The sequence below is a fragment of the Phyllobates terribilis genome, unplaced genomic scaffold (assembly GCF_046119375.1).
Source record: "Phyllobates terribilis strain yellow unplaced genomic scaffold, ASM4611937v1 Scaffold_298__1_contigs__length_2340664, whole genome shotgun sequence".
In the NCBI taxonomy this organism is placed as follows: domain Eukaryota; kingdom Metazoa; phylum Chordata; class Amphibia; order Anura; family Dendrobatidae; genus Phyllobates; species Phyllobates terribilis.
This window is the reverse complement of record NW_027363058.1, coordinates 1-110,845: the sequence shown is the minus strand read 5'-3', so window position 1 is coordinate 110,845 and position 110,845 is coordinate 1. Positions and strand designations below refer to the sequence as shown.

General features: G+C 44.3%; 35 non-coding genes and 8 pseudogenes across 35 annotated transcripts; all 43 read left to right on the top strand.

Annotated features, from left to right (window-relative positions):
- The first annotated feature begins 19,746 nt into the window (after positions 1-19,746).
- On the top strand, positions 19,747-19,954 carry LOC141220686 (U2 spliceosomal RNA; annotated as a pseudogene).
- A 6,585-nt stretch (positions 19,955-26,539) lies between these two features.
- Positions 26,540-26,728, top strand: LOC141220678 (U2 spliceosomal RNA). The gene has a single exon (XR_012288875.1). It is a non-coding gene; the product is annotated as a U2 spliceosomal RNA (small nuclear RNA).
- A 1,115-nt stretch (positions 26,729-27,843) lies between these two features.
- Positions 27,844-27,935, top strand: LOC141220749 (U2 spliceosomal RNA; annotated as a pseudogene).
- Positions 27,936-28,724: 789 nt separating this feature from the next.
- Positions 28,725-28,910, top strand: LOC141220689 (U2 spliceosomal RNA). The gene has a single exon (XR_012288882.1). It is a non-coding gene; the product is annotated as a U2 spliceosomal RNA (small nuclear RNA).
- Positions 28,911-30,025: 1,115 nt separating this feature from the next.
- LOC141220625 (U2 spliceosomal RNA) lies at positions 30,026-30,216 on the top strand. Its single transcript, XR_012288830.1, has one exon. It is a non-coding gene; the product is annotated as a U2 spliceosomal RNA (small nuclear RNA).
- Positions 30,217-31,331: 1,115 nt separating this feature from the next.
- LOC141220614 (U2 spliceosomal RNA) lies at positions 31,332-31,522 on the top strand. The gene has a single exon (XR_012288819.1). It is a non-coding gene; the product is annotated as a U2 spliceosomal RNA (small nuclear RNA).
- Positions 31,523-34,375: 2,853 nt separating this feature from the next.
- Positions 34,376-34,556, top strand: LOC141220668 (U2 spliceosomal RNA; annotated as a pseudogene).
- A 6,098-nt stretch (positions 34,557-40,654) lies between these two features.
- On the top strand, positions 40,655-40,849 carry LOC141220696 (U2 spliceosomal RNA). Its single transcript, XR_012288888.1, has one exon. It is a non-coding gene; the product is annotated as a U2 spliceosomal RNA (small nuclear RNA).
- Positions 40,850-41,964: 1,115 nt separating this feature from the next.
- LOC141220603 (U2 spliceosomal RNA) lies at positions 41,965-42,155 on the top strand. Its single transcript, XR_012288807.1, has one exon. It is a non-coding gene; the product is annotated as a U2 spliceosomal RNA (small nuclear RNA).
- A 2,852-nt stretch (positions 42,156-45,007) lies between these two features.
- Positions 45,008-45,188, top strand: LOC141220667 (U2 spliceosomal RNA; annotated as a pseudogene).
- A 1,112-nt stretch (positions 45,189-46,300) lies between these two features.
- LOC141220592 (U2 spliceosomal RNA) lies at positions 46,301-46,491 on the top strand. The gene has a single exon (XR_012288796.1). It is a non-coding gene; the product is annotated as a U2 spliceosomal RNA (small nuclear RNA).
- Positions 46,492-47,606: 1,115 nt separating this feature from the next.
- LOC141220617 (U2 spliceosomal RNA) lies at positions 47,607-47,797 on the top strand. Its single transcript, XR_012288822.1, has one exon. It is a non-coding gene; the product is annotated as a U2 spliceosomal RNA (small nuclear RNA).
- A 1,115-nt stretch (positions 47,798-48,912) lies between these two features.
- Positions 48,913-49,103, top strand: LOC141220579 (U2 spliceosomal RNA). Its single transcript, XR_012288784.1, has one exon. It is a non-coding gene; the product is annotated as a U2 spliceosomal RNA (small nuclear RNA).
- A 1,114-nt stretch (positions 49,104-50,217) lies between these two features.
- Positions 50,218-50,408, top strand: LOC141220568 (U2 spliceosomal RNA). Its single transcript, XR_012288773.1, has one exon. It is a non-coding gene; the product is annotated as a U2 spliceosomal RNA (small nuclear RNA).
- A 1,115-nt stretch (positions 50,409-51,523) lies between these two features.
- Positions 51,524-51,714, top strand: LOC141220630 (U2 spliceosomal RNA). Its single transcript, XR_012288835.1, has one exon. It is a non-coding gene; the product is annotated as a U2 spliceosomal RNA (small nuclear RNA).
- Positions 51,715-52,826: 1,112 nt separating this feature from the next.
- On the top strand, positions 52,827-53,017 carry LOC141220556 (U2 spliceosomal RNA). Its single transcript, XR_012288762.1, has one exon. It is a non-coding gene; the product is annotated as a U2 spliceosomal RNA (small nuclear RNA).
- Positions 53,018-54,132: 1,115 nt separating this feature from the next.
- LOC141220545 (U2 spliceosomal RNA) lies at positions 54,133-54,323 on the top strand. Its single transcript, XR_012288751.1, has one exon. It is a non-coding gene; the product is annotated as a U2 spliceosomal RNA (small nuclear RNA).
- A 1,115-nt stretch (positions 54,324-55,438) lies between these two features.
- Positions 55,439-55,629, top strand: LOC141220621 (U2 spliceosomal RNA). The gene has a single exon (XR_012288826.1). It is a non-coding gene; the product is annotated as a U2 spliceosomal RNA (small nuclear RNA).
- Positions 55,630-56,744: 1,115 nt separating this feature from the next.
- On the top strand, positions 56,745-56,935 carry LOC141220534 (U2 spliceosomal RNA). The gene has a single exon (XR_012288740.1). It is a non-coding gene; the product is annotated as a U2 spliceosomal RNA (small nuclear RNA).
- Positions 56,936-63,127: 6,192 nt separating this feature from the next.
- LOC141220695 (U2 spliceosomal RNA) lies at positions 63,128-63,322 on the top strand. The gene has a single exon (XR_012288887.1). It is a non-coding gene; the product is annotated as a U2 spliceosomal RNA (small nuclear RNA).
- Positions 63,323-64,437: 1,115 nt separating this feature from the next.
- Positions 64,438-64,628, top strand: LOC141220697 (U2 spliceosomal RNA). The gene has a single exon (XR_012288889.1). It is a non-coding gene; the product is annotated as a U2 spliceosomal RNA (small nuclear RNA).
- Positions 64,629-65,740: 1,112 nt separating this feature from the next.
- LOC141220751 (U2 spliceosomal RNA) lies at positions 65,741-65,832 on the top strand (annotated as a pseudogene).
- Positions 65,833-66,622: 790 nt separating this feature from the next.
- Positions 66,623-66,809, top strand: LOC141220698 (U2 spliceosomal RNA). Its single transcript, XR_012288890.1, has one exon. It is a non-coding gene; the product is annotated as a U2 spliceosomal RNA (small nuclear RNA).
- Positions 66,810-67,924: 1,115 nt separating this feature from the next.
- On the top strand, positions 67,925-68,115 carry LOC141220585 (U2 spliceosomal RNA). Its single transcript, XR_012288790.1, has one exon. It is a non-coding gene; the product is annotated as a U2 spliceosomal RNA (small nuclear RNA).
- A 1,115-nt stretch (positions 68,116-69,230) lies between these two features.
- LOC141220616 (U2 spliceosomal RNA) lies at positions 69,231-69,421 on the top strand. The gene has a single exon (XR_012288821.1). It is a non-coding gene; the product is annotated as a U2 spliceosomal RNA (small nuclear RNA).
- A 1,115-nt stretch (positions 69,422-70,536) lies between these two features.
- LOC141220523 (U2 spliceosomal RNA) lies at positions 70,537-70,727 on the top strand. Its single transcript, XR_012288729.1, has one exon. It is a non-coding gene; the product is annotated as a U2 spliceosomal RNA (small nuclear RNA).
- A 1,115-nt stretch (positions 70,728-71,842) lies between these two features.
- LOC141220615 (U2 spliceosomal RNA) lies at positions 71,843-72,033 on the top strand. Its single transcript, XR_012288820.1, has one exon. It is a non-coding gene; the product is annotated as a U2 spliceosomal RNA (small nuclear RNA).
- A 1,115-nt stretch (positions 72,034-73,148) lies between these two features.
- On the top strand, positions 73,149-73,339 carry LOC141220511 (U2 spliceosomal RNA). The gene has a single exon (XR_012288718.1). It is a non-coding gene; the product is annotated as a U2 spliceosomal RNA (small nuclear RNA).
- A 7,953-nt stretch (positions 73,340-81,292) lies between these two features.
- Positions 81,293-81,487, top strand: LOC141220671 (U2 spliceosomal RNA). Its single transcript, XR_012288872.1, has one exon. It is a non-coding gene; the product is annotated as a U2 spliceosomal RNA (small nuclear RNA).
- A 1,115-nt stretch (positions 81,488-82,602) lies between these two features.
- On the top strand, positions 82,603-82,793 carry LOC141220626 (U2 spliceosomal RNA). Its single transcript, XR_012288831.1, has one exon. It is a non-coding gene; the product is annotated as a U2 spliceosomal RNA (small nuclear RNA).
- A 1,115-nt stretch (positions 82,794-83,908) lies between these two features.
- Positions 83,909-84,099, top strand: LOC141220500 (U2 spliceosomal RNA). Its single transcript, XR_012288707.1, has one exon. It is a non-coding gene; the product is annotated as a U2 spliceosomal RNA (small nuclear RNA).
- Positions 84,100-85,214: 1,115 nt separating this feature from the next.
- Positions 85,215-85,405, top strand: LOC141220489 (U2 spliceosomal RNA). The gene has a single exon (XR_012288695.1). It is a non-coding gene; the product is annotated as a U2 spliceosomal RNA (small nuclear RNA).
- A 1,115-nt stretch (positions 85,406-86,520) lies between these two features.
- LOC141220627 (U2 spliceosomal RNA) lies at positions 86,521-86,711 on the top strand. Its single transcript, XR_012288832.1, has one exon. It is a non-coding gene; the product is annotated as a U2 spliceosomal RNA (small nuclear RNA).
- A 1,115-nt stretch (positions 86,712-87,826) lies between these two features.
- LOC141220611 (U2 spliceosomal RNA) lies at positions 87,827-88,017 on the top strand. The gene has a single exon (XR_012288816.1). It is a non-coding gene; the product is annotated as a U2 spliceosomal RNA (small nuclear RNA).
- Positions 88,018-94,405: 6,388 nt separating this feature from the next.
- Positions 94,406-94,594, top strand: LOC141220670 (U2 spliceosomal RNA). Its single transcript, XR_012288871.1, has one exon. It is a non-coding gene; the product is annotated as a U2 spliceosomal RNA (small nuclear RNA).
- A 1,115-nt stretch (positions 94,595-95,709) lies between these two features.
- On the top strand, positions 95,710-95,900 carry LOC141220477 (U2 spliceosomal RNA). Its single transcript, XR_012288684.1, has one exon. It is a non-coding gene; the product is annotated as a U2 spliceosomal RNA (small nuclear RNA).
- A 1,115-nt stretch (positions 95,901-97,015) lies between these two features.
- LOC141220733 (U2 spliceosomal RNA) lies at positions 97,016-97,101 on the top strand (annotated as a pseudogene).
- Positions 97,102-99,068: 1,967 nt separating this feature from the next.
- On the top strand, positions 99,069-99,184 carry LOC141220743 (U2 spliceosomal RNA; annotated as a pseudogene).
- Positions 99,185-99,708: 524 nt separating this feature from the next.
- On the top strand, positions 99,709-99,893 carry LOC141220653 (U2 spliceosomal RNA). Its single transcript, XR_012288858.1, has one exon. It is a non-coding gene; the product is annotated as a U2 spliceosomal RNA (small nuclear RNA).
- A 1,115-nt stretch (positions 99,894-101,008) lies between these two features.
- Positions 101,009-101,199, top strand: LOC141220610 (U2 spliceosomal RNA). The gene has a single exon (XR_012288815.1). It is a non-coding gene; the product is annotated as a U2 spliceosomal RNA (small nuclear RNA).
- A 6,157-nt stretch (positions 101,200-107,356) lies between these two features.
- On the top strand, positions 107,357-107,553 carry LOC141220705 (U2 spliceosomal RNA). Its single transcript, XR_012288897.1, has one exon. It is a non-coding gene; the product is annotated as a U2 spliceosomal RNA (small nuclear RNA).
- A 1,115-nt stretch (positions 107,554-108,668) lies between these two features.
- On the top strand, positions 108,669-108,784 carry LOC141220736 (U2 spliceosomal RNA; annotated as a pseudogene).
- Positions 108,785-109,308: 524 nt separating this feature from the next.
- Positions 109,309-109,491, top strand: LOC141220651 (U2 spliceosomal RNA). The gene has a single exon (XR_012288856.1). It is a non-coding gene; the product is annotated as a U2 spliceosomal RNA (small nuclear RNA).
- The last annotated feature ends 1,354 nt before the right edge of the window (positions 109,492-110,845 follow it).

Sequence of the window (110,845 nt, the reverse complement as noted above, 5' to 3'; positions counted from 1 at the left end):
GACCTTTCAGTATATTGTTGCACACACACCATCTATTTAGCAAATGCCCTTGTTATCAACAGCAGCCTTTTAAACTCACCTGAGCTAACAGGTATGTGCGCTGGTTACTCTGCTGCACTTAAAATTTCTTTTTTGGTTTGCTACAATGCCTTTTCTGAAACGTTGTCTCCCTCTGCTGGAACACTGACTTCTTTCATTTAATGCCTGCAGACTATAAAAGAGAACCCAACCCCAAAAGTTTGGTTGATTAGTCTGTGGCATTCTGTTAAACTGTTGCTTATGGCGGTCTCTGTGAGCTTCTCAGTGACATTCAGCCAGCCAGGTATCCTGCCTGCAGTAGATGGAATGTGGCAATGGAACGCTGGCTGCGCGTGTCATAATAGGCTCTGAGCCTTTATATACCTGCGCACAGCAGCAGCCACCTTCAGTCTGCTGCTGGACAGCCAGCAGCAGCAGGAGAGGTAAGTAATCAGCAGCCCTCCTGCTAAGGGTAGACAGCTGCTCGTTCCACCCCACCCCCCGCCTTAATTGGTTCTCCTCCCTTCCAACGGTGTTGAGGCGGGTGGGAACAGCAGGGGGTGAGGGTGCTGTGTTTAAAGAGGTGGAGTTATGCAGATCTAAAACGCGTGGATTGCAGCAGCAGCAAGCCGAAAAGTGCAGGCATGTAAGGGATCTAGAGGTTGACAACATGTCTTCTTAACGGGAGTCCAGGAGCTCATCTCCACAAATGGACTTTTCAGGATCCTTGGGTGGCTCCGTAGTTCGAAACCAATTCTGGTTATCGCTTCTCTGCCTTTTGGCTAAGACCAAGTTTCTTGTGTGGGGTCGTGAGTGTTTTCCCTTGGCCTTCCGGCATCGCCATCTTGATGGCTTAAGCCGGTTGCTGCTTTAGGGGGAGAACGAGGAGGAACGAGAGAGTGATCATAATGGGCGTGAAGATACGCTATGCTGGGACCGATGACAATCGGGTTTGCAATGCATTCCGCATTGAAGTTGATGCTGCTGTCAGAGAGCGTTTCAATCTGTCGTATATGGTGCACGAGGTGATCTTCAAAATCCTGGAAGTGACAAGAGAAAACATCGTCTGCCTGCAGGAATCCCGGAAAGAAGGACGGTATGTCTTGGTGCTGCAATCTATGGCGGCTTGCCGGAACCTGTATAAGAAGTTGAGGGAGCAGGAGAAGAATCCAACCTTGTATGGTTTGACTTTTACAGTCTTGTACTCCAAAGGTGATGTTCCCCTAGTCATATTTATGTATAATCCCTTTATGCACGAACATGACATTGCGACTTTTCTTAAGAGGCATTGTGACTTTGTGAGCAACAGTCACAAAATCATGAACGAGGAGAACTTATGGACTGGCAAATACAGATATTTTGTCAGATTTGGGGAAAGTTCTTCGGAGCCTGGAGGTGTTCATTACCCTCCCCAAAGTTTCTCTATCGGGAGAGATAGGGGTATTCTCTTCTTTCCTGAGGCCCCAGTTATTTGCAGGAAATGTAAGAAGTACGGACACTTACAAGAGGTTTGTACTGCTGTGCCTGTTTGCTCCAAGTGCAACCAAAGTGGGCATGTTGCTAAGGACTGTACCAATCCAATTGTTTGCAATGCTTGTGGTATGGAGGGGCATGCCTTTAAGGATTGTACTCGTCGTGCGAACGAGGGCAAGGCAAGGGCATACTCTGAGGTGGTCTCGAACTCTCCGAGGCCTAAGAGTGTGGCACCTGAGGCCGCAGTTTCTTCCAGGGTGAAGGTAGTGGAACAGCGTGTGCAGACTGCTCCAGTGAGGGCGTCTGCTGACCTACTGGTGGAGCCCGGGAGAGTGGAAGAGGTTCTGGCAGCTGAGATGGACATTTCTTCCTATCAGGGGGGTTTCATTGACTCCTTTTGTGAAGAACGTGAGGGAGCCTTGGAAATCCCAGGGGACCCGGCTCTCAGTTGGAGCAGTGAAAGTATGGATGAAGAGGGAGCTGGAGGTCAAGGAGACTTCACTGAGACTGGGGTGAGGTCTTCTGAGGAACCGGACCGCGCTAAGAATAAAAGGGCCCGGTTGTCTGAACCATCAAGTAGCCAATGCGTGGCAAGTCCGGTGAGTGAGCGGGATTACCCAGTGGTTTCTCTTTCTCCTGCGTCAACGGCTTACCTGGAGGAGAATTTGGAGTCCACTATCTTTCAGCTAAGTGGGAGTTCGCCGGATGACAAAGGATAAGGAAGGCATGTTTTTTTGCTGAGACTGGTGTTTCTGGTTTTTGAGCCAAAGAATGGTCTCTAAACCAAATTGGGACATTGCGTCCCTTAATGTAAGACTTTTAAAGTCTAGAGTTAGAAGATCTGTGATACTGGACTTCTTACATAACCATTCTTTTGATATTATGTGTCTACAGGAGTGTGGTATAGAAGAACCCCTGGAAGACGCTGATTGGCCATATGGCCAGCATATCTGGTCTGGCTCTAGTGGGAATAAAAATGATGGAGTTGGGATAGTATTAAATAATAGAAATTTTGTTTTTGAATATTATAAGGTAATAGAGGTGGGTCGTTGCATCTCTGCAGTTGTGTGAGGGAGGGGGTGGAAAGTTAAAATTATAAATATTTATGGTCCTACAAAAAAAGAAGACAGGTTAAGTTTATTAGATAAATTATGTATAGAATTACCTGGTAGGATCCCTGTGATAGTAACAGGTGATTTTAACTGTGTAACTGAGGGGAAAGTTGATGCCTCAGGAAAAAGATTGGCAAACATTATTTCTGATTTTTTCTTTTTTGATGCTGCTGAGGTTTATTTGGGGAAGCCACCACCACCAACCTATAAAGCTGACAGGGGTGGGATAACATCTAGGATTGATAGGATGTTTTTTTCTAAAAATATAATATGTGATGGTTTTTCTCAATTTTCAGTTCCTTTTTCGGACCATGTGTGCCTGAAAGGTGAGTTTAGAGGGGATTTAAGGCGGGTGCATGGGAGAGGTGTGTGGAAATTGAATGTGAGTTTGCTTGAGGATGAGAGAATTGTGAATGATTTTAAGAAAAAATATAGTTGGTGTAAATCTCAAAAGAGTAAGTTTGAAAGTGTGTTGGTGTGGTGGGATTGGATGAAGTATGAAGTGCAAAAGTTTTTTCGTCGATGGGGCTATAAAAAGGCTGCCATGGTTAGGAGTCAATATAAAGATTTAATGATGAGGGTGGAATGGCTGGAGAAAATGAGGATGTGTGGTGTGGATGTGGATGATTTGTTAAGAAGTGCGAGAGAGGATTTGAAGAGGACTTTGGAGAGGAAGGGAAGGGAAATAATTTTTAGGTCAAAGGTGGTCCATCTTGATAAAGATGAAACGTGTTCAAGATATTTCTTTAAAAAAATAAATGGTAAGAAGGAGGGTATGGAGGAGATTTTTGATGTGGATGGTGTTTGTGTGAGTGGGGAGGATGTAATGAAGGAAGTGGTCACGTTTTATGCTGAGTTGTTTGGCAGGAAGTGGGTGGATGAGAGTTTGAAAGAAGAAGTGCTTAAGACTTTGGATTGTAAGGTGGATGAGGATGGATGTTCTGGTCTATGTGAGGCAGTGATTGAGGAGGAAGATAAGAAAGCGGTGTTTGGTGCAAGGAAAAATGTGACGCCTGGGAAGGATGGTTTGCCTGTGGAGCTATATGTTATGATTAGTGTTGAGCCACCCCCGTAGTGTTCGAGTTCGGTTCGGTTCGTCGAACACCGGGATGTTCGAGGAACTGTTCGTCGAACTGTTCGTCGAACACCTTAGAACACCGTCGAACACCGTTAAAACCAATGGCAGGCGAACAAAAACACATAGAAACACATAGAAAACACCTGCAAAGGTGTCCAAAAGCTGACAAACTGCTCAGAAGACACTCTCTTTAAAAAAGCCGGCCGGCAAATTCAGCAGCGGCATACACCGGTACCCGACAATTTAGACAAGAAGGAATAGAGCATCACACATAGATTAGATAGATAGAAACATGTCAGTCACACATATAAGAAGCACAGTGACAGTGTTGGTTACTGCACTTGTCATTTAGTGTAAAGGATTTATTAAAAAAAATATTAGTGTTTTCATGCACCGTCTCTTTAAAAAAGCCGGCCGGCAATTCAGCATCTGTACCCGACAATTTAGAACAGAAAGAATAGAGCTTCACACATAGATTAGATAGATAGAAACATGTCAGTCACATATATATGAAGTACAGTGATAGTGTTGCTTACTGTACTTGTCATTTAGTGTAAAGGATTTATTTAAAAAAATAATAGTGTTTTCATGCACTGTCTCTTTAAAAAAGCCGGCCGGCAATTCAGCAGCGGTACCCGACAATTTAGAACAGAAAGATAGAGCATCACACATAGATTAGATAGATAGAAACATGTCAGTCACATATATATGAAGTACAGTGATAGTGTTGGTTACTGTACTTGTCATTTAGTATTAAAATAAAGGATTTATTATTAAAAAAATTGGCGTGGGGTTCCCCTTAATTTTAGGCTCTAGCGGAGGTTAAGCAGACGGCTGGGGCAGATGTTTGAAGCCTGGGAAGGGGGTAATACCCACGGAGCTTCCCAGGCTACTAATATCAGCCCCCAGCTGAATACATAGCCTTTACTAGCTATTAAAATGGGGGACCCCCCAAAAAAAATGACGTGGGGTCCCCCCTAATTTAATAGCTAGCAAAGGCTAGGCAGACAGCTGGGGGCTGATATTAATAGCCCAGGAAGGGAGCCATGAATATTGGCCCCCTCCCAGGCTAGAAACACCAGCCGTCAGCCGCCCCAGAAATGGCGCATTCATAGGATGCGCCAATTCTGGCACTTAGCCTCGCTCTTCCACGCTGCCCTGGTGCGGTGGCAGGGGGTAATAGGGTTGGGGTTGATGTCAGCTTATAATGCCAGCTGACATCAAGCCCAGGTTAGTAATGGAGAGGCGTCTATAAGACACCCCCATTACTAACCCCATAGTCAAAGTTAAAAAAAACACAAACACCCAGAATAAAGTCCTTTAATTGAAATAAAGACACAATCCTTTATTGTTCTAAATTAAACCATACTTACCATCACGCCCATTCCAGCTGAAGCCAACGATCTCCTGCAATAAAAGAAAAATAATAAAGCAACCTCATCCTTACCTTTCCATGGTTCCCACGACAGCTTCAGCTCTGCTACATCGAGATGACAGGCTGGACCGCAGCAGAACGCTGCCATCCAGCCTGTCATCCCGCAGACACTGAGAAGCGCAGGCTTGCTTGCGCTGCTCAGCGTCTCTCTGTGACGACATCCAGATGAGCCGAGTTCATGTCCAATGAACTCGGCTCACCTCATGCACGTCACTGACAGCGTGGGAAAATTCTCACGCTGAAGCGCTGATTGCAGGAGAATTTTCCCACGCTGTCAGTGACGTGCAGTAGGTGAGCTGAGTTCATTGGACATGAGCTCACCTCATGCACATCACTGACAGCGTGGGAGAATTCTCCTGCACTCAGCACTTCAGCGTGAGAATTTTCCCACGCTGTCAGTGACGTGCATGAGGTGAGCCGAGTTCATTGGACATGACCTCGGCTCATCTGGATGCCGTCACAGCGAGACAGTGAGGAGCGCAAGCATGCCTGCGCTTCTCAGTGTCTGCGGGATGACAGACTGGATGGCAGCGTTCTGCTGCGGTCCAGCCAGTCATCTTGATGTAGCAGAGCTGAAGCTGTCGTGGGAACCATGGAAAGGTAAGGATGAGGTTGGTTTATTATTTTTCTTTTATTGCAGGAGATCGTTGGCTTCAGCTGGAATGGGCGTGATGGTAAGTATGGTTTAATTTAGAACAATAAAGAATTGTGTCTTTATTTCAATTAAAGGACTTTATTCTGGGTGTTGTGTTTTTTTTAAATACTTTACTAGAAATTCATGGCGGTCATGTCTAATACTGGCGTGACCCCATGAATTTTGGGCTTGGGGCCAGCTGATAATACCAAGCTAGCCCTAACCCCTTTATTACCCAGTGAGCCACCGCACCAGGGCCCTGGATGAGTTGGGTACAGCGCCAGAAGATGGCGCTTCTATGAACGCGCCATTTTCCGGGGTGGCTGCGGACTGCAATTTGTAGCGGGGGGGGCCCAGAAAGCTTGGGCCTCCCTGCGCTGCAGATTCCAGCCCCCAGCTGCCTAGTTGTACCTGGCTGGACACAAAAATAGGGCGAAGCCCCACGTACTTTTTTTTTAATTATTTCATGAAATTCATGAAATAATTTTAAAAAAATTGATGTTGGGCTTCGTCCTATATTTGTGTCCAGCCAGGTACAGCAGGCAGGAACGGGCTGCCCTCAACCACCAGCTGCCTATTTGTACCTGGCCGGACACAACAATATAGGGAAGGCCTTTTTTTCTTAATTATTTCATGAAATAATTTAAAGAAAATTGACGTGGGGCTTCGCCCTGTTTTTGTGTCCAGCCAGGTACAACTAGGCAGCTGGGGGCTGGAATCCGCAGCGCAGGGAGGCCCAAGCTTTCTGGGCCACCCCCGCTGCAAATTGCAGTCCGCAGCCACCCCGGAAAATGGCGCGTTCATAGAAGCGCCATCTTCTGGCGCTGTACCCAACTCATCCAGGGCCCTGATGCGGTGGCTCACTGGGTAATAAAGGGGTTAGGGCCAGCTTGGCATTATCAGCTGGCCCTAAGCCCGAAATTCATGGGGTCACGCCAATATTAGACATGACCACCATGAATTTCTAGTAAAGTATTTAAAAAAAACACAACACCCAGAAAAAAGTCCTTTAATTGAAATAAACACACAATTCTTTATTGTTCTAAATTAAACCATACTTACCATCATGCCCATTCCAGCTGAAGCCAACGATCTCCTGAAATAAAAGAAAAATAATAAAGCAACATCATCCTTACCTTTCCATGGTTCCCATGACAGCTTCAGCTCTGCTACATCGAGATGACAGGCTGGACCGCAGCAGAACGCTGCCATCCAGCCTGTCATCCCGCAGACACTGAGAAGCGCAGGCTTGCTTGCGCTCCACAGTGTCTCTCTGTGAGGGCATCCAGATGAGCCGAGTTAATGTCCAATGAACTCGGCTCACCTCATGCACGTCACTGACAGCGTGGGAAAATTCTCCTGCACTCAGCGCTTCAGCGTGGGAGAATTCTCACGCTGAAGCGCTGAGTGCAGGAGAATTCTCCCACGCTGTCAGTGACGTGCAGGAGGTGAGCTGAGTTCATTGGACATGAGCTCACCTTATGCACGTCACTGACAGCGTGGGAGAATTCTCCTGCACTCACCGCTTCAGCGTGAGAATTTTCCCACGCTGTCAGTGACGTGCATGAGGTGAGCCGAGTTCATTGGACATGAACTCGGCTCATCTGGATGTCGTCACAGAGAGACGCTGAGCAGCGCAAGCAAGCCTGCGCTTCTCAGTGTCTGCGGGTTGAGAGGCTGGATGGCAGCGTTCTGCTGCGGTCCAGCCTGTCATCTCGATGTAGCAGAGCTGAAGCTGTCGTGGGAACCATGGAAAGGTAAGGATGAGGTTGCTTTATTATTTTCCTTTTATTGCAGGAGATCGTTGGCTTCAGCTGGAATGGGCGTGACGGTAAGTATGGTTTAATTTAGAACAATAAAGGATTGTGTCTTTATTTCAATTAAAGGACTTTATTCTGGGTGTTTGTGTTTTTTTTAACTTTGACTATGGGGTTAGTAATGGGGGTGTCTTATAGACGCCTCTCCATTACTAACCTGGGCTTGATGTCAGCTGGCATTATAAGCTGACATCAACCCCAACCCTATTACCCCCTGCCACAGCACCAGGGCAGCGTGGAAGAGCGAGGCTAAGTGCCAGAATTGGCGCATCCTATGAATGCGCCATTTCTGGGGCGGCTGACGGCTGGTGTTTCTAGCCTGGGAGGGGGCCAATATTCATGGCTCCCTTCCTGGGCTATAAATATCAGCCCCCAGCTGTCTGCCTAGCCTTTGCTAGCTATTAAATTAGGGGGGACCCCACGTCATTTTTTTGGGGGGGTCCCCCATTTTAATAGCTAGTAAAGGCTATGTATTCAGCTGGGGGCTGATATTAGTAGCCTGGGAAGCTCCGTGGGTATTACCCCCTTCCCAGGCTTCAAACATCTGCCCCAGCCGTCTGCTTAACCTCCGCTAGAGCCTAAAATTAAGGGGAACCCCACGCCAATTTTTTTAATAATAAATCCTTTATTTTAATACTAAATGACAAGTACAGTAACCAACACTATCACTGTACTTCATATATATGTGACTGACATGTTTCTATCTATCTAATCTATGTGTGAAGCTCTATTCTGTCTGTTATAAATTGTCGGGTACCGCTGCTGAATTGCCTGCCGGCTTTTTTAAAGAGACGGTGCATGAAAACACTATTATTTTTTTTGATAAATCCTTTACGCTAAATGACAAGTACAGTAAGCAGCACTGTCACTGTACTTCATATATATGTGACTGACATGTTTCTATCTATCTAATCTATGTGTGATTCTCTATTCTTTCTATTCTAAATTGTCGGGTACCGCTGCTGAATTGCCGGCCGGCTTTTTTAAAGAGACGGTGCATGAAAACACTATTATTTTTTTTGATAAATCCTTTACGCTAAATGACAAGTACAGTAAGCAGCACTTTCACTGTACTTCGTATATATGTGGCTGACATGTTTATATCTATCTAATCTATGTGTGAAGCTCTATTCTTTCGGTTCTAAATTGTCGGGTACAGGTGTATGCCGTAGTGTTGAGCCACCCCCGTAGTGTTCGAGTTCGGTTCGGTTCGTCGAACACCCGTGTGTTCGCCGAACTGTTCGTCGAACTGTTCGTCGAACACCTTCGAACACCGTTAAAACCAATGGCAGGCAAACAAAAACACATAGAAACACATAGAAAACACCTTCAAAGGTGTCCAAAAGCTGACAAACTGCTCAGAAGACACAACTAACACATGGAAAAGTGACAAGTACATATAGTCATGCGAAAAGAAAAGAGGTGGAGGAGTAAAAGGAGGGGGAGACACAGATATAGGCATGTCATGCCCTTCTAAAATCCAAAAAGTGAGAAGCCGAGACGGCCAGTCCGCTCCTGCCCGTGCCACCTCCGTGTCGCCGGGTTTGTGCCAGAGCCGCGGTGAACCCTGACGGCCAGCCCCCCTCTCCCAATACTGGTGCCTGTCCGCTGGTGGGTCGAGAGAGCCCCCCTGTGGTGGAGGCAGCTCTAAGCTTTTTAATTTAAATTGTCCCTCTAATTTGAATGAATACACTTTAAATCCATTTACAAGGATCTATTGGAGGGCAAGTCTCATGCCAGCAGCCGCGTAATTCCAGCTCCAGTAGTGTCCACTAAAGCTGCTGCAGTTAAAAAGCTTTTATAAGGATCGAGCTCGGCTGTCCACCGCAAGGCATCCTAGTGCCAGTCCCAGCCCCTATGCCTTGGGGTGCCTCCTGATGCTCTTCACTAAGTATCCCGTGGTCCCGAAGCATTTCCTTTGAAAAAATTAAGTGTCCAAACTACAGGTGGTGTAGCTTGCTTAACAGCCGGGATAATCCGCTGACTAGCAGACACTGCTACTAGGCACAAAGTATTTCCTGGGCTAGATGCAGTTAAAAATTTGTAAGTAGATACTCTCGTTGGATGCTGAGAAAGCATTCCATAGAGTCTCCTGGCACGCCATATATGATTCTCTTAAAAAGCTTGGGGTAGGGGTCTAGGGGACCCTTTTATAGCCAAAATCACGGCCCTGTATCACAATACGTCACCTAGGCTGAAGATAAATGGAACTGTAGCACCGAGGGCTCGGTTGCTACAGACGTATTGCACCTCACCCAGAGGTGTGATATCTCACTCTCAGATAAGGATGGAGTGTGGATCAGGACCCGACACCTGCATGCATTACACCACATTGCCGTGGGGCAGGGCGACCAATATGCCCCTGAGATGGGCACGACAGTCCCTGTCCCTGGCTGGAGTGGGGGGAGGGAACACTGAGGAAGGGGAACCCTGCAGTGCAGGAGCAGGGAGGAAGCAGTTCCTGGGTGCATTGAGAAGGGAGTATAAAAGGTGGGCACCATCTTAGTTCAGTGCAGAGAAGTCTGAGCAGAGGTGGCAGGGAGCAGGGGCTCTGCATGAGCTCTGCTCCGGAGGCGGGCCTAGTAACAGAGGCCCAGGCCTGCAAGAGGGAGAAGGAAGGAAGAGGAGCGGAGAAGGCTCCAGGAACGAGGAATGAAGGGATCCCAGGGGTGCGGACGGGCGAGTCGCCACCGCACGCCCGAATCCACCTGCGTGGAGGGGTCAGGCCAAAGGGGGAGACCGGTCCCCGAACTAGTGGAGGCAGGAAACGACCCTCAGCTAGAAACCGGAGGCTCTGACATTTTATGTGGCGCAGCCCCTTGCTCCACCCGCTAGGAAGGCACCACATAGGGTCAGGGAAACTGGCGCCAAGTTTACCAAGAGGAGGCCCGAGGCAGCCGGACAGAAGTGTTGGTAAGAAAGGCCAGACAAAGGACACACAAAGGGGGTCCTGTGAAGCGCTCCAAAGTTATCTGGGAGTTGTCTGAGCCCCTCACCTGGTGAGCACAGTACGATGTGGGCAGCCGTTACCTGCAGACGTGGTCTGGATAATAAGAACTGTGAGTAAAGGCCCTGAACTGCATCACTGACTCCGTGTCGTTACTGCTGCTGCCCTGCACCATCACCCCCATCCTCCGCATACACTGCCCTGAGGCTATACTCCTCCCGTGGGGAGTTATGCTACGCTCTGCTGCACCCACAACACCAGCCTTAGCGGTCTGCCCTGTAGCGGCGGTTCACTCTGACCGCAATCCACGGGTGGCGTAGTCGGACATTTAAACATCAAAACCACATAAATAGTTCCGCCACTGGTTTGACCGCCCTGAGCCACGGAACCGGATCGCCGCCACGAAGACTACAACCACCAGCATCCACCAAAAAGGGTCCGGCTCCGGGTGTCCCAAGGCCCAGGGGGTGCGTCAGAACATTTTCATCACCTTTCACAATCACCAATGGGACAAGGCAGGGATGTCCTCTGTCCTCTCTCTTATACATCCTAGTGACGGAGCACCTGCTCTCATCAATTCGCCATAACCCCAATATTAGGTGGATTGAGGTGGGAGGCACCGAGTACAAGTGCTCTCTATTTGCTGATGATGTCCTAGTATATATCACTCAATCACATATATCCATCCCTGCTGTTATGGCTGAAATAGATCACTTTGTTACATGGTAAAATTTTAAAATCAATGCAGCGAAGTCTGAGGCCCTCGATGTCTCCCTCCCTAAATCCATATAGGATTCCATCCAGTCCAACTTTCCCTTTGCCTGGCCCTCACAGGGTATCAAATACTTAGGAATTCCTATTCATAGAGACCTCTCCCATCTATGTTATCTTAATTTTGGGCCCTTTATTGAACAATTCCATACAGACCACGGTTGGCAAGTTAGAACTGTAAGATTCACTACGTGAACCACTGGTGTTTTGTGGAAAAGCACATGTAAGATTCTGCAACAGTCTCTGCTGATACTCCTGCATGCGTGCATCCCTTTCTATGGCAGGAATAATTTCTGCAAATTTACTTTTGTACCGGGGATCTAACAGTGTGGCAACCCAGTAGTCAGGATTATTTCTAATTCTCACAATTCGAGGGTCATGTTGCAGGTAGTGCAGCAAGAAGGCACTCATGTGTGTTGCGCATCCAGGAGCACCAAGTCCCTGTTGTGTTGGTGGCGAGGTAACAATCATGCTTCCTTCCTCTGTCCTCTCCCCCCAACCTCGCACAACAGAAATGTGATCAAGGTCTCCCTCATCTGATGAGTCTTCCATCAGTTCGTCCTCCACTTCTTCCTGGGCTCCTGCACCTTCCTCACTAGTTTGGCTGCTACCATGCGCCCTGGTAAAATCATCTCCCCCACCCTCACATGCCTGCCGCCCTGGTGCTGCCGACCGTCTGGACCTTGCAGATGTTAGCCCTTCCGCATACAACTCCTCCTCCTCTACTTCCTCCACCTCCTCTTGTGCCACCACCTGACTCCGAATTCTGTTTAACATGTGCTCCAGCATGTAAATCACCGGAATAGTCATGCTGATAATGGCATCGTCAGCACTAAACATCTTCGTCGCCATTTCAAAACTGTGCAGAAGGGTGCATAGGTCCCTGATCTGAGACCACTCCTCCAGCGTGATTTGCCCCACCTCTGAATCTCGTTGGCCCAGGCTATACGTCAGAACGTATTGCACCAGGGCTTGTCGGTGCTGCCACAGTCGCTGCAACATGTGCAGAGTTGAATTCCACCGGGTAGGCACATCGCATTTTAGCCGGTGAAGTGGCAGGCCCAACGACTTCTGTAGAGATGTAAGTCGCTGAGCTGCGGGATGCGAACGGCGGAAGTGAGCACACAGTGACCGTGCCCTCTGCAGAAGGCCATCTAGTCTGGGATAGTGGGCTAAAAATTGCTGGACAACCAGGTTCAACACGTGAGCCATACAAGGCACGTGTGTGACATTGCCCCGGCGAAGGGCCGCACCCAGGTTTGCAGCATTGTCGCACACGGCCTTCCCTGGTTTCAGGTCCAGTGGAGACAACCATTCATGAAATTGGTTCTCCAGAGCTGACCACAACTCCTCAGCTGTGTGACTCACATTTCCCAGACATTTCAATGTAAAAACCGCCTGATGACGTTGAGCCCTACTGCCAGCATAGTAAGGAGGTGTGCAGGATCCCTTCTGCGCAGTTAGAAAGCTTGTGGCATGACCAGACAGGCTTTGGGTGCAGGTGGAAGACCGAGAGGAGGTTGAGGAGGCAGAAGCAGTGGAGGAAAAATTACATAAAGAGGATTGACGCACAACTCGTGGGGACGGCAAGACTTGGACAGCAGCCCCTTGTCCTGCTGTCACCATAGTTACCCAGTGCCCAGTCAGCGACATGTAACGCCCCTGTCCATGCCTACTCGTCCAAGTGTCTGTGGTGAAATGCACCCTGTCACACACAGAGTTTCTCAAAGAAGCGGTGATGTTGTGTGCGACATGCTGGTGGAGCGCAGGCACACCTTTCTTTGAGAAGTAGTGCCGACTGGGCATCTGGTACTGGGGCACTGCGACGGACATAAGGTCTCGAAAATCCTCTGTGTCCACCAGGCGGAAAGGCAGCATTTCTGTAGCCAAGAGCTTGCAGATGGTGAAATTCAACCTCTTAGCTTTCTCATGGCTAGGAGGAAATGGTCTTTTACTTGTCCACATCTGAGGGACCGAGGGCTGGCTATTGTGCTTAGACGGGGTTGATAAGGGTGTCCCCGGCAAACTGCCGGTCTGTGAGGAAGATGCAGGCGGACATGTTAGGTTGCCTTGATCCAAAGGTGGTGCTATCGATGTCGGACAGCGCTCAAGACCAGCTGGTGTTACCACCTCCAAAGAAAATGATGACCTGCCAATCACGCTGGCTGTTGCGGGTAAAGAGGTGGCAGGTCTGCGCCCCAAAACAGGTGTGACTGCTGTCCCCCCAGTCACAGAGGATGAAGAGGCCGCGGATGCACAAGATATGGCAGACGGTGGTTGGCCCGGCCGGCTAGACCGCATTGTAGCACACTGAGCTTCCCACTGCAACTTATGCTTCATGTCCATGTGCCGGTTCATGCATGAAGTACTCAAACTATGTATTTTTTGGCCTCTACTTAGCTTTTGCTGACAAATGTTACAGATAACACGAGTTGGGTCATCTTTATCGATCTGAAAAAATGCCCAGGCTATGCAAGGCGTAGCACCCATGCGACCTGAAGAGCCACCACGACTTGTGGTGAGAGGCAGAGTTGTGTTTGAGGATGCAGTTGTTGACGTGCTTCCAGTACTACGTCTCTGTCCAGGAAGGCGCAACCTGACCTCGTCGTCACTAGCATCTTCCTCCACCTCCTCTGCTGACCTCATCTCTTGGCTGACTGTGGGTTGACAGTAAGTGGGATCTCCGAACTCATCATCATCACCCTGTGCGTTATCACACCCGTCGTCCTCAGAGCCAACCTGTTCCTGCCCTGACAAAAAACTAAAGTTGTCGCTCCAATCAGGTATTTGAGTCTTATCATCGTCTTCCTCATTGTCTCCACCAACAGGAGTTACAGTTTGGGAATGAGGGTCTACATTATGGTCAGAACCTTCTGCGTCTGGTCCTGGATCCGACTCATAAAGATTCTGGGCATCAGTGCAGATCATTTCCTCGTCTGGATTCACAGAAGCGCTGGAGTCGACCTCTGATTCCCAGGCTATAGTATGAGTAAACAGCTCTGCAGACTCAACCATCTGTTCTACCTCATACTCAGACGGGCAGCTGGAGATTTGGGAGCTGTGAGGAAGCAAGTGCGATTTGGGTGACACCTTTGAGGACTGGAGTATTTGTGATGTTGAAGTTGATGTGGAGGAGAGCCCACTTAAAGGAGCACTTGATATCCGTTGAAGCACCTGCTGTTTTTGTGCCTCATCTGGAATTTGTAGCGATTGGCGTGGCCGTAAGAAAGGGATCTTATCACATTGTCCGCTAAAAGAAGTAGACATTTTAGTTTGGCTGGAAGATGGTCTTTCTTCTGCACCTACCCCACGGACACAACCTTTTTTCCCTTTCCCAACACGCCTATTCCCCTTTCCACCAGCAGCAGGCCTTTTTCCACTCATTTTGGTGGTTAACTAATTCACAACTCTGGAGTTGTTTGCACAAAAAAACAATGGATGGTAACCGAGCAGAGCTGAGTGGCCAAACTGTGGTATTAGGCCAAAACTATTGGCTGGGTTAGATGCAGAAAAAAATTATTTTTAATTTGCAACCTGATGGAGGTCAGTATAGATGGACTAATAGACCAAGTCCCACACACCGCTAGAAGCCCAAATATTTTTTCAGAGCTAGATGCAGAAATTTTTTTTATTCAATTTGCAACCTGATGGAGGTCAGTATAGATGGACTAATAGACCAAGTCCCACACACTGCTAGAAGCCCAAATATTTTTTCAGAGCTAGATGCAGAAAAAAATTATTTTTAATTTGCAACCTGATGGAGGTCAGTATAGATGGACTAATAGACCAAGTCCCACACACCGCTAGAAGCCCAAATATTTTTTCAGAGCTAGATGCAGAAAAAAATTATTTTTAATTTGCAACCTGATGGAGGTCAGTATAGATGGACTAATAGACCAAGTCCCACACACCGCTAGAAGCCCAAATATTTTTTCAGAGCTAGATGCAGAAAAAAATTATATTCAATTTGCAACCTGCTGGAGGTCAGTATAGAAGGACTAATAGAACAAGTCCCACACACTGCTAGAAGCCCAAATATTTTTTCAGAGCTAAATGAAGAAAAAAATTATTTTTAATTTGCAACCTGATGGAGGTCAGTATAGATGGACTAATAGACCAAGTCCCACACACTGCTAGAAGCCCAAATATTTTTTCAGAGCTAGATGCAGAAAAAAATTATTTTTAATTTGCAACCTGATGGAGGTCAGTATAGATGGACTAATAGACCAAGTCCCACACACTGCTAGAAGCCCAAATATTTTTTCAGAGCTAGATGCAGAAAAAAATTATTTTTAATTTGCAACCTGATGGAGGTCAGTATAGATGGACTAATAGACCAAGTCCCACACACCGCTAGAAAACCAAATATTTTTTCAGAGCTAGATGCAGAAAAAAATTATATTCAATTTGCAACCTGCTGGACGTCAGTATAGAAGGACTAATAGAACAAGTCCCACACACTGCTAGAAGCCCAAATATTTTTTCAGAGCTAGATGCAGAAAAAAATTATTTTTAATTTGCAACCTGATGGAGGTCAGTATAGATGGACTAATAGAACAAGTCCCACACGCTGCTAGAAGCCCAAATATTTTTTCAGAGATAAATGAAGAAAAAAATTATTTTTAATTTGCAACCTGATGGAGGTCAGTATAGATGGACTAATAGACCAAGTCCCACACACTGCTAGAAGCCCAAATATTTTTTCAGAGCTAGATGCAGAAAAAAATTATTTTTAATTTGCAACCTGATGGAGGTCAGTATAGATGGACTAATAGACCAAGTCCCACACACCGCTAGAAGCCCAAATATTTTTTCAGAGCTAGATGCAGAAAAAAATTATATTCAATTTGCAACCTGCTGGAGGTCAGTATAGAAGGACTAATAGAACAAGTCCCACACACTGCTAGAAGCCCAAATATTTTTTCAGAGCTAAATGAAGAAAGAAATTATTTTTAATTTGCAACCTGATGGAGGTCAGTATAGATGGACTAATAGACCAAGTCCCACACACTGCTAGAAGCCCAAATATTTTTTCAGAGCTAGATGCAGAAAAAAATTATATTCAGTTTGCAACCTGATGGAGGTCAGTATAGATGGACTAATAGAATGATGCTATGCCCAAAAGATTTTACTTCACTAGGTGCAGTAAAAAAATTGGTATTCTATACACAGGTGGTATATCTTGCAACACAGATAGGCTACTCCACTGACTAACACACTCTGCAATAGGCCAAAAAGGATTAGCTTTGCTAGATTCAGCCAAATGCTGTGAAAAAAACTTGCACAGCACTGGCACAGACCTGCCTGGCAAAAACTGATAGGAACTGATGTAACCTAGTCCTGAAAAGGACTCCAATTACAATTAGTCTTTACTCCCACAATCTATCTATTTAAGAGCACAGACCTGCCTGATAAAAGTCGTAGGAAATGCTGTAACCTAGTCCTTAAAAGGACTGCAATCACAACTATTCCCTACTCCCAAGCTATCTGTATATTTGTGCGAAAATTGGCTTGAAATTAACAAGGTATAGCGCACACAGCAACAGCGGTGCCGTCTAACACGCAGCTGCAGCAGTGAGAAAATGGTGGCGACGGGGAAAATGGCTTGGTCTTATAGGGCAAGGACATGTGACATACACTGCCAATCACACATGCCCTTGCTTGTGTGAAAAAAAGCACTTCGCTCCGTGTGTGCGCTGCTGATAGGCTGACAGATTGCACCTCCCCACTGCAAATGCGGGAAAGAGAAAAAAAAATGGAGATCTTCATTGTTCCTGCAGAGATCCATCCCCTGCCCCTCCCCCCGCCCGGCTGTACACTCAAACTGCGTATTAACATTAATTTTCATCATTACTGAGAAAAAATCCAGTTATGGTTTTGGTGCACGAACAGTTATCGAACATAACCTCGAACAGCCGAATTTTTCTCAAATTGTTCGTGTTCGCCGACCGGCTCGAACACCGCCCAAAACAGCTCGAATTTGAGATTGGCGAACAGTTCGAGTAGAACAACGCTCATCTCTAGTATGCCGCTGCTGAATTGCCGGCTTTTCATGTTTCACTGTTGGCACTGTTCCCATCGATTTGGGCAATCACTGTAATGCCACAACCACCATGGCTGTGGCATTACAGTGAGTGGCAGACAATCCCTGCATGATTGGTGCTCTAAATAGCGCCAGACATGCAGGACACGCTTTTGGTGCACGAACAGTTATCGAACATAACCTCGAACAGCCGAATTTTTTGCAAATCGTTCGGGTTCGTCGAACAACTCGAACACCGCCCAAAACAGCTCGAATTTGAGATTGGCGAACAGTTCTAGTCGAACACCGCTCATCTCTAGTTATGATGTGGGAAGTGATGGGTATGGATTTAGTGGAAGAGTGTCAGTTTATGTGGGAGAATGGGATGCTTGCGGGTTCAATGAAGGAGGGAGTGGTGGTCTTAATCCATAAGAAAGGGGATAAAAGGTGTTTGAGTAATTGGAGGCCAATTACGCTTCTGAACGCCGATTACAAGGTATTCAGTAAAATTTTGGCGTGTCGGATGCGTGTGGTTGTAGCTGATGTGATTGGTAAAGATCAAGTGTGTGCAGTGCCTGGTAGATGTATGACGGATAATCTGTGTCTTTTAAGAGATGTGTTGTGGGATTGTAAAGTAAGAAAGCAGAAGTGTATGGTGATGGCTGTTGACTTTGAAAAGGCGTTTGATCGCGTGTCTCATGTGTTTCTATTTGAGGTTTTGCGTAGAATGGGTTTTCCGGAGAAATTTGTGCGTGCCGTGAGAGGATTGTATGGGGAGGTGGTGAGTGAATTTCTGGTGAATGGGTTTTTGAGTGAGAAAGTGTGTATTAGGTCTGGTGTGAGGCAAGGTTGTCCCATGTCACCGGTATTATTTGTGTGTGTGATTGAGCCACTGCTGTGTATGATTCGGAAAGAGAAAGTGGTGCGTGGTTTGTTAGTGCCAGGGAGTGGTGGAATGACTGTGAAAGTCTTAGGATATATGGATGATGTAGTAGTGGTGAGTGAGAGTGTGGCCTCTATGGAGAGAGTAAAATTGTTGTTGAATTTTTTTTGTGGCGCGTCAGCGTTTCGTGTGAATTGGAACAAATGCATGTTTAAATGTTTTGGTGACAATAGGATTAAGATGGATGGTGTGGCTGGTGTGGATGGTGCAATTAAAGTGTTGGGAGTTTTTTTTAATGATGATTTGAAAGGTTATGAGAGTTGGGATGAATGTGGTGAGCGGATTGTGCGGAAGATGAATTTTTGGAAGTTACGTTCTTTGTCTTTGGTAGGGAAGGTTCTTATTATTAAGGCTGTTATTCTCCCTATTTTGCTTTATGTTTCTTGTATTTTTCCAGTGCCCTATAGGAAAATTAAAAAAGTGGAGAAACTATTTTTTGTGTTTTTTTGGGGCAGTAGGATGGAAAGACTTAAGAGAGAGATTTTGTTTAAGCAATATTTGTATGGGGGACTGAAGTTTCCGAATATTGAAGTGTTTCTAACATTGCATTTTATTAAGACTACGGTCATTTTGATTGGGAAGAATAATAAAGGGGCATTTATGTGTAAGTATTTGGCTGGATGGATGCTGTATGGTCTGAATTGGGTGAAGCGTGATAAGAATGTGCCTGTTGCTTTTAAGTGTCCTGAGTGGTATGGTTTGATTGAGAAGTTTGTGAGGAAGAATGATTTGTTAGCAGTTGCAATGAAAGACTTTATGTTGGTTAAGAAGGTGATGGGGAAGATGTGTGTGAATGAGTGTGAGAGTAATGTGGTGGGATTGCGTTCTATGGAAGTTGCGCGGGTATGGAAGAAGTTAAGCATTCAAGGTGTGTCGAATAGACAGCGAGATATAGTATGGATGGGCCTTCATAATATTTTGCCAGTGAGGGATTTTCAGAAGAAAAGAGATCTCATAAGATCTGCAGTATGTCCAAGGGATGGTTGTGGAGCGAATGACACGGTGAGGCACCTTATGTGGGATTGTAATTTTGCGTATGATGTGTGGAAAGGTGTGGGTGGACTGTGTAAAGGGGTTGCTGGTGTGAAGTTTATTGATTGGAGAGTGACTATGTTTGGTTTTGGTGCTAGTCGTCGTGGCCTAGAAAGGATGATGTGGTTTATTATGGTGTGTGTGCAGGAGAGCTTGTGGGATGTGAGAAATTTGTGTGTGTTTAAAAGAGTAAATTTAACAGTAAATGATTGTATTAGGTTGATCTTAGCAAGACTATATGTAATCTATTTGTGGGATACAAGAGAAGGTGGTGGTGGTGGAACAGATTCTGAAGGTGTGTGGAAATACCTTAAGTGGCAGGATATGGTTAAATACCGTTGATATTTTTTCTGGAAATTTCTCTGGCATAGGATTACTTGTTTGTATTTTTGTTGAATAATACTTTAATAAAGAAGCCACAATGATGTTTATGAAGTGGCAGTATAACTTATGACGAAGTCTGGTTAACTGTTTGCTTATATCTAAACCTGAGTGGTTTTAAAAAAAAAAAAAAAAAAATCTGTTCTTATCAGTTTAATATCTGATACGTCCCCTATCTGGGGACCATATATTAAATGGATTTTTAGAACAGGGAGATGGAAAAAGAGCTTGCTCTGTCCACTCCACGCATTGACCTGGTATTGCAGTATCTCCAGGACCGGTGCACCCCTTCTTTAATGCAGTTTCTAAAATCAGAAAGAATTGAATTCAATGTTTTTTGTTCATTTTGTTTGTTTGTCGGATTTTGGGATGGACTCTTTGGCTTTGCTTTTCTTCTCCTCATTGGATTTTTCATGTTCAAAGTTGCAGAAGCCAGATGACAAGCTCATTTTGGTTCAACTTCAGCAACTGTGCATTGCATTGCCATGTAATGTAATGCAATGCTATCTATCTAGCTCTCCCTCTTTACTTCCTTTTGGATAAACAGACATATTAGGCAAGCATTTTGGAGCTTTCACCTAAATAACTACAGGTGGTGAGATAAGCTGCACAATATAATTGACCTTTCAGTATATTGTTGCACACACACCATCTATTTAGCAAATGCCCTTGTTATCAACAGCAGCCTTTTAAACTCACCTGAGCTAACAGGTATGTGCGCTGGTTACTCTGCTGCGCTTAAAATTTCTTTTTTGGTTTGCTACAATGCCTTTTCTGAAATGTCTCCCTCTGCTGGAACACTGACTTCTTTCATTTAATGCCTGCAGACTATAAAAGAGAACCCAACCCAAAAAGTTTGGTTGATTAGTATGTGGCATTCTGTTAAACTGTTGCTTATGGCGGTCTCTGTGAGCTTCTCAGTGACATTCAGCCAGCCAGGTATCCTGCCTGCAGTAGATGGAATGTGGCAATGGAACGCTGGCTGCGCGTGTCATAATAGGCTCTGAGCCTTTATATACCTGCGCACAGCAGCAGCCACCTTCAGTCTGCTGCTGGACAGCCAGCAGCAGCAGGAGAGGTAAGTAATCAGCAGCCCTCCTGCTAAGGGTAGACAGCTGCTCGTTCCACCCCACCCCCCGCCTTAATTGGTTCTCCTCCCTTCCAACGGTGTTGAGGCGGGTGGGAACAGCAGGGGGTGAGGGTGCTGTGTTTAAAGAGGTGGAGTTATGCAGATGTAAAACGCGTGGATTGCAGCAGCAGCAAGCCGAAAAGTGCAGGCATGTAAGGGATCTAGAGGTTGACAACATGTCTTCTTAACGGGAGTCCAGGAGCTCATCTCCACAAATGGACTTTTCAGGATCCTTGGGTGGCTCCGTAGTTCGAAACCAATTCTGGTTATCGCTTCTCGGCCTTTTGGCTAGGATCAGGTGCAGTGATCTAACGGTTGCTGCCTTGGTCTCGGCTAGGAGGTGCCTGGGGTACCCGACTTGTTGGCCTTGGGGGATCGCTCTCTCTTAACGGAGGGAGCTTCACCCCCTTGCAGTTATTGGCAGGTCGGCTTAGTCCCCGGACAACGGGGAGCGATCGCGTCTTGTCTTCGGGGCGACCCGAGGAAATAAGGGCGTTTTCCTTTGCTGAGCTTTATCGCTTAGTGGGCTGTGTAAGTTCTTGTGGTACCCCTCCCTCGGTCTTGGGTTTGTTCCTGCTTTTGTGGGATTCATTCCCTTGTTACTATTGGGGGAGGGCTTAGTCCCTGAGGTCCGAAAATGCCTTTTTCTTTTGGATTTGCGATGGGGGAGACTCCACTGTGACAGTCCTTTAGAATCATGGTGGATGAATGCCAGCGCCATGAGAAGAATCTGCAGTACATCGTGCATGAGATTCTTTTTGGGTTCTTCCACCTGGAGCGAGATAAGATCCTGTGTCTTTACGATCAGGAATTCCGTGGGCGATATACCATTTCCTTTATGGCTAAATCATGCTGTGATAATATCCATGCAGCACTGATGGTTGCGGACAAGGACGATGAGAGACTGAACGGGCTGAGCTTTGACTTCCTGTACGGTGAAGAGGAAGTACCCTTGGTGATCTTCATGTACAGCCAATTCGTCTCTGAGGGCGATATCGAAACCTTTTTGAAGCGTTACTGCAAGTCAGTGCGCTTCTCACATGATATCCTCAACTCCCAGCGCTTCTGGAATGGGAAGAGGAAATACCTGGTGAAGTTCCATCCAGATCAGAGCGGCATTGGTGGTCTTCACCACCCGCCTGCTAATTTTGCCATTGGTAATGTCAGGGGATTCCTACGCTACCCAGGAATGCCCCTTCAATGCCGGAATTGTCATGAATATGGGCATACACGAGAAAATTGTACAAGGGCTCATGTAGTCTTTTGCAACAAGTGCGGTACACCTCCGCTACGTGTGACTCTGAGATCGTATGTAACCTATGTGGGAAGGCAGGTCATGCCTTCAGGAATTGTCCGAGCAAAAAGTCAAAAACATATGACATGTTTAAATCAGGTCAACTGACTATCCAAGAATACTTCGGAGGGAGTATTACTACACCTGCCCCTGGACCTGGGTTGGCGCACGCTGATGGGTCCGGACCAAATCCTTCAACGGCTCCGCCAGAGGGCACGCTGGTAGTTCCACAGAAGGACGGTCGTAGGGGATCCATAAGATTAACCGAGGGTTCGCTCTCTGTGGAATTGATCGATGTTCTGGCTCTAGATGTTGCCGTATCTCAGAGTCAAGAGGAAGGGTCCTCATCCAGCATGAATGCACCACCGGCATTATGTGGAACTGAGGAGACCTCTAGTACCCCGATTAAGCAAGCACCCAGATTCGCCACACCATCATCGGTGATCTTGGGTAAGGGCAAAAAGGGTACGCTCCTTAATCGATCAACCAGTGTGTCGGAAAGAGAGACCTCTAGGGCGCGAAGTAAAAAGGACCCGGCTAAGACCCAGTCGAGCCCTGGTCCTCAAACCAGAAGTCGCAGTAGTTCCGTGACCAGAGCAGAGGACAAGACGACACAGAGGGATGACACCCGTTCCATAGACCAGACCGCCATGAGGACTGCAGATGCACAGGACTTGGAAAAGATGGACAGCTCCCAGCCTCTGAAAAGGCAACGGGAGGACGTAAAGCAACCTGATATCCAAAGAAAACACGGATGTCGAGGTCCAGATGAGGAGCCAAAAGTGGATGATGCCTTTTTGCCTGCTTCAGATCCCGGTAATATTAAACAAATCCTGACCCTGGAGATGCGGAGGAGGAGGTGCCGTGTATTGACTTCTTCCCATCTTCAGATCCTGATTCTTCTTAATGTCTGTTCCTCTTAAAATCTCCTCACTAAATGTGAGGTCCCTAAAGAGCCCTACACGTAGGGCTGCTTTATTTTCTTATTTAGAGACATTGGACTTTGATTTCTGCTTTCTACAAGAATGTGGTATACAGAGTCATTTAAATTATAAGGACTTAAAAGAAGACTGGAAACTGGGCGCTTCTGTGTGGTCCGGTGCTAACGACTGTCGTGCTGCCGGAGTTGGACTACTTTGCCGTGGACATTCTACCATCATTCAATCTGTGACTGAAATTATACCTGGCAGAGCTATTTTAATACATCTTGTTTTTAATGGACTTTCTTTACGTTTATTAAATGTGTACGCTCCTCCTGGGAAGCAGGAAAGGGCGGATTTACTTGAAATATTGCCATTATTTTGTGTTGGGTCAATCCCCCTGCTAGTGGGAGGAGATTTTAATTGTTTACGTGATGGGGAATCCCGGCAGGGTGGGGATGTGAATCGTAAAGACCGTACCTCCTATTTGTTGAAAAGTTTAATTGATGATTTTAGATTACAGGACTGCTGGAAGGAACTCTTGCCGGCGGATCCAGGTGTTACATGGTCCAATGGAAGAGTTTCTTCTAGAATTGATTTCATATTTGCTTCTACTGCCTTTAAACCTTGTAAATGTTTTCTTTTATCTAATTTATTCTCTGATCATAACGTTTTATCTGTGTTTTTAGAGTTAGCAGGGGAACAAAATACCTCAAGAGGCCCATGGAGATTAAATACAACTCTCCTAGAGGATATTGATATTCAAAAGAGGTTTGTGCAGGCCTACCAGTGCTGGCAATCAAAGAGAGACCCCCGCGCCTCGATGCTGGATTGGTGGGAGAGCATTAAACCTAAGATTAAATTATTTTTTATTAAGGCAGGGAAAATGAAAGCAAAAAAGAAAAAGCAGTGGTTTTATGTTTTTAATATGAGATTACAAGTACTCTTTAAACTAAAAGAAGTTGGTATTGATGTGGATGATGATATTGCAAATCTTAAATCTGAAATAAAAAATGCTCTTAATGAAAAAGGAAAACAAATAATTTTTAACTCCCATGTACAGCACCTGGAGGAAGGAGAGAAATGCTCTCGATTCTTCTTCAAAAAGGTAATGGGGAGGAGGGACGCAATCCTAAATCTTGAAGGTGAAAATGATATTAAGGGTATGTTAGGAAAAGCTTTTAATTTTTATCAACTTCTTTTTAACACTAAAGTTATAGATCCATCCTTTTTAGAGTATGCTATTAATTCCCTTGATTTTAAGTTAGATATTTTAGACCAGGGTGTTTTATCTAGGGATCTCACCAGTGAGGAACTTTTACAGATTTTTAAAAGTTTCTCCAGTGGGAAAGCCCCTGGGGAAGACGGTCTACCGATTGAGTTTTATCTGACTTTTTGGGGAATTTTAAAGAACGATATGTTTTTATTGTTTAAAGAAGCTTTTAATACTAATAAATTACCCCCATCTTGGAGGAGAGGTCTGGTATCTTTAATATATAAAAAAGGGGATAGGAGCCAACTTAAAAACTGGCGGCCTATTACGCTTTTAAACCTTGATTATAAAATTTTAGCTAAACTTATTGCAGTCCGTTTAAAACCCTTTATAGCCAAATTAATTCACCCTCACCAGGTATGTGGTGTTCCCGGAAGAACCATAGCTGAGTCCCTCAACATAATTAGGGATACCATATGGTATTCAAAAGAGAGAAGTCAAAACCTTGCTATTTTATCCTTAGACTTTGAAAAAGCTTTTGACAGGGTATCGCATGAATTTCTTTTTATGGTTCTTAAAAAAATGGCATTTCCAGAGAACATTTTAACCCGCATTATGCTTTTATATCATTCTTGTTTTAGTCAAATTTCTGTAAATGGGTTTTTAACGAAGGGGGTTCCTCTATTATCAGGGGTGAAACAAGGGTGCCCTCTCTCACCACTGCTCTTTATCTGTGTTATGGAACCACTATTAACCATACTGAGAAAAGATAAAGTAATTAAAGGGGTACCTATTCCCGGGAGTAGGGGTATGCAACTTAAAGCCCTAAGTTACATGGATGATGTTACCATACTATGTCCAGATTCCACATCTCTGAGGAGGGTATTGAGAAACACACAATTTTTCTGTGAAGCCTCAGGTTTTAAATTAAATATAGATAAATGTGACTGTTTTAATGTGGGGGGATGGGACTCCTCTTTGACCCCTGGGATAGTGATACAGAAAAATCACATAAAAATTTTAGGAATTATTTTTAACCAAGCCAATGAGGGGGACCCTAACTGGGACTCTGCAATGGATAAAATAGAAAAAAAGATCTCATTGTGGAATTTAAGGAACCTTAGTATGGAAGGTAAAATTCTAATTATTAAAGCCGTTTTAATTCCCATTATGTTGTATGTTGCAATGGTGTTTCCCCCTTCCAATTTACAAATCAAGAAAGTAACAAGAATTGTTTTTATGTTTTTATGGGGTTCAAAAATGGAAAAGTTAAAAAGAGATCTGATGTACAAATGTAAATCTAATGGAGGTAAAGATGTACCCAATTTTTTTACCTTTTTCCATATAAAGTATTTCTGCTTCTGTTTTAAGGTTTTTAAATCTGATGGCATTTTTAGTTATTTTTTAAAATATGCAGCAGGAATGATTTTTAAAAGGTGGTTTAGCCTACCTTTAAGTTCTCCTGTGCTCCTGTGCCCACCTAAACAGTATGTGATACTTGAGAAAACGGTCAAACTTTTAGGTCTCCAGGAACTGGAGCCTGATATATTGGGGGAACAAAGGAAGGTATCTATTGCTTGCAGACACTCTGAGGACACAATTCCTGTCTCCAATTTTTCACAGGCAAGGTCCAAAACGGTGTGGCGAAATGTGTACGGGAAATATCTTGCAAATGTACACAAGGACCTTGCCTGGGCTATCGTCCACCAGTGCCTCCCTACCCGTGAGTTTCAACATAGGCGGGGGCTGGTGGCGAGAGCCAAATGTCCAAGAGATATATGCGGGGAAAGTGAGTCTGTATTGCATCTCTTTTGGAATTGTCATTTTGCACAGGAGGTTTGGAGAAAGGTAGGCCCACTTTTAAAATGGGCATGTGGCCTGAAAGATTTTAATCACTTTTATGTCTTTTATGGTCTTTTTAAGTGTCCAAATTTTAAACAATTCCGAGTTGCCTGGATTATTATTAATTGTTTTAAAAATGCCATGTGGAAAGTTAGAAATATTTTACTCTTCAAACATGATCATATTGATTCAACAGACTGTATAAAAATTGCTTTAAGTGAAATGTATATTTACTATCTCAGAGATAAAAAACTGTATGGAGCAAAAGAAGCGGCTTCTATGTGGTGTGTACAATTATGGAACACAATTAGTGGTAATTAAATAAACCCAAGTACATCTGTAATTATGATTTTCTTAATTGTTACAATGGTTTTATGATGGTAAATTGTGTTTTTACAAAAAACTTGAATTGATTATTATCATGTTTTATCATTTTATTGTAATGTTATAAATGTTCTTTTTTAAAACCTTTGTAAATATACTTTTGAATCAATAAAATTGGGTTGAAACCTTATCTGTTCTTATCAGTTTAATATCTGATACGTCCCCTATCTGGGGACCATATATTAAATGGATTTTTAGAACAGGGAGATGGAAAAAGAGCTTGCTCTGTCCACTCCACGCATTGACCTGGTATTGCAGTATCTCCAGGACCGGTGCACCCCTTCTTTAATGCAGTTTCTAAAATCAGAAAGAATTGAATTCAATGTTTTTTGTTCATTTTGCTTGTTTGTCGGATTTTGGGATGGACTCTTTGGCTTTGCTTTTCTTCTCCTCATTGGATTTTTCATGTTCAAAGTTGCAGAAGCCAGATTACAAGCTCATTTTGGTTCAACTTCAGCAACTGTGCATTGCATTGCCATGTAATGTGATGCAATGCTATCTTTCTAGCTCTCCCTTTTTACTTCCTTTTGGATAAACAGACATATTAGGCAAGCATTTTGGAGCTTTCACCTAAATAACTACAGGTGGTGAGATAAGCTGCACAATATAATTGACCTTTCAGTATATTGTTGCACACACACCATCTATTTAGCAAATGCCCTTGTTATCAACAGCAGCCTTTTAAACTCACCTGAGCTAACAGGTATGTGCGCTGGTTACTCTGCTGCGCTTAAAATTTCTTTTTTGGTTTGCTACAATGCCTTTTCTGAAACGTTGTCTCCTTCTGCTGGAACACTGACTTCTTTCATTTAATGCCTGCAGACTATAAAAGAGAACCCAACCCAAAAAGTTTGGTTGATTAGTCTGTGGCATTCTGTTAAACTGTTGCTTATGGCGGTCTCTGTGAGCTTCTCAGCGACATTCAGCCAGCCAGGTATCCTGCCTGCAGTAGATGGAATGTGGTAATGGAACGCTGGCTGCGCGTGTCATAATAGGCTCTGAGCCTTTATATACCTGTGCACAGCAGCAGCCACCTTCAGTCTGCTGCTGGACAGCCAGCAGCAGCAGCAGCAGGAGAGGTATGTAATCAGGAGCCCTCCTGCTAAGGGTAGACAGCTGCTCGTTCCACCCCACCCCCCGCCTTAATTGGTTCTCCTCCCTTCCAACGGTGTTGAGGCGGGTGGGAACAGCAGGGGGTGAAGGTGCTGTGTTTAAAGAGGTGGAGTTATGCAGATCTAAAACGCGTGGATTGCAGCAGCAGCAAGCCGAAAAGTGCAGGCATGTAAGGGATCTAGAGGTTGACAACATGTCTTCTTAACGGGAGTCCAGGAGCTCATCTCCACAAATGGACTTTTCAGGATCCTTGGGTGGCTCCGTAGTTTGAAACCAATTCTGGTTATCGCTTCTCGGCCTTTTGGCTAAGATCAAGTGTAGTATCTTTCGAAAAGGCGGTTTTGGATGTTGGCCGCCCTAGTAGATTGATACATTATGCACACTGGGGTTTAGGCGCTTGTTAGTACGCCAGATGGCTAATATAGTCATCTGGTGGAAAGCATGGCCCCCCAGGATCGACGCCATTGGGCCGGGGAAGATCGAAAGCCCGAAGTGTGAAGTGCCCCAGGAGTGGTGACCCTGGGGTGCCTTAACTCACTGGGATTGGGAACCCCACTTGAGTTTATGGCACATTTGCACAAGCACTTCAAATTTTCTTTCTTCGCACACACCCTTATTCCGGGCCTTCTGGCCTTAGGATGGGGAATTTTTTAATTCCCGGTCGAAGGTCCGGGCAGTATTATACTGCGAAACCTTCACTATTTATTTAATTTCTTTGTCACTGTGTGTCCACTTATTCACGTGTGTCACGTCCTACTAGGATTTTGTCGGGATGCGGTTCCCTTACGGGTTCCTCTCTTGGCAGGTCTAGGGGGGGAGTGTGTGGCCATCAGGTTCCGCTCCCCCCTGAACCCCCCTGGCTCTCCTCTTTCGGGAGGAGAGCGTTGTTGGCTCCCCTCTTCCGGGAGGGGAGCACAGTCTTTGGCTCCCAGTGCCTTGCTCGGGTGAGAACTCGGGCAGGTGCTGGGGGTAAGATTGGGTCGCCTCTGGCTTCTGCTGGAGGTGGCTTTTTGTCCCTGTTCCTCGCTGTGGCCTTTTGGCTCGGAGGGACGGGGAATGGTTTGGGGGACCCTTCTCCTTTTGGAGAGGGTTTCAAGAAGACCAGCATCCTAGTGCACTTTTTTTGTGGCACTTGTCACTTTTTTAAGCGCACTCGGGTTTTGTACACGAATTCGGGCTTTCGATAAAAAAAAAAAAAATCTGTTCTTATCAGTTTAATATCTGATACGTCCCCTATCTGGGGACCATATATTAAATGGATTTTTAGAACAGGGAGATGGAAAAAGAGCTTGCTCTGTCCACTCCACGCATTGACCTGGTATTGCAGTATCTCCAGGACCGGTGCACCCCTTCTTTAATGCAGTTTCTAAAATCAGAAAGAATTGAATTCAATGTTTTTTGTTCATTTTGCTTGTTTGTCGGATTTTGGGATGGACTCTTTGGCTTTGCTTTTCTTCTCCTCATTGGATTTTTCATGTTCAAAGTTGCAGAAGCCAGATTACAAGCTCATTTTGGTTCAACTTCAGCAACTGTGCATTGCATTGCCATGTAATGTGATGCAATGCTATCTTTCTAGCTCTCCCTTTTTACTTCCTTTTGGATAAACAGACATATTAGGCAAGCATTTTGGAGCTTTCACCTAAATAACTACAGGTGGTGAGATAAGCTGCACAATATAATTGACCTTTCAGTATATTGTTGCACACACACCATCTATTTAGCAAATGCCCTTGTTATCAACAGCAGCCTTTTAAACTCACCTGAGCTAACAGGTATGTGCGCTGGTTACTCTGCTGCGCTTAAAATTTCTTTTTTGGTTTGCTACAATGCCTTTTCTGAAACGTTGTCTCCTTCTGCTGGAACACTGACTTCTTTCATTTAATGCCTGCAGACTATAAAAGAGAACCCAACCCAAAAAGTTTGGTTGATTAGTCTGTGGCATTCTGTTAAACTGTTGCTTATGGCGGTCTCTGTGAGCTTCTCAGCGACATTCAGCCAGCCAGGTATCCTGCCTGCAGTAGATGGAATGTGGCAATGGAACGCTGGCTGCGCGTGTCATAATAGGCTCTGAGCCTTTATATACCTGTGCACAGCAGCAGCCACCTTCAGTCTGCTGCTGGACAGCCAGCAGCAGCAGCAGCAGGAGAGGTATGTAATCAGGAGCCCTCCTGCTAAGGGTAGACAGCTGCTCGTTCCACCCCACCCCCCCGCCTTAATTGGTTCTCCTCCCTTCCAACGGTGTTGAGGCGGGTGGGAACAGCAGGGGGTGAAGGTGCTGTGTTTAAAGAGGTGGAGTTATGCAGATCTAAAACGCGTGGATTGCAGCAGCAGCAAGCCGAAAAGTGCAGGCATGTAAGGATCTAGAGGTTGACAACATGTCTTCTTAACGGGAGTCCAGGAGCTCATCTCCACAAATGGACTTTTCAGGATCCTTGGGTGGCTCCGTAGTTTGAAACCAATTCTGGTTATCGCTTCTCGGCCTTTTGGCTAAGATCAAGTGTAGTATCTGTTCTTATCAGTTTAATATCTGATACGTCCCCTATCTGGGGACCATATATTAAATGGATTTTTAGAACAGGGAGATGGAAAAAGAGCTTGCTCTGTCCACTCCACGCATTGACCTGGTATTGCAGTATCTCCAGGACCGGTGCACCCCTTCTTTAATGCAGTTTCTAAAATCAGAAAGAATTGAATTCAATGTTTTTTGTTCATTTTGCTTGTTTGTCGGATTTTGGGATGGACTCTTTGGCTTTGCTTTTCTTCTCCTCATTGGATTTTTCATGTTCAAAGTTGCAGAAGCCAGATTACAAGCTCATTTTGGTTCAACTTCAGCAACTGTGCATTGCATTGCCATGTAATGTGATGCAATGCTATCTTTCTAGCTCTCCCTTTTTACTTCCTTTTGGATAAACAGACATATTAGGCAAGCATTTTGGAGCTTTCACCTAAATAACTACAGGTGGTGAGATAAGCTGCACAATATAATTGACCTTTCAGTATATTGTTGCACACACACCATCTATTTAGCAAATGCCCTTGTTATCAACAGCAGCCTTTTAAACTCACCTGAGCTAACAGGTATGTGCGCTGGTTACTCTGCTGCGCTTAAAATTTCTTTTTTGGTTTGCTACAATGCCTTTTCTGAAACGTTGTCTCCTTCTGCTGGAACACTGACTTCTTTCATTTAATGCCTGCAGACTATAAAAGAGAACCCAACCCAAAAAGTTTGGTTGATTAGTCTGTGGCATTCTGTTAAACTGTTGCTTATGGCGGTCTCTGTGAGCTTCTCAGCGACATTCAGCCAGCCAGGTATCCTGCCTGCAGTAGATGGAATGTGGCAATGGAACGCTGGCTGCGCGTGTCATAATAGGCTCTGAGCCTTTATATACCTGTGCACAGCAGCAGCCACCTTCAGTCTGCTGCTGGACAGCCAGCAGCAGCAGCAGCAGGAGAGGTATGTAATCAGGAGCCCTCCTGCTAAGGGTAGACAGCTGCTCGTTCCACCCCACCCCCCGCCTTAATTGGTTCTCCTCCCTTCCAACGGTGTTGAGGCGGGTGGGAACAGCAGGGGGTGAAGGTGCTGTGTTTAAAGAGGTGGAGTTATGCAGATCTAAAACGCGTGGATTGCAGCAGCAGCAAGCCGAAAAGTGCAGGCATGTAAGGGATCTAGAGGTTGACAACATGTCTTCTTAACGGGAGTCCAGGAGCTCATCTCCACAAATGGACTTTTCAGGATCCTTGGGTGGCTCCGTAGTTTGAAACCAATTCTGGTTATCGCTTCTCGGCCTTTTGGCTAAGATCAAGTGTAGTATCTGTTCTTATCAGTTTAATATCTGATACGTCCCCTATCTGGGGACCATATATTAAATGGATTTTTAGAACAGGGAGATGGAAAAAGAGCTTGCTCTGTCCACTCCACGCATTGACCTGGTATTGCAGTATCTCCAGGACCGGTGCACCCCTTCTTTAATGCAGTTTCTAAAATCAGAAAGAATTGAATTCAATGTTTTTTGTTCATTTTGCTTGTTTGTCGGATTTTGGGATGGACTCTTTGGCTTTGCTTTTCTTCTCCTCAATGGATTTTTCATGTTCAAAGTTGCAGAAGCCAGATTACAAGCTCATTTTGGTTCAACTTCAGCAACTGTGCATTGCATTGCCATGTAATGTGATGCAATGCTATCTTTCTAGCTCTCCCTTTTTACTTCCTTTTGGATAAACAGACATATTAGGCAAGCATTTTGGAGCTTTCACCTAAATAACTACAGGTGGTGAGATAAGCTGCACAATATAATTGACCTTTCAGTATATTGTTGCACACACACCATCTATTTAGCAAATGCCCTTGTTATCAACAGCAGCCTTTAAAACTCACCTGAGCTAACAGGTATGTGCGCTGGTTACTCTGCTGCGCTTAAAATTTCTTTTTTGGTTTGCCACAATGCCTTTTCTGAAACGTTGTCTCCTTCTGCTGGAACACTGACTTCTTTCATTTAATGCCTGCAGACTATAAAAGAGAACCCAACCCAAAAAGTTTGGTTGATTAGTCTGTGGCATTCTGTTAAACTGTTGCTTATGGCGGTCTCTGTGAGCTTCTCAGCGACATTCAGCCAGCCAGGTATCCTGCCTGCAGTAGATGGAATGTGGCAATGGAACGCTGGCTGCGCGTGTCATAATAGGCTCTGAGCCTTTATATACCTGTGCACAGCAGCAGCCACCTTCAGTCTGCTGCTGGACAGCCAGCAGCAGCAGCAGCAGGAGAGGTATGTAATCAGGAGCCCTCCTGCTAAGGGTAGACAGCTGCTCGTTCCACCCCACCCCCCGCCTTAATTGGTTCTCCTCCCTTCCAACGGTGTTGAGGCGGGTGGGAACAGCAGGGGGTGAAGGTGCTGTGTTTAAAGAGGTGGAGTTATGCAGATCTAAAACGCGTGGATTGCAGCAGCAGCAAGCCGAAAAGTGCAGGCATGTAAGGGATCTAGAGGTTGACAACATGTCTTCTTAACGGGAGTCCAGGAGCTCATCTCCACAAATGGACTTTTCAGGATCCTTGGGTGGCTCCGTAGTTTGAAACCAATTCTGGTTATCGCTTCTCGGCCTTTTGGCTAAGATCAAGTGCAGTGATCTAGCGGCTGCTGCCTTGGTCTTTCCTGAGAGGTGCTCGGGGTACCCGGCTCCTTGGCCTGGGGGGATCGCTCTGTTTTTCAGCAGGGCTTCACCTCCCTGCTGCTATTAGGGAGTCGGATTAGTCCCCGGGCAACGGGAGGCGATCATCTACCTGGCACTTCGGTGTTGAAGGTTTCTATTGAGAAGAGGAGAACCTGTTTGTGAAGAAGATGTCTGCAGCATCACATGAAGGAGAGGAAGATCATGTGCCTGAATTCGCTAAGGTGCAGAATTCTATTCGTTTGGTTGTTCAGGAGAACTTTCGAGATCAAAAGGATTTTAGGTATGTGATGAGTCAAGTTCTTGTGGATCTTTTTGGTTTGAAGACAGAAGAAGTGTTGGCGATAATGGACTACCCCAGGAGGGGTGTTTATGATATAGTTTTTGTTGACAAAGTTTTTTTTGAAGGATATCTAAGGAAAATGACTGCAAGCCAGGATAAAAGAATGGAGGGGATAAGTGTAATGCCACACTTCCCCGTTAGAGATAAATGGATCATTGTTAAAATGTACTCTCCATTGGTGGACGAAGAGGATGTTCTTACATTTTTGGAGTTTTTTTGTTTGTCAGTAACACCAAAAGGGAAGATTTATAATGAATTTGGTTTTTGGACTTCGAAGTGGAAATTTTTGGTCCGTTTCAAAGAAGATGAGCAGGGGACTGTGTTGCTTCCCCCAGCTAGGTTTAAGTTGGGTAATATAAATGGTGATATTTTTTTCAGTGGTATACCCACTTTTTGTCGAGTTTGTCGTCAATACGGGCATGGAAAGGAAAATTGTTCGGGTGGTGTATGTGGTTTTTGCAAAAAAGGTGATCATGAGTCAAAGGATTGTAAAGATCGGAGGAAGTGCAACTTGTGTCAGGAAGATACGCATGTTTTTAAGAATTGCCCAAAGAGGAAAAGAAATAAAGAGAAGGAGGTAGTGGTTAAAAAGGTTTTGGTAGAGAGAAAGGAGGAAAGTGTAGAAAAGGTGTTGGTGGTAAAGGGAAAAGAAAGCAAACCTGTAGGAGTGCAGAGGGAGATGGAGAAAACAAGAGTAGATTGGGGGGATAGGGTAGAGAGTGAAATGGGAGGTGTAAGTCAGGGAACTGGCCGTGGTAAGGTTAAAAAGCAAGAAAAGAGAAAGGAACAGGAAGTGGAGGTGGCAATGGAAGAAAATATAGTTGTTTTTCAACAACCTATGTTTATAAAGAATGCAGAATATTTTAACCGGTTGTACCGTAAGTTGTATGATGAGAAACGTTTGGACTATCTTATAGAGAATGTTAGGAAAGAACTAATAAGAGATAAAAATGTTTTTTGTGTGAAATATAGAATACCAGATGGTGTATCGAAACAAGTTTTTTCAGCATCAAGGGTTGAAGATTTGTCCCTTAAGGTTCTGAGTTGGGTTGGGGTTCATGCTTTTGATAATGGTTACAAGTATTTTACTTGATGTTATTACTGTTGTTAATACAGTTATAATTTAATTTTTATTTTTTTGGTATCCATTCAGGTTCTGAAACATTTCTTTCTTTGTAAGTATTGTTGTATTTTTGTAATTTTTTTTTCTGACATTAAAAGTACCAAAACCTGATGATGATTTAAGTTGGAGTCCACGTCTTGTCTCCCTTTGGGGAGAAGAGGACTGTGGAGTGGACTTTAATTTTAACCTGAATAGGTTTTAAAAAAAAAAAAAAAAAAATCTGTTCTTATCAGTTTAATATCTGATACGTCCCCTATCTGGGGACCATATATTAAATGGATTTTTAGAACAGGGAGATGGAAAAAGAGCTTGCTCTGTCCACTCCACGCATTGACCTGGTATTGCAGTATCTCCAGGACCGGTGCACCCCTTCTTTAATGCAGTTTCTAAAATCAGAAAGAATTGAATTCAATGTTTTTTGTTCATTTTGCTTGTTTGTCGGATTTTGGGATGGACTCTTTGGCTTTGCTTTTCTTCTCCTCATTGGATTTTTCATGTTCAAAGTTGCAGAAGCCAGATTACAAGCTCATTTTGGTTCAACTTCAGCAACTGTGCATTGCATTGCCATGTAATGTGATGCAATGCTATCTTTCTAGCTCTCCCTTTTTACTTCCTTTTGGATAAACAGACATATTAGGCAAGCATTTTGGAGCTTTCACCTAAATAACTACAGGTGGTGAGATAAGCTGCACAATATAATTGACCTTTCAGTATATTGTTGCACACACACCATCTATTTAGCAAATGCCCTTGTTATCAACAGCAGCCTTTTAAACTCACCTGAGCTAACAGGTATGTGCGCTGGTTACTCTGCTGCGCTTAAAATTTCTTTTTTGGTTTGCTACAATGCCTTTTCTGAAACGTTGTCTCCTTCTGCTGGAACACTGACTTCTTTCATTTAATGCCTGCAGACTATAAAAGAGAACCCAACCCAAAAAGTTTGGTTGATTAGTCTGTGGCATTCTGTTAAACTGTTGCTTATGGCGGTCTCTGTGAGCTTCTCAGCGACATTCAGCCAGCCAGGTATCCTGCCTGCAGTAGATGGAATGTGGCAATGGAACGCTGGCAGGAGAGGTATGTAATCAGGAGCCCTCCTGCTAAGGGTAGACAGCTGCTCGTTCCACCCCACCCCCCGCCTTAATTGGTTCTCCTCCCTTCCAACGGTGTTGAGGCGGGTGGGAACAGCAGGGGGTGAAGGTGCTGTGTTTAAAGAGGTGGAGTTATGCAGATCTAAAACGCGTGGATTGCAGCAGCAGCAAGCCGAAAAGTGCAGGCATGTAAGGGATCTAGAGGTTGACAACATGTCTTCTTAACGGGAGTCCAGGAGCTCATCTCCACAAATGGACTTTTCAGGATCCTTGGGTGGCTCCGTAGTTTGAAACCAATTCTGGTTATCGCTTCTCGGCCTTTTGGCTCAGATCTGTAATGGGTCTAGTCATTTGGCTGTCTGTGCGTTAACTCTTGGCCCTGTGGCATCGCCATTTTATGGCTTAAGCCACTTGCTGCTATAAGGAGTTGGCCAGTAGACACGACTAGCGATAATGGGACGCATTCGATACGCTGGGCCCGGTGAGGCTCGAGTGAAGTTTGGAATCCAGATTGATGTGGAAGAAGGCAAAGAAGGAATCTTTACCCTCAGCTTCGTGGTGAAGGAGATTTTGTTTGGACTCCTTGAAGTGAAGAAGGAAGAAATCTTGTGCCTCCAGCAATTCAAAAGCAAGTATAATCTTGTATTTACTTCTATGGCTGTTTGCAACAATTTCTATGATTGTTTGAAAAAGAATCTGGACAATCAATATTTGGATGGGCTGACTTTTGTCATCTTGTATTGCTCCAAAGAGGTACCTCTGACTGTTTTCATGTACAACCCACATGTGGACTTGGCTTTGATTTATGCCTTTCTAAATAGGCACTGCTATATTACCAAGGTGGCAGTAAAAGTCATGAATGAGGAGGAACTATGGACCGGTAAATATCGTTTCATGGTCAAGTTCCGGGAAAGTCCTGATGAACCAGGGGGTATACATTATCCTCCATCAAATTTTTCCATTGGGAGTGAGCGGGGTTACCTGTTCTTCCCCAATGCGCCCAGGTTTTGTCGTCATTGTAGGAGGTATGGCCATACTCAGGAAGCATGCGACATCAGACAGATTATTTGCAGGAAGTGCAATGAGGTGGGTCATTCTTCCAATAATTGCAAAAATGAAATAGTCTGTAACCTCTGCGGAGAGAAGGGGCATGCCTTCAGAGACTGTATATTCCATCCTGGTTCATATGCGGGGGCAGCGGGAAGGGGAAGGAGAAGAAATGAATCTCCTGCACCCACAGCTACAACTCCGACTGCTCCAACTCCGACTGCTCCGATATCTACTCTGGCTTTCCTGGATGAGGAGGAGGCTCGGGTTGCTTTTCCAGAACTGGTTCGTGTGAATGTAAGAGGAAATATGGAGCTGGCACCTGAGCCACCGGTGCAGAGGGCCGCGTCTGTGGCTTCAGATGTCAGTGAGTCTGAGACGATAACTGATGATCGTATAGGCATGGAAGTGGCCCCGGTGGAGGATCTGGAGGCTGAAATTCCAGACATGATGGTTACATTGCAGGGGGAAGAGGAGTCTGATCTGACCAGAACACCGCATGTGGCCTGGAGCGATGTCGTTTCTGACCTCGAGGAGGAGGGAGGTCAGGGGGACTTTGACCCCCAGCGGCGGGATTATAGTTCAGATGAAGATGGAGGCGCTTCAGTGAAGAAAAAGAAGAAAACTGAGCCATCCTTTTCCCCTTTAAGTGACTGCAGTGTGAGTCCAGCCCGGGTGTACCCTACTGCATCCGATCCCCAAGATGTGTCTTTTTTGGGGGAAGGCACAAACTACGATATCTGCACGTCCAGCGTCCTACCCCCAGAAGGGTTAGGATGATGTACAGGTGGGCATGTTGTCGTGACCTGCCACATCAAATTAATAGATGGGTGCCCAAGTTGCTCTCAGCATCTTGTCGCTAAATGTTCGGCTGATTAAATCTGAGTCGAGAAGAGTGGCAATTTTGGACTACTTGAGCAACTTGGATGCGGACGTATACTGTGTCCAGGAGTGTGGGATCTCCGATCCCTTAAGTGAAAATGCATGGCCTTTAGGTCAAAGTGTGTGGTCTGGTTCTGTATGTAATAAAAATTGTGGGGTAGGTGTTTTGGTGAAGGGTTATAGTGTTAAGATAGAAAGTTACATGGTGGTGGAGGCGGGGAGGTGTGTAATATGTGAGTTAAATTGTAGGGGGTGGAGGGTTAGGGTGGTAAATATGTATGCACCAATAGATAAAGGGGAGAGGCTGGAAATTTTTGAGAAATTATGTTTTTTTTTATCTGGCAAAATGCCAATAATTTTTGTTGGAGATTTCAATTGTGTGACGGAGGGGGATAAGATGGATGTTACAGGTAAAAGACTCAAGAGTCTTGTGGCGGATTTTTCCTTACAGGATGCTGCGGAAGTTTTTTTAGGTAATCCACCTCCTGCGACCTATAAGGCCGACAGGGGAGGCATAGAGTCTAGAATAGACCGTATCTTCTTTTCTTCACAAAATGTTATTTGTAGGAATTTCCAGCAGGAAGATGTTCCCTTCTCTGACCATGTGTGTTTGAGGGCACGTCTAGAAGGTAAGATTTCCTTTGTATATGGTGGTGGCGTGTGGAAACTTAATGTGCGTTTGCTGGAAGATAATAGGATCATGCGTGATTTTAGGCGAATGTATGTTAGGTGGAGGGATAAAAAAAGTGATTTCAGGAATGTGCTTGAGTGGTGGGACTGGATGAAGAGTGAGATTGTTTTTTTCTTTAGAAAAAGGGGCAGGAGGAAAGCAGCAATGAATAGAGCAAAATTTAATGATTTAAGCTCTAGACTGGAGTGGCTGAGGATGTTAAGGATGATTGGAGTGGATGTGGATGTTTTGATGTGTCAAGTGAAAGAAGAGATTAAGAAATATATTGAGGGTAAAGGGAAAGAAATTATTTACCGTTCTAAGATTGAACATTTGGAGAAAAATGAGAAATGCACAAGGTTTTTTTTCAAAAAAGTTTTTGGGAAGAAAGTAGATATGGATGAGGTGGTGAATGGTGATGGGGTGTGTGTGAGTGGGAAGGATGTGATGCAGGAGGTGGTGTTGTTTTATAAGGAGTTGTATGGGGAAAAATGGGTTGATGATAGGATGTTGACTGATGCTTTGGGGTGTTTAGAAGGTTGTTTGGGTGAGGATGAACGTGAAATATTGGATGATGTAATTGTGTTGGATGAAGTTAAAAAAGTGGTGATGTCTGCGAGTAAGAATAAAACACCTGGGAAGGATGGATTGCCCGTGGAGTTATATGTTAAGGAATGGGACACGATGGGAAATGACTTATTGGAGGTGTGCCAGTATATGTTCACGGAGAATATGTTGAGTGAATCTATGAGAGATGGGGTGGTGGTTTTGGTTCATAAGAAAGGTGATAAAAAGGATTTGGGGAATTGGAGGCCAATCACCCTTTTGAATGCAGACTATAAGGTGTTTAGTAAATTGTTGGCTAGCCGGATGCGGGAAGTGATTGGCGGTGTGGTGGATGAAGATCAAGTGTGTGCAGTGCCTGGGAGAAGTATGACTGAAAATTTGGTGTTGTTGCGTGATGTGATTGGGGATTGTATGAGTCGTAAGCAGAAATGTTTGTTGTTTTCGGTTGATTTTGAAAAAGCTTTTGACCGTGTGTCACATAGCTTTATGTTTAAGGTTTTGTCTAAGATGGGTTATTCCAGGAATTTTGTAAACTGTGTTAGGAGTTTGTATTGTAATGTTTCAAGTGAATTTTTGGTGAATGGGTGGTTGAGTGAGAAAGTGAGAATTAAATCAGAAGTGCGTCAGGGGTGCCCTATGTCCCCTTTTTTGTTTATTAGTGTGATTGAAGTGTTGATGTGTATGGTTAGGAAGGATAAGGTTATGAGAGGTGTGATGATTCCTGGGAGTAATGGAAAGGATGTGAGAATTCTAGGTTACATGGATGATGTAGTGATTGTGAGTGGGAATATGGCTGCGATGAGTAGGGCAAGGTTGATATTAAGTTTGTTTTGTAGTGTCTCAGCTTTTAAGGTCAATTGGACTAAGAGTTCCTTTAAATGTTTTGGTGAGAGGAATGTACGGATGGATGGTGTGAGGTGTGAGGATGGTGCAATAAAGGTGCTTGGGATTAAGTTTAATGATGATTTGAAAGGAAATGAGAGTTGGGAAGATTGTGGGGTGAGAGTGGTGCGCAAGTTGAATTTTTGGCGAATGAGAGAACTAACTCTGACTGGGAAAGTTCTGATTATTAAGGCGGTTATTTTGCCTATTTTGTTGTTTGTTGCGAATGTATATCCTGCTGCTTTTAAGAAAATTAGGAAAACTGAGAAATTCATCTTTAATTTTCTTTGGGGAAGTCGCATGGAGAAATTGAAACGGGAATATGTCTATAAGTTATGTGTAAATGGTGGTTTGGATTTTCCAAATATTGATTTCTTTTTAGGGATTAGTTACGTGAAAATGGTGGTGGTGGTTCTAGGGAAAAGTAATAAGTGTGCTTATATGATGAAGTATTCGGCTGGATGGATGCTTTATGGCTTAAAGTGGGTCAAAAGGGATGCTAGAGTGCCTGTTGCTTTTAAGTGTCCTGTATGGTATGGTTGTGTTGAGAAATTTGTAAGGAAGTATGATTTGTTGTCCGTTAACATGAGTGATTTTAGGCAAAAGAAGAAAGTCATTAGGATGGTGCGTGAGCGTGAGGTGGTATGTAATATCAATGGGTTGAGAGGGGAGGAAGTAACCGAGATGTGGAGAAAATTAAGTATAGATGGTGTGACTAACAGACAGAGAGATATCGCTTGGATGATATTGCATGACATTTTGCCTGTTAGAGATGTGCAAAAGAAGAGGGATTTAGTTAAATCTGAGGTATGCCCGAGGGATGGATGTGGTTTGAGAGAGCATGTTAGACATATGGTATGGGATTGTGATTTTGCATATGATGTATGGAAGGGTATAGGGGGACTTTGCAAGGAATTGATGGGTGTAAAGTATGTTAATTGGAAACTTGCTATGTTTGGGATGGGTGCATGTAGTAGAATTAAGGATAGGATTTTATGGTTGTTGGTGGTGTGTGTAATTGAAAGTTTGTGGGATGCGAGGAATTTGTTAGTTTTTAAAAGGAAGAAAATGTCAGTTAATGAATGTTTGAGATTGATTCTGTCACGTATGTATGTAATATACCTCTGGGATCAGGAACGTGGAAGTATTATAGATGCTGAAGGGATCTGGAAGTTTAAAAAGTGGAGGTTTTTGGTAAAGTTTAATTAGTAGTGTATAATGTACCTGATGATAAGGTTTGGTTTTATTTTTGATTATATACCAAGTGTGATGAAAGGCTAAGTGTCAATGAAAGGCTTTTGTAAGTCAATTTGATTGAGCTTATGCTCCGGCCTATCTGATTTGGTTAAAAAAAAAAAAAAAAAAAAAAAAAAAAATCTGTTCTTATCAGTTTAATATCTGATACGTCCCCTATCTGGGGACCATATATTAAATGGATTTTTAGAACAGGGAGATGGAAAAAGAGCTTGCTCTGTCCACTCCACGCATTGACCTGGTATTGCAGTATCTCCAGGACCGGTGCACCCCTTCTTTAATGCAGTTTCTAAAATCAGAAAGAATTGAATTCAATGTTTTTTGTTCATTTTGCTTGTTTGTCGGATTTTGGGATGGACTCTTTGGCTTTGCTTTTCTTCTCCTCATTGGATTTTTCATGTTCAAAGTTGCAGAAGCCAGATTACAAGCTCATTTTGGTTCAACTTCAGCAACTGTGCATTGCATTGCCATGTAATGTGATGCAATGCTATCTTTCTAGCTCTCCCTTTTTACTTCCTTTTGGATAAACAGACATATTAGGCAAGCATTTTGGAGCTTTCACCTAAATAACTACAGGTGGTGAGATAAGCTGCACAATATAATTGACCTTTCAGTATATTGTTGCACACACACCATCTATTTAGCAAATGCCCTTGTTATCAACAGCAGCCTTTTAAACTCACCTGAGCTAACAGGTATGTGCGCTGGTTACTCTGCTGCGCTTAAAATTTCTTTTTTGGTTTGCTACAATGCCTTTTCTGAAACGTTGTCTCCTTCTGCTGGAACACTGACTTCTTTCATTTAATGCCTGCAGACTATAAAAGAGAACCCAACCCAAAAAGTTTGGTTGATTAGTCTGTGGCATTCTGTTAAACTGTTGCTTATGGCGGTCTCTGTGAGCTTCTCAGCAACATTCAGCCAGCCAGGTATCCTGCCTGCAGTAGATGGAATGTGGCAATGGAACGCTGGCTGCGCGTGTCATAATAGGCTCTGAGCCTTTATATACCTGTGCACAGCAGCAGCCACCTTCAGTCTGCTGCTGGACAGCCAGCAGCAGCAGCAGCAGGAGAGGTATGTAATCAGGAGCCCTCCTGCTAAGGGTAGACAGCTGCTCGTTCCACCCCACCCCCCGCCTTAATTGGTTCTCCTCCCTTCCAACGGTGTTGAGGCGGGTGGGAACAGCAGGGGGTGAAGGTGCTGTGTTTAAAGAGGTGGAGTTATGCAGATCTAAAACGCGTGGATTGCAGCAGCAGCAAGCCGAAAAGTGCAGGCATGTAAGGGATCTAGAGGTTGACAACATGTCTTCTTAACGGGAGTCCAGGAGCTCATCTCCACAAATGGACTTTTCAGGATCCTTGGGTGGCTCCGTAGTTTGAAACCAATTCTGGTTATCGCTTCTCGGCCTTTTGGCTAAGATCAAGTGTAGTATCTGTTCTTATCAGTTTAATATCTGATACGTCCCCTATCTGGGGACCATATATTAAATGGATTTTTAGAACAGGGAGATGGAAAAAGAGCTTGCTCTGTCCACTCCACGCATTGACCTGGTATTGCAGTATCTCCAGGACCGGTGCACCCCTTCTTTAATGCAGTTTCTAAAATCAGAAAGAATTGAATTCAATGTTTTTTGTTCATTTTGCTTGTTTGTCGGATTTTGGGATGGACTCTTTGGCTTTGCTTTTCTTCTCCTCATTGGATTTTTCATGTTCAAAGTTGCAGAAGCCAGATTACAAGCTCATTTTGGTTCAACTTCAGCAACTGTGCATTGCATTGCCATGTAATGTGATGCAATGCTATCTTTCTAGCTCTCCCTTTTTACTTCCTTTTGGATAAACAGACATATTAGGCAAGCATTTTGGAGCTTTCACCTAAATAACTACAGGTGGTGAGATAAGCTGCACAATATAATTGACCTTTCAGTATATTGTTGCACACACACCATCTATTTAGCAAATGCCCTTGTTATCAACAGCAGCCTTTTAAACTCACCTGAGCTAACAGGTATGTGCGCTGGTTACTCTGCTGCGCTTAAAATTTCTTTTTTGGTTTGCTACAATGCCTTTTCTGAAACGTTGTCTCCTTCTGCTGGAACACTGACTTCTTTCATTTAATGCCTGCAGACTATAAAAGAGAACCCAACCCAAAAAGTTTGGTTGATTAGTCTGTGGCATTCTGTTAAACTGTTGCTTATGGCGGTCTCTGTGAGCTTCTCAGCGACATTCAGCCAGCCAGGTATCCTGCCTGCAGTAGATGGAATGTGGCAATGGAACGCTGGCTGCGCGTGTCATAATAGGCTCTGAGCCTTTATATACCTGTGCACAGCAGCAGCCACCTTCAGTCTGCTGCTGGACAGCCAGCAGCAGCAGCAGCAGGAGAGGTATGTAATCAGGAGCCCTCCTGCTAAGGGTAGACAGCTGCTCGTTCCACCCCACCCCCCGCCTTAATTGGTTCTCCTCCCTTCCAACGGTGTTGAGGCGGGTGGGAACAGCAGGGGGTGAAGGTGCTGTGTTTAAAGAGGTGGAGTTATGCAGATCTAAAACGCGTGGATTGCAGCAGCAGCAAGCCGAAAAGTGCAGGCATGTAAGGGATCTAGAGGTTGACAACATGTCTTCTTAACGGGAGTCCAGGAGCTCATCTCCACAAATGGACTTTTCAGGATCCTTGGGTGGCTCCGTAGTTTGAAACCAATTCTGGTTATCGCTTCTCGGCCTTTTGGCTAAGATCAAGTGCAGTGATCTATCGGCTGCTGCCTTGGTCTTGGCTGAGAGGTGCTCGGGGTACCCGGCTCCTTGGCCTGGGGGGATCGCTCTGTTTTTCAGCAGGGCTTCACCTCCCTGCTGCTATTAGGGAGTCGGATTAGTCCCCGGGCAACGGGAGGCGATCATCTACCTGGCACTTCGGTGTTGAAGGTTTCTATTGAGAAGAGGAGAACCTGTTTGTGAAGAAGATGTCTGCAGCATCACATGAAGGAGAGGAAGATCATGTGCCTGAATTCGCTAAGGTGCAGAATTCTATTCGTTTGGTTGTTCAGGAGAACTTTCGAGATCAAAAGGATTTTAGGTATGTGATGAGTCAAGTTCTTGTGGATCTTTTTGGTTTGAAGACAGAAGAAGTGTTGGCGATAATGGACTACCCCAGGAGGGGTGTTTATGATATAGTTTTTGTTGACAAAGTTTTTTTTGAAGGATATCTAAGGAAAATGACTGCAAGCCAGGATAAAAGAATGGAGGGGATAAGTGTAATGCCACACTTCCCCGTTAGAGATAAATGGATCATTGTTAAAATGTACTCTCCATTGGTGGACGAAGAGGATGTTCTTACATTTTTGGAGTTTTTTTGTTTGTCAGTAACACCAAAAGGGAAGATTTATAATGAATTTGGTTTTTGGACTTCGAAGTGGAAATTTTTGGTCCGTTTCAAAGAAGATGAGCAGGGGACTGTGTTGCTTCCCCCAGCTAGGTTTAAGTTGGGTAATATAAATGGTGATATTTTTTTCAGTCGTATACCCACTTTTTGTCGAGTTTGTCGTCAATACGGGCATGGAAAGGAAAATTGTTCGGGTGGTGTATGTGGTTTTTGCAAAAAAGGTGATCATGAGTCAAAGGATTGTAAAGATCGGAGGAAGTGCAACTTGTGTCAGGAAGATACGCATGTTTTTAAGAATTGCCCAAAGAGGAAAAGAAATAAAGAGAAGGAGGTAGTGGTTAAAAAGGTTTTGGTAGAGAGAAAGGAGGAAAGTGTAGAAAAGGTGTTGGTGGTAAAGGGAAAAGAAAGCAAACCTGTAGGAGTGCAGAGGGAGATGGAGAAAACAAGAGTAGATTGGGGGGATAGGGTAGAGAGTGAAATGGGAGGTGTAAGTCAGGGAACTGGCCGTGGTAAGGTTAAAAAGCAAGAAAAGAGAAAGGAACAGGAAGTGGAGGTGGCAATGGAAGAAAATATAGTTGTTTTTCAACAACCTATGTTTATAAAGAATGCAGAATATTTTAACCGGTTGTACCGTAAGTTGTATGATGAGAAACGTTTGGACTATCTTATAGAGAAGTTAGGAAAGAACTAATAAGAGATAAAAATGTTTTTTGTGTGAAATATAGAATACCAGATGGTGTATCGAAACAAGTTTTTTCAGCATCAAGGGTTGAAGATTTGTCCCTTAAGGTTCTGAGTTGGGTTGGGGTTCATGCTTTTGATAATGGTTACAAGTATTTTACTTGATGTTATTACTGTTGTTAATACAGTTATAATTTAATTTTTATTTTTTTGGTATCCATTCAGGTTCTGAAACATTTCTTTCTTTGTAAGTATTGTTGTATTTTTGTAATTTTTTTTTCTGACATTAAAAGTACCAAAACCTGATGATGATTTAAGTTGGAGTCCACGTCTTGTCTCCCTTTGGGGAGAAGAGGACTGTGGAGTGGACTTTAATTTTAACCTGAATAGGTTTTAAAAAAAAAAAAAAAAAAATCTGTTCTTATCAGTTTAATATCTGATACGTCCCCTATCTGGGGACCATATATTAAATGGATTTTTAGAACAGGGAGATGGAAAAAGAGCTTGCTCTGTCCACTCCACGCATTGACCTGGTATTGCAGTATCTCCAGGACCGGTGCACCCCTTCTTTAATGCAGTTTCTAAAATCAGAAAGAATTGAATTCAATGTTTTTTGTTCATTTTGCTTGTTTGTCGGATTTTGGGATGGACTCTTTGGCTTTGCTTTTCTTCTCCTCATTGGATTTTTCATGTTCAAAGTTGCAGAAGCCAGATTACAAGCTCATTTTGGTTCAACTTCAGCAACTGTGCATTGCATTGCCATGTAATGTGATGCAATGCTATCTTTCTAGCTCTCCCTTTTTACTTCCTTTTGGATAAACAGACATATTAGGCAAGCATTTTGGAGCTTTCACCTAAATAACTACAGGTGGTGAGATAAGCTGCACAATATAATTGACCTTTCAGTATATTGTTGCACACACACCATCTATTTAGCAAATGCCCTTGTTATCAACAGCAGCCTTTTAAACTCACCTGAGCTAACAGGTATGTGCGCTGGTTACTCTGCTGCGCTTAAAATTTCTTTTTTGGTTTGCTACAATGCCTTTTCTGAAACGTTGTCTCCTTCTGCTGGAACACTGACTTCTTTCATTTAATGCCTGCAGACTATAAAAGAGAACCCAACCCAAAAAGTTTGGTTGATTAGTCTGTGGCATTCAGTTAAACTGTTGCTTATGGCGGTCTCTGTGAGCTTCTCAGCGACATTCAGCCAGCCAGGTATCCTGCCTGCAGTAGATGGAATGTGGCAATGGAACGCTGGCTGCGCGTGTCATAATAGGCTCTGAGCCTTTATATACCTGTGCACAGCAGCAGCCACCTTCAGTCTGCTGCTGGACAGCCAGCAGCAGCAGCAGGAGAGGTATGTAATCAGGAGCCCTCCTGCTAAGGGTAGACAGCTGCTCGTTCCACCCCACCCCCCGCCTTAATTGGTTCTCCTCCCTTCCAACGGTGTTGAGGCGGGTGGGAACAGCAGGGGGTGAAGGTGCTGTGTTTAAAGAGGTGGAGTTATGCAGATCTAAAACGCGTGGATTGCAGCAGCAGCAAGCCGAAAAGTGCAGGCATGTAAGGGATCTAGAGGTTGACAACATGTCTTCTTAACGGGAGTCCAGGAGCTCATCTCCACAAATGGACTTTTCAGGATCCTTGGGTGGCTCCGTAGTTTGAAACCAATTCTGGTTATCGCTTCTCGGCCTTTTGGCTAAGATCAAGTGTAGTATCTGTTCTTATCAGTTTAATATCTGATACGTCCCCTATCTGGGGACCATATATTAAATGGATTTTTAGAACAGGGAGATGGAAAAAGAGCTTGCTCTGTCCACTCCACGCATTGACCTGGTATTGCAGTATCTCCAGGACCGGTGCACCCCTTCTTTAATGCAGTTTCTAAAATCAGAAAGAATTGAATTCAATGTTTTTTGTTCATTTTGCTTGTTTGTCGGATTTTGGGATGGACTCTTTGGCTTTGCTTTTCTTCTCCTCATTGGATTTTTCATGTTCAAAGTTGCAGAAGCCAGATTACAAGCTCATTTTGGTTCAACTTCAGCAACTGTGCATTGCATTGCCATGTAATGTGATGCAATGCTATCTTTCTAGCTCTCCCTTTTTACTTCCTTTTGGATAAACAGACATATTAGGCAAGCATTTTGGAGCTTTCACCTAAATAACTACAGGTGGTGAGATAAGCTGCACAATATAATTGACCTTTCAGTATATTGTTGCACACACACCATCTATTTAGCAAATGCCCTTGTTATCAACAGCAGCCTTTTAAACTCACCTGAGCTAACAGGTATGTGCGCTGGTTACTCTGCTGCGCTTAAAATTTCTTTTTTGGTTTGCTACAATGCCTTTTCTGAAACGTTGTCTCCTTCTGCTGGAACACTGACTTCTTTCATTTAATGCCTGCAGACTATAAAAGAGAACCCAACCCAAAAAGTTTGGTTGATTAGTCTGTGGCATTCTGTTAAACTGTTGCTTATGGCGGTCTCTGTGAGCTTCTCAGCGACATTCAGCCAGCCAGGTATCCTGCCTGCAGTAGATGGAATGTGGCAATGGAACGCTGGCTGCGCGTGTCATAATAGGCTCTGAGCCTTTATATACCTGTGCACAGCAGCAGCCACCTTCAGTCTGCTGCTGGACAGCCAGCAGCAGCAGCAGCAGGAGAGGTATGTAATCAAGAGCCCTCCTGCTAAGGGTAGACAGCTGCTCGTTCCACCCCACCCCCCGCCTTAATTGGTTCTCCTCCCTTCCAATGGTGTTGAGGCGGGTGGGAACAGCAGGGGGTGAAGGTGCTGTGTTTAAAGAGGTGGAGTTATGCAGATCTAAAACGCGTGGATTGCAGCAGCAGCAAGCCGAAAAGTGCAGGCATGTAAGGGATCTAGAGGTTGACAACATGTCTTCTTAACGGGAGTCCAGGAGCTCATCTCCACAAATGGACTTTTCAGGATCCTTGGGTGGCTCCGTAGTTTGAAACCAATTCTGGTTATCGCTTCTCGGCCTTTTGGCTAAGATCAAGTGTAGTATCTGTTCTTATCAGTTTAATATCTGATACGTCCCCTATCTGGGGACCATATATTAAATGGATTTTTAGAACAGGGAGATGGAAAAAGAGCTTGCTCTGTCCACTCCACACATTGACCTGGTATTGCAGTATCTCCAGGACCGGTGCACCCCTTCTTTAATGCAGTTTCTAAAATCAGAAAGAATTGAATTCAATGTTTTTTGTTCATTTTGCTTGTTTGTCGGATTTTGAGATGGACTCTTTGGCTTTGCTTTTCTTCTCCTCATTGGATTTTTCATGTTCAAAGTTGCAGAAGCCAGATTACAAGCTCATTTTGGTTCAACTTCAGCAACTGTGCATTGCATTGCCATGTAATGTGATGCAATGCTATCTTTCTAGCTCTCCCTTTTTACTTCCTTTTGGATAAACAGACATATTAGGCAAGCATTTTGGAGCTTTCACCTAAATAACTACAGGTGGTGAGATAAGCTGCACAATATAATTGACCTTTCAGTATATTGTTGCACACACACCATCTATTTAGCAAATGCCCTTGTTATCAACAGCAGCCTTTTAAACTCACCTGAGCTAACAGGTATGTGCGCTGGTTACTCTGCTGCGCTTAAAATTTCTTTTTTGGTTTGCTACAATGCCTTTTCTGAAACGTTGTCTCCTTCTGCTGGAACACTGACTTCTTTCATTTAATGCCTGCAGACTATAAAAGAGAACCCAACCCAAAAAGTTTGGTTGATTAGTCTGTGGCATTCTGTTAAACTGTTGCTTATGGCGGTCTCTGTGAGCTTCTCAGCGACATTCAGCCAGCCAGGTATCCTGCCTGCAGTAGATGGAATGTGGCAATGGAACGCTGGCTGCGCGTGTCATAATAGGCTCTGAGCCTTTATATACCTGTGCACAGCAGCAGCCACCTTCAGTCTGCTGCTGGACAGCCAGCAGCAGCAGCAGCAGGAGAGGTATGTAATCAGGAGCCCTCCTGCTAAGGGTAGACAGCTGCTCGTTCCACCCCACCCCCCGCCTTAATTGGTTCTCCTCCCTTCCAACGGTGTTGAGGCGGGTGGGAACAGCAGGGGGTGAAGGTGCTGTGTTTAAAGAGGTGGAGTTATGCAGATCTAAAACGCGTGGATTGCAGCAGCAGCAAGCCGAAAAGTGCAGGCATGTAAGGGATCTAGAGGTTGACAACATGTCTTCTTAACGGGAGTCCAGGAGCTCATCTCCACAAATGGACTTTTCAGGATCCTTGGGTGGCTCCGTAGTTTGAAACCAATTCTGGTTATCGCTTCTCGGCCTTTTGGCTAAGATCAAGTGTAGTATCTGTTCTTATCAGTTTAATATCTGATACGTCCCCTATCTGGGGACCATATATTAAATGGATTTTTAGAACAGGGAGATGGAAAAAGAGCTTGCTCTGTCCACTCCACGCATTGACCTGGTATTGCAGTATCTCCAGGACCGGTGCACCCCTTCTTTAATGCAGTTTCTAAAATCAGAAAGAATTGAATTCAATGTTTTTTGTTCATTTTGCTTGTTTGTTGGATTTTGGGATGGACTCTTTGGCTTTGCTTTTCTTCTCCTCATTGGATTTTTCATGTTCAAAGTTGCAGAAGCCAGATTACAAGCTCATTTTGGTTCAACTTCAGCAACTGTGCATTGCATTGCCATGTAATGTGATGCAATGCTATCTTTCTAGCTCTCCCTTTTTACTTCCTTTTGGATAAACAGACATATTAGGCAAGCATTTTGGAGCTTTCACCTAAATAACTACAGGTGGTGAGATAAGCTGCACAATATAATTGACCTTTCAGTATATTGTTGCACACACACCATCTATTTAGCAAATGCCCTTGTTATCAACAGCAGCCTTTTAAACTCACCTGAGCTAACAGGTATGTGCGCTGGTTACTCTGCTGCGCTTAAAATTTCTTTTTGGTTTGCTACAATGCCTTTTCTGAAACGTTGTCTCCTTCTGCTGGAACACTGACTTCTTTCATTTAATGCCTGCAGACTATAAAAGAGAACCCAACCCAAAAAGTTTGGTTGATTAGTCTGTGGCATTCTGTTAAACTGTTGCTTATGGCGGTCTCTGTGAGCTTCTCAGCGACATTCAGCCAGCCAGGTATCCTGCCTGCAGTAGATGGAATGTGGCAATGGAACGCTGGCTGCGCGTGTCATAATAGGCTCTGAGCCTTTATATACCTGTGCACAGCAGCAGCCACCTTCAGTCTGCTGCTGGACAGCCAGCAGCAGCAGCAGCAGGAGAGGTATGTAATCAGGAGCCCTCCTGCTAAGGGTAGACAGCTGCTCGTTCCACCCCACCCCCCGCCTTAATTGGTTCTCCTCCCTTCCAACGGTGTTGAGGCGGGTGGGAACAGCAGGGGGTGAAGGTGCTGTGTTTAAAGAGGTGGAGTTATGCAGATCTAAAACGCGTGGATTGCAGCAGCAGCAAGCCGAAAAGTGCAGGCATGTAAGGGATCTAGAGGTTGACAACATGTCTTCTTAACGGGAGTCCAGGAGCTCATCTCCACAAATGGACTTTTCAGGATCCTTGGGTGGCTCCGTAGTTTGAAACCAATTCTGGTTATCGCTTCTCGGCCTTTTGGCTAAGATCAAGTGTAGTATCTGTTCTTATCAGTTTAATATCTGATACGTCCCCTATCTGGGGACCATATATTAAATGGATTTTTAGAACAGGGAGATGGAAAAAGAGCTTGCTCTGTCCACTCCACGCATTGACCTGGTATTGCAGTATCTCCAGGACCGGTGCACCCCTTCTTTAATGCAGTTTCTAAAATCAGAAAGAATTGAATTCAATGTTTTTTGTTCAGTTTGCTTGTTTGTCGGATTTTGGGATGGACTCTTTAGCTTTGCTTTTCTTCTCCTCATTGGATTTTTCATGTTCAAAGTTGCAGAAGCCAGATTACAAGCTCATTTTGATTCAACTTCAGCAACTGTGCATTGCATTGCCATGTAATGTGATGCAATGCTATCTTTCTAGCTCTCCCTTTTTACTTCCTTTTGGATAAACAGACATATTAGGCAAGCATTTTGGAGCTTTCACCTAAATAACTACAGGTGGTGAGATAAGCTGCACAATATAATTGACCTTTCAGTATATTGTTGCACACACACCATCTATTTAGCAAATGCCCTTGTTATCAACAGCAGCCTTTTAAACTCACCTGAGCTAACAGGTATGTGCGCTGGTTACTCTGCTGCGCTTAAAATTTCTTTTTTGGTTTGCTACAATGCCTTTTCTGAAACGTTGTCTCCTTCTGCTGGAACACTGACTTCTTTCATTTAATGCCTGCAGACTATAAAAGAGAACCCAACCCAAAAAGTTTGGTTGATTAGTCTGTGGCATTCTGTTAAACTGTTGCTTATGGCGGTCTCTGTGAGCTTCTCAGCGACATTCAGCCAGCCAGGTATCCTGCCTGCAGTAGATGGAATGTGGCAATGGAACGCTGGCTGCGCGTGTCATAATAGGCTCTGAGCCTTTATATACCTGTGCACAGCAGCAGCCACCTTCAGTCTGCTGCTGGACAGCCAGCAGCAGCAGCAGCAGGAGAGGTATGTAATCAGGAGCCCTCCTGCTAAGGGTAGACAGCTGCTCGTTCCACCCCACCCCCCGCCTTAATTGGTTCTCCTCCCTTCCAACGGTGTTGAGGCGGGTGGGAACAGCAGGGGGTGAAGGTGCTGTGTTTAAAGAGGTGGAGTTATGCAGATCTAAAACGCGTGGATTGCAGCAGCAGCAAGCCGAAAAGTGCAGGCATGTAAGGGATCTAGAGGTTGACAACATGTCTTCTTAACGGGAGTCCAGGAGCTCATCTCCACAAATGGACTTTTCAGGATCCTTGGGTGGCTCCGTAGTTTGAAACCAATTCTGGTTATCGCTTCTCGGCCTTTTGGCTAAGATCAAGTGTAGTATCTGTTCTTATCAGTTTAATATCTGATACGTCCCCTATCTGGGGACCATATATTAAATGGATTTTTAGAACAGGAAGATGGAAAAAGAGCTTGCTCTGTCCACTCCACGCATTGACCTGGTATTGCAGTATCTCCAGGACCGGTGCACCCCTTCTTTAATGCAGTTTCTAAAATCAGAAAGAATTGAATTCAATGTTTTTTGTTCATTTTGCTTGTTTGTCGGATTTTGGGATGGACTCTTTGGCTTTGATTTTCTTCTCCTCATTGGATTTTTCATGTTCAAAGTTGCAGAAGCCAGATTACAAGCTCATTTTGGTTCAACTTCAGCAACTGTGCATTGCATTGCCATGTAATGTGATGCAATGCTATCTTTCTAGCTCTCCCTTTTTACTTCCTTTTGGATAAACAGACATATTAGGCAAGCATTTTGGAGCTTTCACCTAAATAACTACAGGTGGTGAGATAAGCTGCACAATATAATTGACCTTTCAGTATATTGTTGCACACACACCATCTATTTTGCAAATGCCCTTGTTATCAACAGCAGCCTTTTAAACTCACCTGAGCTAACAGGTATGTGCGCTGGTTACTCTGCTGCGCTTAAAATTTCTTTTTTGGTTTGCTACAATGCCTTTTCTGAAACGTTGTCTCCCTCTGCTGGAACACTGACTTCTTTCATTTAATGCCTGCAGACTATAAAAGAGAACCCAACCCAAAAAGTTTGGTTGATTAGTCTGTGGCATTCTGTTAAACTGTTGCTTATGGCGGTCTCTGTGAGCTTCTCAGCGACATTCAGCCAGCCAGGTATCCTGCCTGCAGTAGATGGAATGTGGCAATGGAACGCTGGCTGCGCGTGTCATAATAGGCTCTGAGCCTTTATATACCTGTGCACAGCAGCAGCCACCTTCAGTCTGCTGCTGGACAGCCAGCAGCAGCAGCAGGAGAGGTATGTAATCAGGAGCCCTCCTGCTAAGGGTAGACAGCTGCTCGTTCCACCCCACCCCCCGCCTTAATTGGTTCTCCTCCCTTCCAACGGTGTTGAGGCGGGTGGGAACAGCAGGGGGTGAAGGTGCTGTGTTTAAAGAGGTGGAGTTATGCAGATCTAAAACGCGTGGATTGCAGCAGCAGCAAGCCGAAAAGTGCAGGCATGTAAGGGATCTAGAGGTTGACAACATGTCTTCTTAACGGGAGTCCAGGAGCTCATCTCCACAAATGGACTTTTTAGGATCCTTGGGTGGCTCCGTAGTTTGAAACCAATTCTGGTTATCGCTTCTCGGCCTTTTGGCTAAGATCAAGTGTAGTATCTGTTCTTATCAGTTTAATATCTGATACGTCCCCTATCTGGGGACCATATATTAAATGGATTTTTAGAACAGGGAGATGGAAAAAGAGCTTGCTCTGTCCACTCCACGCATTGACCTGGTATTGCAGTATCTCCAGGACCGGTGCACCCCTTCTTTAATGCAGTTTCTAAAATCAGAAAGAATTGAATTCAATGTTTTTTGTTCATTTTGCTTGTTTGTCGGATTTTGGGATGGACTCTTTGGCTTTGCTTTTCTTCTCCTCATTGGATTTTTCATGTTCAAAGTTGCAGAAGCCAGATTACAAGCTCATTTTGGTTCAACTTCAGCAACTGTGCATTGCATTGCCATGTAATGTGATGCAATGCTATCTTTCTAGCTCTCCCTTTTTACTTCCTTTTGGATAAACAGACATATTAGGCAAGCATTTTGGAGCTTTCACCTAAATAACTACAGGTGGTGAGATAAGCTGCACAATATAATTGACCTTTCAGTATATTGTTGCACACACACCATCTATTTAGCAAATGCCCTTGTTATCAACAGCAGCCTTTTAAACTCACCTGAGCTAACAGGTATGTGCGCTGGTTACTCTGCTGCGCTTAAAATTTCTTTTTTGGTTTGCTACAATGCCTTTTCTGAAACGTTGTCTCCTTCTGCTGGAACACTGACTTCTTTCATTTAATGCCTGCAGACTATAAAAGAGAACCCAACCCAAAAAGTTTGGTTGATTAGTCTGTGGCATTCTGTTAAACTGTTGCTTATGGCGGTCTCTGTGAGCTTCTCAGCGACATTCAGCCAGCCAGGTATCCTGCCTGCAGTAGATGGAATGTGGCAATGGAACGCTGGCTGCGCGTGTCATAATAGGCTCTGAGCCTTTATATACCTGTGCACAGCAGCAGCCACCTTCAGTCTGCTGCTGGACAGCCAGCAGCAGCAGCAGCAGGAGAGGTATGTAATCAGGAGCCCTCCTGCTAAGGGTAGACAGCTGCTCGTTCCACCCCACCCCCCGCCTTAATTGGTTCTCCTCCCTTCCAACGGTGTTGAGGCGGGTGGGAACAGCAGGGGGTGAAGGTGCTGTGTTTAAAGAGGTGGAGTTATGCAGATCTAAAACGCGTGGATTGCAGCAGCAGCAAGCCGAAAAGTGCAGGCATGTAAGGGATCTAGAGGTTGACAACATGTCTTCTTAACAGGAGTCCAGGAGCTCATCTCCACAAATGGACTTTTCAGGATCCTTGGGTGGCTCCGTAGTTTGAAACCAATTCTGGTTATCGCTTCTCGGCCTTTTGGCTAAGATCAAGTGTAGTATCTGTTCTTATCAGTTTAATATCTGATACGTCCCCTATCTGGGGACCATATATTAAATGGATTTTTAGAACAGGGAGATGGAAAAAGAGCTTGCTCTGTCCACTCCACGCATTGACCTGGTATTGCAGTATCTCCAGGACCGGTGCACCCCTTCTTTAATGCAGTTTCTAAAATCAGAAAGAATTGAATTCAATGTTTTTTGTTCATTTTGCTTGTTTGTCGGATTTTGGGATGGACTCTTTGGCTTTGCTTTTCTTCTCCTCATTGGATTTTTCATGTTCAAAGTTGCAGAAGCCAGATTACAAGCTCATTTTGGTTCAACTTCAGCAACTGTGCATTGCATTGCCATGTAATGTGATGCAATGCTATCTTTCTAGCTCTCCCTTTTTACTTCCTTTTGGATAAACAGACATATTAGGCAAGCATTTTGGAGCTTTCACCTAAATAACTACAGGTGGTGAGATAAGCTGCACAATATAATTGACCTTTCAGTATATTGTTGCACACACACCATCTATTTAGCAAATGCCCTTGTTATCAACAGCAGCCTTTTAAACTCACCTGAGCTAACAGGTATGTGCGCTGGTTACTCTGCTGCGCTTAAAATTTATTTTTTGGTTTGCTACAATGCCTTTTCTGAAACGTTGTCTCCTTCTGCTGGAACACTGACTTCTTTCATTTAATGCCTGCAGACTATAAAAGAGAACCCAACCCAAAAAGTTTGGTTGATTAGTCTGTGGCATTCTGTTAAACTGTTGCTTATGGCGGTCTCTGTGAGCTTCTCAGCGACATTCAGCCAGCCAGGTATCCTGCCTGCAGTAGATGGAATGTGGCAATGGAACGCTGGCTGCGCGTGTCATAATAGGCTCTGAGCCTTTATATACCTGTGCACAGCAGCAGCCACCTTCAGTCTGCTGCTGGACAGCCAGCAGCAGCAGCAGCAGGAGAGGTATGTAATCAGGAGCCCTCCTGCTAAGGGTAGACAGCTGCTCGTTCCACCCCACCCCCCGCCTTAATTGGTTCTCCTCCCTTCCAACGGTGTTGAGGCGGGTGGGAACAGCAGGGGGTGAAGGTGCTGTGTTTAAAGAGGTGGAGTTATGCAGATCTAAAACGCGTGGATTGCAGCAGCAGCAAGCCGAAAAGTGCAGGCATGTAAGGGATCTAGAGGTTGACAACATGTCTTCTTAAAGGGAGTCCAGGAGCTCATCTCCACAAATGGACTTTTCAGGATCCTTGGGTGGCTCCGTAGTTTGAAACCAATTCTGGTTATCGCTTCTCGGCCTTTTGGCTAAGATCAAGTGTAGTATCTGTTCTTATCAGTTTAATATCTGATACGTCCCCTATCTGGGGACCATATATTAAATGGATTTTTAGAACAGGGAGATGGAAAAAAAGCTTGCTCTGTCCACTCCACGCATTGACCTGGTATTGCAGTATCTCCAGGACCGGTGCACCCCTTCTTTAATGCAGTTTCTAAAATCAGAAAGAATTGAATTCAATGTTTTTTGTTCATTTTGCTTGTTTGTCGGATTTTGGGATGGACTCTTTGGCTTTGCTTTTCTTCTCCTCATTGGATTTTTCATGTTCAAAGTTGCAGAAGCCAGATTACAAGCTCATTTTGGTTCAACTTCAGCAACTGTGCATTGCATTGCCATGTAATGTGATGCAATGCTATCTTTCTAGCTCTCCCTTTTTACTTCCTTTTGGATAAACAGACATATTAGGCAAGCATTTTGGAGCTTTCACCTAAATAACTACAGGTGGTGAGATAAGCTGCACAATATAATTGACCTTTCAGTATATTGTTGCACACACACCATCTATTTAGCAAATGCCCTTGTTATCAACAGCAGCCTTTTAAACTCACCTGAGCTAACAGGTATGTGCGCTGGTTACTCTGCTGCGCTTAAAATTTCTTTTTTGGTTTGCTACAATGCCTTTTCTGAAACGTTGTCTCCTTCTGCTGGAACACTGACTTCTTTCATTTAATGCCTGCAGACTATAAAAGAGAACCCAACCCAAAAAGTTTGGTTGATTAGTCTGTGGCATTCTGTTAAACTGTTGCTTATGGCGGTCTCTGTGAGCTTCTCAGCGACATTCAGCCAGCCAGGTATCCTGCCTGCAGTAGATGGAATGTGGCAATGGAACGCTGGCTGCGCGTGTCATAATAGGCTCTGAGCCTTTATATACCTGTGCACAGCAGCAGCCACCTTCAGTCTGCTGCTGGACAGCCAGCAGCAGCAGCAGCAGGAGAGGTATGTAATCAGGAGCCCTCCTGCTAAGGGTAGACAGCTGCTCGTTCCACCCCACCCCCCGCCTTAATTGGTTCTCCTCCCTTCCAACGGTGTTGAGGCGGGTGGGAACAGCAGGGGGTGAAGGTGCTGTGTTTAAAGAGGTGGAGTTATGCAGATCTAAAACGCGTGGATTGCAGCAGCAGCAAGCCGAAAAGTGCAGGCATGTAAGGGATCTAGAGGTTGACAACATGTCTTCTTAACAGGAGTCCAGGAGCTCATCTCCACAAATGGACTTTTCAGGATCCTTGGGTGGCTCCGTAGTTTGAAACCAATTCTGGTTATCGCTTCTCGGCCTTTTGGCTAAGATCAAGTGTAGTATCTGTTCTTATCAGTTTAATATCTGATACGTCCCCTATCTGGGGACCATATATTAAATGGATTTTTAGAACAGGGAGATGGAAAAAGAGCTTGCTCTGTCCACTCCACGCATTGACCTGGTATTGCAGTATCTCCAGGACCGGTGCACCCCTTCTTTAATGCAGTTTCTAAAATCAGAAAGAATTGAATTCAATGTTTTTTGTTCATTTTGCTTGTTTGTCGGATTTTGGGATGGACTCTTTGGCTTTGCTTTTCTTCTCCTCATTGGATTTTTCATGTTCAAAGTTGCAGAAGCCAGATTACAAGCTCATTTTGGTTCAACTTCAGCAACTGTGCATTGCATTGCCATGTAATGTGATGCAATGCTATCTTTCTAGCTCTCCCTTTTTACTTCCTTTTGGATAAACAGACATATTAGGCAAGCATTTTGGAGCTTTCACCTAAATAACTACAGGTGGTGAGATAAGCTGCACAATATAATTGACCTTTCAGTATATTGTTGCACACACACCATCTATTTAGCAAATGCCCTTGTTATCAACAGCAGCCTTTTAAACTCACCTGAGCTAACAGGTATGTGCGCTGGTTACTCTGCTGCGCTTAAAATTTCTTTTTTGGTTTGCTACAATGCCTTTTCTGAAACGTTGTCTCCTTCTGCTGGAACACTGACTTCTTTCATTTAATGCCTGCAGACTATAAAAGAGAACCCAACCCAAAAAGTTTGGTTGATTAGTCTGTGGCATTCTGTTAAACTGTTGCTTATGGCGGTCTCTGTGAGCTTCTCAGCGACATTCAGCCAGCCAGGTATCCTGCCTGCAGTAGATGGAATGTGGCAATGGAACGCTGGCTGCGCGTGTCATAATAGGCTCTGAGCCTTTATATACCTGTGCACAGCAGCAGCCACCTTCAGTCTGCTGCTGGACAGCCAGCAGCAGCAGCAGCAGGAGAGGTATGTAATCAGGAGCCCTCCTGCTAAGGGTAGACAGCTGCTCGTTCCACCCCACCCCCCGCCTTAATTGGTTCTCCTCCCTTCCAACGGTGTTGAGGCGGGTGGGAACAGCAGGGGGTGAAGGTGCTGTGTTTAAAGAGGTGGAGTTATGCAGATCTAAAACGCGTGGATTGCAGCAGCAGCAAGCCGAAAAGTGCAGGCATGTAAGGGATCTAGAGGTTGACAACATGTCTTCTTAAAGGGAGTCCAGGAGCTCATCTCCACAAATGGACTTTTCAGGATCCTTGGGTGGCTCCGTAGTTTGAAACCAATTCTGGTTATCGCTTCTCGGCCTTTTGGCTCAGATCTGTAATGGGTCTAGTCATTTGGCTGTCTGTGCGTTAACTCTTGGCCCTGTGGCATCGCCATTTTATGGCTTAAGCCACTTGCTGCTATAAGGAGTTGGCCAGTAGACACGACTAGCGATAATGGGACGCATTCGATACGCTGGGCCCGGTGAGGCTCGAGTGAAGTTTGGAATCCAGATTGATGTGGAAGAAGGCAAAGAAGGAATCTTTACCCTCAGCTTCGTGGTGAAGGAGATTTTGTTTGGACTCCTTGAAGTGAAGAAGGAAGAAATCTTGTGCCTCCAGCAATTCAAAAGCAAGTATAATCTTGTATTTACTTCTATGGCTGTTTGCAACAATTTCTATGATTGTTTGAAAAAGAATCTGGACAATCAATATTTGGATGGGCTGACTTTTGTCATCTTGTATTGCTCCAAAGAGGTACCTCTGACTGTTTTCATGTACAACCCACATGTGGACTTGGCTTTGATTTATGCCTTTCTAAATAGGCACTGCTATATTACCAAGGTGGCAGTAAAAGTCATGAATGAGGAGGAACTATGGACCGGTAAATATCGTTTCATGGTCAAGTTCCGGGAAAGTCCTGATGAACCAGGGGGTATACATTATCCTCCATCAAATTTTTCCATTGGGAGTGAGCGGGGTTACCTGTTCTTCCCCAATGCGCCCAGGTTTTGTCGTCATTGTAGGAGGTATGGCCATACTCAGGAAGCATGCGACATCAGACAGATTATTTGCAGGAAGTGCAATGAGGTGGGTCATTCTTCCAATAATTGCAAAAATGAAATAGTCTGTAACCTCTGCGGAGAGAAGGGGCATGCCTTCAGAGACTGTATATTCCATCCTGGTTCATATGCGGGGGCAGCGGGAAGGGGAAGGAGAAGAAATGAATCTCCTGCACCCACAGCTACAACTCCGACTGCTCCAACTCCGACTGCTCCGATATCTACTCTGGCTTTCCTGGATGAGGAGGAGGCTCGGGTTGCTTTTCCAGAACTGGTTCGTGTGAATGTAAGAGGAAATATGGAGCTGGCACCTGAGCCACCGGTGCAGAGGGCCGCGTCTGTGGCTTCAGATGTCAGTGAGTCTGAGACGATAACTGATGATCGTATAGGCATGGAAGTGGCCCCGGTGGAGGATCTGGAGGCTGAAATTCCAGACATGATGGTTACATTGCAGGGGGAAGAGGAGTCTGATCTGACCAGAACACCGCATGTGGCCTGGAGCGATGTCGTTTCTGACCTTGAGGAGGATGGAGGTCAGGGGGACTTTGACCCCCAGCGGCAGGATTATAGTTCAGATGAAGATGGAGGCGCTTCAGTGAAGAAAAAGAAGAAAACTGAGCCATCCTTTTCCCCTTTAAGTGACTGCAGTGTGAGTCCAGCCCGGGTGTACCCTACTGCATCCGATCCCCAAGATGTGTCTTTTTTGGGGGAAGGCACAAACTACGATATCTGCACGTCCAGCGTCCTACCCCCAGAAGGGTTAGGATGATGTACAGGTGGGCATGTTGTCGTGACCTGCCACATCAAATTAATAGATGGGTGCCCAAGTTGCTCTCAGCATCTTGTCGCTAAATGTTCGGCTGATTAAATCTGAGTCGAGAAGAGTGGCAATTTTGGACTACTTGAGCAACTTGGATGCGGACGTATACTGTGTCCAGGAGTGTGGGATCTCCGATCCCTTAAGTGAAAATGCATGGCCTTTAGGTCAAAGTGTGTGGTCTGGTTCTGTATGTAATAAAAATTGTGGGGTAGGTGTTTTGGTGAAGGGTTATAGTGTTAAGATAGAAAGTTACATGGTGGTGGAGGCGGGGAGGTGTGTAATATGTGAGTTAAATTGTAGGGGGTGGAGGGTTAGGGTGGTAAATATGTATGCACCAATAGATAAAGGGGAGAGGCTGGAAATTTTTGAGAAATTATGTTTTTTTTTATCTGGCAAAATGCCAATAATTTTTGTTGGAGATTTCAATTGTGTGACGGAGGGGGATAAGATGGATGTTACAGGTAAAAGACTCAAGAGTCTTGTGGCGGATTTTTCCTTACAGGATGCTGCGGAAGTTTTTTTAGGTAATCCACCTCCTGCGACCTATAAGGCCGACAGGGGAGGCATAGAGTCTAGAATAGACCGTATCTTCTTTTCTTCACAAAATGTTATTTGTAGGAATTTCCAGCAGGAAGATGTTCCCTTCTCTGACCATGTGTGTTTGAGGGCACGTCTAGAAGGTAAGATTTCCTTTGTATATGGTGGTGGCGTGTGGAAACTTAATGTGCGTTTGCTGGAAGATAATAGGATCATGCGTGATTTTAGGCGAATGTATGTTAGGTGGAGGGATAAAAAAAGTGATTTCAGGAATGTGCTTGAGTGGTGGGACTGGATGAAGAGTGAGATTGTTTTTTTCTTTAGAAAAAGGGGCAGGAGGAAAGCAGCAATGAATAGAGCAAAATTTAATGATTTAAGCTCTAGACTGGAGTGGCTGAGGAAGTTAAGGATGATTGGAGTGGATGTGGATGTTTTGATGTGTCAAGTGAAAGAAGAGATTAAGAAATATATTGAGGGTAAAGGGAAAGAAATTATTTACCGTTCTAAGATTGAACATTTGGAGAAAAATGAGAAATGCACAAGGTTTTTTTTCAAAAAAGTTTTTGGGAAGAAAGTAGATATGGATGAGGTGGTGAATGGTGATGGGGTGTGTGTGAGTGGGAAGGATGTGATGCAGGAGGTGGTGTTGTTTTATAAGGAGTTGTATGGGGAAAAATGGGTTGATGATAGGATGTTGACTGATGCTTTGGGGTGTTTAGAAGGTTGTTTGGGTGAGGATGAACGTGAAATATTGGATGATGTAATTGTGTTGGATGAAGTTAAAAAAGTGGTGATGTCTGCGAGTAAGAATAAAACACCTGGGAAGGATGGACTGCCCGTGGAGTTATATGTTAAGGAATGGGACACGATGGGAAATGACTTATTGGAGGTGTGCCAGTATATGTTCACGGAGAATATGTTGAGTGAATCTATGAGAGATGGGGTGGTGGTTTTGGTTCATAAGAAAGGTGATAAAAAGGATTTGGGGAATTGGAGGCCAATCACCCTTTTGAATGCAGACTATAAGGTGTTTAGTAAATTGTTGGCTAGCCGGATGCGGGAAGTGATTGGCGGTGTGGTGGATGAAGATCAAGTGTGTGCAGTGCCTGGGAGAAGTATGACTGAAAATTTGGTGTTGTTGCGTGATGTGATTGGGGATTGTATGAGTCGTAAGCAGGAATGTTTGTTGTTTTCGGTTGATTTTGAAAAAGCTTTTGACCGTGTGTCACATAGCTTTATGTTTAAGGTTTTGTCTAAGATGGGTTATTCCAGGAATTTTGTAAACTGTGTTAGGAGTTTGTATTGTAATGTTTCAAGTGAATTTTTGGTGAATGGGTGGTTGAGTGAGAAAGTGAGAATTAAATCAGGAGTGCGTCAGGGGTGCCCTATGTCCCCTTTTTTGTTTATTAGTGTGATTGAAGTGTTGATGTGTATGGTTAGGAAGGATAAGGTTATGAGAGGTGTGATGATTCCTGGGAGTAATGGAAAGGATGTGAGAATTCTAGGTTACATGGATGATGTAGTGATTGTGAGTGGGAATATGGCTGCGATGAGTAGGGCAAGGTTGATATTAAGTTTGTTTTGTAGTGTCTCAGCTTTTAAGGTCAATTGGACTAAGAGTTCCTTTAAATGTTTTGGTGAGAGGAATGTACGGATGGATGGTGTGAGGTGTGAGGATGGTGCAATAAAGGTGCTTGGGATTAAGTTTAATGATGATTTGAAAGGAAATGAGAGTTGGGAAGATTGTGGGGTGAGAGTGGTGCGCAAGTTGAATTTTTGGCGAATGAGAGAATTAACTCTGACTGGGAAAGTTCTGATTATTAAGGCGGTTATTTTGCCTATTTTGTTGTTTGTTGCGAATGTATATCCTGCTGCTTTTAAGAAAATTAGGAAAACTGAGAAATTCATCTTTAATTTTCTTTGGGGAAGTCGCATGGAGAAATTGAAACGGGAATATGTCTATAAGTTATGTGTAAATGGTGGTTTGGATTTTCCAAATATTGATTTCTTTTTAGGGATTAGTTACGTGAAAATGGTGGTGGTGGTTCTAGGGAAAAGTAATAAGTGTGCTTATATGATGAAGTATTCGGCTGGATGGATGCTTTATGGCTTAAAGTGGGTCAAAAGGGATGCTAGAGTGCCTGTTGCTTTTAAGTGTCCTGTATGGTATGGTTGTGTTGAGAAATTTGTAAGGAAGTATGATTTGTTGTCCGTTAACATGAGTGATTTTAGGCAAAAGAAGAAAGTCATTAGGATGGTGCGTGAGCGTGAGGTGGTATGTAATATCAATGGGTTGAGAGGGGAGGAAGTAACCGAGATGTGGAGAAAATTAAGTATAGATGGTGTGACTAACAGACAGAGAGATATCGCTTGGATGATATTGCATGACATTTTGCCTGTTAGAGATGTGCAAAAGAAGAGGGATTTAGTTAAATCTGAGGTATGCCCGAGGGATGGATGTGGTTTGAGAGAGCATGTTAGACATATGGTATGGGATTGTGATTTTGCATATGATGTATGGAAGGGTATAGGGGGACTTTGCAAGGAATTGGTGGGTGTAAAGTATGTTAATTGGAAACTTGCTATGTTTGGGATGGGTGCATGTAGTAGAATTAAGGATAGGATTTTATGGTTGTTGGTGGTGTGTGTAATTGAAAGTTTGTGGGATGCGAGGAATTTGTTAGTTTTTAAAAGGAAGAAAATGTCAGTTAATGAATGTTTGAGATTGATTCTGTCACGTATGTATGTAATATACCTCTGGGATCAGGAACGTGGAAGTATTATAGATGCTGAAGGGATCTGGAAGTTTAAAAAGTGGAGGTTTTTGGTAAAGTTTAATTAGTAGTGTATAATGTACCTGATGATAAGGTTTGGTTTTATTTTTGATTATATACCAAGTGTGATGAAAGGCTAAGTGTCAATGAAAGGCTTTTGTAAGTCGATTTGATTGAGCTTATGCTCCGGCCTATCTGATTTGGTTAAAAAAAAAAAAAAAAAAAAAAAAAAAAATCTGTTCTTATCAGTTTAATATCTGATACGTCCCCTATCTGGGGACCATATATTAAATGGATTTTTAGAACAGGGAGATGGAAAAAGAGCTTGCTCTGTCCACTCCACGCATTGACCTGGTATTGCAGTATCTCCAGGACCGGTGCACCCCTTCTTTAATGCAGTTTCTAAAATCAGAAAGAATTGAATTCAATGTTTTTTGTTCATTTTGCTTGTTTGTCGGATTTTGGGATGGACTCTTTGGCTTTGCTTTTCTTCTCCTCATTGGATTTTTCATGTTCAAAGTTGCAGAAGCCAGATTACAAGCTCATTTTGGTTCAACTTCAGCAACTGTGCATTGCATTGCCATGTAATGTGATGCAATGCTATCTTTCTAGCTCTCCCTTTTTACTTCCTTTTGGATAAACAGACATATTAGGCAAGCATTTTGGAGCTTTCACCTAAATAACTACAGGTGGTGAGATAAGCTGCACAATATAATTGACCTTTCAGTATATTGTTGCACACACACCATCTATTTAGCAAATGCCCTTGTTATCAACAGCAGCCTTTTAAACTCACCTGAGCTAACAGGTATGTGCGCTGGTTACTCTGCTGCGCTTAAAATTTCTTTTTTGGTTTGCTACAATGCCTTTTCTGAAACGTTGTCTCCTTCTGCTGGAACACTGACTTCTTTCATTTAATGCCTGCAGACTATAAAAGAGAACCCAACCCAAAAAGTTTGGTTGATTAGTCTGTGGCATTCTGTTAAACTGTTGCTTATGGCGGTCTCTGTGAGCTTCTCAGCGACATTCAGCCAGCCAGGTATCCTGCCTGCAGTAGATGGAATGTGGCAATGGAACGCTGGCTGCGCGTGTCATAATAGGCTCTGAGCCTTTATATACCTGTGCACAGCAGCAGCCACCTTCAGTCTGCTGCTGGACAGCCAGCAGCAGCAGCAGCAGGAGAGGTATGTAATCAGGAGCCCTCCTGCTAAGGGTAGACAGCTGCTCGTTCCACCCCACCCCCCGCCTTAATTGGTTCTCCTCCCTTCCAACGGTGTTGAGGCGGGTGGGAACAGCAGGGGGTGAAGGTGCTGTGTTTAAAGAGGTGGAGTTATGCAGATCTAAAACGCGTGGATTGCAGCAGCAGCAAGCCGAAAAGTGCAGGCATGTAAGGGATCTAGAGGTTGACAACATGTCTTCTTAACGGGAGTCCAGGAGCTCATCTCCACAAATGGACTTTTCAGGATCCTTGGGTGGCTCCGTAGTTTGAAACCAATTCTGGTTATCGCTTCTCGGCCTTTTGGCTAAGATCAAGTGTAGTATCTGTTCTTATCAGTTTAATATCTGATATGTCCCCTATCTGGGGACCATATATTAAATGGATTTTTAGAACAGGGAGATGGAAAAAGAGCTTGCTCTGTCCACTCCACGCATTGACCTGGTATTGCAGTATCTCCAGGACCGGTGCACCCCTTCTTTAATGCAGTTTCTAAAATCAGAAAGAATTGAATTCAATGTTTTTTGTTCATTTTGCTTGTTTGTCGGATTTTGGGATGGACTCTTTGGCTTTGCTTTTCTTCTCCTCATTGGATTTTTCATGTTCAAAGTTGCAGAAGCCAGATTACAAGCTCATTTTGGTTCAACTTCAGCAACTGTGCATTGCATTGCCATGTAATGTGATGCAGTGCTATCTTTCTAGCTCTCCCTTTTTACTTCCTTTTGGATAAACAGACATATTAGGCAAGCATTTTGGAGCTTTCACCTAAATAACTACAGGTGGTGAGATAAGCTGCACAATATAATTGACCTTTCAGTATATTGTTGCACACACACCATCTATTTAGCAAATGCCCTTGTTATCAACAGCAGCCTTTTAAACTCACCTGAGCTAACAGGTATGTGCGCTGGTTACTCTGCTGCGCTTAAAATTTCTTTTTTGGTTTGCTACAATGCCTTTTCTGAAACGTTGTCTCCTTCTGCTGGAACACTGACTTCTTTCATTTAATGCCTGCAGACTATAAAAGAGAACCCAACCCAAAAAGTTTGGTTGATTAGTCTGTGGCATTCTGTTAAACTGTTGCTTATGGCGGTCTCTGTGAGCTTCTCAGCGACATTCAGCCAGCCAGGTATCCTGCCTGCAGTAGATGGAATGTGGCAATGGAACGCTGGCTGCGCGTGTCATAATAGGCTCTGAGCCTTTATATACCTGTGCACAGCAGCAGCCACCTTCAATCTGCTGCTGGACAGCCAGCAGCAGCAGCAGGAGAGGTATGTAATCAGGAGCCCTCCTGCTAAGGGTAGACAGCTGCTCGTTCCACCCCACCCCCCGCCTTAATTGGTTCTCCTCCCTTCCAACGGTGTTGAGGCGGGTGGGAACAGCAGGGGGTGAAGGTGCTGTGTTTAAAGAGGTGGAGTTATGCAGATCTAAAACGCGTGGATTGCAGCAGCAGCAAGCCGAAAAGTGCAGGCATGTAAGGGATCTAGAGGTTGACAACATGTCTTCTTAACGGGAGTCCAGGAGCTCATCTCCACAAATGGACTTTTCAGGATCCTTGGGTGGCTCCGTAGTTTGAAACCAATTCTGGTTATCGCTTCTCGGCCTTTTGGCTAAGATCAAGTGTAGTATCTTTCGAAAAGGCGGTTTTGGATGTTGGCCGCCCTAGTAGATTGATACATTATGCACACTGGGGTTTAGGCGCTTGTTAGTACGCCAGTTGGCTAATATAGTCATCTGGTGGAAAGCATGGCCCCCCAGGATCGACGCCATTGGGCCGGGGAAGATCGAAAGCCCGAAGTGTGAAGTGCCCCAGGAGTGGTGACCCTGGGGTGCCTTAACTCACTGGGATTGGGAACCCCACTTGAGTTTATGGCACATTTGCACTAGCACTTCAATATTTCTTTCTTCACACACACCCTTATTCCGGGCCTTCTGGCCTTAGGATGGGGAATTTTTCAATTCCCGGTCGAAGGTCCGGGCAGTATTATACTGTGAAACCTTCACTATTTATTTAATTTTTTTTGTCACTGTGTGTCCACTTTTTCACGTGTGTCCACGTCCTTACTAGGATTTTGTCGGGATGCGGTTCCCTTACGGGTTCCTCTCTTGGCAGGTCTAGGGGGGGAGTGTGTGGCCATCAGGTTCCGCTCCCCCCTGAACCCCCCTGGCTCTTCTCTTTCGGGAGGAGAGCATTGTTGGCTCCCCTCTTCCGGGAGGGGAGCACAGTCTTTGGCTCCCAGTGCCTTGCTCGGGTGAGAACTCGGGCAGGTATTGGGGGTAAGATTGGGTCGCCTCTGGCTCCGGCTGGAGGTGGCTATTTGTCCCTGTTCCTCGCTGTGGCCTTCTGGCTCGGAGGGACGGGGAATGGTTTGGGGGACCCTTCTCCTTTTGGAGAGGGTTTTAAGAAGACCAGCATCCTAGTGCACTTTTTTTGTGGCACTTGTCACTTTTTTAAGCGCACTCGGGTTTTGTACACGAATTCGGGCTTTCAATAGAAAAAAAAAAATCTGTTCTTATCAGTTTAATATCTGATACGTCCCCTATCTGGGGACCATATATTAAATGGATTTTTAGAACAGGGAGATGGAAAAAGAGCTTGCTCTGTCCACTCCACGCATTGACCTGGTATTGCAGTATCTCCAGGACCGGTGCACCCCTTCTTTAATGCAGTTTCTAAAATCAGAAAGAATTGAATTCAATGTTTTTTGTTCATTTTGCTTGTTTGTCGGATTTTGGGATGGACTCTTTGGCTTTGCTTTTCTTCTCCTCATTGGATTTTTCATGTTCAAAGTTGCAGAAGCCAGATTACAAGCTCATTTTGGTTCAACTTCAGCAACTGTGCATTGCATTGCCATGTAATGTGATGCAATGCTATCTTTCTAGCTCTCCCTTTTTACTTCCTTTTGGATAAACAGACATATTAGGCAAGCATTTTGGAGCTTTCACCTAAATAACTACAGGTGGTGAGATAAGCTGCACAATATAATTGACCTTTCAGTATATTGTTGCACACACACCATCTATTTAGCAAATGCCCTTGTTATCAACAGCAGCCTTTTAAACTCACCTGAGCTAACAGGTATGTGCGCTGGTTACTCTGCTGCGCTTAAAATTTCTTTTTTGGTTTGCTACAATGCCTTTTCTGAAACGTTGTCTCCTTCTGCTGGAACACTGACTTCTTTCATTTAATGCCTGCAGACTATAAAAGAGAACCCAACCCAAAAAGTTTGGTTGATTAGTCTGTGGCATTCTGTTAAACTGTTGCTTATGGCGGTCTCTGTGAGCTTCTCAGCGACATTCAGCCAGCCAGGTATCCTGCCTGCAGTAGATGGAATGTGGCAATGGAACGCTGGCTGCGCGTGTCATAATAGGCTCTGAGCCTTTATATACCTGTGCACAGCAGCAGCCACCTTCAGTCTGCTGCTGGACAGCCAGCAGCAGCAGCAGCAGGAGAGGTATGTAATCAGGAGCCCTCCTGCTAAGGGTAGACAGCTGCTCGTTCCACCCCACCCCCCGCCTTAATTGGTTCTCCTCCCTTCCAACGGTGTTGAGGCGGGTGGGAACAGCAGGGGGTGAAGGTGCTGTGTTTAAAGAGGTGGAGTTATGCAGATCTAAAACGCGTGGATTGCAGCAGCAGCAAGCCGAAAAGTGCAGGCATGTAAGGGATCTAGAGGTTGACAACATGTCTTCTTAACGGGAGTCCAGGAGCTCATCTCCACAAATGGACTTTTCAGGATCCTTGGGTGGCTCCGTAGTTTGAAACCAATTCTGGTTATCGCTTCTCGGCCTTTTGGCTAAGATCAAGTGTAGTATCTGTTCTTATCAGTTTAATATCTGATACGTCCCCTATTTGGGGACCATATATTAAATGGATTTTTAGAACAGGGAGATGGAAAAAGAGCTTGCTCTGTCCACTCCACGCATTGACCTGGTATTGCAGTATCTCCAGGACCGGTGCACCCCTTCTTTAATGCAGTTTCTAAAATCAGAAAGAATTGAATTCAATGTTTTTTGTTCATTTTGCTTGTTTGTCGGATTTTGGGATGGACTCTTTGGCTTTGCTTTTCTTCTCCTCATTGGATTTTTCATGTTCAAAGTTGCAGAAGCCAGATTACAAGCTCATTTTGGTTCAACTTCAGCAACTGTGCATTGCATTGCCATGTAATGTGATGCAATGCTATCTTTCTAGCTCTCCCTTTTTACTTCCTTTTGGATAAACAGACATATTAGGCAAGCATTTTGGAGCTTTCACCTAAATAACTACAGGTGGTGAGATAAGCTGCACAATATAATTGACCTTTCAGTATATTGTTGCACACACACCATCTATTTAGCAAATGCCCTTGTTATCAACAGCAGCCTTTTAAACTCACCTGAGCTAACAGGTATGTGCGCTGGTTACTCTGCTGCGCTTAAAATTTCTTTTTTGGTTTGCTACAATGCCTTTTCTGAAACATTGTCTCCTTCTGCTGGAACACTGACTTCTTTCATTTAATGCCTGCAGACTATAAAAGAGAACCCAACCCAAAAAGTTTGGTTGATTAGTCTGTGGCATTCTGTTAAACTGTTGCTTATGGCGGTCTCTGTGAGCTTCTCAGCGACATTCAGCCAGCCAGGTATCCTGCCTGCAGTAGATGGAATGTGGCAATGGAACGCTGGCTGCGCGTGTCATAATAGGCTCTGAGCCTTTATATACCTGTGCACAGCAGCAGCCACCTTCAGTCTGCTGCTGGACAGCCAGCAGCAGCAGCAGCAGGAGAGGTATGTAATCAGGAGCCCTCCTGCTAAGGGTAGACAGCTGCTCGTTCCACCCCACCCCCCGCCTTAATTGGTTCTCCTCCCTTCCAACGGTGTTGAGGCGGGTGGGAACAGCAGGGGGTGAAGGTGCTGTGTTTAAAGAGGTGGAGTTATACAGATCTAAAACGCGTGGATTGCAGCAGCAGCAAGCCGAAAAGTGCAGGCATGTAAGGGATCTAGAGGTTGACAACATGTCTTCTTAACGGGAGTCCAGGAGCTCATCTCCACAAATGGACTTTTCAGGATCCTTGGGTGGCTCCGTAGTTTGAAACCAATTCTGGTTATCGCTTCTCGGCCTTTTGGCTAAGATCAAGTGTAGTATCTGTTCTTATCAGTTTAATATCTGATACATCCCCTATCTGGGGACCATATATTAAATGGATTTTTAGAACAGGGAGATGGAAAAAGAGCTTGCTCTGTCCACTCCACGCATTGACCTGGTATTGCAGTATCTCCAGGACCGGTGCACCCCTTCTTTAATGCAGTTTCTAAAATCAGAAAGAATTGAATTCAATGTTTTTTGTTCATTTTGCTTGTTTGTCGGATTTTGGGATGGACTCTTTGGCTTTGCTTTTCTTCTCCTCATTGGATTTTTCATGTTCAAAGTTGCAGAAGCCAGATTACAAGATCATTTTGGTTCAACTTCAGCAACTGTGCATTGCATTGCCATGTAATGTGATGCAATGCTATCTTTCTAGCTCTCCCTTTTTACTTCCTTTTGGATAAACAGACATATTAGGCAAGCATTTTGGAGCTTTCACCTAAATAACTACAGGTGGTGAGATAAGCTGCACAATATAATTGACCTTTCAGTATATTGTTGCACACACACCATCTATTTAGCAAATGCCCTTGTTATCAACAGCAGCCTTTTAAACTCACCTGAGCTAACAGGTATGTGCGCTGGTTACTCTGCTGCGCTTAAAATTTCTTTTTTGGTTTGCTACAATGCCTTTTCTGAAACGTTGTCTCCTTCTGCTGGAACACTGACTTCTTTCATTTAATGCCTGCAGACTATAAAAGAGAACCCAACCCAAAAAGTTTGGTTGATTAGTCTGTGGCATTCTGTTAAACTGTTGCTTATGGCGGTCTCTGTGAGCTTCTCAGCGACATTCAGCCAGCCAGGTATCCTGCCTGCAGTAGATGGAATGTGGCAATGGAACGCTGGCTGCGCGTGTCATAATAGGCTCTGAGCCTTTATATACCTGTGCACAGCAGCAGCCACCTTCAGTCTGCTGCTGGACAGCCAGCAGCAGCAGCAGCAGGAGAGGTATGTAATCAGGAGCCCTCCTGCTAAGGGTAGACAGCTGCTCGTTCCACCCCACCCCCCGCCTTAATTGGTTCTCCTCCCTTCCAACGGTGTTGAGGCGGGTGGGAACAGCAGGGGGTGAAGGTGCTGTGTTTAAAGAGGTGGAGTTATGCAGATCTAAAACGCGTGGATTGCAGCAGCAGCAAGCCGAAAAGTGCAGGCATGTAAGGGATCTAGAGGTTGACAACATGTCTTCTTAACGGGAGTCCAGGAGCTCATCTCCACAAATGGACTTTTCAGGATCCTTGGGTGGCTCCGTAGTTTGAAACCAATTCTGGTTATCGCTTCTCGGCCTTTTGGCTAAGATCAAGTGTAGTATCTGTTCTTATCAGTTTAATATCTGATACGTCCCCTATCTGGGGACCATATATTAAATGGATTTTTAGAACAGGGAGATGGAAAAAGAGCTTGCTCTGTCCACTCCACGCATTGACCTGGTATTGCAGTATCTCCAGGACCGGTGCACCCCTTCTTTAATGCAGTTTCTAAAATCAGAAAGAATTGAATTCAATGTTTTTTGTTCATTTTGCTTGTTTGTCGGATTTTGGGATGGACTCTTTGGCTTTGCTTTTCTTCTCCTCATTGGATTTTTCATGTTCAAAGTTGCAGAAGCCAGATTACAAGCTCATTTTGGTTCAACTTCAGCAACTGTGCATTGCATTGCCATGTAATGTGATGCAATGCTATCTTTCTAGCTCTCCCTTTTTACTTCCTTTTGGATAAACAGACATATTAGGCAAGCATTTTGGAGCTTTCACCTAAATAACTACAGGTGGTGAGATAAGCTGCACAATATAATTGACCTTTCAGTATATTGTTGCACACACACCATCTATTTAGCAAATGCCCTTGTTATCAACAGCAGCCTTTTAAACTCACCTGAGCTAACAGGTATGTGCGCTGGTTACTCTGCTGCGCTTAAAATTTCTTTTTTGGTTTGCTACAATGCCTTTTCTGAAACGTTGTCTCCTTCTGCTGGAACACTGACTTCTTTCATTTAATGCCTGCAGACTATAAAAGAGAACCCAACCCAAAAAGTTTGGTTGATTAGTCTGTGGCATTCTGTTAAACTGTTGCTTATGGCGGTCTCTGTGAGCTTCTCAGCGACATTCAGCCAGCCAGGTATCCTGCCTGCAGTAGATGGAATGTGGCAATGGAACGCTGGCTGCGCGTGTCATAATAGGCTCTGAGCCTTTATATACCTGTGCACAGCAGCAGCCACCTTCAGTCTGCTGCTGGACAGCCAGCAGCAGCAGCAGCAGGAGAGGTATGTAATCAGGAGCCCTCCTGCTAAGGGTAGACAGCTGCTCGTTCCACCCCACCCCCCGCCTTAATTGGTTCTCCTCCCTTCCAACGGTGTTGAGGCGGGTGGGAACAGCAGGGGGTGAAGGTGCTGTGTTTAAAGAGGTGGAGTTATGCAGATCTAAAACGCGTGGATTGCAGCAGCAGCAAGCCGAAAAGTGCAGGCATGTAAGGGATCTAGAGGTTGACAACATGTCTTCTTAACGGGAGTCCAGGAGCTCATCTCCACAAATGGACTTTTCAGGATCCTTGGGTGGCTCCGTAGTTTGAAACCAATTCTGGTTATCGCTTCTCGGCCTTTTGGCTAAGATCAAGTGTAGTATCTGTTCTTATCAGTTTAATATCTGATACATCCCCTATCTGGGGACCATATATTAAATGGATTTTTAGAACAGGGAGATGGAAAAAGAGCTTGCTCTGTCCACTCCACGCATTGACCTGGTATTGCAGTATCTCCAGGACCGGTGCACCCCTTCTTTAATGCAGTTTCTAAAATCAGAAAGAATTGAATTCAATGTTTTTTGTTCATTTTGCTTGTTTGTCGGATTTTGGGATGGACTCTTTGGCTTTGCTTTTCTTCTCCTCATTGGATTTTTCATGTTCAAAGTTGCAGAAGCCAGATTACAAGATCATTTTGGTTCAACTTCAGCAACTGTGCATTGCATTGCCATGTAATGTGATGCAATGCTATCTTTCTAGCTCTCCCTTTTTACTTCCTTTTGGATAAACAGACATATTAGGCAAGCATTTTGGAGCTTTCACCTAAATAACTACAGGTGGTGAGATAAGCTGCACAATATAATTGACCTTTCAGTATATTGTTGCACACACACCATCTATTTAGCAAATGCCCTTGTTATCAACAGCAGCCTTTTAAACTCACCTGAGCTAACAGGTATGTGCGCTGGTTACTCTGCTGCGCTTAAAATTTCTTTTTTGGTTTGCTACAATGCCTTTTCTGAAACGTTGTCTCCTTCTGCTGGAACACTGACTTCTTTCATTTAATGCCTGCAGACTATAAAAGAGAACCCAACCCAAAAAGTTTGGTTGATTAGTCTGTGGCATTCTGTTAAACTGTTGCTTATGGCGGTCTCTGTGAGCTTCTCAGCGACATTCAGCCAGCCAGGTATCCTGCCTGCAGTAGATGGAATGTGGCAATGGAACGCTGGCTGCGCGTGTCATAATAGGCTCTGAGCCTTTATATACCTGTGCACAGCAGCAGCCACCTTCAGTCTGCTGCTGGACAGCCAGCAGCAGCAGCAGCAGGAGAGGTATGTAATCAGGAGCCCTCCTGCTAAGGGTAGACAGCTGCTCGTTCCACCCCACCCCCCGCCTTAATTGGTTCTCCTCCCTTCCAACGGTGTTGAGGCGGGTGGGAACAGCAGGGGGTGAAGGTGCTGTGTTTAAAGAGGTGGAGTTATGCAGATCTAAAACGCGTGGATTGCAGCAGCAGCAAGCCGAAAAGTGCAGGCATGTAAGGGATCTAGAGGTTGACAACATGTCTTCTTAACGGGAGTCCAGGAGCTCATCTCCACAAATGGACTTTTCAGGATCCTTGGGTGGCTCCGTAGTTTGAAACCAATTCTGGTTATCGCTTCTCGGCCTTTTGGCTAAGATCAAGTGTAGTATCTGTTCTTATCAGTTTAATATCTGATACGTCCCCTATCTGGGGACCATATATTAAATGGATTTTTAGAACAGGGAGATGGAAAAAGAGCTTGCTCTGTCCACTCCACGCATTGACCTGGTATTGCAGTATCTCCAGGACCGGTGCACCCCTTCTTTAATGCAGTTTCTAAAATCAGAAAGAATTGAATTCAATGTTTTTTGTTCATTTTGCTTGTTTGTCGGATTTTGGGATGGACTCTTTGGCTTTGCTTTTCTTCTCCTCATTGGATTTTTCATGTTCAAAGTTGCAGAAGCCAGATTACAAGATCATTTTGGTTCAACTTCAGCAACTGTGCATTGCATTGCCATGTAATGTGATGCAATGCTATCTTTCTAGCTCTCCCTTTTTACTTCCTTTTGGATAAACAGACATATTAGGCAAGCATTTTGGAGCTTTCACCTAAATAACTACAGGTGGTGAGATAAGCTGCACAATATAATTGACCTTTCAGTATATTGTTGCACACACACCATCTATTTAGCAAATGCCCTTGTTATCAACAGCAGCCTTTTAAACTCACCTGAGCTAACAGGTATGTGCGCTGGTTACTCTGCTGCGCTTAAAATTTCTTTTTTGGTTTGCTACAATGCCTTTTCTGAAACGTTGTCTCCTTCTGCTGGAACACTGACTTCTTTCATTTAATGCCTGCAGACTATAAAAGAGAACCCAACCCAAAAAGTTTGGTTGATTAGTCTGTGGCATTCTGTTAAACTGTTGCTTATGGCGGTCTCTGTGAGCTTCTCAGCGACATTCAGCCAGCCAGGTATCCTGCCTGCAGTAGATGGAATGTGGCAATGGAACGCTGGCTGCGCGTGTCATAATAGGCTCTGAGCCTTTATATACCTGTGCACAGCAGCAGCCACCTTCAGTCTGCTGCTGGACAGCCAGCAGCAGCAGCAGCAGGAGAGGTATGTAATCAGGAGCCCTCCTGCTAAGGGTAGACAGCTGCTCGTTCCACCCCACCCCCCGCCTTAATTGGTTCTCCTCCCTTCCAACGGTGTTGAGGCGGGTGGGAACAGCAGGGGGTGAAGGTGCTGTGTTTAAAGAGGTGGAGTTATGCAGATCTAAAACGCGTGGATTGCAGCAGCAGCAAGCCGAAAAGTGCAGGCATGTAAGGGATCTAGAGGTTGACAACATGTCTTCTTAACGGGAGTCCAGGAGCTCATCTCCACAAATGGACTTTTCAGGATCCTTGGGTGGCTCCGTAGTTTGAAACCAATTCTGGTTATCGCTTCTCGGCCTTTTGGCTGAGAGCAAGTGCTTCACAGCAGGAGGTTTCAGTTGAAGGGCACTCAGGTACCCCTCTCCTTGGCCTGGCAGGATCGTCCACTTCGGTGGGCTTCACCTGCCTGCTGCTATTAGGGAGAGGGATTAGTCCTAGGGTAACGGGCAGCGATCCCCCAGCCTTCAGGTGCTTTATCTCAAAGCTCTGAAGGCGCAGATTGCAGGCGGTTGCAATTTGCATTTTGTTGCGCCATACCATGGAGGTTGACCCCAACCTCGTGCCTCTATATGCGAGGCTTAAGAACACCATAAGGGTCCGATTTACGGCTGGTGGTTCCGATATACGGAATCTGGGATATGTAGTCCAGGACGTGCTTGAGAAACTGCTCCACGTCAGAACCAACGAAATCCTTTCTATCCAGGATTATCCTCGACGTGGAGATTATGATGTAACCTTTACTGGCGAAGGTATTTTCAAAGATGTTTTGTCCAGAGTTAAGTTGGTAGAAAATAGCCCTGGTCTAAAAGGGATTCAGATCATCGAGCACGTCCTGGATGAGGTAAAGATGGTGGTTGTGAAAATCTTCTCACCCTTCATAACAGCACCAGAGGTTATTTCCTTTTTGTCAGTTTATTTTAAAAGTGTGAAATTGATTGGGAAAGTGTTGAATGAGTTTAACATCTGGACCTCAAAATGGAAGTTTTTAGTAAAATGTGAAAGAGACCCTAAATTCCCTGGAGGTGTGAGACTTCCTCCAGCTCGATTTAAAATAGGGCAAACTAATGGGGATTTTTTTTTCTCAGGAATGCCACTTTTCTGTAGGTATTGTGGTCTCTATGGGCACTCTAAGGATAGTTGTGGTGCCACTTGTAGAAATTGTGCCAGTACTGAACATGACACAAAGGAGTGCCCAAATGAAAAAAAATGCTCTTTTTGTCGGACACCTGGTCATTTCTATTTTTCTTGCCCTCACAGGTTCAGAGAGGATGAACAAAAACAAAAGGAGAAGTCCAAGACATCCGGGAATGGACGGGCCAATCAGACCACCCCTCAGGAGGAGGAGCAACAACCTGGAGCCTCGGGAGGTGATAAGGGCGCTTCAACTAGTAACAATCCCTCCGAGTCAATGACAGGTAACTCACAGGAGCCCAGGAGCTGGCTGAAAGACCATAAGGAGGCTAAAAGGAAGGCTGAGAAAGATCATAAAGGGGCGGTCGGTAAGGCCAAAAAAGAGCGCCAAAAGGCTGACACCGAGCCCAAAATTCCCACTGGGTCTCACGAGAGCGAGGGCGGTACGTGGCATTTGGTGAGGTCTCATAATAAGAAAAAGAATGGTTCCGTGGAGGTGGCTAATAGGGAGGAGATGGATACATCCCCTCACGGGGGTGTAGACTCTGGAATCCCGAGGTCCCGGGGCTCTGCTGCTCCAGGTGGGGCCCCGAACCTGGCTGCCTCCGGGGACTCTGAGGCTCCGCCATGTGCGCAGCCTGCCCCTGTGTTACGACCCTCTGCGGGTCAGCAGGGGAGTGCGGAGCCTCTCGGAGACCCACCTGACGAGGACCTAAATGGTCAGCCTATGGAGACCCAGTGTAACCTTTCTCTCAATATCCTTCCGAGCTACACCCCAGTAGCGTCGGGTCTTAATTTAAGTGAATGTTCCTTCTCCGATGATGAAGACTCTTTGATAACGGTGGATTCAGAAGAGGGCGTTGGTGAAAGTCCAAGTGGTCTGATCCGTCCATCGGATAGGTAAAGTCCAGTTTTTGTTTCTTCCTAACCATTTGTTATGATGGCTGACATTAGTGGTGTTTCCCTCAATGTGAGAGGCATAGGATCCAAGACCAGAAGAGCTACTGTTTTACATTTTTTAACCTGTTTTACAGCTTCTGTTTTCTTTTTACAAGAATGTCATATCCCTCATAAGATTTCTTACAAAAAATATAAGGAAGAGTGGAAACATGGTCCATCGGTCTGGTCTGGATCAAATGCAACCGGATCAGCCGGGGTAGCTATACTTTTTAAGGGAAATGTGTCTATTGATTTTATCCAAGATATTTTACCGGGTCGTATTCTTTTAGTTAAGGCTTTTATTGATGGGACAAGATGGCAGTTTTTAAATTTTTATGGGTCACCTGATAAAAATGAAAGGGCTGATATGCTGGAAATTTTACCTTTATTTATTAACATTTCTGAACCTTTTATCCTGGCAGGTGATTTTAATTGTATTTTAAAAGGCGAAAGCCGACGCTCCGGTTCCGTGAGTAGAAATTATGACAAAACGTCTGGAATGTTAAGCAATATTATAAATGATTGTAAATTAACTGATGTGTATAAAGAATGTAACAAGGATAGCCCTATAGACGCTGGTTTCACCTGGAGCAATTCTACATGTAGCTCCAGGATAGATTTTGTTTTAGGTTCAGAAAAAATACTGCCAGTGAAATGTGAAGTTTTAACTAATATTCTCTCAGATCACAAGGTTTTATCTTTTAGAGTGAGGATTAATGGAAAGAAGAAATGTGGTAAGAAATCTTGGAAATTGAATGTGTCCCTTTTAAAAGATCCACAAATTTTATCGGATTTTATTGAGTTTTATGTAAACTGTAGAAAAAGGAAAAACCCCAATATTTCTTTTAGCTCCTGGTGGGATAGAATGAAAATAAACATTAAAGATTTCTTTATAAAGAAAAGCATACAAAAAGCTAAAGAAAAGTTTGAGATCTATAATTTTCTTAATATCAGGTTACAGACATTGTACAAATTCAAAGACAATGGTCTGGATGTAGGTAATGATATATTGAGTCTTAAAGGAGAAATTTCAAAGTGGTTGGAACAAAAAGGAAAAGAACTGATTTTTCGTTCAAAGGTAAAACACGTAGAAGAGGATGAGACTTGTTCCAGGTATTTTTTTAAGAAAAACAAACAGGCGAAAACAATAATTGATAACATAGATGGAGATAATAATATCAACGTTATATTGGATAAGGTAAATGTCTATTTTAATGATCTTTTTAATGTAAAAACTGTAGACCATGATTTAATACACACTTTCCTGGGGGAGATCAAGTCCACCCTAGATGCTGATGCCCAAAGTTTTTTATCCCAACCTCTATGTGAGGAAGAGATTTTAGAAACCATGAAGAGTTTTAAAAATGGTAAAGTGCCCGGCCCTGATGGTATCCCCATAGAGTTTTATATAAGTTTTTATGATATTTTAAAAGATGATTTGTTTAATTTGTTTTCCGAAGTTTTTAATAATAAGGTTTTACTCAACTCATGGAAGAAAGGTGAGGTATCACTACTATACAAAAAAGGTGACAAAACGGATCTTAAAAACTGGAGGCCGATAACTCTTTTAAATAGTGATTACAAAATTATGGCTAAGATCTGTGCAAATCGGTTGAAAAAGGTGATACATAAAGTAATTCATGCAAATCAGGTATGCGGGGTACCTGGGCGTAGTATCTGGGACAATTTAAACCTGGTGAAAGATTGTATTGAAGATGTAAAAACCAGAAAGACAAAGATGTCAATCCTAGCGGTGGATTTTGAGAAAGCTTTTGACCGCGTGTCTCATTTTTATCTTTTTAAAGTTTTAGAAAAAATGGGCATTCCGGGTGGGTTTTTATTGTCTCTTAAAGCTTTTTATAATGATTGTACGAGTAAGATTTTAGTTAATGGTTTTAAAACAAAAGAGGTAGTTTTAAAATCAGGGGTGAAGCAGGGTTGCCCTTTGTCCCCCCTGCTTTTTATATGTGCTATAGAACCCCTTTTATGTACAATACGCCGGGATAAGCAAATATGTGGAGTACCCTTACCCGGAGGGAACGGTCTACAAGTTAAAGTTGTAAGCTATATGGATGATGTAGCAGTGTTTGGATGTGATGTACCTTCAATACAAAAAACGATAAGCCAAATTCAGTCTTTTTGTACAGTTTCCGGTTTTAAAATTAATCTTACTAAATGTAATATTTTAAATGTCGGGGGGATGAGTTTACATGATGTACCAATTGAAGTTACAGATTCCATTACTATTTTAGGTGTTTCTTTTAATGAATCTAATAATGGTTTTAATAGCTGGGATGCGGCAGCACAGAAAATTAATCAGAAAATCTGCATGTGGAATATGAGAAAGCTGTCAATGGAAGGTAAAGTTCTGATTGTAAAAATGGTGATATTACCTATCCTGTTATATCTTAGTTTGGTGTTCCCCCCTCCTACAAATTTGTTGAAACGAATTACAAAAGTATGTTTTACCTTTTTTTGGGGCTCAAAAATGGAGAAACTCAAAAGAGAAATTGTGACAAAGCCAAAGGTTAAAGGTGGGAAAGATTTCCCTGTTTTAGATAAGTTTCTTTTAATACATTTTTTCTGTTTCTGTTTTAAAACCCTTTTTAAAGATAATTACCTTTCCTATTTTATGCGTTTTAACACTGGTTTTCTCATGAGAAGGTTTGGTTGGTTTGAAACGGTTTTATCCTTTCCTTATGCTTTTAACCTACCTGCACATTATGAGATTTTAAAGAAAATTATTCTTGATTTTAATTTGAATAAGAAACAGACAGGGGATCTATGTAACAGCAAGACACTACTCAAACAAATTAGTACTGATGTGACGTTGTGTGATATTGAACGTTATGATGATGACAAAACTGTACACATATGGAAAATGATTAACGCCCCTTATCTTTTTAATGTACAGAAAGACATGTCTTGGAGCTGCGCACACCACTGTCTTCCTTGCCGGGCATTCCAGTACAGAAGAGGTTTTGTGAGGTCTGCCATCTGCCCAAGAGAAGGTTGTCAAGAAGAAGAGACAGTGAAGCATCTTTTATGGACTTGTGCTTTTGCTAAAGAGTTCTGGAGAAGATTAATCCCCCTGCTGGAGAAAATGGAGGACCTCAAGGACTTTAATTTTGCATCAGTGTTATATGGTCTTCTGGAATGCCCAACAATGGACCAAAAAATAATGGCGTGGAAGACAGTGAATTGTGCCAAGATAGCGCTCTGGAATGCTAGAAATATTGCTGTTTTTAAACATGAAATGTTACCAGTACAGTCATGGCCAAAAGTATTGAGAATGAGACAAATAGTAATTTTTCCAAAGTTTACTGCTTCATTTTTTGTAATGGCAATTTGCATATACTCCTGAATGTCAAAGAGTGATCAGCTTAACAGCAATTATTGCAAAGTCAATATTTGTCCAGAAAATGAACTTTAACCCCCAAAACACATTTCAACCTCATTGCAGTCCTGCTTTAAAAGGAGCAGCTAACATTGTTTTAGTGATTGATCCATTCACACAGGTGTGGGTGTTAATGAGGACAGGGCTGGCGATCAATCAGTCATGATTAAGTAAGAATGACATCACTGGACACTTTAAAAGGAGGCTGGTTCTTGGTATCATTGTTTCTCTTCAGTTAACCATGGTTATCTCTAAAGAAACACGTGCAGCCATCATTGCACTGCACAAAAATGGCCTAACAGGGAAGAGTATCGCAGCTACAAAGATTGCACCTCAGTCAACAATCTATCGCATCATCAAGAACTTCAAGGAGAGAGCTTCCATTGTTGTCAAAAAGGCTCCAGGGCGCCCAAGAAAGACCAGCAAGTGCCAAGACCGTATCTTAAAACTGTTTCAGCTGCGGGATCGGACTACCAGCAGTGCCGAGCTTGCTCAGGAATGGCAGCAGGCTGGTGTGAGTGCTTCTGCACGCACTGTGAGGCGGAGACACTTTGAGCAAGGGCTGGTTTCAAGGAGGGCAGCAAAGAAGCCACTTCTCTCCAGAAAAAACATCAGGGATCGACTGATATTCTGCAAAAGGTACAGGGAGTGGACTGCTGAGGACTGGGGCAAAGTCATTTTCTCTGATGAATCCCCTTTTCGATTGTTTGGGACATCTGGAAAACAGCTTATTCGGAGAAGAAGAGGTGAGCGCTACCACCAGTCTTGTCTCATGCCAACTGTAAAGCATCCTGAAACCATTCATGTGTGGGGTTGCTTCTCAGCCAAGGGAATCGGCTCACTCACAGTCTTGCCTAAAAACACAGCCATGAATAAAGAATGGTACCAGAATGTCCTCCAAGAGCAACTTCTCCCAACCATCCAAGAGCAGTTTGGCGCCCAACAATGCCTTTTCCAGCATGATGGAGCACCTTGCCATAAAGCAAAGGTGATAACTAAATGGCTCATGGAACAAAACATAGAGATTTTGGGTCCATGGCCTGGAAACTCCCCAGATCTTAATCCCATTGAGAACTTGAGGTCAATCATCAAGAGATGGGTGGACAAACAAAAACCAACAAATTCTGGCAAAATGCAAGCATTGATTATGCAAGAATGGACTGCTATCAGTCAGGATTTGGTCCAAAAGTTGATTGAGAGCATGCCAGGGAGAATTACAGAGGTCTTGAAGAAGAAGGGGCAACACTGCAAATATTGACTTGCTGCATTAGCTCATTCTAACTGTCAATATAACCTATTGATACTCATAATATGATTGCAATTATATTTCTGTATGTGATGTAAACATCAGACAAACACTAATAAAAACCAGAGGCCAGCAGATCATGTGAAAATCGAATTTTGGTGTCATTCTCAAAACTTTTGGCCATGACTGTAGATGATGTTTTAGCCTTTTGTAAAAGTGAAATGTACATATACTATTTATTGGACAGGAAAAAGAATGTAACGTTGGCAGGCAAATGGCTTTTTAACCTATGGAATATTTGAAGTCTTGTAAAATTTGCTGTGATGGAATTTTTATTTTTCTTTGAAGTCCCGAAAGTGTAATGTGGATGTAATGGTTTTATTTCTGTAATTTGTTAAATTTTAAATAAACGGTTTTTATCCCCATGTGGGGGATAGCCAAATTAAAAAAATCTGTTCTTATCAGTTTAATATCTGATACGTCCCCTATCTGGGGACCATATATTAAATGGATTTTTAGAACAGGGAGATGGAAAAAGAGCTTGCTCTGTCCACTCCACGCATTGACCTGGTATTGCAGTATCTCCAGGACCGGTGCACCCCTTCTTTAATGCAGTTTCTAAAATCAGAAAGAATTGAATTCAATGTTTTTTGTTCATTTTGCTTGTTTGTCGGATTTTGGGATGGACTCTTTGGCTTTGCTTTTCTTCTCCTCATTGGATTTTTCATGTTCAAAGTTGCAGAAGCCAGATTACAAGCTCATTTTGGTTCAACTTCAGCAACTGTGCATTGCATTGCCATGTAATGTGATGCAATGCTATCTTTCTAGCTCTCCCTTTTTACTTCCTTTTGGATAAACAGACATATTAGGCAAGCATTTTGGAGCTTTCACCTAAATAACTACAGGTGGTGAGATAAGCTGCACAATATAATTGACCTTTCAGTATATTGTTGCACACACACCATCTATTTAGCAAATGCCCTTGTTATCAACAGCAGCCTTTTAAACTCACCTGAGCTAACAGGTATGTGCGCTGGTTACTCTGCTGCGCTTAAAATTTCTTTTTTGGTTTGCTACAATGCCGTTTCTGAAACGTTGTCTCCTTCTGCTGGAACACTGACTTCTTTCATTTAATGCCTGCAGACTATAAAAGAGAACCCAACCCAAAAAGTTTGGTTGATTAGTCTGTGGCATTCTGTTAAACTGTTGCTTATGGCGGTCTCTGTGAGCTTCTCAGCGACATTCAGCCAGCCAGGTATCCTGCCTGCAGTAGATGGAATGTGGCAATGGAACGCTGGCTGCGCGTGTCATAATAGGCTCTGAGCCTTTATATACCTGTGCACAGCAGCAGCCACCTTCAGTCTGCTGCTGGACAGCCAGCAGCAGCAGCAGCAGGAGAGGTATGTAATCAGGAGCCCTCCTGCTAAGGGTAGACAGCTGCTCGTTCCACCCCACCCCCCGCCTTAATTGGTTCTCCTCCCTTCCAACGGTGTTGAGGCGGGTGGGAACAGCAGGGGGTGAAGGTGCTGTGTTTAAAGAGGTGGAGTTATGCAGATCTAAAACGCGTGGATTGCAGCAGCAGCAAGCCGAAAAGTGCAGGCATGTAAGGGATCTAGAGGTTGACAACATGTCTTCTTAACGGGAGTCCAGGAGCTCATCTCCACAAATGGACTTTTCAGGATCCTTGGGTGGCTCCGTAGTTTGAAACCAATTCTGGTTATCGCTTCTCGGCCTTTTGGCTAAGATCAAGTGTAGTATCTGTTCTTATCAGTTTAATATCTGATACGTCCCCTATCTGGGGACCATATATTAAATGGATTTTTAGAACAGGGAGATGGAAAAACAGCTTGCTCTGTCCACTCCACGCATTGACCTGGTATTGCAGTATCTCCAGGACCGGTGCACCCCTTCTTTAATGCAGTTTCTAAAATCAGAAAGAATTGAATTCAATGTTTTTTGTTCATTTTGCTTGTTTGTCGGATTTTGGGATGGACTCTTTGGCTTTGCTTTTCTTCTCCTCATTGGATTTTTCATGTTCAAAGTTGCAGAAGCCAGATTACAAGCTCATTTTGGTTCAACTTCAGCAACTGTGCATTGCATTGCCATGTAATGTGATGCAATGCTATCTTTCTAGCTCTCCCTTTTTACTTCCTTTTGGATAAACAGACATATTAGGCAAGCATTTTGGAGCTTTCACCTAAATAACTACAGGTGGTGAGATAAGCTGCACAATATAATTGACCTTTCAGTATATTGTTGCACACACACCATCTATTTAGCAAATGCCCTTGTTATCAACAGCAGCCTTTTAAACTCACCTGAGCTAACAGGTATGTGCGCTGGTTACTCTGCTGCGCTTAAAATTTCTTTTTTGGTTTGCTACAATGCCTTTTCTGAAACGTTGTCTCCTTCTGCTGGAACACTGACTTCTTTCATTTAATGCCTGCAGACTATAAAAGAGAACCCAACCCAAAAAGTTTGGTTGATTAGTCTGTGGCATTCTGTTAAACTGTTGCTTATGGCGGTCTCTGTGAGCTTCTCAGCGACATTCAGCCAGCCAGGTATCCTGCCTGCAGTAGATGGAATGTGGCAATGGAACGCTGGCTGCGCGTGTCATAATAGGCTCTGAGCCTTTATATACCTGTGCACAGCAGCAGCCACCTTCAGTCTGCTGCTGGACAGCCAGCAGCAGCAGCAGCAGGAGAGGTATGTAATCAGGAGCCCTCCTGCTAAGGGTAGACAGCTGCTCGTTCCACTCCACCCCCCGCCTTAATTGGTTCTCCTCCCTTCCAACGGTGTTGAGGCGGGTGGGAACAGCAGGGGGTGAAGGTGCTGTGTTTAAAGAGGTGGAGTTATGCAGATCTAAAACGCGTGGATTGCAGCAGCAGCAAGCCGAAAAGTGCAGGCATGTAAGGGATCTAGAGGTTGACAACATGTCTTCTTAACGGGAGTCCAGGAGCTCATCTCCACAAATGGACTTTTCAGGATCCTTGGGTGGCTCCGTAGTTTGAAACCAATTCTGGTTATCGCTTCTCGGCCTTTTGGCTAAGATCAAGTGTAGTATCTGTTCTTATCAGTTTAATATCTGATACGTCCCCTATCTGGGGACCATATATTAAATGGATTTTTAGAACAGGGAGATGGAAAAAGAGCTTGCTCTGTCCACTCCACGCATTGACCTGGTATTGCAGTATCTCCAGGACCGGTGCACCCCTTCTTTAATGCAGTTTCTAAAATCAGAAAGAATTGAATTCAATGTTTTTTGTTCATTTTGCTTGTTTGTCGGATTTTGGGATGGACTCTTTGGCTTTGCTTTTCTTCTCCTCATTGGATTTTTCATGTTCAAAGTTGCAGAAGCCAGATTACAAGCTCATTTTGGTTCAACTTCAGCAACTGTGCATTGCATTGCCATGTAATGTGATGCAATGCTATCTTTCTAGCTCTCCCTTTTTACTTCCTTTTGGATAAACAGACATATTAGGCAAGCATTTTGGAGCTTTCACCTAAATAACTACAGGTGGTGAGATAAGCTGCACAATATAATTGACCTTTCAGTATATTGTTGCACACACACCATCTATTTAGCAAATGCCCTTGTTATCAACAGCAGCCTTTTAAACTCACCTGAGCTAACAGGTATGTGCGCTGGTTACTCTGCTGCGCTTAAAATTTCTTTTTTGGTTTGCTACAATGCCTTTTCTGAAACGTTGTCTCCTTCTGCTGGAACACTGACTTCTTTCATTTAATGCCTGCAGACTATAAAAGAGAACCCAACCCAAAAAGTTTGGTTGATTAGTCTGTGGCATTCTGTTAAACTGTTGCTTATGGCGGTCTCTGTGAGCTTCTCAGCGACATTCAGCCAGCCAGGTATCCTGCCTGCAGTAGATGGAATGTGGCAATGGAACGCTGGCTTCGCGTGTCATAATAGGCTCTGAGCCTTTATATACCTGTGCACAGCAGCAGCCACCTTCAGTCTGCTGCTGGACAGCCAGCAGCAGCAGCAGCAGGAGAGGTATGTAATCAGGAGCCCTCCTGCTAAGGGTAGACAGCTGCTCGTTCCACCCCACCCCCCGCCTTAATTGGTTCTCCTCCCTTCCAACGGTGTTGAGGCGGGTGGGAACAGCAGGGGGTGAAGGTGCTGTGTTTAAAGAGGTGGAGTTATGCAGATCTAAAACGCGTGGATTGCAGCAGCAGCAAGCCGAAAAGTGCAGGCATGTAAGGGATCTAGAGGTTGACAACATGTCTTCTTAACGGGAGTCCAGGAGCTCATCTCCACAAATGGACTTTTCAGGATCCTTGGGTGGCTCCGTAGTTTGAAACCAATTCTGGTTATCGCTTCTCGGCCTTTTGGCTAAGATCAAGTGTAGTATCTGTTCTTATCAGTTTAATATCTGATACGTCCCCTATCTGGGGACCATATATTAAATGGATTTTTAGAACAGGGAGATGGAAAAAGAGCTTGCTCTGTCCACTCCACGCATTGACCTGGTATTGCAGTATCTCCAGGACCGGTGCACCCCTTCTTTAATGCAGTTTCTAAAATCAGAAAGAATTGAATTCAATGTTTTTTGTTCATTTTGCTTGTTTGTCGGATTTTGGGATGGACTCTTTGGCTTTGCTTTTCTTCTCCTCATTGGATTTTTCATGTTCAAAGTTGCAGAAGCCAGATTACAAGCTCATTTTGGTTCAACTTCAGCAACTGTGCATTGCATTGCCATGTAATGTGATGCAATGCTATCTTTCTAGCTCTCCCTTTTTACTTCCTTTTGGATAAACAGACATATTAGGCAAGCATTTTGGAGCTTTCACCTAAATAACTACAGGTGGTGAGATAAGCTGCACAATATAATTGACCTTTCAGTATATTGTTGCACACACACCATCTATTTAGCAAATGCCCTTGTTATCAACAGCAGCCTTTTAAACTCACCTGAGCTAACAGGTATGTGCGCTGGTTACTCTGCTGCGCTTAAAATTTCTTTTTTGGTTTGCTACAATGCCTTTTCTGAAACGTTGTCTCCTTCTGCTGGAACACTGACTTCTTTCATTTAATGCCTGCAGACTATAAAAGAGAACCCAACCCAAAAAGTTTGGTTGATTAGTCTGTGGCATTCTGTTAAACTGTTGCTTATGGCGGTCTCTGTGAGCTTCTCAGCGACATTCAGCCAGCCAGGTATCCTGCCTGCAGTAGATGGAATGTGGCAATGGAACGCTGGCTGCGCGTGTCATAATAGGCTCTGAGCCTTTATATACCTGTGCACAGCAGCAGCCACCTTCAGTCTGCTGCTGGACAGCCAGCAGCAGCAGCAGCAGGAGAGGTATGTAATCAGGAGCCCTCCTGCTAAGGGTAGACAGCTGCTCGTTCCACCCCACCCCCCGCCTTAATTGGTTCTCCTCCCTTCCAACGGTGTTGAGGCGGGTGGGAACAGCAGGGGGTGAAGGTGCTGTGTTTAAAGAGGTGGAGTTATGCAGATCTAAAACGCGTGGATTGCAGCAGCAGCAAGCCGAAAAGTGCAGGCATGTAAGGGATCTAGAGGTTGACAACATGTCTTCTTAACGGGAGTCCAGGAGCTCATCTCCACAAATGGACTTTTCAGGATCCTTGGGTGGCTCCGTAGTTTGAAACCAATTCTGGTTATCGCTTCTCGGCCTTTTGGCTAAGATCAAATGTAGTATCTGTTCTTATCAGTTTAATATCTGATACGTCCCCTATCTGGGGACCATATATTAAATGGATTTTTAGAACAGGGAGATGGAAAAAGAGCTTGCTCTGTCCACTCCACGCATTGACCTGGTATTGCAGTATCTCCAGGACCGGTGCACCCCTTCTTTAATGCAGTTTCTAAAATCAGAAAGAATTGAATTCAATGTTTTTTGTTCATTTTGCTTGTTTGTCGGATTTTGGGATGGACTCTTTGGCTTTGCTTTTCTTCTCCTCATTGGATTTTTCATGTTCAAAGTTGCAGAAGCCAGATTACAAGCTCATTTTGGTTCAACTTCAGCAACTGTGCATTGCATTGCCATGTAATGTGATGCAATGCTATCTTTCTAGCTCTCCCTTTTTACTTCCTTTTGGATAAACAGACATATTAGGCAAGCATTTTGGAGCTTTCACCTAAATAACTACAGGTGGTGAGATAAGCTGCACAATATAATTGACCTTTCAGTATATTGTTGCACACACACCATCTATTTAGCAAATGCCCTTGTTATCAACAGCAGCCTTTTAAACTCACCTGAGCTAACAGGTATGTGCGCTGGTTACTCTGCTGCGCTTAAAATTTCTTTTTTGGTTTGCTACAATGCCTTTTCTGAAACGTTGTCTCCTTCTGCTGGAACACTGACTTCTTTCATTTAATGCCTGCAGACTATAAAAGAGAACCCAACCCAAAAAGTTTGGTTGATTAGTCTGTGGCATTCTGTTAAACTGTTGCTTATGGCGGTCTCTGTGAGCTTCTCAGCGACATTCAGCCAGCCAGGTATCCTGCCTGCAGTAGATGGAATGTGGCAATGGAACGCTGGCTGCGCGTGTCATAATAGGCTCTGAGCCTTTATATACCTGTGCACAGCAGCAGCCACCTTCAGTCTGCTGCTGGACAGCCAGCAGCAGCAGCAGCAGGAGAGGTATGTAATCAGGAGCCCTCCTGCTAAGGGTAGACAGCTGCTCGTTCCACCCCACCCCCCGCCTTAATTGGTTCTCCTCCCTTCCAACGGTGTTGAGGCGGGTGGGAACAGCAGGGGGTGAAGGTGCTGTGTTTAAAGAGGTGGAGTTATGCAGATCTAAAACGCGTGGATTGCAGCAGCAGCAAGCCGAAAAGTGCAGGCATGTAAGGGATCTAGAGGTTGACAACATGTCTTCTTAACGGGAGTCCAGGAGCTCATCTCCACAAATGGACTTTTCAGGATCCTTGGGTGGCTCCGTAGTTTGAAACCAATTCTGGTTATCGCTTCTCGGCCTTTTGGCTAAGATCAAGTGTAGTATCTGTTCTTATCAGTTTAATATCTGATACGTCCCCTATCTGGGGACCATATATTAAATGGATTTTTAGAACAGGGAGATGGAAAAAGAGCTTGCTCTGTCCACTCCACGCATTGACCTGGTATTGTAGTATCTCCAGGACCGGTGCACCCCTTCTTTAATGCAGTTTCTAAAATCAGAAAGAATTGAATTCAATGTTTTTTGTTCATTTTGCTTGTTTGTCGGATTTTGGGATGGACTCTTTGGCTTTGCTTTTCTTCTCCTCATTGGATTTTTCATGTTCAAAGTTGCAGAAGCCAGATTACAAGCTCATTTTGGTTCAACTTCAGCAACTGTGCATTGCATTGCCATGTAATGTGATGCAATGCTATCTTTCTAGCTCTCCCTTTTTACTTCCTTTTGGATAAACAGACATATTAGGCAAGCATTTTGGAGCTTTCACCTAAATAACTACAGGTGGTGAGATAAGCTGCACAATATAATTGACCTTTCAGTATATTGTTGCACACACACCATCTATTTAGCAAATGCCCTTGTTATCAACAGCAGCCTTTTAAACTCACCTGAGCTAACAGGTATGTGCGCTGGTTACTCTGCTGCGCTTAAAATTTCTTTTTTGGTTTGCTACAATGCCTTTTCTGAAACGTTGTCTCCCTCTGCTGGAACACTGACTTCTTTCATTTAATGCCTGCAGACTATAAAAGAGAACCCAACCCAAAAAGTTTGGTTGATTAGTCTGTGGCATTCTGTTAAACTGTTGCTTATGGCGGTCTCTGTGAGCTTCTCAGCGACATTCAGCCAGCCAGGTATCCTGCCTGCAATAGATGGAATGTGGCAATGGAACGCTGGCTGCGCGTGTCATAATAGGCTCTGAGCCTTTATATACCTGTGCACAGCAGCAGCCACCTTCAGTCTGCTGCTGGACAGCCAGCAGCAGCAGCAGCAGGAGAGGTATGTAATCAGGAGCCCTCCTGCTAAGGGTAGACAGCTGCTCGTTCCACCCCACCCCCCGCCTTAATTGGTTCTCCTCCCTTCCAACGGTGTTGAGGCGGGTGGGAACAGCAGGGGGTGAAGGTGCTGTGTTTAAAGAGGTGGAGTTATGCAGATCTAAAACGCGTGGATTGCAGCAGCAGCAAGCCGAAAAGTGCAGGCATGTAAGGGATCTAGAGGTTGACAACATGTCTTCTTAACGGGAGTCCAGGAGCTCATCTCCACAAATGGACTTTTCAGGATCCTTGGGTGGCTCCGTAGTTTGAAACCAATTCTGGTTATCGCTTCTCGGCCTTTTGGCTACGATCAAGTGCTTTATTGCAGGAGATTGTGGTTGAAGGGCACTCGGGTACCCCTCTCCTTGGCCTGGCAGGATCGTCCACTTTGGTGGACTTAACCTGCTTGCTGCTATTAGGGAGAGGGCTTAGTCCCAGGGTAACGAGTTGCGATCCCCCAGCTTCCAGGTGTTTTTCGCTGCAAGAACACTGGGAGCGCAGATTGCAAGCGGCTGCAATTTGCAACCTTGTTGCGTTTTTCCATGGAGGTTGACCCTAACCTCGTGCCTCTTTATGCGAGGCTAAAAAACTCTATCCGAGTTCACTTCACGGCGGGTGGCTCGGATATGAGGAAATTAGGGTATGTAGTCCAGGACGTGCTCAGGAACCTTCTTGGCGTACAAAGGAATGAAATTCTCTCCATCCAGGATTATCCCAGAAGAGGTGACTATGACATCACATTCACCGGAGAAGGTATTTTTAGAGATGTACTAGAAAAGTTAAAAAAAGTTGAAAATAGTCCTGTTTTGAAAGGGATACAAATTGTTGAGCACGTCCTGGATGAGGTAAGACTGGTTATTGTAAAAATATTTTCGCCCTTTGTTTCTGCTCCAGAAGTAATGTCATTTCTAGCAATTTATTTTAAAAGTGTTAAATGTATTGGGAAGATATTAAACGAATATAACATATGGACATCTAAGTGGAAATTCCTTGTGAAGTGTACAAGAGATCCAAATACACCAGGTGGTATACGGCTCCCCCCTGCCCGTTTCAAAATTGGGCAAACAAATGGGGATTTCTTCTTTTCTGGGATGCCAGTATATTGCAGAAATTGTGGGCGCTATGGTCATTCAAAAGAAAACTGTCATGTATCATGTAGAAATTGTGCTAGTGAAGAACATGAGACAAAAGAATGCCCTAAGGAAAAGAAATGCAGTTTTTGCCAGACTCCAGGTCACTTTTATTTTTCTTGCCCTCACAGATTTCGGGAAGATGAGCAAAAGGGGAAGTCCAAGACGTCCGACCAAGGACCAAAAGATCAGACCACCCCTCAGGAGGAGGAACAACAACCTGGAGCCTCTGGAGACAATAAGGGCGTACCAAATAGTGAAGTGTCTCCAGAGTCTATGACAGGTAAAATACCAAATCCCAAAACCTGGCTGCAGGACCTGCGGGAGTCCAAAAGGAGGGCTGAGAAGGAGCAGAAGGGCACTACTGGTAAGGTCAAAAGGGACCGGCAAAAGGCCGACACAGAAGCCCATGCCCAGTCTGGGTCTCCTAGTGCTGAGGGCGCTGAGTGGATAAAGGTGGGTCCTAAGAAAAAGAAAAAGGGTGGTTCGGAGGAGGCAGCAGGAGGTGAACAGATGGACACTTCTCCAGAAGGGGACGTGGACGCTGGACCCTCAGGGGTTTCGGTCTCCGCTGCTACAGGTGGGGACCGGGATCTTGCTGACTCTGAAGAGTCAGAGGCTCTGCCTTGTGCGCAACCTCCTCCTATAGGACGACCTTCTACAGGTCAAACAGGGGCGGCGGAACCCCTCGGGGACCCACCTGATGAGGAACTGCATGGCCAGCCAATGGAGACCCAGCGGGTTCTGCCAGCCAGCCCTCCGAGCTATGCCAGTGTAGCGTCGGGTTTATATAAATGTGGTAATCTTTCCTCCTCCACGGAGACTCTCGTGACGATACTATCAGATGAGGAGGGAGGCGCAAGCCCAGTGGTCTGATCAGGTTCATCGGACAGGTAAATCCGTTGCTCTTAGTTACCTAAGTAAAATTTCTACATTTTCTAATGATGGCTGAACTCAAAGGTATTTCCCTCAACGTGAGAGGCATAAAATCTAACACGAGAAGAACTGCTCTTTTTAATTTTTTTACGTGTTTTACTGCATCTGTATTTTTTCTGCAAGAATGTAATATCCCACATGAAATGTCATATCAAAAATATAAAGATGAGTGGAAGTGTGGGCCATCTGTCTGGTCCGGATCGAATGCTGCAGGATCAGCGGGTGTAGCCATACTTTTTAAAAGGAACGTTTTAATTGATTTTATTCAGGAAATTTTACCAGGTCGTATTTTATTAGTGAAAGCTTTTATTGATGGTATTAGATGGCAGTTTTTAAATTTTTATGGATCCCCAGAGAAAAATGAAAGAGCCGAAATGCTTGATCTTTTACCATTATTTATTAATAACTCTGAACCTTTTATCTTAGCAGGGGATTTTAATTGTGTTTTAAAAGGTGAAAACCGGCGCTCCAGCTCTGTAAGCAGGAACTACGATAAAACCTCAGGTATGCTACATGATATAGTCAAAGATGCTAAATTGATAGACATATATAAAGAGTGTCATAGTGACAGCCCAGAGGACGCCGGTTTCACTTGGAGCAATGCTAATTGTAGCTCTAGGATTGATTTTATTTTTGGTTCAGATAAAACAATACCTGCCAAATGTGAAGTTTTAACTAATATATTTTCAGACCATAAACTTTTATCCTTTACCATAAAAGTAAATGACAACAAAAAATGTGGTAAGAAAAGCTGGAAAATGAACGTATCCCTTTTAACCGACCCGCAGATTTTATCAGATTTTATTGAGTTTTATAGGAAATGTAGAAAAGGGAAAAAAACAAATGAGACTATGAGTGTATGGTGGGATAGAATGAAAGTAAAAATAAAAGACTTTTTTATTAAAAAGAGTATATGTAGAGCCAAAGAAAAATATGAAGAATATAGAATTTTAAATACCCGCCTACAAACATTATTTAAGCTCAGAGACAATGGGATAGATGTACAACTTGATATTTCAAACTTAAAAGAAGAGATTTCAAAATGGCTAGAACAAAAAGGAAAAGAGATAATTTTTCGTTCTAGAGTACAACATATAGAAGAAAATGAAAAGTGTTCCAGATATTTTTTTAGGAAAAATAAAAAAGAAAAAGTGATAATTGACCATATAGATGGTGAGAATAATATAAAAAATATGCTGGGTAAAGTTGAGGTTTTTTTTTCTAATCTTTTTAATGGAAAAAATATAGATAATAAATTAATGGATGATTCGCTGCAAGGACTAACAGCTGTTTTAGATCCCGCATCCCAAGAGTTTTTATCCCAAGTTTTAACGGAACAAGAAGTGTTAAAAACTATTAAAAGTTTTAAAACTGGAAAGGTCCCTGGTCCTGATGGCATCCCAATAGAATTTTATGTATGTTTTTATGATATTTTAAAAGATGATTTGTTTTATTTGCTTACTGAGGTTTTTAATAATAAGGTTTTATTAAATTCCTGGAAGAAAGGTGAAGTCTCCCTCCTATACAAAAAAGGCGATAAATCAAAATTAGAAAACTGGAGACCAATAACACTTTTAAATTGTGACTATAAAATAATGGCTAAAATTTGTGCAAATCGTCTAAAAGAAGTCATCAGCAAAGTTATTCATTCTAATCAAGTGTGTGGGGTGCCGGGGCGCAGTATATGGGACAATCTGAATTTAGTGAAAGACTGTATTGAGGATGTGAAAGACAGAAAGGGGAAAATGGCGATTTTATCTATTGATTTTGAAAAAGCATTTGACCGTGTCTCACACTTTTATCTTTTTAAAGTTTTAGAGAAAATGGGCATACCAGAAGGGTTTTTACTATCGCTTAAAGCATTTTACAAGGATTGTACAAGTAAGATTTTAGTGAATGGTTTTAAGACACAAGAGGTATTTTTACGGTCGGGGTGAAACAGGGATGCCCTCTGTCCCCCCTACTGTTTATCTGTGCACTGGAACCAATGTTATGTGCAATACGCCAAAATAAACAGATATGCGGTGTCCCTCTGCCTGGAAGCGGTGGTTTGGAGGCCAAGGTTGTAGGCTACATGGATGACGTGGCGGTCTTGTGTACAGATGCACCATCACTTACGGCCACTCTCCATCAAGTGCAATCCTTTTGTCTAGCTTCTGGTTTTAAAATCAATTTTAATAAGTGTAACATTTTAAGTGTTGGGGGATGATTTTACGTGATGTACCAATTAATGTCTCCGAATCCATTTCCATTTTAGGTATATCATTCACTGAAAATAATGATGGTTATAATAGTTGGGAAACAATTACACAGAAAGTAAATACGAAAATATGTATGTGGAACATGAGGAGACTTACAATGGAGGGTAAAGTATTGGTTTTAAAGATGGTGATTTTACCTCTTTTATTGTATCTTAGCATGGTTTTCCCCCCGCCTGTTAATGTTTTAAAAAAGATAACCAAAACCTGTTTTACCTTCTTTTGGAACTCAAAAATGGAAAAGCTGAAAAGAGAAATCGTGATGAAATCAAAAGTAAAAGGTGGTAAAGATTTTCCAGATTTTAATAGGTTTCTTTTAATCCATCTGTTCGTTTACTGTTTTAATGCCCTTTTTAAGAATCACTATTGGTCCTTTTTTATGCGTTTTAATACAGGATTTTTTATGAGAAAGTTTGGATGGTATGAAGTTAATATATCTGTGCCCCATGCTTTTAATTTGTCGACGCATTATGAGATTTTAAGGAAAATAGTGTCCGATTTTAATTTAGGGACTAAGAAAATAGAGGAATTAAGAAATAGTAAGAAGCTAATTAAAGAAATACGTAAAAGTGAGGAAATATGTAATGTTGACAGATATGATGATGACAAATCTATGTCTATCTGGAAAATGCTTAACGTTTTTTACCTTTTTAATGAACAGAGAGATCTGGCTTGGAGTTGCATGCACCGCTGTCTTCCTTGCCGGGCATTCCAATACAGAAGAGGATTTGTGAGGTCTGCCATCTGCCCAAGAGCCGGATGCCAAGAAGAGGAAACGGTGGAACATCTATTATGGACATGTAATTTTGCAAAGGATTTCTGGAGAAGACTGCTCCCCTTACTGGAAAGGGTGGCAGACCTCAAGGACTTTACATATAAAACTGTGCTATACGGACTTATGGAATGCCCCACAATGGACCAGTACACAATGGCTTGGAAGACAGTGAACTGCGCCAAGTCATCTCTCTGGAAAGCGCGCAACATTGCTATTTTTAAACAAGATGTTTTATCAGTGAATGATGTTTTAAGTTTATGTTTATGTGAAATGTATACTTATTATTTAATTGACAAAAAGAAGAATGTACATATTTCCAAAAAATGGCTTGTTGACCAATGGAACCTAATTATTTAAAATCTTTGTATTTTTTTGTTTTGTAAATTTCATTTGTCTTTTAACGTTTGGTATTTGTCTAATTATGCTTGTAATTTGTTAAAGTTTTAATAAACGGTTTTATCCCTCTGCAGGGGATAGCCAAATTAAAAAAAAAATCTGTTCTTATCAGTTTAATATCTGATACGTCCCCTATCTGGGGACCATATATTAAATGGATTTTTAGAACAGGGAGATGGAAAAAGAGCTTGCTCTGTCCACTCCACGCATTGACCTGGTATTGCAGTATCTCCAGGACCGGTGCACCCCTTCTTTAATGCAGTTTCTAAAATCAGAAAGAATTGAATTCAATGTTTTTTGTTCATTTTGCTTGTTTGTCGGATTTTGGGATGGACTCTTTGGCTTTGCTTTTCTTCTCCTCATTGGATTTTTCATGTTCAAAGTTGCAGAAGCCAGATTACAAGCTCATTTTGGTTCAACTTCAGCAACTGTGCATTGCATTGCCATGTAATGTGATGCAATGCTATCTTTCTAGCTCTCCCTTTTTACTTCCTTTTGGATAAACAGACATATTAGGCAAGCATTTTGGAGCTTTCACCTAAAGAACTACAGGTGGTGAGATAAGCTGCACAATATAATTGACCTTTCAGTATATTGTTGCACACACACCATCTATTTAGCAAATGCCCTTGTTATCAACAGCAGCCTTTTAAACTCACCTGAGCTAACAGGTATGTGCGCTGGTTACTCTGCTGCGCTTAAAATTTCTTTTTTGGTTTGCTACAATGCCTTTTCTGAAACGTTGTCTCCCTCTGCTGGAACACTGACTTCTTTCATTTAATGCCTGCAGACTATAAAAGAGAACCCAACCCAAAAAGTTTGGTTGATTAGTCTGTGGCATTCTGTTAAACTGTTGCTTATGGCGGTCTCTGTGAGCTTCTCAGCGACATTCAGCCAGCCAGGTATCCTGCCTGCAGTAGATGGAATGTGGCAATGGAACGCTGGCTGCGCGTGTCATAATAGGCTCTGAGCCTTTATATACCTGTGCACAGCAGCAGCCACCTTCAGTCTGCTGCTGGACAGCCAGCAGCAGCAGCAGCAGGAGAGGTATGTAATCAGGAGCCCTCCTGCTAAGGGTAGACAGCTGCTCGTTCCACCCCACCCCCCGCCTTAATTGGTTCTCCTCCCTTCCAACGGTGTTGAGGCGGGTGGGAACAGCAGGGGGTGAAGGTGCTGTGTTTAAAGAGGTGGAGTTATGCAGATCTAAAACGCGTGGATTGCAGCAGCAGCAAGCCGAAAAGTGCAGGCATGTAAGGGATCTAGAGGTTGACAACATGTCTTCTTAACGGGAGTCCAGGAGCTCATCTCCACAAATGGACTTTTCAGGATCCTTGGGTGGCTCCGTAGTTTGAAACCAATTCTGGTTATCGCTTCTCGGCCTTTTGGCTAAGATCAAGTGTAGTATCTGTTCTTATCAGTTTAATATCTGATACGTCCCCTATCTGGGGACCATATATTAAATGGATTTTTAGAACAGGGAGATGGAAAAAGAGCTTGCTCTGTCCACTCCACGCATTGACCTGGTATTGCAGTATCTCCAGGACCGGTGCACCCCTTCTTTAATGCAGTTTCTAAAATCAGAAAGAATTGAATTCAATGTTTTTTGTTCATTTTGCTTGTTTGTCGGATTTTGGGATGGACTCTTTGGCTTTGCTTTTCTTCTCCTCATTGGATTTTTCATGTTCAAAGTTGCAGAAGCCAGATTACAAGCTCATTTTGGTTCAACTTCAGCAACTGTGCATTGCATTGCCATGTAATGTGATGCAATGCTATCTTTCTAGCTCTCCCTTTTTACTTCCTTTTGGATAAACAGACATATTAGGCAAGCATTTTGGAGCTTTCACCTAAATAACTACAGGTGGTGAGATAAGCTGCACAATATAATTGACCTTTCAGTATATTGTTGCACACACACCATCTATTTAGCAAATGCCCTTGTTATCAACAGCAGCCTTTTAAACTCACCTGAGCTAACAGGTATGTGCGCTGGTTACTCTGCTGCGCTTAAAATTTCTTTTTTGGTTTGCTACAATGCCTTTTCTGAAACGTTGTCTCCCTCTGCTGGAACACTGACTTCTTTCATTTAATGCCTGCAGACTATAAAAGAGAACCCAACCCAAAAAGTTTGGTTGATTAGTCTGTGGCATTCTGTTAAACTGTTGCTTATGGCGGTCTCTGTGAGCTTCTCAGCGACATTCAGCCAGCCAGGTATCCTGCCTGCAGTAGATGGAATGTGGCAATGGAACGCTGGCTGCGCGTGTCATAATAGGCTCTGAGCCTTTATATACCTGTGCACAGCAGCAGCCACCTTCAGTCTGCTGCTGGACAGCCAGCAGCAGCAGCAGCAGGAGAGGTATGTAATCAGGAGCCCTCCTGCTAAGGGTAGACAGCTGCTCGTTCCACCCCACCCCCCGCCTTAATTGGTTCTCCTCCCTTCCAACGGTGTTGAGGCGGGTGGGAACAGCAGGGGGTGAAGGTGCTGTGTTTAAAGAGGTGGAGTTATGCAGATCTAAAACGCGTGGATTGCAGCAGCAGCAAGCCGAAAAGTGCAGGCATGTAAGGGATCTAGAGGTTGACAACATGTCTTCTTAACGGGAGTCCAGGAGCTCATCTCCACAAATGGACTTTTCAGGATCCTTGGGTGGCTCCGTAGTTTGAAACCAATTCTGGTTATCGCTTCTCGGCCTTTTGGCTAAGATCAAGTGTAGTATCTGTTCTTATCGCTCGCTCTCGTGCGGGACACGGTCGAGTACATCAAGGTCCGCCGCGCACACGCGGCCCTGGTCTCCTTGGATCAGGAGAAGGCCTTCGACCGGGTTTCCCACGAGTTCATGGGCCGAGCTCTGCACCGGTTAGGTTTGGGTAACATGTTTTGTTCATATGTCCGTCTGATGTATTTTGATATCCACAGCTCGGTGTTGGTGAACGGCTGGAAGACTGACCCCTTCCCTGTCCTCTCTGGGGTCAGACAAGGCTGCCCTCTATCACCTCTTCTTTTTGTTTGTGTTATAGAACTCTTCGCAGAGGCTATCCGGCAGAATGGAGAGATCAGAGGGATCACCGCACCGGGTCCGGGACGACACGAGGTCAAGTGCTCGCTCTACATGGACGACGTCACCGTCTTCTGTGCTGATCGTGGTTCAGTCGACGCCCTCGTCCAGACGTGTGAGAGGTTCGGCCGGGCTTCAGGGGCCAAAGTCAACTGCAGGAAGTCGGAAGCCATGCTCTTCGGGGATTGGCAGCCGGCCTCCTCCGCCCCCTTCCCCTTCAACATTCAACCGGATTTCCTCAAGGTGCTGGGAGTCTGGTTCGGGAAGGAAGGAGCGGCCCTCAAGTCCTGGCAAGAACGCTTGGCCAAGGTGAAGCAACGGATCGGACTCTGGAGCCTCAGACACCTCACTTGTGAGGGTAAGGCACTCGTCCTGCGTAATGAGGTCCTGCCCGTCTTGCAGTACACGGCGCAGGCCTGGCCTCCACACGTCACTGTGTGCAGGGCCATTACCAGGACAGTGTTTCACTTTGTCTGGGGATCCAAGATGGACAGAGTCAGGCGGGCCGTCATGTACAAGGAGCCTCGCAAGGGTGGGAAGGGCGTTCCAGATATCCCCACCCTCCTGCGATCCTCTTTTGTGTGTGATTGTGTCCGCCGGACTTTGCAAGTCAAGAATGGCTCCGCGAGCAGGTCCATGTCTCGCTTCTTCCTGCTTCCTCTTTGGAGGCGACTCGGCTGGGACAAGTGGGACAGCTCCTTCCCCTACAACTGGACGACGCCATGGTTCTACGGAGACGTCGTTCGATTTGTGGGGGAGCATCAACTGGAGGGACTCAAGCCCGACTTGTGGAAGCCCAAAACTATCCACAAGCTAATCAGAGCCAAGGATGACGTGGAGAACATCACAGGACTTCACCAGGACACGCTGGAGACTGTGTGGACAAATGTGTCGTCTGACAGGCTGACCAACGGGCACAAGGACTTGTCGTGGATGGCGATTCAGGGCGGACTGCCCGTCCGGTCATTCATGCATGCCCGGAACCTGTGCAAGACCCGGTACTGCCCAAGGTGCCCCTTCGTGGAGGAAACATCTTTGCACACTTTTTGGGACTGCGGATTTGCACAGCGCCTATTGACTGCACTTGAGGACGACCTGAGGAACTCTGTCCCCAGGGCGAGCCTATCGCACCATTCTGTGCTTTACGGACTCTTCCCTGGGGTTCATACCGTCGGAGCCATCCAGGAGGCTTGGCGCCTTATGAACTGCTTCAAGGATGCCGTTTGGGTCGCCAGGAACCGGCTCATCTTGAGGAGGGAGAGGATGTCCATCCAGGACTGCCACAGGCTGATCCACAGCCTGCTCAGAGACTATTCCATCATGGACGGTCCGGAGGACGAGGACGAGGACTAAACCCCTCCTCCCCCTCTCCCCTTATGTGTCTTGTCTTTCAATAAAGCTTCGGGCCTGTGATTTTCCCCTCCCCATCCCCTTTATCCCAATCCCCATCCCTTATCACGGTTCGTCGTACTGTATTGATTGACATGCTTTTTCTTTCAGATTAAGTGTTTTGTGTAGCATAGGGGTGTGATGTGTCTAGTTAGTGCGTCGTATCCTCATGCTATGTAAATATGATGTAGAATTCTGTGTGTACTGGGCTGCGGCACTGTACACTGTCTGTTAACTTATTTTTTGTGCTAATAAAAGATATATTCAATCAAAAAAATCTGTTCTTATCGCTTCTCGGCCTTTTGGCTAAGATCAAGTGTAGTATCATTTGAAAAGGCAGTTTTGTCCTTGGGCTGCCCTAGTAAATTGATGCATATTACACACTGGTTTGGTGCACTTGTTAGTACGCCAGGTGGCTCATAGAGTTATCTGATGGAAAACATGGCCCTCCAGGATCGAAGTCACTAGTCTGGGTAAGTGTGAGGGCTTTGGAGCAATGTGCCCCAGGAGTAGGCGCCCTGGTGGGAGTCCAAGCTTACTGGGACTGGGAACCCCAGAAAGACTTGGCTTCGTAGCACGGCGCACCTTTGCCAATCATACTTTCTGAGCAACCCCCCCTATTCCTGGCCTCCGGGCTAGGAAGGGGAATTTTTATAAACCCGGTCGGAGGTCCGGTCAGCTTTGGGCTGAGAAACCAACACAGGCTCCAGCTCCACTAGGGTGGCAGCCTAGATGGAAGCTGGGAGCACGAAAACGGCTCTTCTCCGGCTTCGGCTAGGGAGAGCATCGGAGATCCTTGACCCTCGCTGTGGCCTTCTGGCTCGGAGGGATGGGGATGGTTTATTGGGGACCCTCTCCTCCGGGAAGGGTCCACATGAATCCTCGCCTCGTGCGCTGTTTTGGTGTGACTTCGGTCACATTTTTCAGTGCCTTGGATGCAGCTTCAATCAAAAAAAAATCTGTTCTTATCAGTTTAATATCTGATACGTCCCCTATCTGGGGACCATATATTAAATGGATTTTTAGAACAGGGAGATGGAAAAAGAGCTTGCTCTGTCCACTCCACGCATTGACCTGGTATTGCAGTATCTCCAGGACCGGTGCACCCCTTCTTTAATGCAGTTTCTAAAATCAGAAAGAATTGAATTCAATGTTTTTTGTTCATTTTGCTTGTTTGTCGGATTTTGGGATGGACTCTTTGGCTTTGCTTTTCTTCTCCTCATTGGATTTTTCATGTTCAAAGTTGCAGAAGCCAGATTACAAGCTCATTTTGGTTCAACTTCAGCAACTGTGCATTGCATTGCCATGTAATGTGATGCAATGCTATCTTTCTAGCTCTCCCTTTTTACTTCCTTTTGGATAAACAGACATATTAGGCAAGCATTTTGGAGCTTTCACCTAAATAACTACAGGTGGTGAGATAAGCTGCACAATATAATTGACCTTTCAGTATATTGTTGCACACACACCATCTATTTAGCAAATGCCCTTGTTATCAACAGCAGCCTTTTAAACTCACCTGAGCTAACAGGTATGTGCGCTGGTTACTCTGCTGCGCTTAAAATTTCTTTTTTGGTTTGCTACAATGCCTTTTCTGAAACGTTGTCTCCCTCTGCTGGAACACTGACTTCTTTCATTTAATGCCTGCAGACTATAAAAGAGAACACAACCCAGAAAGTTTGGTTGATTAGTCTGTGGCATTCTGTTAAACTGTTGCTTATGGCGGTCTCTGTGAGCTTCTCAGCGACATTCAGCCAGCCAGGTATCCTGCCTGCAGTAGATGGAATGTGGCAATGGAACGCTGGCTGCGCGTGTCATAATAGGCTCTGAGCCTTTATATACCTGTGCACAGCAGCAGCCACCTTCAGTCTGCTGCTGGACAGCCAGCAGCAGCAGCAGCAGGAGAGGTATGTAATCAGGAGCCCTCCTGCTAAGGGTAGACAGCTGCTCGTTCCACCCCACCCCCCGCCTTAATTGGTTCTCCTCCCTTCCAACGGTGTTGAGGCGGGTGGGAACAGCAGGGGGTGAAGGTGCTGTGTTTAAAGAGGTGGAGTTATGCAGATCTAAAACGCGTGGATTGCAGCAGCAGCAAGCCGAAAAGTGCAGGCATGTAAGGGATCTAGAGGTTGACAACATGTCTTCTTAACGGGAGTCCAGGAGCTCATCTCCACAAATGGACTTTTCAGGATCCTTGGGTGGCTCCGTAGTTTGAAACCAATTCTGGTTATCGCTTCTCGGCCTTTTGGCTAAGATCAAGTGTAGTATCTGTTCTTATCAGTTTAATATCTGATACGTCCCCTATCTGGGGACCATATATTAAATGGATTTTTAGAACAGGGAGATGGAAAAAGAGCTTGCTCTGTCCACTCCACGCATTGACCTGGTATTGTAGTATCTCCAGGACCGGTGCACCCCTTCTTTAATGCAGTTTCTAAAATCAGAAAGAATTGAATTCAATGTTTTTTGTTCATTTTGCTTGTTTGTCGGATTTTGGGATGGACTCTTTGGCTTTGCTTTTCTTCTCCTCATTGGATTTTTCATGTTCAAAGTTGCAGAAGCCAGATTACAAGCTCATTTTGGTTCAACTTCAGCAACTGTGCATTGCATTGCCATGTAATGTGATGCAATGCTATCTTTCTAGCTCTCCCTTTTTACTTCCTTTTGGATAAACAGACATATTAGGCAAGCATTTTGGAGCTTTCACCTAAATAACTACAGGTGGTGAGATAAGCTGCACAATATAATTGACCTTTCAGTATATTGTTGCACACACACCATCTATTTAGCAAATGCCCTTGTTATCAACAGCAGCCTTTTAAACTCACCTGAGCTAACAGGTATGTGCGCTGGTTACTCTGCTGCGCTTAAAATTTCTTTTTTGGTTTGCTACAATGCCTTTTCTGAAACGTTGTCTCCCTCTGCTGGAACACTGACTTCTTTCATTTAATGCCTGCAGACTATAAAAGAGAACCCAACCCAAAAAGTTTGGTTGATTAGTCTGTGGCATTCTGTTAAACTGTTGCTTATGGCGGTCTCTGTGAGCTTCTCAGCGACATTCAGCCAGCCAGGTATCCTGCCTGCAGTATATGGAATGTGGTAATGGAACGCTGGCTGCGCGTGTCATAATAGGCTCTGAGCCTTTATATACCTGTGCACAGCAGCAGCCACCTTCAGTCTGCTGCTGGACAGCCAGCAGCAGCAGCAGCAGGAGAGGTATGTAATCAGGAGCCCTCCTGCTAAGGGTAGACAGCTGCTCGTTCCACCCCACCCCCCGCCTTAATTGGTTCTCCTCCCTTCCAACGGTGTTGAGGCGGGTGGGAACAGCAGGGGGTGAAGGTGCTGTGTTTAAAGAGGTGGAGTTATGCAGATCTAAAACGCGTGGATTGCAGCAGCAGCAAGCCGAAAAGTGCAGGCATGTAAGGGATCTAGAGGTTGACAACATGTCTTCTTAACGGGAGTCCAGGAGCTCATCTCCACAAATGGACTTTTCAGGATCCTTGGGTGGCTCCGTAGTTTGAAACCAATTCTGGTTATCGCTTCTCGGCCTTTTGGCTAAGATCGTATGACTGTACCTTGATTGGTGCGAGTCTCCTGGAGGAATCCGGACCCTTTTGTGGAGGATTTTCTGCTTTTTCCTGTGGTATTCCATACCGACAGAATCCAAGATGTCTTTTGTGAAGAACACCATCCATTTGTCCGTGGATCCATCTGACCAGAACAAGAACAACGTGGTTTTCATTGTCCAAGACATCGTTGAAGGCAAAGCTGGAGCAAGACGTTCTGAGATCTTCAGTGTCAACGAATTTTCACGTCAAGGTAATTATGACGTTACCTTTATGGACCAGGATGTTTGCCTTAATGTCTTTGAATGGCTCCGTGGTCACTCTAGTGACCCCTGCTTGGAAGGAGTTAGATGGGAACCTTTGTTTGGTCTGCAAGAAAAGGAGGTGACTGTGACTGTCTATAACCCTTTTACAGACCCTGAGCTGCTGGAGTGCTTCCTCTCTCGCTACTGTGAATATGTGCGGAAGGGAGTGAAGCAAGTCAATTGTCTAGGAATCTTTAACTGTCAGTATAAATTCCGTGTGAAATTGAAAAGGGATCCTGACAGTGTGGGGGGCTTTAGACACCCTCCATCAAATTTTTCCGTTGCAGGCCATAGAGGTTTCCTCTTTTACCCAGGCCAGCCCATGTTTTGCCGTAGATGCTTTTCTTTCGGACATACCATGGTAACATGCCTTAAAGGGCAGTGTTGCCGAAATTGCAGAAAGGAGGGGCATATGGCCAACCAGTGTCCAGAGGCCAAGTCCTGTGATGTCTGTGGGAGTAGTGATCACATGTATAAGGACTGTCCTATGAGTGCACCTAGACGTTCTGATAAAGAACAGAAGGAGGAGGAGCTGGAGAGGAGGCAGATGGCAAGCGCACTGAAAGTGCTGGAAAGATTGGAGAGGGAGGAGAGAGAGGGAAGGAGGCGGGAAACTGGTAGAGCCTCTCCCTCTACGGCGCCAGAGGAGGTGTCCCTGAGACCATGTTCTTCTTCTGCTGAAGAAATGAGGAAGAAGCGGAGGGAAGAAAAGGAGTTCTGGAGGGAAGTGGCAAAGGTGGAGAAAAAGGCAGTGTCTGCGAGAATATCTAGGAAAGTGGTGGAAGCAGAGCTGCCTGAGATGATGACTTTTGGAGAGGCAATGGACGCAACAGGATGTGAAGTGCAAATCTCGGAACCCGACAGTCCTGAACACCCTTCGGGTCCTGAAAACATTGAAGATTTTTCTTCGGAGGATGATAGGGGTGCAAAGAAGAGTCGTAGGGAGGATGGTGGGGGCAGTGATGATGCAGATTTTAGTGAGCCTCAGAGGAAGATCAGAACTGCCAGAATGAGGAGTGTGGCTGGTGAAGCCAGCGGGTCGGAAACCAGCTGTTCTGTTCTGATGGCGGAGGAGGATAGTGGTGGTGCTGGATAGTGTCACCATATAATATTGTAAATGTTTTTTCTTTTTGTCCTCTTGTGAGCTTTGGTTTAGGCCAAAGGCTATTTCTTTGTGTAATTGGTGAAGGAGTAGAAGTATTATGGGATTTACCATAGTGTCCCAAAACGTAAGAGTGTTTAAAAGTAAAGTAAGAAGAGCTGCTATTTTTGAGTTTTTAGCTATGCAAAATGCATCTATTTTTTGTTTACAAGAATGTGGGGTAGTGGATGGTGTGAAAGGGGATGAATGGTCTTATGGAGCGTCTGTGTGGTCGGGGAGTGCATGTAATAAGAATGATGGTGTGGGTATTTTGGTTAAAGGAAGGGAGGTTGTTTTGAGTGATTATTTGGTTATTGAGGTGGGGAGATGTATCCTTGCTAATTTTGTATACAAGAATGTAAAGTTTTGTGTTATTAATGTTTATGCGCCAGTTGAAAAAAATGAGCGCAAAAATTTATTTGAAAAAATTTTAAGCTTTTTGTTCCAGGAAGAATACCTGTGGTAATTGTGGGTGATATGAACTGTGATGTGGGGAGAGTGAATGTGGATGTGTCTGGGAAAGCATTATTGGAGTTAGTGAATGATTTTGGGTTGTGTGATATGCAGCGCGTGTGTAACATGAATCCTTTGTTGAACACTTTCTTTTCTGAGAGTGGTAGGGTACAATCCAGATTGGATTATTGTTTTATTTCTAAAAATATGGTTTCTGTTAATTATAGGCAGGAAAACGTTCTTTTTTCAGATCATGTGTGTATGTTGTGTGAGTTGGATATAAAAGTTGATGGAGTGTTTGGGAGAGGATTGTGGAAGTTAAATGTTAAACTGTTAGAGAATGAAGATGTGAGAAAGGAGTATGAAAGGCGGTATGAAGAATGGTGTAAGCATAAAAATGAGTTTGGGAATGTTTGTGAGTGGTGGGACTGGGTGAAGAAACAAACAAAAATGTTCTTTAAAAATTTAGGATACAAGTATGCAGCAATTAAAAGAGAGAGTTTTGTTAAACTGAACGCGCGGTTGAGCGTTTTGTATAAGTTAAGGGAAGGAGGAGTTGAGGTGGAGGAGGATATTTTAGAGGTAAAAAAGGAGATTAGTGAGTTTTTGTTGGAGAGAGGGAGAAGCATAGTGTTTAGGGCAAAGATTGATAAGATGGAGCAGGATGAGAAATGTTCTCGGTTTTTCTTTAAAAAAGTTTTTGGAAAGAAACAGAGTATGAGCGTGGTGTATGGAGCAGATGGAAGTGAGGTGAGTGGAGAGGATATGTGTGAAGAGGTGGCTAAGTTTTATGAGGATCTGTATGCAGTGAAACAGAGGGATGAATGTTTGGAGAATGATGTTTTGAGTGTGTTAGAGAGTAAGTTGAGTGAAGCAGAAAGAGAGAGAGTGATGGGTGAGGTGACTGGTGATGAGGTATGGAAGGTTATGTGTAGTATGGCTTTGAATAAGACGCCGGGGGAGGATGGCCTCCCAGTAGAATTTTATCGTGTGATGTGGGGTGTGATTGGTAAGGACTTTGTGGATGTATGTAAGTATATGTGGGGAAACATGGAGGTGACTGAGAGTATGCGTGCAGGTTTGGTTGTGTTAATTCCTAAGAAAGGGGATTTGAAAAGTCTGAGGAATTGGAGGCCAATAACGTTACTTAATTGTGATTATAAAATCTATGCAAAACTTATGGCTAATAGGATGCGTGATGTGATAGAGAGTGTGATTGGGGATGAGCAGTGTTGTGCGGTACCTGGGAGGCGGATTCATGAGTGTGTGTGTATGTTAAGAGATTGTCTATGGGATTGCATGGGTCGTAAGAAGAGTGTATTTTTGTTAAGTTTGGATTTTGAAAAGGCTTATGATAGGTTGTCGCATGGTTTTTTGTTCAGAGTGTTGTTAAAAATGGGTTTTCCGGCTGATTTTGTTGGGCGAGTGAGAAGTTTGTATGCGGGTGTTTATAGCTGTGTTTTAATGAATGGGTATGTGGGTAGGAAAGTGAATGTGTTTTCGGGTGTGCAACAGGGGTGTCCTTTGTCCCCTGTAGCATTTATTTGTGCAATTGAGCCATTGTTGTGTATGCTGAGGAAAGATAAGGTAATTCGTGGTGTGCAAGTGCCGGGAGGTGGAGGAAAAGAATGGAAGGTGAGTGGTTATATGGATGACGTGTGTGTATTATGTGATTCTGAATGTTCGGTGAGGCGGGTGAAGTTGTTAGTGTCTATTTTTTGTGGTGCATCTGCGTTTAAAGTGAATTGGGAAAAGAGTGAGTGTAAGGGTTTTGGAGGCGGAAGTTTAAGTAGGGATGTAGGTGTGAATGTAGTGAATGGACCTATTAAAGTTTTGGGTGTGAAGTTTTCAGAGAGTTTGGATGGGAAAGAAAGTTGGGATGATGCGAAAGGAAAAGTTGAGCAGAAGTTGAATTTTTGGAAATTGAGGAGTTTATCCTTTTTTGGGAAGATTTTAATTGTTAAGAGTGTGGTGTTGCCAATATTTTTATATATTGCGGTAGTATTTCCACCAGGATATATGTGTATGAGAAGCTTGAATAGAATTTTATTTGTTTTTTTGTGGAACTCGAAAATGGAGAGAGCTAGGAGAGAAATTTTGGTTAAAAGAGTGGAAAAAGGTGGTTTGGGTTTTCCGAATTTGGACGTGTTTTTTGGTGTGAATATCGTTGTGTTTGTTTTGAAAGTGATTAGGGCGGATGGAAAGTTTTCATCTATGTGTAGGTATTTATTTGGAGCGTATTTGTTTCGTTTAAAGTGGCAAGAAAGGGATTTGCGATGTCCGATTGCTTTTGAGGTGCCTGTATGGTATGTGTGGGTTTATAAGTTTTTGGTGAGGTATGAACTGTGTGATGCAGATGTGAGATTGCTGGAGAATAAGAAGGCTGTGTATAGGATGATTGAATGTAGAGAGGTAGAATGTGGAATAAATATGGTTAGGGGTGGTGATGTGCAGAAGGTTTGGAAGAAAGTGCGGATGAGTGGTATGACCAACAAACAGAGTGAAGTTGTGTGGCAGTCTTTACATGGAATATTACCTGTGAGAGAATTTCAGAGGAATAGAGGTTTGGTGAGGAGTGAAATGTGTCCAAGAAATGGCTGTGGTGGAAGGGAAAGTGTGTTGCATGTTTTTTGGAATTGCCAGTATGCTAGAGATGTGATTGGGAGAATGGGGCCTTTGTGTAAAGAATTGTGTGGTGTGAATTTGTTGTCTTTTGAGTTGTTTATGTTTGGTTTGGGAATATGTGATGGGACGAAGGAAAGAGTCTTGTGGTTGATGCTTGCATGTATAAAGGAAGTGTTATGGGATGTGAGGAATGTGTATGTGTTTAAAAGGAAGGAAATTGCTGTAAAGGATAGTGTGAAGGTGATTTTGGGGAAGATGTATGTGTGTTTCCTATGGGACAAAAAGAGGAGAGGGGAAGTGGATGCGGAGGGAATATGGAAAGTTAAAAAGTGGAGATATATTGTTAGTACCTCTTGATTTTTGTTATTGTTGTTTTGAAATATGAAATAAATATTTCCGATGATGATGGGGACAGCAAATTGCGTATTGGATTTGACGCAGCTGTTTTGATGGAATTTTCCTTTGTCTGGTTTCCATAGACTGTGGAATTTCCTCGTCTGAGGAGAAAAAAAAAAAAAAAAAAAAAAAAAATCTGTTCTTATCAGTTTAATATCTGATACGTCCCCTATCTGGGGACCATATATTAAATGGATTTTTAGAACAGGGAGATGGAAAAAGAGCTTGCTCTGTCCACTCCACGCATTGACCTGGTATTGCAGTATCTCCAGGACCGGTGCACCCCTTCTTTAATGCAGTTTCTAAAATCAGAAAGAATTGAATTCAATGTTTTTTGTTCATTTTGCTTGTTTGTCGGATTTTGGGATGGACTCTTTGGCTTTGCTTTTCTTCTCCTCATTGGATTTTTCATGTTCAAAGTTGCAGAAGCCAGATTACAAGCTCATTTTGGTTCAACTTCAGCAACTGTGCATTGCATTGCCATGTAATGTGATGCAATGCTATCTTTCTAGCTCTCCCTTTTTACTTCCTTTTGGATAAACAGACATATTAGGCAAGCATTTTGGAGCTTTCACCTAAATAACTACAGGTGGTGAGATAAGCTGCACAATATAATTGACCTTTCAGTATATTGTTGCACACACACCATCTATTTAGCAAATGCCCTTGTTATCAACAGCAGCCTTTTAAACTCACCTGAGCTAACAGGTATGTGCGCTGGTTACTCTGCTGCGCTTAAAATTTCTTTTTTGGTTTGCTACAATGCCTTTTCTGAAACGTTGTCTCCCTCTGCTGGAACACTGACTTCTTTCATTTAATGCCTGCAGACTATAAAAGAGAACCCAACCCAAAAAGTTTGGTTGATTAGTCTGTGGCATTCTGTTAAACTGTTGCTTATGGCGGTCTCTGTGAGCTTCTCAGCGACATTCAGCCAGCCAGGTATCCTGCCTGCAGTAGATGGAATGTGGCAATGGAACGCTGGCTGCGCGTGTCATAATAGGCTCTGAGCCTTTATATACCTGTGCACAGCAGCAGCCACCTTCAGTCTGCTGCTGGACAGCCAGCAGCAGCAGCAGCAGGAGAGGTATGTAATCAGGAGCCCTCCTGCTAAGGGTAGACAGCTGCTCGTTCCACCCCACCCCCCGCCTTAATTGGTTCTCCTCCCTTCCAACGGTGTTGAGGCGGGTGGGAACAGCAGGGGGTGAAGGTGCTGTGTTTAAAGAGGTGGAGTTATGCAGATCTAAAACGCGTGGATTGCAGCAGCAGCAAGCCGAAAAGTGCAGGCATGTAAGGGATCTAGAGGTTGACAACATGTCTTCTTAACGGGAGTCCAGGAGCTCATCTCCACAAATGGACTTTTCAGGATCCTTGGGTGGCTCCGTAGTTTGAAACCAATTCTGGTTATCGCTTCTCGGCCTTTTGGCTAAGATCAAGTGTAGTATCTTTTGAAAAGGCAGTTTTGTCCTTGGGCTGCCCTAGTAAATTGATGCATATTACACACTGGTTTGGTGCACTTGTTAGTACGCCAGGTGGCTCATAGAGTTATCTGATGGAAAACATGGCCCTCCAGGATCGAAGTCACTAGGCTGGGTAAGTGTGAGGGCTTTGGAGCAATGTGCCCCAGGAGTAGGCGCCCTGGTGGGAGTCCAAGCTTACTGGGACTGGGAACCCCAGAAAGACTTGGCTTCGTAGCACGCCGCACCTTTGCCAATCATACTTTCTGAGCAACCCCCCCTATTCCTGGCCTACGGGCTAGGAAGGGGAATTTTTATAAACCCGGTCGGAGGTCCGGTCAGCTTTGGGCTGAGAAACCAACACAGGCTCCAGCTCCACTAGGGTGGCAGCCTAGATGGAAGCTGGGAGCACGAAAACGGCTCTTCTCCGGCTTCGGCTAGGGAGAGCATCGGAGATCCCTGACCCTCGCTGTGGCCTTCTGGCTCGGAGGGATGGGGATGGTTTATTGGGGACCCTCTCCTCCGGGAAGGGTCCACATGAATCCTCGCCTCGTGCGCTGTTTTGGTGTGACTTCGGTCACATTTTTCAGTGCCTTGGATGCAGCTTCAATCAAAAAAATCTGTTCTTATCAGTTTAATATCTGATACGTCCCCTATCTGGGGACCATATATTAAATGGATTTTTAGAACAGGGAGATGGAAAAAGAGCTTGCTCTGTCCACTCCACGCATTGACCTGGTATTGCAGTATCTCCAGGACCGGTGCACCCCTTCTTTAATGCAGTTTCTAAAATCAGAAAGAATTGAATTCAATGTTTTTTGTTCATTTTGCTTGTTTGTCGGATTTTGGGATGGACTCTTTGGCTTTGCTTTTCTTCTCCTCATTGGATTTTTCATGTTCAAAGTTGCAGAAGCCAGATTACAAGCTCATTTTGGTTCAACTTCAGCAACTGTGCATTGCATTGCCATGTAATGTGATGCAATGCTATCTTTCTAGCTCTCCCTTTTTACTTCCTTTTGGATAAACAGACATATTAGGCAAGTGACGCGCCCCTGGGCCTGTGTCGCGCTGCGTTGCGCACGCGGGAGCCTACCCGGAGCCGGATCAGTGGAGGGTTGTAGTCTCGTGGCGGTGACCCGGTCCGTGCCCAGGGAGTCAAACTAGACGGCAGTCTATTAGTAGTAAATAGTTGATGACTACGCCACCCGTTGAGTGCAGCCAGGAAGCTGCTGCTGCAGGGCAGACCGCTGAGGCCGGTGGTAGGATTGTGCAGCGTGATAGTATAACCCCCAACGGGAGGGGTATGGCCTCAGGGCAGCCGACGTGGATGATGGGGGTAGCAGGAACCACTCAGAGACGGTACGGTGTAGTTCAGGGTCTTTACTGGTAACAACGACAGACCCTCCCGGAGTACTTGCTAGCAAACGGGGCCTGGTCAGTCTTTGAGCAGATGGGATCTCCCCTGGCCAGGCGTAGTTGTAGGCCTCCCAAACTGACTGTACTCTTCTGGCTACCTTGCTAGAAGCTGATGTAAGTAGCCCACGTCCCTGAGTGTACCGTGTGGTGCTCACCCGTATGGCCGGTGACTCGGGGCCTTCTAATGGCTTCCGCTCCACGATGGCGGTGCTGGTCCCACGCGTGTGACCGTGCCTTCGGGCTTCTGGGCCAGAGGACCTGAAATCCCCTGCCTGACGGATTCTGCTGCTGGGTAGGAGTTAGTCCCCACAGCCTCGGACTCCGGGTCCGGTAAAGAATCTTCTTAGTCAGGGCGAGCTCTGTAGCTGCCAGCCCCTGACTCCTTGTAACTCTGCTGTTTCCTATGCTGCTTCTTGTCTCCACTCTCCTTGTCTGACTCACCCTGCCTCAGCCCCGGGTTTATACAGGGGAAGTTCTTCCCCTCCCAAGACTGGGCAGGAGGTGTGGCATGCACAGGATCCCTGACCAAAGGACCTCCCACCTGCTCTCAGACATAACATTACATTACTGTGGAAAACCAGACCCCTGGGGTGCCACACAAGCATTTTGGAGCTTTCACCTAAATAACTACAGGTGGTGAGATAAGCTGCACAATATAATTGACCTTTCAGTATATTGTTGCACACACACCATCTATTTAGCAAATGCCC